Genomic DNA, 120,509 nt, shown 5'->3' on the forward strand with positions numbered 1-120,509 from the left:
CAGCTTTATCAAGGCCTTGATAAAGCTGTTCAGCGAAATGTTTCTTTCCATTTAAAAACAATGCATTAAAAACAATACAGATAGTAAAAAGGAGTTATATAAACTGCCATTTTAACCAGCAATAGTTCAATGCACCCTCTTATTATTATTATTATTATTATTATTATTATTATCTTTAATTTATAAGGCACCACAAAGGGTCTGCAGCACCATACATGACATATACAGAAAACAGAGACCTATGACACATCATGATACATAAAGAGCAAAATTTGAAGAACAAAAATATATAAATATATACATACACACACACACACACATACACATACACAGGTAACATGGTAATGCAAATCAAATTATTTCTGGGACAATGAGTGAAAGTGATGGTAGAAGTCAGTGAGAAGTAGGCCGAAGCTTAAGAAAACAAGGCTAGGGAAGCAGGACAAGAGGTACAGAGGGTGATGGAATAGTAGAAGGAACACACAAGGAAAGAGGGCCCTGCTCCTGAGAGCTTATATCCTAAAGGAAAGGGGGAGACACAAATAGGGTGGTACTAACTTGGAGAGAGCCGGTATAAGGGAGTTAGGAGGAGGACTGATAGTCTTGAATAAAGAAATGAGTAGATGCTAACCTGATGGAACGTGGAAGATCGTTTCACAGCTGGGGAGCAGCCCGGGCAAAGTCCTGGAGCGGGGAGTGGGAAGAGGTGATCAGTGAAGTAGTGAGGCGACGGTCACAGGCAGAGTGGAGGGGGCGGCTTGGAGTGTAGGTAGAGATGAGATTGGAGATGTAGGGAGGGGAGGATTGACTAAGAGCTTTAAAGGTGAGGATGAGGAGTTTAAATTTAATTCTGTAGGCCATGGGGAGCCAATGTAATGACTGTTTGAGGGAGACAGCAGAGATAGAGCGGCAGGAGAGAAAAATGAGGCAGGCAGCAGCATTGAGGATAGACTTAAGAGGGTCAAGGTGAGAATCAGGTAGGCCAGAGAGAAGAAGGTTACAGTACTCAAGGTGAGAGATCACAAGCGAGTTAACAAGGATTTTTGTGGCTTCCGTGGTGAGAGAGGGGCGTATCTTTGATACGAAGGTGGAAGGAGCAGAATTTTGAGAGGGACAGAATGTGAGGTTTGAAGGAGAGGGAGGAATCAAGGATGATCCCAAGGCATCGGACTTGAGGGACAGAAAAAAGGGTAGTGTTATTAAAAGAAATAGATAGGGGGGGTGGGAGAGTCCTGTAAGGGGGGAAGATGATAAGTCCAGTTTGGAAATATTGAGTTTATGGAAACGTTGGGACATCCAAGATGAGTTGGTCGAGAGACAGCAGGAGACATGAGACAAAAAGGGAAGGGGGGAGGTCAGGGAATGAAAGATAAATTTGGGTATCATCAGCATAGAGGTGGTACTGGAGGCCAAAGGAGCGGATGAGGACACCAAGGAAGGAGGTATAGAGGGAGAAAAGGAGAGGGCCAAGAACGGAACCTTGGGGAACGCCAACCGGTAAGGGAAGAAGAGGGGGGTGTAGAGTCATGTGTAGAGACTTAGAAGGAATAATTGATGAGGTAAGAGGAAAACCAAGAGAGGACGGTGTTACAGAGGCCTATAGATTTGAGAGTTTGCAAAAGGAGTGCGTGGTCAATGGTATCGAAAGCAGGAGAGAGGTCAAGAAGGATAAGATGGGACACTACGTCTTTTGGATTTAACGAAGAGAAGGTCATTAGTGCCCTTAGTGAGGGCAGTTTCAGTGGAGTGGAGGAGGCGAAAACTGGATTGGACGGTTGTAGACAACTCGTTCAAGGAATTTGGTGGCAAAAGAAAGAAGCGAAATAGGGCGGTAATTAGAGAGAGAGGAGCAGTCAAGGGATGGTTTCTTGAGTATGGGGGAGACAAGAGCATGTTTAAAAGAGGAGGGGAAGATACCAAAGGAGAGGGATAGGTTGAGGAGGTGGGCAGGGTGAGATCAGGCCTCAAGAAAGAGGGAGCGATGGAGGTGGGAGGGGATTGGGTCCTGTAGGCAAGTTGAGGGGGGTGAGGAAGAAAGAAGGGTATGGACTTTGTCTGCAGATACCGGAGTGAAGGAAGATAAGGAGGGTGAGCTAGCAAGTGGGGAGGGGAGATAGGAAATAGCAGCCGCAGTGGAGGGTGGGAAGGGGGACAGAGTGGGTAGGGAGGGGGGAGAGGGTTGGGTAAGAAGGGACTGCTGGAAGATGTCATGACGTATTGACTCAATCTTGGAGGTAAGTGGGTAGCAAGAGAGGAAGGAGTTTAAAGTGGCAAAAAGCCGACAGGGGTTGGAGGATTGGAAAGAATGAGAAGGGAACTGAGAGGGGGGAATGAAGAGGAGGAAGAATATGGAAAGGTTGGACAAGGGAAGCAAGGGGATTAGAGGGAAAGGACAGAAGTGAGAGAGGAGCAAATCATGATAAAGCTAGAGAAGGTGTGGAATAGACAGTTGAAAATAATACAGAAATCAAGGAAGATAAGAGCTTACAAATGGAGTGAGGAAATGGTGAGAACAGGAAAGGTGAGTAAAGCGAGAGAGTGCAGCGGTAGAAGGAGAGGAAAGAGGAAGAAAAGATGTAAAGTATGAGCCAGGGAATAGGAAGGAGTTAGGACAGTGGGATACCAGATGGATGTGTTTAGAAAAATAGTTAGATTAGACAGTGATATTAGCATGATTGGAAGGCAAATGTATAACATAAGGCATAATACAAGGTGCACTGAGTTGGTTATGTAAGTCCACAGGATAAGAGGGGGCCAGTTAACAATTCAAGCTAAGTGGAGCAACAGTGCAGTTTAAAGGTGGAAATACAAGCAGCATAAGTGGAGTCAACAAGTCATATTAAAACTGCACCAGCCAAAAATAAGTGTGAGAAACAGATCAGCAGGGAGTGTCCAGGCAGTTGACAATGCAGGTGGTGGAGGATATCAGAGCTTGCGGCTGGTTGTGGAATGTTGTTCTCATGTATCATTGTTTGCTGGTAGAAGGTTCCCCTCCTATTCTCCTTGTGTTAATTTCTTGTATATCTCTTACTATACTAACTAAATTTGTTTATACACTTGTAAAAATCCTCACTTAGAAGAATCCTCACAAGCTAACAGCCTCACAGGCTTAAAAAGCCTTAGATTGCTGTTTAAATAGGTTCCCTTTAATAAATCGTTTCTCAGTAAATTAAGTTTGATAAAATCTGAAAAATTAATACTTATCACCACAGGCACATTTTGACTATGTTTTTAATTTTTTTATTTTTTTTTAACATTTTCACTGGTACTATGGATACTAGACATTACTGAAGCAGTATGAGACCTCAGATATGACTTAGATGTTGAGTACAGGTTAAGATTGGGGCTTGGGATAATGTTAGATCTATGGTTAAAGCTTTAGATCGATTAGGATTTAGGCTAAATAAATGAAAGGTCTGTATTTTCTTCATGATTTTTTCATTGACTTGGAGATTTTAGGGATTATCTTAATCAAGTAACTGATCTCTGTCTGTGATTAGCTGAGCGGTGTAGAAGACGGCTTCTGCTGGCCTCACCAGAGATTAACTCATTTGATAGTAAGCATGCAAGCAGGGCCTTCTTACCTCTTTGTCTGTATTGTTTTTTTACTGTGTTTGTCCCCAATTGTAAAGCACTACAGAATTTGCTGGCGCTATATAAATACATGATGATGATGATGATGATGATCATCATGATGATGGTTTAGTGCCTGAAGGGTTCTTTCATTGTTCCAATAGGGTGGTTTATTTTGTGCCAAATATGGATTACATTGGATCAAGAAAAGAAGAGGATTAACGGTAAGTATCTAGGGAAAAATAGTTATAAATGATGGGGGCTATTGTTTTAAATGAAGTCACCAATAATAACTTATTTATGTATACAAGGGGCACTACAATTAATTAGAACACTAACAGGGGCACACTGTGTTTATGACACTAATGGGGGCATACTCTATCATTTATTGCTCTAACTGGGGCTCTATATTTTTATGACATTATGACTATATTATTTAATACTCGGAGCACTATATTTATAAAGGGGGCACTATCTTTGATTATTGGGGGCACTATAATATTTATGGCACTAACAGGGGCAATATTTTTTATTTACTTAACAGAGGGGCTAACACTTGTAATGGTCGCTCTTGTGGCACAAGTGCAGTATGGTACACCATTTCCTCCTAGCACTTGTAGTGCCACAACAGCTGCCACTCTGTTTTAACATTAAATTACCCTGGTACCCAATGGTCAGGGCTACCATGAAAGGCCAAGTTATTTTCAGCATTGAGATTGGCCTCTTCGGGTGTGGGGGCCAGATTGTTGTTTTTTTTGTTCCCTCCCCCATTGGACAGGTCTCAATGCTCAAGTAGCCTGGGCTGTAAGCTAATGTAGTTGGAAAAGCCAATTGTATTACATATGGTTTTACCATGCAGTTAGGGGTTTTAAAACTGCCAATCATTGCCAGCAGTTTGGATTTTCACCCTCCAAACTGCAGGGTAGTAAAACATGCGGTTGGGGTTGAAAACTGCTGGTGATATGTGGCTATTTGCAAAGAGCTAAAAAAGCACTGTTAAATTGACCCCTTAGTGTCTTGTGAATTTTTGCACCTTGCCTTAGATTATTGTATAATATTTAAAAGTTTATTCCTGAGTCCTGTTTGTTCAACTTGCCCTTCATTGATTTAAATAGACATGCAACGCAGTCATTTAGTTTATGTGCTTTTCTGCATACTAGGTACAAAAACCAATCCCCTTCCGGGAAGTGGTCCTGGGTCATCTATTGTCTGGGATTATTTTCTGAGTATCTGTAAACTTATTGTAGTGAAATTAGAGGAAATACAGTTATAAGGATTAACCTATAACATAACTGTGATGAATAAACCATAATCATATTTGTGTGCTACATGAAACAACAGCCAGTATTTAATTTATGTGCAAAACAATTAACTAATATGCACCCCTTGAATTGTAACTTACTCATTTTTTTTCTTTACTTTCCTTAATGAATCAGGCCCAGTGTGCAGGGTAATATGGTGGGGAATCAGTGACATTATTGGGTGCAATTAGAAAAATAAGATCAGGAGAAGGGTAAGTTTTTTTTTTTTTTTTTTTATTTATTGTATATTTTAAAAGCAAAAAGTGACACTTTAAAATTCTCTGAATTTGGCCTTTCTCCTTTTGATATTCAGAAAGTAAAAAAAAAATAGAATTAACTTTGTATAGCTCAACATGACACTACTAGTTTGTTGTATAAGTGATTGTCCTTTTAAAACATTAATAATGATCAGATATATTAAACAACATAATCGATCATTTTAACAGGGATATAACTCATCCAGTCAGTTAATAGTAGTATGTGTAATAAACTAGATCAGGCATGGCCAACCTGTGGCTCTCCAGGTGTTGTGAAACTACAAGTCCCAGAATGTCCTGCCAGCTATTGGCTGGCAATCTACTGGCAGAGCATGATATAGATTTCCCATCACTATTCAGGGCATCCCTTCAGAAAAGCAGGATTTCCTGTTACTTCAACTGCTGACCACACCCCCAGCCTTTCGTTACCTAGCAACATCCATTGCACATGCTGAGCTCTGCTCATCCCCTCCTGGCTCCTGCATTGTGATGTCTGAATCCCGCCCCCAGCATCCTGTTACCTAGCAACACTCACTGCACTTGCTGAGTCCTGCCCCTCGTCTCCTGGCTCCTGCTTTCTGATGCCTCCTATAAGGTACAGTGTGTGAATAGAGTGTATTTTGGCAGATTAATCTGACAGTTACTTGGTTAAAAGTTATATAACATGATTCATTACAAGCAGGGGGGGCTTAGCATTAAAATTTTATGGAATGCAAAGGGCTCCTCAGAGTGTGAGTAATGTCCTGGGCTGAGAACCAGGCTCTTGTATGACTTTCATTTTGCTGTGTTACCACATACAAACATCTCACATTAATGTATAATTTGTAGAACAATTATCCTCTCACTTTGTTTGGGAGGTGCCATGAGGGGTTATACTGTATGTGGCTGCTGTGACATAACGCCCAACTGTCCCGAGTGTTGCAGACAACCTGATTTGGGGTCCACAAAAGGGGTGTGGCATAGCAAAAAAATTGTCTGAGCTTTACTGAAATGTGTCCATTTGTGGGCGGACTTTGGATGGAACAGGGTCATGGCTTATTTTTCCCGCTGTAGGGATTGTACATGTTGGGAGGTATGCTGGGAATTGCTACTAGGGGCAATTTCTATCTTTATAGTATTGACTGGTTCAGAGAGGGTCTTTGTTTGTCTAAATAATTGACACAATAAGCAGGCAGGTTGAGAAATAACAACTTTGACTAAGCGGATTGTGTCACTGGCTTACATCATAAAGAGCTTTTGTAGAGTGCCTGTGTATAAATGTTAGTACTGCACAGTTAAGTGACTGAGTGTGGATTGCATATAGTCACTGTTCACTTCTATGGATATATCAGCTGGGATTGACTGACATTAAATAGTCTAAGGTACAATTGTAGCTAAATTCCTCATTTTTCAAAATTCTTGTTATTGTATTTAACACCCCCTTCTGTATTATGCATTGTGAGGGTGTATATATATTTAACAATGCAGCTGCTTCTCACCTCGGTACTTGATTTTCAGTGCCTCCACCCGAATCGCTGCTTTCTCTTCTGGGGTGTGTTCAAAAGATACACCAGGGGGAGATTTGGGAAACCCCCTGCCCAGTATTAACATTCTGTGACAAACTGTGTGCTGCAAAAGCCATCCAGGCACATTTATTGAAATGGAAACCCTGAATGCAGCTTTGTAATTTTATAGAAAAATATACTTTGGTATAATTTGAAATAATAGTGCAAACAATACAATACAGTAATAAGACAGTGTGGACAGTGCCGGATTAACCCGAGGTCTAACTGGGCTATAGCCCAGGGGCCTCGGGCATCCAGGGGGCCCTTCAAAGTTCTCAGCAGCATTATTGATCGGTCCGGGGGCGGGGGCGCCCCCAGCCCGATCAATGCTGCTGAGCACTGTCACTGTAGTCCTCCGTCCCCGGCGCTCAGTAATCTGCTTACTGAGGAGATCTCGCGAGTGAACTCTCGCGAGATCTCCTCAGTAAGGAGCTTACAGCGTACTGGGGATGGAGGACTACAGTGACAGGTAAGCGCTTGGGGGGGGGGGGCCTCGCGGGGTACGTGGGAGCGGCGGCTCACATTGGGGGCCTCACGGGGGAATGGAGGTGCCCTTAGCCCAGGGGCCTCTATTCCCTTAATCCGGCCCTGACTGTGGATGAAAGTGGAGCACCACTTCTTACTATGAACACCAAGTTAACACAATAACTCGCAATAAATCAATAACATTAACAGCATACAATATGAACATTAACTGTCACAGCCTTATACAAAAATATATCAGATACCTTACTTGCTCCTGATACTGGGAATATCTTGCGGGGTGAATGCATATATATTTTCCTTATAGCTCTACAATGTACTGCCAAACACACACATCAGCAGTATTCAAACATGCCACACAAATGGAGCAGTGCACTGCAAGTTGGGGCCCTTCTGTATGGATGCAGCATGGCATGGAAGCATCATGTGTCCAGATTGCAGCTTTTAGATGTCTTTAAATCACTTGCAGTGAGGTACAGCAGTCACAGTATGCAAACCCTCCTGTAGCAACAACTGTAAAATCATTTCTTATTTGTATTCTGGGACTTGTAGTTCCACAAATGCTGATTAGACAAACACTTGTTGCAATTTTACCTGCCCACCCATCTATCCCTAACTCTTCAGCCCTTGTGGCCAGATATAGTCCAAACCCCACTTGAATAATAACAGATAGGTAAAAATAAGCAGTTACTTATCTGCACCAGTGTGTGTCACAGGTCTGAACTTGATTATCTCCAAAATGGCTGACTTGTAAAATGTCCTTCTTCAGAGGTGCATACAAACCTCCTCCTACAGCTTCAAACTGTGACTTCCAGCAGGTTCTGTTCAGGACTGCACTGAGCTCTGATATCTCTGCAGACTGTCTGCTCTCTCTCTGCTCAGACCACTTATCCAGTGCCCTTCTGCCTAGGGTCACCTATCTGGACTGGTCACACAGCTCAGTCTCTCCCAGGATGCTCCTCTCTCTCTCTCTCTCTCTCTCTCTCTCTCTGTCTCCACCCTCTGGTTTCTCAGTCTTCTTAGGCTCCGCCCCCTTTTCATAATAGCTTTCTTGGAGATGTAGTTCCTCCTCCTGGACTGGTAAATAGTTATATCCATCTCTTTTCTTACTGATGCAATTGTGATTATTAGCCCCTGGGAGCTCAAGTCCAATTGCAGCATCCCCAGGCGTTACTTGTACAATGTAATTAGATTTTATTGTTTTGGCAGCTGAGTAATGTAATATATGCTGTACTAGATGCTGTAATGAAAACTGTCTAAAAAGATGAGTTATCACTCTAGAGGTCTCCATTCTGCTTTACAGCACATACCTGAAACTGGAACTCCGGTTTTAGTTTCTAGTTTAATATTACTAAATCAAACAAAATAAATAAAGCTTTTTTTTTTCAAAAACAAAAATGTTTTAGATATAAAACTATAATTGTCGATATAATATAAGTTATCTATACTGCCAGCTCTCCATTCAATTTGACCTCTAGTGTAAACAATATTTTACTGTGGCTCCCAAGAAACGTCATCAAGGAAATGTACTCTATTTGTACTCTATTTTAAAAGTCAGTTAAATTAAAGATGGTAACACTTGGATAAAAAAAGTTGTATTGTATGTGATTTGCATGTAATACTTGTATCAATGTATACAATAATGCTAATCTATGAAGTCCTAAATTTCTGAAGCCTCCACTAGAGTCTTGAAAGCACTAATTTTTAAAATGTATCTTTCCATTTACAAACAATGCATTAAAAACAATACAGATAGTAAAAAGTAGTTATATAAACCGCCATTTTAACCAGCAATAGTTTAATGCACCCTCTTATTATTATTATTATTATTATCTTTAATTTATAAGGCACCACAAAGGGTCAGCAGCGCCGTACATGACATATACAGAAAACAGAGACCCATGACACAACATGATACACAAAGAGCAAAATATGAAGAACAAAAATATATAAATATATATATATACACACACACACACACACACACACACATACACATACACACATACACACATACACAGGTAACATGGTAATGCAGATCAAATTATTTCTGGGACAATGAGTGAAAGTGATGTTAGAAGTCAGTGAGAAGTAGACTGAAGCTTAAGAAAACAGGGCTAGGAAAGCAGGACAAGAGGTACAGAGGGTGATGGAATAGTAGAAGGAACACACAAGGAAAGAGGGCCCTGCTCCTGAGAGCTTACATCCTAAAGGAAAGGGGGAGACACAAATAGGGTGGTACTAACTGGGGGAGAGAGCCGGTATAAGGGAGTTAGGAGGAGGACTGATAGTCTTGAATAAAGAAATAAGTCTTAAGGGCACGCTTGAAGCCTTTGAGAGTAGATGCTAAACTGATGGAACGTGGAAGATCGTTCCACAGCTGGGGAGCAGCCCGGGCAAAGTCCTGGAGAGGGGAGTGGGAAGATGTGATCAGTGAAATAGTGAGGCGATGGTCACAGGCAGAGCGGAGGGGGCGGCTAGGAGTGTAGGTAGAGATGAGATTGGAGATGTAGGGAGGGGAGGATTGATTAAGAGCTTTAAAGGTAAGGGTGAGGAGTTTAAATTTAATTCTGTTGGCCATGGGGAGCCAATATAATGACTGTTGGAGGGAGACAGCTGAGATAGAGCGGCAGGAGAGAAAAATGAGGTGGGCAGCAGCATTGAGGACAGACTTAAGAGGTTCAAGGTGAGAATCAGGTAGGCCAGAGAGAAGAAGGTTAAAGTAGTCAAGGTGAGAGATCACAAGCGAGTTAACAAGTGTTTTCGTGGCTTCCGTGGTGAGAAAGGGGCGTATCTTGTATATATTCCGAAGGTGGAAGGAGCAGGATTTTGAGAGGGACATAATGTGAGGTTTGAAGGAGAGGGATGAATTAAGGATGACCCCATGGCATCAGACTTGAGGGACAGAAAAAAGGGTAGTGTTATCAAAAGAAATAGAGGGGGGGGGTTGGAGAGTCCTGTAAGGGGTGAAGATGATAAGTTCAGTCTCGGTAATATTGAGTTTATGGAAGACATGGGACATCCAAGATGAGTTGGCCGAGAGACAGCAGGAGACACGAGACAAAAGGGAAGGGGAGAGGTCAGGGGATGAAAGATAAATTTGGGTATCATCAGCATAGAGGTGGTACTGGAAGCCAAAGGAGCAGATGAGGACACCAAGGGAGGAGGTATAGAGGGAGAAAAGCAGGGGGCCAAGAACGGAACCTTGGGGAACTCCAACAGGTAAGGGAAGAGGGGCGGATGTAGAGTCATGTGTAGAGACTTAGAAGGAATGGTTGATGAGGTAAGAGGAAAACCAAGAGAGGATGGTGTTACAGAGGCCTATAGATTTGAGAGTTTGCAAAAGGAGTGCCTGGTCAATAGTATCGAAGGCAGTAGAGTGGTCAAGAAGGATAAGATGGGCGTAGTGTCTTTTGGATTTAGTGAAGAGAAGGTCATTAGTGCCCTTAGTGAGGGAAGTTTCAGTGGAGTGGAGGGGGCAAAAACTGGATTGGACGGTTGTAGACAACCCGTTCAAGGAGTTTGGAGGCAAAAGGAAGAAGCGAAATAGGGTGGTAATTAGAGAGAGAGGTGCAGTCAAGGGATGCTTTCTTGAGTATGGGGGAGACAAGAGCATGTTTAAAAGAGGAGGGGAAGATACCAAAGGAGAGGGATAGGTTGAGGAGGTGGGCAAGGTGAGAGCAGGCCTCAAGAGAGATGGAGCAGTGGAGGTGGAAGGAGATTGGGTCCTGTAGGCAAGTTGACGAAGGTGAGAAAGAAAGAAGGGTATGGACTTCATCTGCAGATACCGGAGTAAAGGAAGATAAAGGGGGTGAGCTAGCAAGTGGGGAGGGGAGATAGGAAATAGCAGCCGCAGTGGAGGGTGGGAAGGGGGACAGAGTGGGCAGGGAGGGGTTATAGGGTTGGGTAAGAAGGGACTGCTGAGAGATGTCAACACGTATCGACTCAATCTTGGAGGTAAGTGGGTAGCAAAGTCAACAGAAGAGAGCATGGGGGGAAGATGGGAGAGGGGGAGGGGAGAGGAAGGAGTTGAAAGTGGAAAAAAGCCGACAGGGGTTGGAGGATTGGAAAGATTGGAAAGAATGAGAAGGGAAGGGAGAGGGGGGAATGAAGAGGAGGAAGAATATGGAAAGGTTGGACAAGGGAAGCAGGGGGATAGAGGGAAAGGACAGAAGTGAGAGAGGACCAAATCATGATAAAGCTAGAGAAGGTGTGGAATAGACAGTTGAAAGTAATACAGAAATCAAGGATGGTAAGAGCTTACAAATGGAGTGAGGAAATGGTGAGAACAGGAAAGGTGAGTAAAGCGAGAGAGTGCAGCGGTAGAAGGAGAGAAAAGAGGAAGAAAAGATGTAAAGTATGAGCCAGCGAATAGGAAGGAGTTAGGACAGTTGGGATACCATATGGATTATTAGATTAGACAGTGATATTAGGCATGATTGGAAGGCAAATGTATAACATAAGGCATAATACAAGGTGCACTGAGCTGGTTATGTAAGTCCACAGGACAAGAGGGAGCCAGTTAACAATTCAAGCTAAGTGGAGCAACAGTGCGGTTTAAAGATGGAAATACAAGCAGCATAAGTGGAGTCAACAAGTCATATTAAAACTGCACCAGCCAAAAATAAGTGTGATAAACAGATCAGCAGGGAGTGCCCAGGCAGTTGACAATGTGGAATGTTGTTCTCATGTATCAGTGTTTGCAGGTAGAATGTTCCCCTCCTATTCTCCTTTTGTTCATCTCTTGTATATCTCTTACAATACTAACTCAATTTGTTTATACACTTGTAAAAATCCTCACTTAGAAGAATCCTCACAAGCTAACAGCCTCACAGGCTTAAAAAGCCTTAGATTGCTGTTTAAATAGGTTCCCTTTAATAAATCGTTTCTCAGTAAATTAAGTTATATAAAATATGAAAAATTAATACTTATCACTAGGGATGTGCACCGGCGACTTTTGAGGTCTCGTGTTTTGTGTTTTGGATCCGGATTTTCGTTATTTTTGAGGTTCGGATTTGTCTCGCAAAACACTTGACGAAAGGTCTCGGTTCGGATTTAAGGTATTGGATTCGGATTTTTTTTGAAAAAAACATAAAAAGTTTAAAAATCAAGTTTTTGGGCTTATTTTCACTCCTAGGCTATTATTAACCTCAATAACATTCAATAACAAGCATTTCCACTAATTTACAGTGTATTCTGAACACCTCACAATATAGTTATTAGTCCAAAACGTTGCAACAAGGTATCTTTCTGGACTGCGTAGAGGAGTGGGTCACCACAATATATTATAAACCCTGAACTTTTATGATTCGCACCAATAATTGTACCTGGACTGCGTAGAGGAGTGGGTCACCACAATATATATTAAAAACCCTGAACTTTTATGATTCGCACCAATAATTGTACCTGGACTGCGTAGAGGAGTGGGTCACCACAATATCTTAAAAACCCTGAACTTTTATGATTCGCACCAATAATTGTACCTGGACTGCGTAGAGGAGTGGGTCACCACAATATATTAAAAACCCTGAACTTTTATGATTCGCACCAATAATTGTACCTGGACTGCGTAGAGGAGTGGGTCACCACAATATATATTAAAAACCCTGAACTTTTATGATTCGCACCAATAAATGTACCTGGACTGCGTAGAGGAGTGGGTCACCACAATATATATAATAAGAAAACCATCAACTTGTATGATTCGCACCAATAAATGTACCTGGACTGCGTAGAGGAGTGGGTCACCACAATATATTAAAAACCCTGAACTTGTATGATTCGCACCAATAATTGTACCTGGACTGCGTAGAGGAGTGGGTCACCACAATATCTTAAAAACCCTGAACTTTTATGATTCGCACCAATAATTGTACCTGGACTGCGTAGAGGAGTAGGTCACCACAATATATATTAAAAACCCTGAACTTTTATGATTCGCACCAATAATTGTACCTGGACTGCGTAGAGGAGTGGGTCACCACAATATCTTAAAAACCCTGAACTTTTATGATTCGCACCAATAATTGTACCTGGACTGCGTAGAGGAGTGGGTCACCACAATATCTTAAAAACCCTGAACTTTTATGATTCGCACCAATAATTGTACCTGGACTGCGTAGAGGAGTGGGTCACCACAATATCTTAAAAACCCTGAACTTTTATGATTCGCACCAATAATTGTACCTGGACTGCGTAGAGGAGTGGGTCACCACAATATCTTAAAAACCCTGAACTTTTATGATTCGCACCAATAATTGTACCTGGACTGCGTAGAGGAGTGGGTCACCACAATATATATTAAAAACCCTGAACTTTTATGATTCGCACCAATAATTGTACCTGGACTGCGTAGAGGAGTGGGTCACCACAATATCTTAAAAACCCTGAACTTTTATGATTCGCACCAATAATTGTACCTGGACTGCGTAGAGGAGTGGGTCACCACAATATCTTAAAAACCCTGAACTTTTATGATTCGCACCAATAATTGTACCTGGACTGCGTAGAGGAGTGGGCACTGGGCACCACAATAAAATATATAAAAAACCTTCAACAGATCTGCATTACACTACACATACGGCTGCTCCTCCATCCTCTCCATCATATACATGTTGGAGTTTTAGCGTGTGACAACCTCTTGTTTTTGATAATGTCAGTGCATTTTGAATATTTTTCAATTTGCCCCACACCACTGAATGTACTTTATCTATGATACGCAATACGCATCTATCTATCTTGACTGCGTAGTGTGGTGGCCCCGGTACACAATTTGGTACCGAGGCCACAATATAATTAAAAAACCCTCCACGTGTCTGAATTCCACCAAACAAGTATCTGGACTGCATAGTGGGGTGGCCCCGGTACCCAATTTGATACCGGGGCCACAAAACCTCCTCCAAACATGGTACAGACAATTCGTCATTGAGAGACCCCAGACAGACAGGGTCGAAGTGTTATTGTTTGACTTTGTAAACCCAAAAAAATGTCCCTGTTGCACATAGTCGTGCAATGAAGACTGACTTTTTCATTTAAAGGCACGATCTTTAAAGTGTAGTGTTTGTAAGTCTAAGTCATATTATACTTTTGGTAAAATTGGTTTATTTTGTTCCTCTTTATGGTAATTAATTAGTAATAGAATTAAAGTAGGAAATAGAATTAAAGTATGAAATAGAATTAAAGTAGGAAATAGAGTGGTATAGAGTTGTAGTGTGGTATAGATAGAGTGGTCCACACAATATAATAATAAAACCCTCAACTGGTCTGAATTCCACCAAACAAGTATCTGGACTGCGTAGTGGGGTGGCCCCGGTACACAATTTGGTACCGAGGCCACAATATAATTTAAAAATTGGGCATCAACTGTCACCGTTGTTTAATATCTGATACACCTAAATATGGACTGCACAGTGGAGTGGCCCCGGTAGTAAATTTGGTGCCGGGGCCACAATACCTCCTCCAACTTCCAAGTGTAGTGTTTATAAAGACACACAGCGTCGAAGTGTTATTATTAGTTGACTTTCTTAACCCTAAAATTGTCCCTGTTGCAAATATTCGTGCAATGGACAGTTACTTTTCTATTGAAAGACTCAAGCTTTCAAGTGTAGTGTTTATAAAATATAAACAACAATACAGTAGTTTTAGAGCACGTCAATACCTCTTGTTTTAAATTATGACACGGCATTTTACTTTTGGTTTAATTTCTTGAATTTTTTTACATTTGGTTTTACTTTTTGAACATGGCAAACGACTGTTGCTTGGTCATATAATGCAAAAAAAAAAGTTCCAAGATGGAATTGTCCTTGGGCCCTCACACCCACCCTTATGTTGTTGAAATAGGACATGCACACTTTAACAAACCAATCATTTCAGCGACAGGGCCTACCAAACAACTTTGGCTGAAATGATTGGTTTGTTTGGGCCCCCACACCAAAAAAGCTATTCATCTCTCCCTGTACAGACTAAACAGGCTCTACTGAGGCAAGATGTCGTCCTCATCCTCAACCTCTGATTCCTCTCCCCCTACAGTGTGTACTTCCTCCTCATCACACATTATCAATTCGTCCCCGCTGGACTCCACAACCACAGGTCCCTCTGTAGTATCTGGAGGGCAGTGCTGTACTTCATTGAGGAATTGATTATTCATTTTTATAAACATCATTTTTTCAACGTTGTGAGGAAGCAACCTCCTTCGCCGCTCACTGACCAGGTTCCCCGCTGCACTAAAAACTCTTTCCGAGTACACACTGGAGGGGGGACAACTCAGGTAAAATAGAGCCAGTTTGTACAGGGGCTTCCAAACTGCCTTTTTTTCCTGCCAGTAACAATATGGACTGTCTGACATGTCTACTTGGATGGTGTCAGCAAAGTAATCATCCACAATTTTTTCTATTGTGACAGCATCCAATGCAGCGAGAGTAGACATGTCTGCAATGGTTGGCAGGTCCTTCAGTCCGGACCAGATGTTATCAGCATCCCCGCCAGTGCCTCTTTTGGGAAAACTGAGCTTTTTCCTCGCAGCCATAGATGTGGAAGAAAATGAGGGTGGAGCTGTTGGCATGTCACGGTCCTCTTCAGAGGACAATCTCCTGACCAGCAGGTCTTTGCACCGCTGTAGACTTGTGTCCGCCGGAAACAGAGACACAACATACGCTTTAAACCGAGGATCGAGCACGGTGGCCAGAATGTATTCCTCTGACTTTAAAAGAGTGACCACCCTCGGATCCTGGCAAAGCGTACGAAGGGCTACATCCACAAGAGCTACATGCTTGGTGTAATCGCAATGGCTTACCAGCTCCTCCCTCACTTTCTCCAGCTGCTTCTGCAACAGCCTGATCAGGGGAATGACCTGACTCAAGCTGGCAGTGTCGGAACTGACTTCTCGTGTGGCAAGTTCAAATGGCTGCAGAACCTTGCACAACACGGAAATCAGTCTCCACTGCGCTTGACTGAGGCGCATCCCCACTCCTTTGCCTATGTCGTAGGTGGCTGTGTAGGCCTGAATGGCCTTTTGCTGCTCCTCCATCCTCTGCAGCATATAGAGGGTGGAGTTCCAGCGCGTCACAACCTCTTGTTTGAGGTGATGGCAGGGCAGGTTCATGCTTTTTTGATGTGCCTCTAGTCTGCGGTAGGCACTGGCTGAATGCCGAAAGTGTCCAGCAATTTTGCGCGCCACCGCAAGCATCTCCTGCACACCCCTGTCACTCTTGAGGTAATGCTGCACCACCAAATTAATGGTGTGGGCAAAACATGGGACGTGCTGGAAATTGCCCATATTTAATGCCCGCACAATGTTACTGGCATTGTCTGACACCACAAATCCCCATGAGAGTCTAAGTGGGGTAAGCCACTGGGAGATAATTTCCCTCATTTTCTCTAATATGTTGTCAGCGTTGTGCCTCTTATTAAAGCCTGTAATGCACAATGTTGCCTGCCTTTGCATGAGCAGCCATTTTGTAGATGCTGCTACTGATGCAGCTGTTGCTGTTGCTGCGGAAGGGGATGCATCTACCCAGTGGGCTGTCACAGTCATATAGTCCTTCGTTTGCCCAGAACCACTTGTCCACATGTCCGTGGTTAAGTGGACAGTGGGTACAACCGCATTTTTAAGAGCACTGAGGACACTTGATCGTACTTCTCTGTACATTTTTGGTATCGCCTGCCTAGTGAAGTGGAATCTCGAGGGGATTTGGTACCGGGGACACAATACCTCCATCAACCCTCTAAATCCCACTCCACTGATGGCGGACACCGGGCGCACGTCTAACACCAACATTGCAGTTACAGCCGCAGTTATACGCTTTGCAATAGGGTGACTACTATCGTATTTGGTGGTCATGGCAAACGTCTGTTGGACGGTCAATTGTTTTGTGAAAGACTTAGCGGTCTTACGACTTCCTCTCTGGGAAGATGACCGACTAACAGCAGCAACAGCAGCAGTGGCAGTAGTAGGCGTACCGCTGCAGGATTCCTCGGATGAATCCCGTATTGAGGAGGACTCAGTCTGGCTGCTGACTTGGGCTGCAGGACTGAATCTGATGGAGATTGTGGAGGAAGTTGACGAGGAGGGTGTTGCTGGTGTGTATCCAACTGGACCACGGGATTTAGGTGTCCCTGTACCGATGAGGGTCCTAGCCCCAGTTCCTGAACTAACCACTGAACTATGAAGGTTATTCAGGTGACGTATAAGGGAGGATGTTCCTAGGTGGGCAAGATCCTTACCCCTGCTTATTTGAGCTTTACATAAGCTACATATTGCCATACATTGGTTGTCTGGATTTGGATAAAAATAACTCCAGACCGAAGAGGTGCATTTTTTGGTCTTCTGACCAGGCATGACGATGGGCTTTTTCATCCCATGGACATCAGCTGTTTCCCCCCCTGGTGCCTCATTTACAATAACCACATCACCATCCTCATCATCAAGTTCCTCCACAGCGCCAGCTACATCATCAATAGCCTCCTCCCGAGCCACCTCTTCCCGTACAGTGATGGGAAGGTCAGGCTTGACAACCACCAACACCCTTGGACTCGCCTTGGGGATTTGTGATAATTTCTCTTTAGAAGGCAGAGTTGTTTGCTGTTTTGTTGCTGACAGCATAACTCTCTTCAATTTTTTGTAGGGGGGGGGAGGAGGAGGAGGGCTAAGATCCGTGGGTGAAGCTGAACCACTAGTCATGAACACGGGCCAGGGCCTAAGCCGTTCCTTGCCACTCCGTGTCGTAAATGGCATATTGGCAACTTTACGTTTCTCCTCAGATGATTTTAAGTTTCTCTTTTTGCTACTTTTTCTTAACTTGGGCTTTTTGGATTTTACATGCCCGGTACTACGAGATTGGGCATCGGGCTTGGAAGACGACGTTGATGGCATTTCATCGTCTATGTCATGACTAGTGGCAGCAGCTTCAGCATTAGGAGGAAGTGGGTCTTGATCTTTCCCTACTTTATCCTCCAAATTTTTGGTCTCCATTATATGTAGCACAAGATACTGCAGAATGTGTGAACTTTGTAATATTGCAGTACCAATGGACTTATACTGCTGGATTGGTTTTGCAAATTTGGTTATAATTATTATATAATTTTTTTTTTTTACATTTTTTATTTTTTTTTACTTTTTTTTTATTTTTAAAAAACTTGGGAATAGTGGGGAAATAACTATGCCCTTAGAAGCACAGAGCACAGGACACAGCACCACTGGACTGAACAGGACACGGCACAGGACCCAGCAGCACTACGGAACTCAGCAGGACAGAGCACAGGACACAGCACCACTGGACTGATACTGCAGAATGTGTGAACTTGGTAATATTGCAGTACCAATGGACTTATAAATTATAATGCTGGATTGGTTTTGCAAATTTGGTTATAATTATTATATATTTTTTTTTTTTTACATTTTTTATTTTTTTTTACTTTTTTTTTATTTTTTAAAAAACTTGGGAATAGTGGGGAAATAACTATGCCCTTAGAAGCACAGAGCACAGGACACAGCACCACTGGACTGAACAGGACACGGCACAGGACCCAGCAGCACTACGGAACTCAGCAGGACAGAGCACAGGACACAGCACCACTGGACTGATACTGCAGAATGTGTGAACTTGGTAATATTGCAGTACCAATGGACTTATAATGCTGGATTGGTTTTGCAAATTTGGTTATAATTATTATATATTTTTTTTTTTTTTAAATTTTTTTTTTTTTTTTACTTTTTTTTTATTTTTTAAAAACTTGGGAATAATGGGGAAATAACTATGCCCTTAGAAGCACAGAGCACAGGACACAGCACCACTGGACTGAACAGGACACGGCACAGGACCCAGCAGCACTACGGAACTCAGCAGGACAGAGCACAGGACACAGCACCACTGGACTGATACTGCAGAATGTGTAAACTTTGTAATATTGCAGTACCACTGGACTTTTACTGCTGAATGTGTGAACTTGGTAATATTGCAGTACCAATGGGCTTATACTGCAGGATTGGTTGTGCAAATTTTGTGGTAATTAAAAAATATTAAAGTAGTTTTTGGTATTTTTTAAAAAAACTTTTTTTTATTTTTTTAAACACAGGGGAATATTGGGGAAATAACTATGCCCTTAGAAGCACAGAGCACAGGACACAGCACCACTGGACTGAACAGGACACAGCACAGGACCCAGCAGCACCACTGACCTCAGAAGGACAGAGCACAGCACACAGCACCACTGGACTGATACTGCAGAACACAGCACAGCACAGCACAGCACAGCACAGCACAGCACAGAACTAAACAGCACAGAACTAAACAGCACAGAACTAAACAGCACAGAACTAAACAGCACAGAGGACCACCTAACACACCCTCCCTCTACCCTGATCAATGCCCGAGTGAAGATGGCGGCGACTAGCGGGGAATTTATAGGATCCGAGTATCGCGAGATCCGACAACGGGATTATGAGTCAGAGCCTCAGTTTCACTTTTGAATTTGGCGCCAATACCCGGATCTGTCTCGGATCCGACTCGGATCCGCAACGTTCGGGTGGGCTCGGATTTCATAAATCCGAGTGCGCTCATCCCTACTTATCACCACAAACACACTTTGACTATGTTTTTAAAAATGTGTTTTTTTTTTTAACATTTCCATTGGTACTATGGATACTAGACTTTACTGAAGCAGTATGAGACCTCAGTTATGACTTAGATCTTGAGTACAGGTTAAGATTGGGGCTTGGGATAATGTTAGATCTACGGTTAAAGCTATAGATCGATTAGGATTTGGGCTAAATAAATGAAAGGTCTGTATTTTCTTTATGATTTTTTCATTGACTAGGAGATTTTAGGGATTATCTTAATCAAGTAACTGATCTCTGTCTGTGATTAGCTGGGCGGTGTAGAAGACCGCTTCTGCTGGCCTCACCGGAGATTAACTCATTTGATAGTAAGCATGCAAGCAGGGCCTTCTTACCTCTTTGTCTGTATTGCCTAGTATTGTTTTTTTTATTGTGTTTGTCCCCAATTGTAAAGCACTACAGAATTTGCTGGCACTATATAAATACATGATGATGATGATGATGATCATCATGATGATGGTTTAGTGCCTGAAGGGTTCTTTCATTGTTCTAATAGGGTGGTTTATTTTGTGCCAAATATGGATTACATTGGATCAAGAAAAGAAGAGGATTAACGGTAAGTATCTATGGAAAAATAGTTATAAATGATGGGGGCTATTGTTTTAAATGAAGTCACCAATAATAACTTATTTATGTATGCAAGGGGCATTACAATTAATTAGAACACTAACAGGGGCTCACTGTGTTTATGACACTAATGGGGGCATAATCTATCATTTATTGCTCTAACTGGGGCTCTATATTTTTATGACATTATGACTATATTATTTAATACTCGGAACACTATATTTATAAAGGGGGCACTATCTGTGATATTGGGGGCACTATAATGTTTATGGCACTAACAGGGGCAATATTTTTTATTTATTTAACAGAGGGGCTAACACTTTAAATGGCCGCTCTTGTGGCACAAGGGCAGTATGCAGTGGTACACATTTCCTCCTAGCACTTGTAGTGCTACAACAACTGCCACTCTGTTTTAACATTAATTTACCCTGGTACCCAATGGTCAGGGCTACCATGAAAGGCCAAGTTCTTTTCAGCATTTGGATGGACCTCTTCGGGTGTGGGGGCCCGATTGTTTTTTTTTTGTTCCCTCCCCCATAGGACAGGTCTCAATGCTCAAGTAGCCTGGGCTGTAAGCTAATGTAATTGGAAAAGCCAATTGTATTACTTCTGTTTTACCATGCAGTTAGGGGTTTTAAAACTGCCATTCATTGTCAGCGGTTTGGATTATCACCCTCCAAACTGCAGGATAGTAAAACATGCGGTTGGGGTTGAAAACTGCTGGTGATGTGTGGCTATTTGCAAAGATCACTTTTAAATTTACCCCTTAGGGGGGTATTCAATTGTTAGTGAGTTTGGAAGTTCAAGCGTGCTTAGTCATTTTTTTGCTATTTTACCTTATTTTCGATCGCGAAAACTTCTCACGCAATTCTAATCTTTTCTTTTTTTTTACCGAAACGGTGTTATCGCGCTCCAAGCGTTTGTCAATGTTAAAGTATAGGCTGGCTGCGAACCCTTAGCGGAAAAAGCTATTCAATTGTTTTTAACGCTGAGTGTGAAACAGGCAAATCTGCTGTTTTATCTCGCACCTCCTTGGTCTGCTCAAAGAAAAATTTTTTTTATTAAGTTAACAAAAATATGCATTAAATGGAAAAAATAGGTGTAAAAGTTCATAAAAATAACCTAAAAACAGAAAAGTACTTAAAAAAGTGTATAATAATTAATAATTTTTGGAAATTTCCCCCTTTAGAAAAAACCATAGTGGTGCATGTATTTAAACTTTTTTTATATTATTTTTTTTAAGGGGGGGGGGGTGGTTGTGCCAAAGAATCATGTTTTTTAATTTTTTTGTTAAAAGCAAAATCTATTTAGTCTTCGCCCTAGTGCTGGCAGACTATTGATGTGTGAGTTAAACTGAAAAATTTGACGTAGGGTTCCCACTAATTTAATTGAACCAGCACTAGGCAAACCAGTCGGGGTGATAGGCACTATAGCAGGGGGGGGGGGGGGGGAACGCAGTTTGGGTCCCACGGCCATAATGACTAAACACCCACAGACTGTTCAGCGCTGGCCTGGATTCCCTAGTGATTGTGGTCCGCTGAAAAATGTAAGCGGGCCACCCCCCTAGGGACACCCAGGCCAGTGCCGATAGCACTAGGGCTCTTTCTACTACCCCTGGGCTATGGGTAGTAGGGTAATAAATGGGGATTTTGGATAAAAAAAAAAAATTGATTTGTGGAACTACATGTCCCAGCTAGCCATGTTGTCCTAAATAGTGTGGGCATGCTGCTTCTTGTCTAACTACAAGCACCAGCGTACCCATAGCACCCAGGGCATGTTTGCACTTGTAGTAGAACCACAAGTGCCAACATGCTCTTACACCCACGGCTGGCTGTGATCTGTAGTTCCACAAAGCAAAATGTTAAATTAAAGCACAACACCCTCATTCCAACCACAAATCTTTATTAAAAATAATAAAACCCCAAGAAATACAGTAAACACCCTCATGTACACCATAGATTTTTATTTAAAAAAAAAAAAAAAAAATACTCACCATGGACGAAATCCTCAGTTTTATGATGCTTTACTTACACACACTCATTTACGCAAAGTCCCAACAAATATTTGTACCTTCGAAGAAAGGTCCGGCTTGCCCACTGTCCCACAAATATTTGTACCTTACAGATGTCCATGCTTGGCCAGTGTTCAAGAAATGCTTCCTTGTTTTTTCCGTGGCGCGACCTGTGGGGAGATAAGATGGGGATTGGGAGGGAGAGAGGGGGGGGGGAGGGGAAAAGAGAGAGAACAGGCGAGACAGTATACACGATATCGGCCGTCAGGTGGCTCTTCTAGAGTGGGAGATGTTTATAGCTCCTTTTGCAGTATTTGTTTATAGCTGTTTTGCCTAGTTTATAGGTCTAGTGCCGTGTATACTGGGGCGACTATATGGGTATGCAGAGTAGTAAACTCTTGGGGGTGGGCCGGGCAGTGGGATTACGGTGCCCGGTTCCAAGCTTCTTGGGTAAGAGCTCTGCAGTAAAACTGCTAATTAGTGCATATGCTTGCTTATTCTGGAATAGTATAGTGTGTGGCTGGAGGGTGAGGGGGTGGTGCAAGCTTTATAATTAAAATATCAATTTGGTTGTGTTCCCTTTTAAAAGGGAGAAGCGGTGTATGTGTATTAAGACAAAGTATGTTTAGGTGGATTAGGAGAGAATTATGTAGGGAGTTAACAATTAATAGGACAGAATTGTGTTGTGGGTGCTATGGAAAATGCTTAGGTGGATGGGTGATAATGTAGTAGCGTTTTGCTGTAAAGCTCTAAAAAGAGCAGTTCTGTGTACAGTATACCTTTGGTGGGCTGGTTGGCTGCTGCTCTAGATTCTGGATCGTAGCGCTGGACGAGCGGTCGGGGTGTCTGCGGCCCAGCGGCTTCCTTCCTGTGCTCTTGGAACGCAGGAGCGTCTGGAACGCACAGGCGCCTGTGCGTTCCACTGCAGGGATCGGTTCTCCGCTCGTGAGGTTCCTGCTTTCAGTGTGGAGTTGCTTTCTCCTGGGGTCTTGATGCTTTGTGGAGCTTCAACGAGATGCAAGTACTTCTGTGTGGGTAGGTGTTGTGGGGTAGTTAAATCCAACGCGTTTCGTCCGGGCGGACTTCCTCAGGGATATGTCTTGTCTCTGTGAGTGGCTCTTCTTATACGTGTCCTTCAGTGTTTCAGCCAATGGGATTCGTGATGGGAGTCGGGGGGAGGGATTTTGGAGGTTGAAAAGGGATTCTCTGAGGCTTTTGAATATGTATATTACTTTCATGTAGGTATTTTGTGTGATGTTAATATGTCTAATGCTGTGGTGCTTTTTTAATTTTGCACGCTTAGATAGCGGGTAGGGTACGGGGACGGGGGTAATATGTGGTGTGGGGCGGGGCTGCATTGGGTTTGTATAATAAAAGGCGCTGATGGGGCATAATTGTGGGGCTCTTTAATGTGTGTAGGGATTATGTATCATAAGTAATGTTTTTTTTTGTTGGACTTGTTATTCTTTGGTACCCATGGATAGCTGATTTGGGCACGGGGGTGTGGCTCTTAGGTGGTGGGGGGGCAGGGCTTATTGTATATCGTGGTGCTATTCTTTGTAGTGGGGGCATTATGGGACATATATATATATATATATATATATATATATATGTATGGGTTCTAGATTATAGTAGATATACTCTATTAAATTGGGGGGGGGCATAAATTCCGCAGATGGAATGAAGATGCGGATATTTTGGTGGCGGTATAAGGGTCTGGTATGTTAGCTTAGGGTGGCGCTGTGCCTGGGGTTATTTGGGGTCTGCTTTGTAGGGCTTGATGGGGGAGGGGGGGGAAGAGGGGGGGGGAAATAAAATTTTATAAGCAGAGTTAATTACGAGGTTTGGCTTAGTTATCGATAGGGAGTATAGCGGGCAATGGGGAGCGAGGGGGGGGGGGTTGGCTATTTTGGGTTGGATAATTTGTTGAAAAGTTTGTTAAATTGGGAATGCTGTAGATAATAGAGAGGTGATGATTATAAGTTTTCTTTTGTGGATGCTTAGGAGTGAACCTAAGTGTTCTTTATGGGGATGGGTAGGACAGACTGAGGCTATGTGGATTAAAAGCTTACAGGAAGCTTCCCAGGTCGAAGTCGATGTTAAGGCCTCTCGGTGTCATGGTTCCTAGTTTGTGAATCCATTTTGCTTCTTCCTGTGAGATGAGTTTAATGTAGTCTCCTCCTCTCCACGGTTTGGGGATTTGTTTGATGCCCATGAACTTCAAACCTGCAGGATCTTGCTCGTGGGTCACTCTGAAGTGTTCAGATACGCTGTGGTTCTGTACTCCTTTTCTTATATTCCTTATGTGTTCTGGGATCCGTGTTTTAAGGTTTCGGATGGTTCTTCCTACGTATTGGAGCCCACAGGGGCATTCTAGGAGATATATTATATATGTAATTTTCTCTTCTATCTTGTGTTTGCTGTCGTTTGAGTTTGAGGTGAAGTTGGTCGATGGTTTTGTGGAGCTGTGTCTTGTGGTTTTGCATGCCGTGCATCGGTTGCAGTGGTAGAAACCTTTTTTGCCTTCTTTAATCCAGGTTTCTTTGTTTCTCTTTTCTTTGCTATTTGTTGGGATGAAACTGGCCGTTAGTATGTTCTTAAGATTCTTTGCTTTCCTGTATATCACCTGTGGTTTTTCCGGTAGATATTCTTTTATTTGTTCGTCTTCTCGGAGGATGTGCCAGTGTTTCTTCAGGATGTTTTCAAATTTGCTGTGGTTGCTGTGGTAGTTCGTGATGAACAGTGGTGTGTTTTCTTCTTTTGTTGTTTTCTTTTTGTAGGTAAGTAGTTCTTCTCTGTCCATTTTCTCTACCTTTTCGATTTCTTGGTTTAGAAGTGTTTCGTCGTATTTCTTCTCCAGGAACTTTTGCTTCATAGTTTCTGCTTGTTCCTTAAAAACTTCCATGGAGGAGCAGTTTCTTCTTATTCTCCTGAATTGCCCTCCTGGGATGTTTTTCAGCCAGGTTCTGTGGTGATTGCTGCTGGTTGGAATGTAGCTGTTGCAGTCTACTGGCTTCATGTAGGTCCTAGTCTTTATTCTGTTGTTTTCCACGTAAATCATGAGGTCCAGGAATTCTACTTGTATTTTACTCGAGTTGGAGGTGAACTTTAGATTGAGGTTGTTTGTGTTGATGTGCTGTAAGAAGGAGCATAGATCTGTGTCGTTTCCTCTCCATATGAATAGGATATCGTCTATGTACCTTTTCCAGGTGACCAGGTCTTTGTGGTGGGGGTTGTTGTTCCAGATGTTATCGTCTTCCCATTTTGCCATGTATAGGTTTGCGTAACTTGGTGCGAATTTCGTCCCCATCGCGGTGCCTGTGATTTGTTTGTAGTAGTTGTCTTCGAACCAGAAGTAGTTGTGGTCTAGGATGAAAGAGATGGCTTCTATGATGAAGTTGGACTGGGTGTTGGGTATGTCCGGGTTGTTTCCTAGGTAGTGGTTGCTGTGCTTGCATCCTTTGTTGTGGTCTATGATGGTGTAGAGGGAGGTCACGTCGCATGTGACTAGAGTATAGTTACTTTCCCATTCGATCTCGCTCAAAATCTTCAGAATCTGTGTTGTGTCCCTTAGGTGGCTTCTTTGTGTGTTCACTAGTGGTTGTAGGAATTTGTCGATGTATTCTGAGAGATTGCTTGTGAGGGATTCGATGCCTGATACTATTGGTCTTCTAGGTGGTTTATCTGAGTTCTTGTGGATCTTCGGTAGGTAATAGAATACTGGTATTCTAGGGTGTGCTTTGTAGATGTAGTTGTGCTCTTTTTTATTAAGGATTCCGTCTTTCAGGCATCTGTTGAGTAGTTTCTGAAGGTCCTTTTGGTATTTGCTAGTGGGGTCGTGTTTCATTCTGTTGTATGTTGTTTCGTCGCTGAGGAGTCTTGTTGCTTCCTCCAGGTAGTCTGCCTTGTTCAAGATGACTATTCCTCCTCCCTTGTCGGCTGGTTTGAATATGATGTTCTTATTTTCTTTAAGATTTTTGAGAGCTTGTTTTTCCTGTGGAGAAAGGTTAGGTAATCTTACCTTATTTTCTTTAAGCTTGTTGAGGTCTTTCTCAACTAGGGTTTCGAAGGTTTTGATGTATGATCCTTTCATGTGTTGTGGGAAGAAGCTGGACTTGGTGGTGAGGTTTGTGTGGACGCATGTGGGAGTATTTTCTTGGTCTTTTTTTGTTGTGTTGTCTTCTTTGTTTTCCTTGCTGCATCTATTGAAGAATTTTTTCAGGCAGAGTTTTCTCGTGAATCTGTGAAGATCGACGTATGTGTCAAAGATGTCTATTCTGTTCTTTGGTGCAAACTTGAGGCCTTTGTTCAGGAGTGTGGTCATGTGGTTGGTCAGGGTTAGGCTGCTTAGGTTGAATATTCCTTCTGGTCTTATCTTTTCTTTTTCTGTACGTTTCCTGGTTCTTCTTTTTGCGAGCACTCCTCCTCTCTTTTCATCTTCTGAGTCTGTGGATACTGCTTTCCTTTTTGTTGTTTGCGTGTGGTTGGGATGGTCCGGCGGATCTGGATGTTTCTGGAGAAATTCTAAAAAATGTTCCAGAGATTCTTCTACTTCTTGAGTCTGGCTTGTGTGGGTTGTGATGTTCAGGTTTTGAATTGTGCTCATTATTTTCTCTTGTTCTGATTTTCCGAGTCTTCGTGGGTTCTCTTTCCCTCTTTGTATTGGTTTCTTGCCATGTCTCTGTACTGGGTCCCGTAGGTGAAATTCCTTTCGTTCGGTGGTTGGTAGAGTCTTCTCTGGTTGTTGTTCTTTGGTAGTGTTGTGATAAGTGGTGGTCTTTGGTTTCTTTGTGGTATTACTGTATTCTGGCGGGTGGGGTAAGGTGTTGTGGTCGGTGTTCTTCTCCTTCTTTTGGTGTGTGGCGCTTGATGGTGTGGAGGTTGGTTGTGTGTTTGACCTTCTTCGTGATCTTTGTAGTCTCTGTAGAATTTCTTCTGTTTTATCATGATGACGTTGTCCTCTAGTTTGTTGAGTTTGCTCTGGGTGAGTGTCTGAAGTTTTTTGTAGTCTTCTATATTTGCTAGAGGTGTAAATTCTTCTTGTATTCCTGTAATCTCTCTTTCTATTCCTGCTAGTGACTCTTTTCTGTCTTGTATGATCAGCTTTATAAGCTTCTTTGAGCATGTATCTAGAGTGTTGTTCCATTCTTTTTTGAAGTGGTTGCTGCAGGGTGTAAAGGTGGTTTTTTTTTGGATTCGTAAGCCTCTTGGTATTCTGTCTTGTTCTAGGTATTTGCTTAGGGTCGATTGGTCCCACCAGAGTTTGATTTCGGTTGATAGTAGTTTCTCTAGTCTCAGGAACTTGGTGCAAAAATTTTCTTCTATTGGTATGTCTAGGGGGGTGTCTTGAGGTGTGCTGTTGAAGATGTTGTTCAGTTTCTGTGTTCTGAGGAGTCTTATGTGTTCCATGTTCAGGGGTTGTAGCAGCTGACTGTCCTTTTGGAACCTTGAGGTTTTGGAGTGGGTGGTAGGGACCCTTTTGGGAGGGCTTACCTGGGACGTCTGCGCTTTGTTTCGTTGTTATGAGGGTTGGTGCTGCCTTGACGGATGTTCCGGATGTTCCAGTTCCGGTTTTTGTTAGTTGCTTCCTTGTTTTTTCCGTGGCGCGACCTGTGGGGAGATAAGATGGGGATTGGAAGGGAGAGAGGGGGGGGGGAGGGGAAAAGAGAGAGAACAGGCGAGACAGTATACACGATATCGGCCATCAGGTGGCTCTTCTAGAGTGGTAGATGTTTATAGCTCCTTTTGCAGTATTTGTTTATAGCTGTTTTGCCTAGTTTATAGCTCTAGTGCCATGTATACTGGGGCGACATATATATGTTTATGCAGAGTAGTAAACTCTTGGGGGTGGGCCAACCCCCCCCCCCCCCCCCCTTGCTCCCCAATGCCCACTATACTCCCTATCGATAACTAAGCCAAACCTCGTAATTAACTCTGCTTATAAAATCCCCCCCCCCTCCCCCATCAAGCCCTACAAAACAGACCCCAAATAACCCCAGGCACAGCGCCACCCTAAGCTAACATACCAGACCCTTATACCGCCACCAAAATATTCGCATCTTCATTCCATCTGCGCAATTTATGCGCCCCCCCCCAATTTAATAGAGTATATCTACTATAATCTAGAGCCCATACATACATATATATATATATATGTCCCATAATGCCCCCACTACAAAGAATAGCACCACAATATACAATAAGCCCTGCCCCCCCCACCACCTAAGAGCCACACCCCTATGCCCAAATCAGCTATCCATGGGTACCAAAGAATAACAAGTCCAACAAAAAAAACCATTACTTATGATACATAATCCCTACACACATTAAAGAGCCCCACAATTATGCCCTATCAGCCTCTTTTATTATACAAACCCAATGCAGCCCCGCCTCACACCACATATTACCCCCGTCCCCGTACCCTACCCGCTATCTAAGCGTGCTAAATTAAAAAAGCACCACAGCATTAGACATATTAACATCACACAAAATACCTACATGAAAGTAATATACATATTGAAAAGCCTCAGAGAATCCCTTTTCAACCTCCAAAATCCCTCCCCCCCGACTCCCATCACGAATCCCATTGGCTGAAACACTGAAAGATACGTATAAGAAGACCCACTCACAGAGACAAGACATATCCCTGAGAAAGTCCGCCCGGACGAAACGCGTTGGATTTAACTACCCCACAACACCTACCCACACAGAAGTACTTGCATCTCGTTGAAGCTCCACAAAGCATCAAGACCCCAGGAGAAAGCAACTCCACACTGAAAGCAGGAACCTCACGAGCGGAGAATCGATCCCTGCAGTGGAACGCACAGGCGCCTGTGCATTCCAGACGAAAAGCGGAAGTGAGGCGTCTGGAGCGCTCCTGCGTTCCAAGAGCACTGGAAGGAAGCCGCTGGGTCGCAGCCACCCCGACCGCTCGTCCAGCGCTACGATCCAGAATCTAGAGCAGCAGCCAACCAGCCCACTAAAGGTATACTGTACACAGAACTGCTCTTTTTAGAGCTTTACAGCAAAACGCTACTACATTATCACCCATCCACCTAAGCATTTTCCATAGCACCCACAACACAATTCTGTCCTATTAATTGTTAACTCCCCACATAATTCTCTCCTAATCCACCTAAACATACTTTGCCTTAATACACATACACCGCTTCTCCCTTTTAAAAGGGAACACAACCAAATTGATATTTTAATTATAAAGCTTGCACCACCCCCTCACCCTCCAGCCACACACTATACTATTCCAGAATAAGCAAGCATATGCACTAATTAGCAGTTTTACTGCAGAGCTCTTACCCCCAAGAGTTTACTACTCTGCATACCCATATAGTCGCCCCAGTATACACGGCACTAGAGCTATTAACTAGGCAAAACAGCTATAAACAAATACTGCAAAAGGAGCTATAAACATCTCCCACTCTAGAAGAGCCACCTGACGGCCGATATCGTGTATACTGTCTCGCCTGTTCTCTCTCTTTTCCCCTCCCCCCCCTCTCTCCCTCCCAATCCCCATCTTATCTCCCCACAGGTCTCGCCACGGAAAAAACAAGGAAGCAACCAACAAAAACCGGAACTGGAACATCCGGAACATCCGTCAAGGCAGCACCAACCCTCATAACAACGAAACAAAGCGCAGACGTCCCAGGTAAGCCCTCCCAAAAGGGTCCCTACCACCCACTCCAGTGTTCAAGAAATGTTTGTAAATTTCAAAAAGTTTACCTCCTTGTAAAATCTTTAATTCTGCTGTACAGGGAGGGCCATTGTTGCTTGCAGTGCTGGGGCCCTTCTTCATTGCAGTGTGGGGGCCCATTCTCTTGTGCAGTGCTGGGGCCCTTCTTCATTGCAGTGTGGGGGCCCATTCTCTTGTGCAGTGCTGGGGCCCTTCTTGATTGCAGTGTAGGTGCCCAATCTCCTTTGCAGTGCTGGGGCCATTCTTGATTGCATTAATTTACTTTTATTTTTTTATACTAAAATGACTGCCTTAACCACTCCTCATTTCAAACTCGCTAGGACCAATAATAGAGCGCGAGGGGGTGCATGCAAAATAACAATTGAATTGAGGTTTATTTTCTTTAAAACGCGCGCTCAAACAGGAAAAAACAAGCGCGTTTTTTTTTTTCGAGCGCGAAATTTTAACGCATCTCGCTAACAATTGAATATGCCCCTTAGTGTCTTGTGAATTTTTGCACCTTGCCTTAGATTATTGCAGTGGTTCCCAAACTTTTGCAGTTCGCGGCACCCTTAGAATCTCCATAATTTTTTTAAGGCACCCCTCTAAAATAATTACCGAGCAGTCCTGTTTTAGAAGTAGTTGGGTCAAAAAATTGTAATAGGTATTTAGGTCAGGACAAAAATGCTTATTTAGTTGTATGCAAAAATGCCCCCTCTGCATCCAGACACTCTGCCCCCACTGCATCCAGTCACTCTGCCCTCTCTCACGCTACCCCCTCTGCCCTCTCTCACGCTGTTCCCCCTCCTCTGCCCTCTGTCCACCCTTCTGTCACGCTGTCCCCCTCCACTGCCCCTCTCACGCTGCCCCCTCTGCCCTCTCTCACGCTGTCTCCCTCCTGTCCCGCTGTCCCCCTCCACTGCCCCTCTCACGCTGTCCTCCTCCTCTGCCCACTGTCCCCCTCCTCTGCCCTCTGTCATGCTTTCCCAGCTCCTCTGCCCTCTGTCCCCCCTCCTCTGCCCTCTGTCACGCTGTTCCAGCCCCTCTGCCACGCTGTCCCCCTCCTGTCACGCTGTCCCCCTCCTGTCACACTGTCACTCTCCTCTGCCCCCCTCCTGTCACGCTGTCACTCTCCTCTGCCCCCCTCCTGTCACGCTGTCACTGTCACGCTGTCACTCTCCTCTGCCCCCCTCCTGTCACGCTGTCACTCTCCTCTGCCCCCTCGTGTCATGCTGTCACTCTCCTCTGTCCCTCTCCTGTCACTCTCCTCTGTCCCTCTCCTGTCACGCTGTCACTCTCCTCTGCCCCCTCCTGTCACGCTGTCACTCTCCTCTGTCCTTCTCCTGTCACTCTCCTCTGTCCCTCTCCTGTCACGCTGTCACTCTCCTCTGCCCCTCTCCTGTCACGCTCCTCTGTCCTTCTCCTGTCACTCTCCTCTGCCCCTCTCCTGTCACGCTCCTCTGTCCTTCTCCTGTCACTCTGCTCTGCCCCCCTCCTGTCATGCTCCTCTGCCCCCCTCCTGTCACGCTCCTCTGTCCCTCTCCTGTCACTCTCCTCTGTCCCTCTCCTGTCACGCTGTCACTCTCATCTGTCCCTCCTCTGTCATTCTCCTTTGTCCCTCTCTCACTTTGCTCCCTCTGCCGCGCGCCAGCCATAAAAAACCAAACAGAAACACTTACCAATCCGCACGGCGCCGGGACCCAGCATCCTCCTCTCTCACGCCGCGCGGATTGGTAAGTGTTTCTGTTTGTTTTTTATGGCTGGCCCGCGGCACCCCTGAGACAGCGCAGCAGCACCCCTGGGAGCCGCGGCGCACAGTTTGGGAACCGCCGGATTATTGTATAATATTTGATAGTTTATTCCTGAGTCCTGTTTGTTCAACTTGCCCTTCATCGATTTAAATAGACATACAACACAGTCATTTAGTTTATGTGCTTTTCTGCATACTAGGTACAAAAACCAATCCCCTTCCGGGAAGTGGTCCTAGGTCATCTATTGTCTGGGAATATTTTCTGAGTATCTGTAAACTGATTGTAGTGAAAATGGAGGAAATACAATTATAAGGATTAACCTATAACATAGCTGTGGTGAATAAACCATAATCATAAGGGACTGCACTGTATATACCGTATTTGCCGGCGTACAAGATGACTGGGCGTATAAGACGACCCCCAACATTTCCACTCAAAATATAGAGTTTGTTATATAATCGCCGTATAAGACTACCCCTTCTTCCGCACACCTTCCACACACCAAATAAAACGTAAAAGAACATCAGATTTGATTTCAACATGTTAATTTATATTCGAATGCCTATGACATGCAGGAAAACTGTCACAAGGCTGTATGTTATCAAACATGTACAGTAAACATAAAACAGTGCAAGTTTATTAAATGTAATTCACTAGTCAATGATAGAAGGAAGATAACAAATAGAGGGAGAGAGCCAGGGCCGGATTAAGGGAATGGAGGCCCCTGGGCTAAGGGCGCCTCCATTCCCCCGTGAGGCCCCCATTGTGAGCCGCCCGCCGCCCCCGTCCCCCGTGAGGGCCCCCCCCAAAGTGCTTACCTGTCAGTCCAGTCCTCCGTCCCCGGTGCGCTGTAAGCTCCTTACTGAGGAGGCCTCGCCAGAGTTCACTCGCAAGATCTCCTCAGTAAGCAGAGTACTGAGCCCCGGGGACGGAGGACTGGACTGACAGTGCTCAGCAGCATTGATCGGGCTGGGGGCGCCCCCGCCCCCGGACCGATCAATAATGCTGCTGCGGACTTTGAAGGGCCCCCTGGATGCCCTAGGCCCCTGGGCTATAGCCCAGTTAGACCTCGGGTTAATCCGGCCCTGATCCCCCTTAAAGACTCAAATGAGGAATAAAAAAACAATAGGATTTCATTATTTGGGGCAGCATGGTGGCATAGTGGTTAGAACTTCTGCCTTATAGCACTGGGGTCATGAGTTCAATTCCCAACCTTGGCCTTATCTGTGAGGAGTTTGTATGTTCTCCCTCGTGTTTGCGTGGGTTTCCTCCGGGTGCTCCGGTTTCCTCCCACATACTGGTAGGTTAATTGGCTGCTAACAAATTTACCCTAGTCTGCCTGTCTGTCTCTTTCTGTCTGTGTGTGTGTGTATGTTAAGGAATTTAGACTGTAAGCCCCAATGGGGCAGGGACTGTTGTGAATGAGTTCTCTGTACAGCGCTGCGGAATCAGTGGCTCTATATTGTCTTAACTGCAAAGGCTGTAAGAACAATACTCTGAATACAGCAGAACCAGTGATCATATTTAAATCCAATGCCAATGGAAAACAATTTGAGATTAAACAAAATATTAGTGGTAATACTGAAGGGGTAATCTATATGTTGGAGTGCATGTGTGGCCTCCAATATATTGGAAGAACCAAATGCACCTTAAAAGTGAGAATTGCTGAACATTTGGTAAACATTAGAAGAGGTTTGAAAACACATATTGTTTCCAATCATTGCATAAATAATCAAGCCTGGAAAAGTTTGTACGCATCTGTGTTCTCATTTGCAAAAATGATTGAAGTCCTCAGTGAGGACGTATAGGGTATTTTTTCCTGAAGTTGATTTTTTGAAAGTTGACTCCAGTAACTCAAATTTCTTTTTTATTATTCGTATCATTTAGACACATTGCATTATATAAGATAAATATTGCGCCCTACGTTTTTTAATTTATTCTGATTTTATTAGGTGCAGAATTCTTATTGCTAGTGGGAGTGCCCTACCTCTGTTCATTTCTATAAATTGACTGAGCAACTTCCCCTTCTGTATTGTAAATTAGAAGGTGCAAGGAAATTTCTCATAACATATATTGCTTCACCTCAATTAACCTTATAACCATAATTGGGCTATTGTATTTCATTTCAAGCAGTGAAGGGGTAGTATATATGTTGCAGTGTATGTGTGGCCTCCAATATATTGGAAGAACCAAACACCCCTTAAAAGTGAGTATTGCTGAACATTTGGTAAACTTTAGAAGAGGTTTCAAAACACATAGTGTTTCCAATTATTTCATTAATAATCAGGTATGTAACCCCAGAAAATTATAATTTATAGGGATTCAACATATAGAGAAATTTTGGAGAGGAGGAGACTTTTTAGCAAATATATCACGTACAGAGACAAAGTGGATATACCAGATGAAAACACTGATACCCCATGGCCTCAACAGTGACTTTGATTTAGGTTCTTTGGAGCCCTAATTCTGACACTACACAGCCAACGTAGCCGTGCGTTCCACGTCAGCCACTTCCTCATTTCCTCGCTCTACATGCAGTGATACTGAAGATGCCACAAACCTGGAAAAGTTTGCACGCATCAGCGTTCTCATCTGGAAAAATGATTGAAGACCTCAGTAGGGACGTATGAGATAAGACATACCTATTTTTTCCTGAAGTTAGTTTTTTTGAAAGTTGACTCCAGTAACGTGAACTATTCCAAAAGAGCTCTATATACATTGTACGCGTCCTGAGTCTTTTTTTCTATTTAATATCTATCTGATCATTTTCTATCTGTTCCTTTTCAATTTCTTTTTTATTATTCGTATCATTTACACACATTACATTATATAAGATAACTATTGCACCCTACCTTTTTTTAATCAATCAATGTATAGGTTCATGGCAGGTGCTTGAAAGGGTGGGGTTATCCAAAAGGAACAAATACAGAGAGAAATCCCTCAGTACACTTATATAACCAGCAAAGGAGCTGCTATTTCTACTTATACATAAAAATGCAGAGTTCTCAGTTGCACAAATTTGCAAATGTATGGTAAGCCATGTGCCAGGTAAAGGCGCTTCTGCTAATTGGTTGGTCCTAACACTAATCGATGAGACTCCCTATTTTTGGGCCATACATATATGTGTTTTTAAATTGAGAGATAACTTACCAAGAGGTACCCAAAAAAGCCTCCAAATGGTAATACAACACCAGTGTTCCCTGTCAGCTACTGATACTAAACATGCCTCTCAACTAACATCACAGAAGTGGAAGTTGCTCAATCAATTTATAGGTTCATGCACACGGGCAATGAAAAATAATGCTAGTTAACTATGTAGACAAAATCTTGAACTTTATTCTTGTTTTTATATAGCTTTAGAAGCATGTTTATTAACAAGCCTCAAAACTTCCCTGCTACATAGTGTTTAATGTTCTTAATGAGTCTTCTCATAAAACTCCATTGTATTTTACCCAGCGTCAATGTTTATGAACATTCTCGACAGCATCTATCTGAAAGTGAAATTGTGTGCACAGGTCCATTTGTTTACATTATATTTTGAATGATCAGCATAAAATCGCATTTAATAGGCTTTTCTGGCACATGCCAATAAATTAGCTTCCCCCTTTTAATGATGTGTCTAATGTTAATGTCTAAAACACCTAGTTCCTCGATTTCTTCAAAGAACATAATCCATTGCACACCAATAAATGCATGGTCACATAAGATATAGAGATATGGCATAAAACCAGAAAAAAAAACACTTGCCTTCCACTGCATGGGTAGCAATCAAAATATAATAATTAAAGTGATTGCTGACAAAGTGGTTTGGTGCCAGACCTTTTTAAAACAAGCAGTTTAGAACTGCTTGTTTTAAACAGGCTTGAAAAGGGTTGTTTTAAACACCAAATGTATTTTTCCCTTCAGAATTTGTTGTGCTGTTGGATTTAACTTTTAAAGTGCAATTTTGTTGCACTCTCGCTCTTTTTTCCTACTGTCCCATGTTGGTAAAATCAACAAAACATCTACACACAGTTTATGAAATTTTGGTCATGTGGGGACACTTTCCCATTGTAATATATGGCTGATATTTCCTCTTATCTCAAAAGAACAATAATTCCACACATATTAATATGTACAAATAATCAGAACGGTAAGAGAAAGTCTCTTTGTGCAGAATAATGTATGGTTGTGTTATGCCGCATATTCAGAGAAAATGAACCTTCTTTAAATAAAGAGTTTATTTTCAATTGGAAAAAAAAGACATTTTTATAGAGATCAATAGCATACAGCACTGGCAGCACAAGGGCTCTGCTGGCTTGAGAATGAATGTTTATAAATAATATAGGTAGAATGCATGCCCTAGCAATGCCAGTACCTTCATATTAATAAGACATTAAACATGTAAAACACAGTGGCCTGCAGCCTGCATATATTTCAGTGTTAGCAGTTTACAAATATATCATAATTGTATAAACAACACAGATACTTTTCTTAGTATTCTTTTTTGCTAAATATTCGATGTAGATTGCTGAGGTTGCACTAAGATGTACAATTTTACTAGTCCATAGGAATTCATATTTTTCCATTGTTCTTGCTCTTTTTGACTGGCATGTAATACCGGACCCTATTCCAGAATTGTGTATTCTGAGCAAATTTGCCATCTACGTCCCCTTTCCAGGAGACCATAGGTAGAGTTTTCAGTGCTTTCTTTACTACATGTGGTATGGACTCTGGCTCTTTAAAAGAACTGAACTTAATTAGAATGAGTTTCAGGGGATCCTCTTTTTCCACAGAGCAAGTAATAGCCGCCTGTAGTTCAAACAAGCTAGGACCTGTGATGTATCTCTGAGACAGTATGAAAATAGCTCGCCTGCTTCTCTTAATGATCTTGGCAATATCTTCAACATAGGCTAAAAAGTAATACATGGGAACAAAATGAGACCAGGGTTCTTCAGTTACTCTATACATATATAAAACACATTATATAAATAGTAATTATTAAATAGTAAAATTAAAAATGATGACCTTGTCTGTTGAGGATGACATTTATGATAATAACATTCTGCAAAGTGAGAGGCCACCACTCTGTCTGCATTGCTTTCAGTGCTGGTCTAACTAATCTGGTGTATTACTGTATCACGTACCTGACATAAAAAGAGCAGATACGTGATAACAAATGCAAATACATGTGCCACTATGGATATGTGACATAATGTCATGTTATCTAAAAGTTAGCCAGTGGGAATCCAGTTTTGACAGTAAAGCAGCTAGCTATTCACAATGCATGATGTTTGTTACACTTTATTAATTTAAAGGCTGATGTGCAAACCATATATTGACTTTTAAGTGTTGTGAGTGATGAAGATTAAAATTTGATTTATACAATGGGCAAAAAAAAAAAAGGTTTAAAGATGGGAAGCCAATTTGTATTAAACAGTGATAGATTTTAGTATACGCTCTAACAAAAAAGTATTGCTTCATATTATTTTTAAATTTCATCAATGCAGGTCCCCCATTTTTCCACTGTTCTATATAATGAAATAGTTCCTGTATCAAATGTTCACATAACAATGGATAGATAATCACTGACAATCCAAAACTGGTTAGGATTGAAAACTATCTTTCATATTATGTGGTGCTACATAAATATGCCCCAGTGAATCTCCTCATGTTAAGCACTTTGAAGTCATGTGCTCCTGGGGGAGGGCCTCTACACTGGTTCTGAGGTACACAGACCTTACCCTCTGTTAAAGAATGGTGGAATAAGCTGAGGTGGGGGTCTTACACTATCCCTGAGCAGATATTGCGCTCACACAGAGCCCTCTGCAGCTGGTAAAGGCTTTCCTGAAGTCCGAGGCCATTTCTGCAAGGTGTCATCCAGCGTTACACTGTGTACCTATCCTCCCAACTCAGAGTGGGCATAATGTGACCAAAAACTTTCAACATCTCCCCCAGCGGTACAATGTGTACATATCCCTTTCTCGGAATCTAGATAATCTCTGCCTCTCTCACGAATGGTTGTATGAAGTGACCTTACTGTCAGCTGTGTAATTGCGATGCTTTTATAGCAGACAAGACATAAGCTTGTTTTAACCTGAGGTTTATATGACACTCTGATACATTGGACATGCAGCTCTTTCTGGAGAAGGTGGGTGACTCTGAAAAAAGACTTTGTGGTGTAGAGGACGGGAAAGTGTGGCTCCCGATTACTTCTTGGAAGCAACTTTCTTCGGTTTAGCTGCAGCAAAGAAGGACAAGGAGACACATCCCGTCTACAGGAAAGAGGGAGGTTCAGCATGCACAGTAATCAATCCTCTGAATGAAGTGACAGGGAGCTGTTAAGCTGAGCCGCTGAGAGGACAGGACAGACAGTCCTGAGGTGAGTGCATACACACTGCATAATTGGAGTGACAATGTTCCATTTTTGAACGTGATTTTCAAGTTCATCTTCCCAGGGTACACACAACTGTGATATCAGGCCAATCAGTTATTTATCATCTTATTGGCCTGATAATCGGCTGAAAGTGCAGTGATGTGTACCTAGCCCAACAATGACTTGTGTTTCCAGTAGATTGGGAATGCCTCCAATTATGCACAGTCTACACCCTTTGAAATTGAAGAAAATATCTTGTCCTGCAAAATCAAATCTTTTTTTTTAATTCAGTCTGGCATGTCCATGTCTTGCCAGATCCACTCATGCTAAGGAGAAAGAATTAGCTGTTCGATCTTATTCTGCTAATTTTTGCATGCATGCATATACCCTTCCTTACCATTGTCTAAATAGTTTACTTTGATGGCATCTGGTCTCTAAATAACAGCTGGTTATGGCAGTTATGCTGTGGAACATGGCCCCATGCTGGAACCTAGCTGTCAATGAACTTGTCAATGCAAACTTCGGGTTTCAGTAAAGTGGCCAGGTACAGTTTCTTATGGCTTCTGGCCAACCAATTTTTGTACACGGCACTCAAAGTGAGTGCTGTGTACAGCTCAATGGTGAAGCACTATCAATCACAGGAAATCATGCGACTTCACAATTGTGACATCAGGGATTAGCTTGAAAAAAGAAGCACTTGGTATTTTAGGGGGCGATCTATCTCAGGTTTCCTAATGCTTATGAGCACTGATACATTCAGTGTAACTTGGATTCCCAGTTATTAAAGGGTTAAAATAGGCAGAAGTGTGCAAAGATATGAGTACAAGAAGACAAAGCATGAATAAATAGTTCAAAATTGAGACCAACTTTCATATTTCTACAAATAGTAGTTGAACATGCTGAGCTTACATCCTTAAAAGCAATCAATATGACATTACATAAAATAAACTTAATAAGCGTTTGCTCACCTCCTCCTGGCAAAATGTCTCTTTCAAGGATACAGAGTTTATAATTATAATTGTTCTCCAACACATTTGGTAGCATTTGTGTTGCAAATTGTTCTTCATCATAACTTTTACAATAGTTTTCTCTAGTTTCCTCACTGAACTCAGAGTTATGTGTTGCATATGAAATAAAGGCATCAAATTCCTTGTCATCTAATGAAAAATAATGTTAATAATGTGAATCATATATGTGACCATTATTTGTATATTGCAACAATAATAATGTTTAACTCTTAAAAATTAAAAGTGAACACACAAAGCATCTCCTATATTTTAACAGATTAATAATATGGCATACCATTATTAACTTGTTGCTCTGGGGCAGGGTTGTTCCAGAAGCAGATGCTGCTTGTGACCACTTTGTAGCTAGCTGTTCCAGACACAAGTTACACCTTTGTGACTCAGCTGCATGCCAGTACTTACCTACAACCCCCCTCCCTTGCAGGTGCCTGTCAACAGCCACCACGTTTTTCTCTTTGATGCAGGAGGAACAGCACAGTGATTGGTCAGCGAATGAAGCATTACTATTGTCTCCTCCTGCATCAATGTATGAGGGTGTAAAAAGAAATATCGGGGAGTTCTATTTCTGTCCTGCCATTGTAGTGCATCAAATGGATAGGACATGGACAAAGGACTTCAAGTGAGCCTTCACATGGGATTTTGTATACTGTATAATTTCCACATTCTGAATTTAGAATTCATAATTTATACAGAGATTAAATACCAAAATATTAGTGTGGATTGACCATTGCTGTGTATTACAACACTAATAATGCTTCTGATGTATTTTACTGAACATATTCTATGATTTGGTAATGTTCTTACCTCCAATAGTCTCATCATTTGATAGGTAATTCCGGTAAAACAACACTATTTCAATCCAATTTAAGTACACCATTCCACTTCCTGCCAGCAAGAGCAGCAGCAATAGCACTGTCGCACACAATACATATACCAGGAATACAAAGTCTGTTGGAACAAATAGGGAGATACAAGTACATAAAGAGAAAAAAAATTATTGCAAGTATATACAGTCAATGGCTATGCTGTGATCACTATAGAAGGATTGTAATGGTTAATACTGATATGGGGTTGTAATGATTACCACATATATCAATTTAGTCTCAAATGACAAAACTGGGACAAAGCAAACAGTTTGCTTGCAAAATATCTAGAATCCACAAATTTTGCGATGTATATCATCATCATCATCAAATAACTGATGATGATGACGAGGATGATAATGTGTATGTGTCATGCAAAAAATTGTATAGCTCACCACAAGCAGGATGTGCATTGACTCCCAAACAACAAACACCTTATTTTGTTTAATCTTGTAATTTCATGTTATCATATAAGTTTTATAAGTTTTGCTTAAACACATTTACATTCACACTAAAAATCTCTTCTAAATTGATGCTTTGACTAATTCATACAAAGCTACTGTTGCATTGTAAGAACAATGGATTCTGTTACATATTTGCATATTGCTGCAATTATTTTAAATGACTACAGGTCTGGTTTTTAATTTTATATATTTTTCTGCCATATTCAAGTGTATAGGGGAGTGGTCTCCTTCATAATAGCTGTTCTGTTCACACTACTATGTATGTATAATATATATATATATATATATATATATATATATATATATATATATATATATATATTAGACATGTTCACTGACCCCCGTGTTCTGGTTTTGGTTTTGGATCTGGAATAACTTCGTGTTTTGGCTTTTCCAAAACTGCCCTTGTGTGGTGTGTTTTTGGTTTTTGGTTTTGTATCTGGATTCTTTCGAAAAATAGCTAAAATATGATAAAATCACATAATTATGCTCGTTTTTTGTTCCTACATTATAATTGACTTCAATAACACTAATTTCGAGTCATTTACGGTCAATTTTGACCACCTCACAGGTCACAATATTATTTTCATACACTTTCAAATAAAGACTGCAGCAGTTCATTCCAGTGATAAGTAGGCCATTGTCATGCAGGGCATAAGACCAAAAAACCCACCTCTTATGTGTGGAATTATTTTTACCCAAATTCTGACAACAGTTGTCTAGCCATTCGTAGCATTGTAAAGCCACAGACAGTAGAGGTAAGGACCTTAACCATCTAGGATCCTCATCCATGTTATGCCATTTGAAGCGAGTTCATGGAAAGCTCTTGGGAAAATCAGAAACTTATGCTAAATAAATAACAACAAGCAGTCCAGCATCACTACCTCCCTTCTCTCAACTAGATCCCAGCACCTGCAATCTACACCCCCAACACCTTCATCATTAATATCCTCACAAGTGATCAGAGTTAGTCCTGCATACAAGTTGCTAATGCAAGATGACTCCCCTATCCAGGACTCCTCAGAAGAATCCTTGAGAGTTAGTCCCTCTGCTGCTGCTGGGGGAGGATCTTCAACCCAGAAGCAGACCAAGAAGAAGACTACTAGTAGTTTACAACAATTGACTGTTTAACAATTCTTAGCAAGTATGAAAGCTGTCACCCAGGCGCAAAGTGGATTACAGATGCCATGGCGACTATGCTAGTATTACACCTGCATCCAATATCCAATATTAATGCAGCTGGTGTTAGACAATTACTTGAGGACTTGTGTCCCCATTACCAAATTCCATCACAACACCATTTTACTAGAAAAGCTATTCCTCACCTTCTTCTACCAGAAGGTTCGTAAAAATGTATTTATTGGGCTACAAAATGTCATTCTACCCACTGTACACTTAACCACAGATATGTGGACAAGTGAAACTGGGCAAACTAAAGAATATATAAATGTGACAGCCCACTAGGTTGGTTTATTCGCCTCCACCAGCAGGAACAGCAGCAGCATTTAGCAGCATGTACCCAAGTACGTCACATTTTTCAGAGGCAGGCTACTCTGTGTACCATCTGCTTCACTAAGAGGCATATTATTATTATTATTATCGTAGATTTGCCAGGCACCACAGTGCTCCACAGCGCCGTACAGTAGGAAAGACAAGGACATACATAAAACAAAACAAATGTAAAACAAGAACAGACAAGGCAGAAAAAATGAATGGAGACATGAAAACAAAGGGTATGGAGGATCCTGCTCATTAGAGAGCTAACATTCTAAAGGAAAGAGGGCACAGCTAAAACAAGAGGAGCGAGTGTGGCTCAGAGTGGAGATTGGGATAGTTGTGAGGATGCATTAGTGTAAATAGTGTTATCGAGGATAAGGTCACCTCTAAAAAATAGATTGGTTTTCAAAGAGCATCTAAATTTTTGAAGGCTGTGGGAAAGTCTGATTGAGCATGGTAGGGAATTCCATAAGTGGGGAGCAGCACGGGAAAAGTCTTGAAGGTGGGAGTGAGAGGGGGTTATCAGAGACGAGACAAGACACAGGTCAGAGGTAATACCGCTGACAACCTGTTTGAAAAACTAAGGGATGTCATTGCCACATGGCTTATTCTGCTTGGACTCTCCTGAGGATATGTGAGTTCTGATAATGCCACCAATATTGTTAGAGCATTACAGCAGGGGGAATTCCATCACATTCCCTGTTTTGCTCACACAATCAACTGGGTGGCATAGAACTTTTTATAAAATGACAATGACATGCAGGTGATGCTGTCTGTGTCCCGAAATATTTAGGGTCATTTTTGGGATTCTGCAACAGCATGTAGAAGAATGCAGCAGCTGCAAGAAGGATAGAATTTAGGGAGAACGTACTTTAGCTTGAGTCAAGTGATTCCCCCAATTAGACTTTTTGAAAAGCAGCAAGAGAAATTGAAGGAGGAAATGAAACAAAGCAATTCTGCTAATTATGTAGGACTTGTAGTTTAAGTACTTTATTCGCTTCATCAGGATCCAAGAGTTATCAACATCTTGAAATTGGATCATTACATTTTGGGAACTGTGCTTGATCCCAGGTTTAAAAGCTATGTCTTTTCTTTCTTTCCAACTGACCCAGATCTCAAGAGATGCAATGAGTTCCTGGTCAGCAAGCTGACAGCTCAAGTGGTAAATGACACAATGACGTCTGGTCCTTCAGTTTCTCTGGAAATTGCTGCTAGGAAAAAACTTAGCTTTCCCAAGACACCCAGTGGTGATGCAGATGAGTCTGTACAACATTTTGACCTTTGGTGTGGTCTAAAAGTATTGCCCAAAAATCGTGACAGCTCTTCCGTAAAATGAAATACAAATTCCATGAGGAAGGCCATTACCGGCAATTACATCAAAGTACACCGACTTCTGTGATGGTGGATTCCAGCGGAGATGAATTAGTATTGTTTGAGGATGATGTACACACTGATGAGGGTTAAAATTATGACAGTGTAGATTGTAGGTGCTGAGATCTAGCTGAGAGAAGGGAGCTATCTGATGCGGGTATGCTTGGTAATATTTTGGGTAGAATGGCATGTTGGCAATTTTATGTTTTTCTACAGTAAACTTTCACCTTTATTAAAGAGGTGTTTTTTTTCTTTAAAAAGGTACAAACTTTTTATTTACATTTTTGTTTCCCTGACTTAAAACCGCTATGCACTTGAACATAGACTTTAGCACATGAGGTAGAGGGATTAGCATCATCGTGACTGAGACTGGAGAGTGACAAGAACTATGCCACCCCTCCCATTTCGATATGAACTATGGCACTGTAGAATGTCACTGGAGACTTTTAAGAACCCTGTCACCTCTCCTGTTTCTGAGTGAGCTATGGTACAGTAAAATGTAACTGCAGATTTAGACCAAGATTGCCAGCCCTATTATTTCTATTTCAGCAATGACAATTAGCAATGGAGCAATGGAGCTCTCCTCTTTGTATGTTACCTATACAACACAGTACAATGTGACTGCAGATTTACACCAAGCCTGCCAGCCCTAGCATTTCTATTTCAGCAATGACAACTAGCTATAGAGCAATGGAGCTCTCCTCTTTGTGTGTAACCTATATAACACCGTACAATTTGACTGCAAATTCAGAAGACCAAGCCTGCCAGACCTATTAATTCTATTTCAGCAATGACAATTAGCAATGGAGCAATGGAGCACTCCTGAGAGTCACTGGGGACTTTGAAGAACACTGCTACCCCTCCTCTTTCTATTCTACCTATGACTCTGCCCAACTGCTCTACAGACTGCCAAGAACTGTGCTACCCTGTCTGTGTCCCACTGTGAAATGGCGCTGTATTGCCATGGAGGGTGGTACTTATTGAATCCAAAACTCGTGAGATCCAACAACGTAGCAATGACGTTTTGCCTCATTTTCAATTCCGAGGGGCGCGCGATCTGCTAGGTTCGGGTGTGTTTGGTTCTCAGTGAACCAAGCCTGAGAATCTCTAATATATATATATATATATATATATATATATATATATATATATATATATATATATATATATATATTATACTGTAGCTTCAGTTACCTGTTCTTAGCTGACAGGAGTGGAACCTGGTGTGGTCTTCTGCTGCTGTAGCACATCCATTTTCTAGGTTCAATGTACTGTGCATTTACAGATGCTCTTCTGCATACCACTATTGTATCGTATGGTTATTTGAGTTACTGTTACTCTTCTGTCAGCTGGAACCAGTCCGACCACTCTCTCTTGACCCCTCTTATTAACGAGACGTTTTCACAGAACTACCGCTCCTTGTATGTTTTTTGTTTTGCACACCAATCTCTGCATTCTCTAGAGACTGTTGAGTGTAAAAATCCCAGGAGATCAGCAGTCTATGAGAAACTCAGAAATGTAAAAGTGGCGGTAATGAAAAATGTAAGGAGAATGTAAGTGAATGGAATTTGATAGTCTGACATTGAAGGCAGTAGGAGAAGTGACATATCACTGTATACAATCCCCATTTCAACCGATATATATATATATATATATATATATATATATATATTAGAAAATCTCAAACTGCTTGAGCGCCATTTAACAATTTTTTTAATTTTAAATTTTCTATTTTGGGCAAATGTGTAAGACAGGCCAGAAAAGTAACCAAATAATTGTAGGCATGTACTTATCTGTTGAACATGAGTGAGGCTTTGCATAATTGAACAGCTGCATACAGCTAGTCTTACTTATCATCTTTCAGTGAACAAAAGTAAAAGTGCTGTATTTTTTTATTTACTTGTAATTGTATCCAGATTATTGCATCTTAATTGTCACCAATAATAAATACAGGGCTGGCTATACATGCCTGTGGGGTGGTACATGCACTGTGTGCAGAACACCGCTATTCAACAATTACACTATATGGACAAAAGTATTTGGATGCTTGACCATTACACCAACAGGGACTGTAATGACATTGTATTCAAATACATATACTTTAATATGGAGTTGATCCCCCCTTTGCAGCGATAACAGCTTTCACTCTTCATCAAGGCTTTCCACAAGATGTTCGAGAGTTTCTGTGGGAATTTGTGCCCATTCATTCTGTAGAGCATCCTAGGGGTCAGGCACTGATGTTGGATGAGAAGGTCTGGCTCGCAATCTCCGTTCCAGTTCATCCCAAAGGTGTTCGATGGGGTTGGGGTCAGGACTCTGTGGGGGCCAGTCAAGATCTTCCACACTGAACTCATCAAACAATGTCTTTGTAGTCCTTGCTTTGTGCACTGGGGCACAGTCATGTTGGAATAGAAAAGGGCCTTCCCCAAACTGTTGCCACAAAGTTGGAAGCATAACATTGTTCAAAATGACATGGTATGCTGAAGCATAAAGATTGCCCTTCACTGTAGATAAGGGGCCTAGCCCAAACCCTGCAAAAAACAGCCCTATACTGTTATCCCTCCTCCACCAAACTTCACAGTTGGCATAATGCAGACAGGCAGGTAATGTTCTCCTGGCATCCGCCAAACCCAGACTCGCTCATCTGACTGCCAAACAGAGAAGCGTGATTCGTCACTCCACAGAACACGTTTCCACTCCTTTACAGTCCAGTGTCTGTGTGATTTATAAAGTTCCATTCAATGCTTGGCATTGGTCTTGGTGATGTGAGGCTTGCGTGCAGCTGCTCGGCCATGGAAACCCATTCCATTAAACTCCCGCCACACAGTTTTTGTGTGTACATTATTGTTAGTGGAAGTTCAGTACTCTTCAGCTATGGAATCAGCAGAACGTTGTCTACTTTTACGCACCTTGTGTCTTAGCAGTTGTTGACTCCTCTCTGTGATTTTATCTGGTCTTCTACTTCCAAGGCTGAGTTGCTCTTGTTCCTAAACACTTCCACTTTCTAATAATACGACTTGACCAGTTGACTGTGGAATATCCAGAACAGATGGAATTTTTAGGAACTGTCTTATTGCAAAGGTGGCAACCTATCACAGTACCACCCTTGAAGTCACTGAGATCTTCAGAGCGACCCATTTTGTATCACAAATGTTTGCAAATGGAGACTGCATAGCTAGGTGCTTGATTTTATACACCTCTGGCAATGAGTCTGATTGAAACACCTCAATAATTAACAGTTGTGGCCAAATGCTTCTGTCCATATAGTGTATATGAGACAGGTCTTGGTCCATTTCAGGTTCAAGATGCGATCTTGAATACAATACTCTGCTAAAATGTTTAGTAATGGTTTCCTGTTGGACAGTTTTAAAATTACCCATGGTACTAGGCAGGGGTTCCCCCTTTTTCCACTTACCATTATTTTAGCAATTGAACCATTTGCTGAAAAATCAGACTCTCACTGAACTTTAAGGGTATCATCTACTATTCTTATTTGTGAATGATATGCTGCTTTTCATTTTTGACCCAGAGACTTCACTGATATAGCTACATGAGATATTTGAACTTCATTGCAAGCCCTCCCTCTGCAAGTTAAATACATCTGATGCCCTCCCAAATAGTGTCCCTAGTGGAAAATTAAAATTTCTTAGAAACAAGTATTCATGGAAGGTTTCTGTCCTTCCCTATTAATGCATACAAATCACTCCTAATCTAGATAACATAGTAGATGTAAACTTCTCACTTTTGTTGTTTCAACTCACCAACCTTACCAAATCATGGATGTGCTACAAGGTCTCCTGGTTGCATAGAATAGAAACTTTCATGATGATACTATTACCTAGCTGATGTATCTATTTCTTACATTCCCCTTTCTTATCCCTTAGAATGTCGTAGACAAACTCTTTATCATCATGAGCACCTATATTTGAAAAAATAAACCCCTCATATGGCCTACAAACCAATGATCCTTAGCAAATACTGAAGATGTTCTTGCCCTATCAAACCTTGCCAAATATGAAGAGGCATGCCTCCTATCACAATTGAGAGACCTACCTCATCAGAAACCATGGATTGACCTAGAGATGGCGCTTAACCTATGTGTGGTTGGATCACTTATAAATAAATTATCTGGATCATGTAGAAATAATTTATTGCAGAAATGTATTTCAATTAGTGGTGCAGGCACCAATGTATAAAATTGCAAATGCACTTATCGTGTTACATTGGGATGTGATTTGTATGGAAATGTCTTGTTTGGGGCTGTAACTTTTCTTCGGGAAATCCCAAGTTAGCAATAGAGTGGAGTGGATGTGTTTTTGAAACTGTCTAGAGACAGTTAAACTCATGCTAATTAGCCATGTTCATCACTCAGTGACCAACACATCTGTTAAGCCTGTATACGCAACAGGGGGTCACTGCCTGTCTGGTGTGGCTGCACCTCAGAAAATGCAAGCAGCAAGTTTTAGCATATAACAGAGTAGTGTAAATATTTTTAACTTTGCATTTCATGTAAATCCATGTTTTTAAAAATTTATTGTATCCTGATACTAAAAATAACTCAGACGTGTTGGGGCCGGGGAGGATCAGGGGGCGGCGTTATCCCCCTGCCAGGAGTTATGTCAGAACTGTATAAAAAGTAGGCTCTTTGAGCATGTAATGTTCATACCATCTGTACCTTGCTGGATGTCACTAGTACTTTCAACTAGTGACTGAACTGTCCTTGTTAGGACTACTTGAGCTAATAAAGCATCACTTTGCTTCAAGAACCTGTTTTGTCGACTACATACCCTGCTGTAAATTCTTGTGGCCTACATATTAGACCAAAGTCTAATCATTCTCCGGTTGTTCTGAGATGGACCCAGCATTCCAGTACAAACTTTCCTCAGGGACATCATGTCATGTCTGAGGAAAGTTGTATACGTAAATGTTGGGATGAATTAAATACACCCTTTTGATACAAGCTACAATTTGTCTTAAATCCTTGAGTGCCACATCACCTGGATTTATCATACTATCCATACAAGTGACAAGTACCGAGGAAGGCTACAGGGTAATGCACACAAGTCATTTATGAGTGCCAAGCACCTGGATACTATGTATATATATATATATAATACTGTAATTAATACTGTATTAAAATAGAATGTTTAGACATCCTATTGTTCCCTGAGCCCTGAACAATACCCTAATACCAACCATTTGTTGTGCCACTGTGTTGAAAGATTTCCAGTTTGCAAGAGGAGAGGTCTGCCCTCACGTCTATCCAGAAGAGAAATGAACTGCTCAAGAACAGAACATTCTTGTCCTTTAGATAAGTTAAATCTAGTCCTGGTTGATGGGCTCAGAGCACTCTACCTCCTCTTCTAGATTGTCCCCCTTGCTCAAACGCTACCTAGGAGTGGTCCAGTATCTCAAGTGCCATTTTAATTTATGGCAGGGGAGGAAACTGTTTTGGCAGTGCATAAGGAGGAGATGCTGTTGTGTTTTATGTGTTTGGAAATCCACTACATTTAAATGGGTTTTGTGTGTGACTGTGAAGATCCTCCACAATAGTGCACCATCAACATTTACATCCGTTTTTTAAAATGGATTGCAATCAGCACTTTGCAAAAGGTCAACTCATTTAGAATTAAGATATCTCACCTTTATGCAGCCTTTATAAGGCCCTCACTTGTACCAATCTTTGCACAAGCAATGTTAATATTATTAACTTTAGCTTCTTAATGCAATCTGATTATCCAATATTTATTTTGTATTTTTTTGTTTTTTTCAATCCCCAAGCCATCGACTTCATCTTTGTTTCTCACGACTACACCTCTCAGGGTTAAGTGATTTGGCCAGTCGTGGTGTGTCTGATCGCTATACCACCCAAGTGGCTCTCTTCAGGGAACAATCAATCCCAGAAGAGTAACAGCTCTTTAAAGAGCAATTGAAGAGTAATACATTTGCAGAGATCCTGCTATATTCCTATAGAACACCTAAGCCTGCTGTATCCCTGTGACCTACAGGTAAGAACGAACACTCTAACTCACCCTCCAGATGTCCTGTGTTGAATTCAGTGTCCTAAGTCAACAATCTGCCCGTTACATATCAATCCTGAACAAAAGTAAGAAGTAAGAAGGAACCAGCTATATTCACCAGCAAACAGGTGCTGCAACAGCTACACACACCACAGAGAAACATTTACAGCTCCTGGTGAAACAGTCTGGGAGCACTGCAGCAATTCACAATTGACACTTACAGTCATTGAGTGTCTTATGGCCAAGCACCAGTAGGAGTTGTCAGTAATAGTAGAGATAAGAGGAACCCCAGACAAATCTGTAATACTAACCCCTCAAGAGAGTGGTGTATAAAGCCTATCCTGTCACACTCTAAATTTGCATTTCTGATCGCGTTGTTTTTACATACAAGCAGCGCCGGTGCTAGGGTCCTTGGCGCCCTAGGCACAGTCTGAAAATTGCCGCCCCCCCCGTGTGAAAATCGCCGTCCGTCCCCCTTTAAAAATCGCCGCTGCACTTCCCTCCCCTCAGCTCTCCTCCCCACCCCTCCCTATGTCTTTCTTTAACTTACCTGCATGAAGCTGCTCCTCTCTGCTCTGTCTTCTCCCCTCCACTCACAGACACTGTCGGGCCGTGATGATGACATCATCATCACAGCCTGTCACTGTCAGTGAGCGGAGGGGAGAAGACAGAGCAGAGAGGAGCAGCTTTATGCAGGTAAGATTCAATAGCCCCTTCCCTCCTCTCCTCCCCGTGGATTTCCGTTTTTTTTCATTTCGAGGCGCCCTGCAGGTCCCGGCGTCCTAGGCAATTGCCTAACCTTGCCTAATGGGAGCGCCGGGCCTGCATACAAGACATAATCCAAAAAACTATTTTGTAACTTATGTTGTTTTATCAACTGTGGGATGCTCTTTATATATGCTATCTAAAACGTTGGTTGATCTCATGGAGAACAGTTTCTTATGTTTATGTACTGGATATTACTTATTCATTGTCATCTTTTATTAGAAACAGGAAGGCTCATATTGAATAGTTATGTTAATTAGGTAACAACCATGCACTGTGATGTGCTGACTACAAATGCAAATGCAGTAGAGGTTACATGACATAGAAACTTTTGCAACTGATTTCAATAACCTCAACTGGATGCAGACAACCTGTCATTTGCATACTGGTCATATACAGACCATTGAACTCTAAACTAACTTCTAATGTGCATAATATTCTACAGTAAGGGCCTGAATATATTACTCCTTATGATACACACACATGTTTCCAATTATCATTAACATTATTTGATTACCTCTTTCTTTTCTTGATAACTTAACCATTGTTGAAGCATTACCCACAGAATTCTGAGCATGGCAGTAAAATGTTGCTTTGAAGTCATTCATTGTTACTTTATTCAGAGTGATTGTGAAGAAGCAATCATTTCCTTCAAAATGTGTAGTACTTGGAACAAAAACAAAATGAAATGTTATCAGCAGCACTATTTTTATAAAATATGCAAAATAATAAGGCATTATGATTCTGGATGGTTAATCACAGTATGCTAGTTTCAGTACGACAGGGAGAACCACAGTGTGGGGTTTCTCTGTTAATAGTGGAGACCAGATTGGGACTTGTTTCCTTTCTAGCAGGGGGACCCCACACCTGTCATCCTTCTTTTGTGGAACCAGCCCAGGGTGACACTGGTTGAGGAATTTGTAGGGGGAACTATGTTGCATGCTTTTACTTATTTTTAATTTACAGAGCACACATACAAGAATTCAATTTGTTGTGAATGAGCTATTGATTATTTCTCTTATTTTGTATTCATTATTTCTCTGCTTTTGCAAATGAATGTAAATGTGTTAAGTGCATATCACCTGCAGAAATACCTCATGTGAACTGCACATCAAATGCATAGTGTTAACATGCATTTTCAAATGTGGCTAGCAATTAGGCTTTGCGATGCAAACACAATGCCACTGGGTAAGCAGCTACTACAAACAGGTGTGCTCATCTTCATCATGATAAGACTGTCCAGTAAATGAATGGCATGCTGCCATGTAGTATCATACGCCCAAATAGTGTTCTGATATGCAGGGCTGCCAAGAGGAATTCAGGGCCCCAGTACAACAAATTCATGGGACCCCCCTTATAGTCGAGTATGCTAAAAATACGGCGGCGCAAAAATTTTCGGAGGGGTGGTCATGCATTTGGGGGCGTGGCAAATGCGCCATTGGGGCATGGCTAGCAGATCAAAATCACTAGGCTCTGAATACGCCGTAGCGTCGCATATGTCCAAGCACTCCTGACTTTCAGGACATCTAGCACCACAGTGTAGTATACAAAGAATGCAGTGTGTACACAAAGAGTTCAGTCTTGGCCTGCACCTTACATTGGGCACAACACTCACCAAAAATTGCCATTGTCCCTACTAGAATCACAACATTTCCCATACTGTCCTGCTCTCTCCTACCTGTTCTTCTCAGTTTCACCACCTGTGGCTGCATGTTTCTTTAGTTGCGGCTTGTCTGGATCCTGGAATGCTGGGAGCCCTATTTGGAAAAATATGGCTACATTTAGATAATTCCAAACAACCCTGGCGTTAAATCAATACCACCCACGATTAATAATTAGGCCTTCCTCCAGCTCCAACATTACAATAATGTGCCCCTTCATCATCGCCATGCCTTATGATCACACTGCGCCCTCCATGCTGCTTTTGCCCCCTTCACCTGGCTCCCCTTCATCACACTATACTATGCTGCTCCCCCCTTTTTCAATCCCACTGTGCTATGCCTCCCCCTTTTTAATCCCACTGTGCCATGCTGCCCCCCCCGTTTTTTAACCCCACTGTGCAATGCTGCCTCCCCTGTTTTTTAACCCCACTGTGCCAAGCCCCCCCGTTTATTTAACCCCTTTGTTATGTTCCCCCCCCATTTTTTAACCCCTCTGTGCCATGCCCCCCCTTGTTTTTTAACCCCCATGTGCCATGCCCCCCCCCCCCGTTTTTTAACCCCTCTGTGTCATGCTGTCCCCCCTCCCATTTTTTAACCGCTCTGTGCCATGCCCCACCCATTTTTAACCCCTCTGTGCCATGCCCCCTCATTTTTTAACCCCTCTGTGCCATGCCCCCCCCATTTTTTATTCCTCTGTGCCATGCCCCCCCTGGTTTTTTAACCCCTTTGTGCAAAGCCCCCCCTATTTTTTAACCCCTCTGTGCCATGCCCCCCCTCGTTTTTTAACCCCTCTGTGCCATGCCCCCCCCTCATTTTTTATCCCCCCCATTTTCCTCCCTTTACTTACCTTTACCTTTGCTTCTCTCTTCTTTCTTGGTCTTCTCTGCTCCATTTAGACTGAATGCCGGGCGTGACATGATGTAACGCCCGGCATTCAGTCTGAATGGAGCAGAGGGGAGCAGAGAGGAGGGACGCCGGCGCCGCGATCACGTGAGTATATATATATTTTTTTTAACTACCCTGCTCCCCCCACCAATGACCGAGCCCTGCCGTGCCACAGAAAAAAAAAATTGTGTTGAAAAAAAAATCAAAAAAAAAAAATCGTTGGTGCGAGGGCCCGGCATGGGCCCCATGGCATGCCCTGGCCCGGGTAATTAGTACCCACTCCCCCCCCTCTCGGCGGCCCTGCTGATATGCATCATCATCATCATTTATATAGCGCCACTATTTCCGCATCGCTGGACAGAGAATGTTTGTCACTCACATCAGTCCCTGCCCCATTGTAGCTTATAGTCTAAATTCTCTAACACACACACATACATACAGAAACACAGACTAGGGTCAATTTTGATAGCAGCCAATTAACCTACTAGTATGTTTTTAAGGGTGTATGAAAAGTCTTTATAGGATGAAAATAGGGCAGTGGCATAACATTGATAATGGCAAATACATGCCATTGAAACTGGTGAAATAAAGCAAAGTAATGTAAGTATTATCAAATTCACATGTTTATTACGTTTATGTTATAATCTAATATAATTAAATATGAGTGTAGTTTAATACAACATCATAATATATTATAGAATTTCTACTACTATAGCGTTCCTGCTGCAATATACATACATAGCATTGGTTAATGAGTGTTCAACTAATAGGTTGTGGTATTGTGGTGTTGTTAATATGGCTTTTAATGAAGAAAGATTTGTTATATGACATACAGTACGTTTGTGACACATGTGTTTTTAAAATGCAGCACATGTGAAGGAGTTGTAATACATAAAAAGGTAGTAATTTAGTAGCAATTTGGATGTGTAAATTCATTATAAATATCCTGTGTTCATGTCAACACAAAATACTGTGTAAGGTAAAGTAAAATAATTGATTATTATCAATAAAAAATAACCCACTGCATGGAAATTATTTTTACTTATACTCATAGGGCCTGATTCATTAAGGGTCTTAACTTGAGAAACTTCTTATTTCAGTCTCCTGGACAAAACCATGTCATAATGCAAGGGGTGCAAATTAGTATTCTGTTTTGCACATAAGTTAGATACTGCCTGTTTTTTCAAATAGCCCACAAATATCAACTTTAAATTTCAGTGTACAAATAAGCTATCAAGTAGTTGTGTGCTACGTGAAAAAACAGGCAGTATCTAACTTATGTGCAAAAAAGAATACTAATTTGCACCCCTTGCATTGTAACATGGTTTTATCCCGGAGACTGAAATAAGAAGTTTCTCAAGTTAAGATCCTTAATGAATCAGGCCCATAAAGCTTATCTGTTGACTTACATTACACCTCTAAATGATAGCAGTTTCCTTGCAGAAATAATAATGCATAATACTAGTTGGAGCAAGTGCATTTGTTATGCCACATTGATGCTTTATAAGTAGGTTAAATTGGTGAAGGACATCTGCACACGCTTTTTAAATAGGTGAATAATGGAAAAACGCTTTCTTACAATGGAAATGGAAACACCGCTGTTATCTGCATCACATGCAATTGGATAATGTCAGATGACAAAATCCCTATTAAAAACATATTTTCTCTTACCAAAGGTCTCCTCTTCCAAAACGTTCTTCTTTGGAATTAGGATACAGCAATGTCCATGTAATAAGTGGGTTAAAATATCTTTCAAATCGAAATAAAATTCTACAAGTTAGGTTAAGGGGTTTTCCTGTTCAGATAAAAACAGACACAAAATTAACATAATCTTCACTTTTTAAAGTATAAACCCATATTTTTCTATTCCCAGACCCATTTATATTGATCTATTGCATGGGCAAATAAATAAGGATCCCACAATATGTTTCACTGGTTCACTAAGTTTTAATAAGAATATTTAGACAAGAGCTCATTTAGCGTGGATGTATCTCCTTTTATGCGCAAGTTAGACATTTTTTTTAATGTACATGCACACCAAGATTTTTCTGTAACTGCAACCTACAGATCTCTATGCCTGGACAGGTTTAGCAAACATAGGCTGCGTACAGTAAGAGCATGGACATGTAATTAATTACATGTGGATGCATAGGCAGATACACAGTATTGGAGGCATATGTCTTGTGGATGCTGGAGGCCTGGTGCAAATATACACTGCAATGATGATGACGACTATCAGTAGTACTAAGTAGCCACTTCTGACTGCCTTATTTCAGTTTGACTTTTCCACCTGATAGCACTGAAAACCTTATCATTACAACTATACTATAAGAATAAATCAATTAGATTATTCAACAGCCATCTATTTGCATTACTTAATTGTAATTTCCACACAGACTGCTGAAGGAAAGACTATCTCCATTTAAAAGGGATAAACAACGGATTTGGAAATGTTGTAGTTATATTTTTAATGTAGTAAATGCAACTTTCTCTTTTATTAATAAGACATTATCTCTTGTATATCTGACGGTATTACCCTATTTGTAAACGTTTTACTACATTATTAGATTGTGTACAAATGGATAATGGCACTTCTATATTAATAGAGTAATAAAATATAGGCCTAAAGCATGCATGTCCTACAATTCCATCAGGCGTAAGTAAAAATATTTTTGAGTTGTTCGCATCACAAGATGCATCCAACTCTACATACGGATACAAGTACACTTTCTTACTTGTGTCTTTTCCTAAGTATACCAAAAAAGGCCAAAGGCATATATGTGTCCGCCTCTATATGAGCCCCACAGGCACAGAATTTAATGTATGTGTGTGATGTGCAATGACATGGTCCATTTGTATCTTATATTTTATATGCTGAGAACCAACATTGCTATATTTACAATAATATTATTTGTTTGCAAAATATTCTCCACTTACACAATGGTTCATAATGAAAATATCTAATATCTGTAAACAAAACACCATAATGTAGAGAAATTTCACAAGAAAATCATTACTTTGCTCCATTGCTGCTTATAAATACAATAAATGTTGTCTTGGGTAGGTGTGGATGTACAAATAAAATAAATAAAACTCAAGTCTGGATATTGGGCAGCACGATGACTTAGTGGTTAGCACTTCTGCCTCACAGCACTGGGGTCATGAGTTCGATTTCTGACCATGGCCTTTTCTGTGTGGAGTTGTATGTTCTCAACATGTTTGCATGAGTTTCCTCCCACACTCCAAAAACCTACTGGTAGGTTAATTGACTGCTATCAAGTGGACCCTAGTCTCTGTCTGTGTGTGTGTGTGTGTGTGTGTGTGTGTTAGGGAATTTAGACTGTAAGTTCCAATGTGGCAGGGACTGATATGAGTGTGTTCTCTGTACAGCGCTGTGGAATTTGTGACACTATATAAATAGATGATGATGATATAATCTTATTAACCAATTGATATGCTGATTGGGGCCTAGGCAAATCAACTGATTTGTCTAGGGAACCAGCAAACAGGTACTGTAGTAAACCAAGAGGAATTGGCAGCAAGTCACCCATACTATGTTTCAGTCACCATAGTCCCTAGTAATTGTAAGCCTATTTAAAAGGCAATGCTTAAAGCTTAGTTTGACTGATTGACTCATTATGAAGACCATTTTAATGCAGAGCCAAAACTAAGATGGTGCAACCAGTGCCTTCTCCCACGGCTCACTGCAGAGAAGGGCCATTGGGCCACTTTGTTCCAATGGTATCAGTCAGTTAAAGAAATAGCCAAACTGTAATATATTTTAGGGACTCCATGTAGACTAGAGGAAGGGGCAGAGTCCCTATTATATTGTGCATAATATTACTCCCTAGCTCTTTTTTACCGGTCAAAAAGTGATTAATTCAGAATTTCCAAAAAAAATTATAAGAATGGAAACACACAACGTTCTTGAGTGCCAATCAATCCTTTTTATCAACTACCACATCATATTCTTGAAAAAATTACTGAAACGGTAAGGGTGCCTCAGACCGAAAAAGTTTGGAACCTTTGGAGAGGGAGAGGGGAGACTTGCATCCAGGGCACCTAAAAAGTAAGTGACAATAACTTCTTACCCACTCCTACAATTTCTAGGATCTTATTATTATTATTATTATTATTATTATATATTTATTTATAAGGCGCCACAGATTTTGTAGCGCCGGATACAGAAGCAAGTAACAAATAGATCAGGTAATACATGTCGGCAGCACAGATGAGTGTGAGTAATGCTATGGGGACTCACACAGAGTGCAGCAAAAGACATGACGTAACGTACGAGGGACATGAGACAGACGTGGGACAATAGGTAGAGAGGACCCTGCCCGCGAGGGCTTACATTCTAAAGGGAGGGGTGGTGAGAGACAGTAGGAATAACTGGGAGAAAAAATTTAGATCGCTGACGTGGAAGAAGAGGTGATGGATATAATGGTTAGAAGGTGGTAGGATAGGCAAGCTTCAAAAGGTGAGTTTTGAGTGAGCGTTGGAAGTACTGAAGGTTGGGGGAGAGTCGAGTCAGATGGGGTAGGGAGTTCCAAAGATTAGGAGCAGCACAGCGGAAGTCTTGGAGGCGAGCATGGGCGGAGGTAATGAGGGGTGAATTGAGGCAGAGGTCAGAGGTGGAGCGGAGTGGCTGGGTAGGTATGGTACTCGAGACAATGTCAGAGATGTAAGAGGGAGAAGTGTTGGTAAGGGCTTTGTAAATGAGGGTAAAGATCTTGAACTCTTCTGAAATGGATAGGGAGCCAATGTAGGGATTACACAGAGGAGAAGGTGAGCCTAGCCGCAGTTTTCTTTATGGATTGAAGGTCAGAAGTGCGAAAGCGAGGAAGACCAGTTAGAAGAAGTTTGCAATAGTCGAGACAAGAAATAATGAGTGAATGGACCAGGATTTTGGTTGTTTCCTGAGAGAGGAAGGGATGGATTTTGTAATGTTACAGAGGCAGAAGTGGCAGGATTTGGTAAGGGACTGGATAAGAGGGGTAAAGCTGAGGGCTGAATCAAGCGTGACTACAAGGCAGCGGGTTTGGGTGACAGGAAACAGAGTGATGTTGTCAACCAAGAGAGAGATATTGGGAGGGATAGTAACATTGGCAGGACGAAAAATTATGAGCTCGGATTTGGAGATGTTGATTTTTAGGAAGCGCTGTGACATCCAGGTAGTTACAGCAGAAAGACAGCTAGATACCTGGGTTAGGACAGCAGGAGAGAGGTCAGGGGAGGAAAGATAGATTTGCGTGTCATCAGCATAGAGGTGGTATTGGAGGCCAAATGATTGAATGAATTTACCAAGAGAGGTGGTGTAGAGAGAGAAGAGCAGAGGGCCAAGGACAGAGCCTTGTCAGTCTCCATAAGAAAGGGGAAGAGGGGGGGAGGAAGAGCCAGAAAGAGACACACTAAAAGAGATGCCAGAGTGGTAGGAGGCAAACCAGGAGAGCGCTGTTTCACGAAGACCTATGGAGTGAAGGGTGGTGAGAAGAAGGGAATTATTGACTGTGTCAAAAGCAGAAGAAAGGTCGAGGAGTATGAGAAGGGAGAAGTGACCATTGGACTTAACTGAGAGCAAGTCATTTGTTACTTTATTGAGGGCAGTTTCTGTTGAGTGAAGGGGACGGAAACCAGACTGGAGAGGGTCAAAAAGAGAATGGGAAGAGAGAAAGTGGATCAGACAATTGAAGACAATTCGTTCGAGAATTTTAGAAGCAAAGGGAAGCAGAGATATGGGGTGATAATTGGAGAGAGAGGATGCGTCAAGGGAAACTTTATTGAGAATAGGAGAGATGAGAGCATGCTAGAAGGCAGAGGGGAAGATACCAGTGGAGAGAGAGAGAGAGAGAGAGAGAAGTTAAAGAGGTGAGCAAGGTGACAACAGGCATTGGAAGAGAGGGAGCAGAGGAACTTGGAGGGGACAGGATCGAGAGGACAGGTTGTAGAAGAAGAGGAGGAGAGAAGAGAGAGGCTCTAAGGCAGGGGTAGGCAACCTGCGGCTCTCCAGGTGTTGTGAAACTACAAATCCCAGCATGCCTTGCCACCTATCTGCTGGTTATCTACTGGCAAAGCATGCTGGGACTTGTAGTTTCACAACACCTGGAGAGCCGCAGGTTGCCTACCCCTGCTCTAAGGCATAGTAACAGGTGGGTAGGAGCCAAGGGTGGCAGAGTGAGTGATAGAGAGGACAGGTGGGAGGAAGCAAATTTGATGAGAACAGATATCATTTTGTATAGAGTCAATTTTGTCTTTGAAGTAGGTGGCAAAGTCAAGAGCGGTGATGGATGAGGGGGGAGGAGGCGGGGGAGGATACAGTAGAGAATTAATGGTAGCAAAGAGGCGTCAGGGTTTATTGGACAGGAAGGAGATGAGGGATGTGAAATAGGTTTGTTTGGCAAGAGAGAGGGCAGAATAATAGGAGTAAAGGATGAATTTATAGTGGGTGAATTCAGAAATGGAGCGGGATTTCCTCCATTGGCGTTCAGAGGAGCGGGAGCACTATTGGAGGAGATGAGTAAGAGGGGAATGCCATTGTTGGGGTTTAGAATGGCGGGGACGAAGGGGGTGGCATGGGCTGGAGTATCAAGGGCAACAGAGAGTGTGGTGTTATAAAGAGAGACAGTAGCGTTGGGACATGATAGGGAAGAAATTGGAGCAAGTAAGGGTTTGAGAGAGGATGCAAAGATGATGGGGTTAATGTTGTTGATGGGACACAGGGTGCGAGCAACTTTGGGTGGGAGAGGTGGGGCAAGGGGTAAAGAGAGGGTAAAGGAAAGGAGATTGTGTTCAGAGAGGGGGAAGACAAAATTGGAGAAGTTGGAGATGTCACAGAGATAGGAGAATACTAGGTCCAGGGAGTGACCATCACGGTGGGTGGCAGAAGTTGTCCATTGGAAGAGTCCATGGGAGGAAGTGAGAGTCAGGAAATTGAGGTAGCAGTAGTAATAGGAGAGTCCGTATGGATTAAAATCCCCAATAATAGTAGTGGGAATATCAGAAGAGAGGAAATGGGAAAGCCAGGCAGCAAAGTTATCAAGAAATTGAGAGATGGGCCAGGGGGAAGATAGATGACCGCAACACAAATGTGGAGAGGGGAGAAGAGGCAGATGGAGTGGACTTCAAAGGAGGAGAAGGAGAGGGAGGGTTCAGGAGGAATAACACTGAAGGTGTTGCCAGGAGACAGTAGGAAACCTACACAACCTTCTTGGCGGTCCCTAGAACGGGGACTATGGGAGAAGGAGTGCTCCCCATGGGGGGGGTGCAGCGGGGAAAGCTGTATCAGAGGGGGATATCCACTTTTCTGTAAGGGCCAGGAGACTAAATGAATGGAAGAGGAAGTGGTCATAAATGGGAGTGAGTTTGTTGCACACAGATCTTACATTCCAGAGTGCACAGTACAGGGGAAGGTGAGTAAGAGGAGTGATGGGAATAAGATTGGCGGAATTGGATGTTCGGTGGAGATAGGGTGATATGCGGGGGAGCGACAGGGGATAGAGAAAATAGGCTTGGGTCTGTAGTATGGAGTAGTGATGTGGGGAGCCATGAGGGGGAATGGGTGTAAGTGCTGAATGAAGAGTAATAAGATACAGGAGATGTAGTAATTGAGACCTTGAAGAGTCATGAAATAGGGAAGAAATATTGCGTGGAAAAGACAAATTAGAGTATGGCAGAAGGTAAGGACTGTGACAGGTTACAAGTGAGGTGAGGAAAGAGAACAGGACAAGTGAGTAAAGTGAGTGACTGTAGAAGTAGTAGGAGAGTGAAGAGAGAGAAAAGATGTAAAAGGATCAGCAAGGGAATGAGAAGTAGTTAGGACAGTAGAGATAAGGGATAAGTGAGTAAGTAACAGTAAGACAGTGACATAGGGCAGGAGTGGAGAGAGATTGTAAAACATTAGCCACAGTGGAAGGTTAGTGAGGTAGCTGTGTATGAACAGTGTGCAAGGGAGAGCAGGGGCGCCACTTAGAGAATCTGGGTAAGTGGAGCAACAAGTGTGTTTTAAAGGTAGGCATACAAGCAACAGCATAAGTGAAACCAGCAAATCATAATCAAACAGCATATCTTATAAGTTTATGGAGAAATTATATTATTTTATCAGTATTCTTAAAATTATCGTATATAATAGTCATATTTACATCACTGTAATTTGCAGAAAATGTAAAGTTGTTTTACAAACAATACATTTTCTTCACATATATTATTCATATATCAATAAATGTTTGCTGTTTCATGTTTTACTCTCTTTATTACGATTTATTATATGATTTGTATTAAAAGAAGCAAAGCATTATTGAATTAAAAAATTATTTATACAAACGGAGGGCGCAATTATTTTTTTTGCACGGGGGCACCAGACATGCTAGCATCGGCCCTGCTCAGGAAAACTAAGATAATGGCGCTGAAGAAAGTGGCTAATAATAAATACAATAAAGATTACAATAATTAATTTATAAATAGAAATAAAATTAGGGATTAGTTGTGATAGTAAACAAGCTTTTAATGCACAAAACCATAAAAAATACACGTAAGATAGTATTAGAATACAATAAAAACCAATTGCAGGTGTCTAAAACCAAAGCTCCTAGCTCCCCTGTGTCACGGGCACTAGGAGTCTTTACCCAGGGATCACCAGGTGATAGGCTTACCAGAGCAGTATAGGTGGTAATATGGTACTCTGGTAGCAGGGTGATCACGGAACAGGAAATAGCAGATGATGAGATGCTCAGGAAAGTCTATGACTAGCAGCACTGGCAATATGGAGGTAGTAATACACGAGGAACTGTATGGACAAAGGACACGTGAAGGTAGTCAGTGGACTGCGGTAGCAAGTTGTACCACTGCTATAGTGAGGAGGAATGTCCAACAGAAACGAGGAGGTGATGAGAGTCAGCGGTCTGCGGATAGCAAGTTGTACCGCTGTCTGAGTGAAGGAATGGAATCCAAGTGGAGGTATCCGGGGAGTCAGTGGTCTGCGTTAGCAAGTTGTACCACTGCTATGTGAGAGGATACTGGAACAGGTGAAACTGTAAACAGGGGTCAGTGGTCTGCCACTAGCAAGTTGTACCACTGAATAAATATGTGAGGAGGTGCACGGGGAGAGACTGCAACACAATATATACACGGGCACCTTGACTTTGATCCACAGTAATATGCACAATATAAATGTATAAATGACTGAACAACACTGCCAATATAGAAAGTCTCTTGAAGTAATCCAGCATGAGATAACACAGTCAATGATGGCAATAGACTCAGTGGATAGTACACTCCAGAGGAGAACCAACACAGTCCAGCAAGGTATGCAATACACAGCACAGTCAATGGGAAGTATGCATACCGTGGTTCAGGAGAAGGCAGTCAGACAGGAGTGCAGAGATACCTGAACGGCAGGAGGCCGGCAGGATGCAAAGTCCCTGGATGGGTGAAGCGGTGGTCTAGCAGGTGCAGCGCACAGGTAGGTAGACCAGCAGGGAACACAGGAAGGCGTAGAGAGCGGATCAGCAGTAGATGGATGAGTAGCGCTGAGAAGTAACAGCAGCGGGTCTCTGCGGGAACACGGAGGTAGCCAATAGCAACCAGCAGGTGCAGTAACGATGGGACACCGGAGCAGAGTTGAACTGGAACAGTTGATCACGGAGAGTAGCGGGTAGCAATAGTGGCAGCAGACTCAAGGAAACACGGGAGAGTTGACAAGGACTGAAGACTGAAGCGCACAGAGGCAGCGGATAGGAATCAGCTAAACAGTCACGATGAAACACAGACGGGTTGCAGGTTGAAGACTGTAGTGCACGGAGGCAGCGGATAGGAATCAGCTAGCAGTCACGATGATGAAACACAGACGAGTTGCACGTTGAAGACTGTAGTGCACGGAGGCAGCGGATAGGAATCAGCCAAACAGTCACGATGATGAAACACAGACGAGTTGCAGGTTGAAGCCTGTAGTGCACGGAGGCAGCGGATAGGAATCAGCTGGCAGTCACAATCATGAACAGGTGAGTGGATGTGAATGAAAGACTGTAGTGCACGGAGGCAGCGGATAGGCATCAGCTAACAGTCCCAATGATACATGGTAGAGTTGAAGTGGTTAGAAGACTGTAGTGCACGGAGGCAGCGGATAGGAATCAGCTCACAGTCACGATGATACAGTAGATGGTAGAAGTGGTATGAAGACTGTAGTGCACGGAGGCAGCGGATAGGAATCAGCTCACAGTCACGATGATACAGTAGATGGTAGAAGTGGTATGGGAACCACAGTAGTAGAAGTGGTTTGGAAACCACAGAGGTAGAAGTGGTTTGGAAACCACAGGAATCAGCTGGGCTGAATAAACGAGGAAACACAGGAACACCTTCAGAGACTCATGGGGAATGAGACTCCAAGATCAGGCAACGTGGTGTTGACCACAGGTGCTTAATATAGGGAGGTTGCCTGATCTGCCAATTAAGTTAAAGGAACATACACTGAAGGTATAGAAAGGGCTGCGCATGCGCAGTCCCTCAGGATGGAGGACGGCCACGGTTCCTAAATGTCCGGGAAGAAGCACTCACAGTCCGGTGAGTGACAGTACCCCCCCTTTTAAAGGTGGGCACAGAACGCCTGGAACCGGGCTTGTCCGGATTTTTGGAATAAAACTTCTTCAGAAGGGCAGGAGCATTAAGATCTTCAGCTTTGATCCATGAACGCTCTTCAGGACCAAAGCCCTTCCAATGAACGAGGAAACGGAGGACTCCTCGCGAAATTTTTGCATCCAATACCTCAGTAATCTCGAAATCCTCCTCCTGATGAACTTGAACTGGCTGCGGTGCTGAGGGAGGAGTCGAGAAACGGTTGATGATGAGAGGTTTGAGCAAGGACACATGGAAGGCATTGGAAATCCGAAGATTCTTAGGAAGAAGAAGTTTAACACATACTGGATTGATAACTTGAATGATCCTATATGGACCAATAAAACGAGGGGCGAATTTCATAGATGGGACCTTCAAACGAATATTTTTGGTAGATAACCAGACACGATCTCCAATTTTTAGTGGTGGAATAGCCCGCCTCTTCTTATCTGCGAAAGACTTATATTTGTTAGATGTCTTCTTTAAACAGGTTTTGACCTGAGACCAGATATTTTTGAAGGTCTGACAAGCAGTCTCCACAGCAGGAACTTGGGTGGGCGGGAGGGCAGGAAATTCCGGAAAAGACGGATGGTGACCGTAGACCACAAAGAATGGAGTTTTGGATGATGACTCATGGTACATGTTGTTATGGGCGAATTCAGCCCAAGGGAGCAATTCTACCCAGTTGTCTTGGTTGGCTGAAGAGAACATCCTAATAAAGGTCTCAAGATCTTGATTGACTCGTTCCGTTTGTCCGTTAGATTGCGGATGGTAAGAAGATGAGAGTGCTAATCGTATGCCCAAGGTTTTACAAAGGGCCCGCCAGAATCTGGAAACGAATTGTACTCCTCTATCCGACACAATCTCAGACGGACATCCATGGATGCGGAAGATTTCTTTAATGAAATGTTCAGCCAGAGTAGACGAGGAAGGTAAACCGGACAGAGGGACGAAATGGGCCATCTTCGAAAATCTGTCTACCACTACCCAAATAGTATTGTGATACTTACTTGGTGGCAAATCAGTAACGAAATCCATACTAATATGGGTCCAAGGCTTGGACGGAATGGGTAGTGGTCGCAGCAACCCTGCTGGAGTTCTGCGGGAGGATTTGAACTGAGAACATAAATCACAGGAAGCAATAAACTCTTTGACGTCTCTCCTCATTGAAGGCCACCAGTAACTACGAGAGAGAATCTCAAAGGTCTTGTGTTCACCGGCGTGTCCAGAAAAACGAGAGGCATGGAACCACGAAAGGATTTTCCTCCTCAGAGTAGGAGGCACAAGGGTCTTCCCAAATGGTAGCATTTTGGTGGATGAAGCAGCCAGAGAAATACATTTGGGGTCTAGAATAGCATGGTTGGGAACCTCTTCTACATCAGAGGACGTCACAAAAGCTCGAGATAGAGCGTCAGCTTTCTTGTTCTTAGCGGCTGGTTTGAAGGTTATAATTAATTCAAAACGGGAAAAGAAAAGAGACCATCTTGCTTGACGAGGGTTCAAGCATTGAGCAGATTGCAAATATGACAAGTTCTTATGATCCGTGAAGATCGTCACCGGATGGCGAGCTCCTTCCAACAAGTATCTCCATTCCTCTAATGCAGCTTTGATGGCCAGCAACTCCTTGTCCCCGATAGTATAATTTTTCTCTGCGGGCAGAAGTCCCCGAGAGTAGAAGGCACAAGGATGTAATTTTTGTTGCTCCGAGCGTTGGGAGAGAATAGCTCCTAAGCCCACATTAGAGGCATCTACTTCTAGGAAGAAGGGGAGTGTCACATCAGGCTGTCGCAGAATGGGAGCAGACGAGAAGGACTCTTTGAGAATTTGAAAGGCTTGGAGAGCCTCAGATGACCATTGCTTAGTATTAGCCCCTTTCCGAGTTAGGGCCACAATGGGAGATGCAATGGATGAAAAGTCTTGAATGAAGCGTCTATAGTAATTGGCAAAACCTAAAAAACGCTGGATGGCACGAAGAGTAGTTGGCTGAGGCCAATGTAGTACAGCATTTACTTTGTCTGGATCCATCTTCAGGCCAACTCCGGAAACTATATACCCCAAGAATGGAATCTGGGGTAACTCGAATGAACATTTTTCCAATTTACAGAACAACGAGTTTTTCCGTAGTCTGGAGAGGACCTCTGCCACATGTTGGTGATGAGAAGGCAGGTCCTGTGAGAAGATCAATATGTCGTCCAGGTAGACAACGACACATACATATAATAAGTCCCGAAAGATCTCATTGATGAAACCCTGGAAAACAGCGGGGGCATTACACAGCCCGAAGGGCATTACTAAATATTCGTAATGCCCATCTCTGGTGTTAAACGCGGTCTTCCATTCGTCACCGGAACGGATTCTAATTAAATTGTAGGCACCACGAAGATCCAACTTAGTAAATATCCGAGCTCCCTTGATGCGATCAAATAGCTCAGTGATCAGCGGAATGGGATACCGATTCTTGATAGTAATGGCGTTGAGTCCACGAAAATCTATACAAGGGCATAATGATCCATCCTTCTTTTTGACGAAGAAGAACCCAGCTCCAGCGGGAGAGGTGGAAGGTCGAATGAACCCACGCTGGAGATTCTCCTGTATGTACTCAGATGTGGCTTGAGTTTCAGGTAACGAGAGAGGATAGACCCGACCCCTGGGAGGAGTCTTGCCAGGTAGAAGGTCGATCGGACAATCCCAAGAACGATGAGGAGGAAGACGTTCAGACTGAGCTTTATCAAACACATCGGCAAATGAAGCATACTGAGGAGGGAGTCCCGGGGAGGAAGATGAGATGGAAGATTGCTGTACTTTAAGAGGAATAACTTGAGAGAAACAACGATGGTGACATTCAGACCCCCAAGACGTAACTTGAGGGGTGCGCCAGTCAATCTGGGGAGAGTGACACTGAAGCCATGGAAGGCCTAAGACAATCGGACTTGTCGTAACTGGAAGAATTAAAAACGAAATTTCTTCATGGTGTAGTACACCAATCTGAAGGGTTACTGGAGACGTACTCTGGGTGATGAGACCATTGATGAGGCGTGATCCATCTATAGCCGTCACAGTAATGGGTGTTTTTAAAGTGATCACTGGTAGGGACCATTGATTCACTAGTGATTTAGAAATGAAATTTCCTGCTGCTCCGGAATCAATCAATGCCTGTGACTCAAAGGATTTGGTAGCAAAGGAAATCGTAACATCAAAAGCGCAGACTTTAGATTTCATAGACAATGGAGAGGACTCCAGGAACCCTAACTTCACCTCTCCAGAACTAGTTAGGGCCTGGCATTTCCCGATCTCTTAGGGCAAGAGCTGAGCATATGGGTGGAATCAGCACAATAGATACAGAGTCTATTCTTTACTCTTCGTTTCCTCTCCTCTGAAGATAATTTGGAACGTCCTATCTCCATGGGAATCACAGAGGATGGAGCTGGACGAAATTGAGGATTTAAACGAAGAGGTGCTTTGACAGCCGTTGTTTTCTCAGACTCTCTTTCACGAAATCTCATATCTACATGATGGCAAAGAGAGATCAAATCTTCTAGTGACGAAGGAAGCTCTTGGGTAGTCAGTGCATCCTTAATTTTATCGGAGAGCCCCTGCCAGAAGGCGGCAACTAATGCTTCAGAGTTCCACTGAAGTTCAGAGGCTAAGATCCTAAATTGAATGACATACTGTCCTACTGTATGGGAGCCTTGTCGCAAACGAAGAATGCTGGAAGCAGCGGAGGTCACACGACCTGGTTCATCGAACACACTTCGGAACGTGGAAATGAATTTGGCACTATCTTGTAGAATTGGATCGTTTCTCTCCCACAGAGGGGAGGCCCAAGCCAGGGCTTGTCCAGAAAACAATGAGATAAGATAGGCCACTCTGGAACGATGGGTAGAAAAATTTTGAGGTTGAAGTTCAAAATGGACTGAACATTGGTTAAGGAAACCTCTACAAGTTTTGGGGTCCCCGTCATATTTTGACGGAGTAGGCAGGTGAAGCGTAGGAACTGTAGACACCTGGGATGGCACTGGGGAAACGGAGGAAAGCACAGGAGCTTCAATATTAGCTGTAACAGTCTGTCCAGATGTTCCTTGGGAGGTTAATGATTGGTAACATTGAAGTAACAGCTGTTGGCGAGCATCCTGTTGCTCCACACGGCTGACCAGATGCTGCAGCATCTCTTTAGCGGTAGGTTCCGTATCTGGGTCTGTCATGGCCTGATCTTACTGTCACGGGCACTAGGAGTCTTTACCCAGGGATCACCAGGTGATAGGCTTACCAGAGCAGTATAGGTGGTAATATGGTACTCTGGTAGCAGGGTGATCACGGAACAGGAAATAGCAGATGATGAGATGCTCAGGAAAGTCTATGACTAGCAGCACTGGCAATATGGAGGTAGTAATACACGAGGAACTGTATGGACAAAGGACACGTGAAGGTAGTCAGTGGACTGCGGTAGCAAGTTGTACCACTGCTATAGTGAGGAGGAATGTCCAACAGAAACGAGGAGGTGATGAGAGTCAGCGGTCTGCGGATAGCAAGTTGTACCGCTGTCTGAGTGAAGGAATGGAATCCAAGTGGAGGTATCCGGGGAGTCAGTGGTCTGCGTTAGCAAGTTGTACCACTGCTATGTGAGAGGATACTGGAACAGGTGAAACTGTAAACAGGGGTCAGTGGTCTGCCACTAGCAAGTTGTACCACTGAATAAATATGTGAGGAGGTGCACGGGGAGAAACTGCAACACAATATATACACGGGCACCTTGACTTTGATCCACAGTAATATGCACAATATAAATGTATAAATGACTGAACAACACTGCCAATATAGAAAGTCTCTTGAAGTAATCCAGCATGAGATAACACAGTCAATGATGGCAATAGACTCAGCGGATAGTACACTCCAGAGGAGAACCAACACAGTCCAGCAAGGTATGCAATACACAGCACAGTCAATGGGAAGTATGCATACCGTGGTTCAGGAGAAGGCAGTCAGACAGGAGTGCAGAGATACCTGAACGGCAGGAGGCCGGCAGGATGCAAAGTCCCTGGATGGGTGAAGCGGTGGTCTAGCAGGTGCAGCGCACAGGTAGGTAGACCAGCAGGGAACACAGGAAGGCGTAGAGAGCGGATCAGCAGTAGATGGATGAGTAGCGCTGAGAAGTAACAGCAGCGGGTCTCTGCGGGAACACGGAGGTAGCCAATAGCAACCAGCAGGTGCAGTAACGATGGGACACCGGAGCAGAGTTGAACTGGAACAGTTGATCACGGAGAGTAGCGGGTAGCAATAGTGGCAGCAGACTCAAGGAAACACGGGAGAGTTGACAAGGACTGAAGACTGAAGCGCACAGAGGCAGCGGATAGGAATCAGCTAAACAGTCACGATGAAACACAGACGGGTTGCAGGTTGAAGACTGTAGTGCACGGAGGCAGCGGATAGGAATCAGCTAGCAGTCACGATGATGAAACACAGACGAGTTGCACGTTGAAGACTGTAGTGCACGGAGGCAGCGGATAGGAATCAGCCAAACAGTCACGATGATGAAACACAGACGAGTTGCAGGTTGAAGCCTGTAGTGCACGGAGGCAGCGGATAGGAATCAGCTGGCAGTCACAATCATGAACAGGTGAGTGGATGTGAATGAAAGACTGTAGTGCACGGAGGCAGCGGATAGGCATCAGCTAACAGTCCCAATGATACATGGTAGAGTTGAAGTGGTTAGAAGACTGTAGTGCACGGAGGCAGCGGATAGGAATCAGCTCACAGTCACGATGATACAGTAGATGGTAGAAGTGGTATGAAGACTGTAGTGCACGGAGGCAGCGGATAGGAATCAGCTCACAGTCACGATGATACAGTAGATGGTAGAAGTGGTATGGGAACCACAGTAGTAGAAGTGGTTTGGAAACCACAGAGGTAGAAGTGGTTTGGAAACCACAGGAATCAGCTGGGCTGAATAAACGAGGAAACACAGGAACACCTTCAGAGACTCATGGGGAATGAGACTCCAAGATCAGGCAACGTGGTGTTGACCACAGGTGCTTAATATAGGGAGGTTGCCTGATCTGCCAATTAAGTTAAAGGAACATACACTGAAGGTATAGAAAGGGCTGCGCATGCGCAGTCCCTCAGGATGGAGGACGGCCACGGTTCCTAAATGTCCGGGAAGAAGCACTCACAGTCCGGTGAGTGACACCCTGCTAGGAGAAGAGTGATATAATCAAACATATATAGCCTTCAAACCTAAAGTCCAGCATATTCTTTGCAGAGATCCTCAATTAGAGAACCATATATTCCCAAAATAGTAACACTTAGATGGAGATCCAATCCCAGTGTTAGGAACCCCTCTAGCCGGTACAGCACAACCCGGAGTCTGCTCTGCCAGTCAGGTGTTCACTGGAGCCCCTAGTGGTGGGGACAGACTTGGCCGCAGACTAGCAGATGGTCGTGAAGTGCGTACCGACTAGGGAGAACCCAGGAAAGCGGAGTAAAGTCCAGGCAAGGGTCGAGGGCCGGCAGCAGACAGGGAATCCAATACCCAATCCGGGGTCAAGGGTCACAGGCACGGTAGCTAGGTCCAGATACAGGCAAGAAGGTCAGGGTCACAAGATACACAGGCAGGGTCCAAATCCGGGCAAGGGGTCATACACAGGCAATCAGTCCAACAGGTTTTCACCAATACAAAGCAGGAGCAGGTAAAGCTGACAGGCAAACTGGATGCTATAACTGGCAGGGAGGCTAAGCCCTCCCTGCCTTATATACAGACTTTGGCCAATCAGGGCTTAGTCCTGCAATACATCATAGACCATGCCCCTGGTATTAATTAGCCCGCAGGCTATCCTAGCACATGCGCCCGGCTGCCTCACTTGCCAGGACGCACCGCTAGTTACACTGATGAAGACCGGGACGTTCACTTGAAACAGGAAGTCAGTCGCGGCGGTGCCCGAGGCCGCCGCGGCTCCTGAAATTACCCCCCCTTGAGGAGGGGTTAAGGAACCCCGACATCCAGGTTTTTTAGGGAATTTTTTGAAGAGTTCTATTAAAAGTTTTGTAGCATTAAGTTTTCTCCGCGGGACCCAGGACCACTCTTCCAAGCCGCGATTCCTCCACTGTACCAGGAAGTGCACCTGGCCATGCACGTTCTTAGAATCGAGAATCTTCTGAATTATGTATTTTTGAGGCTTATTCCGATTCTGTACATGCGGACTTGGAAGCTGAGATTGACTTGGGTATAGCACAGGCTTAAGCAAAGAGCAATGGAATGTGTTTGGTATCCTTAATGATCCAGGAATTTTCAACCTAAATGCCACGGCATTGATCTGCTAAACAATGAGAAACGGACCAATGAATTTAGGGCCCAATTTCCTGCAAGGCTGTCGGAGCCTAATATTGCGTGTGGACAACCACACTTTCTAGGCCCACTTTGAGGGAACAGGTGGTACGGTGACGGTCCGAATTTTTTTTTTTGCAAAGAATGAGGCTCGTTTCAATGATGACTGTACTTTCCTCCAGGTGACCTTGAGATCCCTGGCTGTGGAACGAATTTCCGGAATACCAGCGGACTTGAGAGAGCACAAGGAATTGGATCTGGGATGATAACCAAAATTGCAGTAAAATGGAGAGATTTTAGTGGATGTATGACACGAATTATTATAGGCAAACTCTGCCCAGGGTAACAAGGAGGACCAGTTGTCGTGAAATTCCGAAGTGTAACAACGCAGAAACTGCTCTAAGGACTGGTTAACCCTTTCAGTTTGCCCATTAGACTGAGGGTGGTATGCAGATGAAAGACTGATCTTGATGCCAAGAAGGGAAAAGAAGGATTTCCAGAATTGAGCTATGAATTGGGACCCATGATCAGAAACAATGTCAACAGGAAGTCCATGGAGGCGGAATATATGCTGGATGAACAGGACAGCCAGATTTGGAGCACTAGGGAGCCTGGTTAGGGGTATGAAGTGAGACATCCTGCTGAATCGATCTACTACAACCCATATGGTGTTGTGTCCTGCAGAGAGTGGCAGATCGACTATAAAGTCCAGGGACAAATGAGTCCAGGGTTTTGCAGGAACGGGCAATGGAATCAACTGGCCTACCGGACAATTCCTGGGAACTCTATTCCTGGCACAACCCTCGCAAGAGAGAACATAACTCCTGACATCAGTAGGTAACGATGGCCACCATACAGTACGGGATAAGATTTCCAATGTTTTCCGGATTCCGGGATGTGCAGCAGTCTTACTATTGTGAGCTTCTGCATGAACTGCCTTCGTTAAATGAACCCGCACAAATAAACATCCCTCCGGGGTATTATCAGGGGCTATCCTTTGAAGCCTTTGGAGTGTAATGCTCAGGTCTTGGGTCAGCCCAGCGTGGATTATGGAAGGGGGAATGATAGGTTCCGGATTCCTAATTGGAACATGATTTGCCAGGAAGCTTCTGGACAGAGCATCTGCTCGGACATTCTTAGAACTTGGTCGGTAGGTGATTACAAAATCGAATCGAGTGAAAAATAGCGACCAATGGGCCTGTCTGGGGTTCAGACGTTTGACCGACTGAATATATTGTAGGTTTTTATGATCCGTAATAACGGAAATCTGATGAGTAGCACCCTCCAGCCAATGACGCCACTCCTCAAAGGTCCACTTAATTGCCAATAGTTCTCGGTTCCCCACATGATAGTTGGCTTCTGCCGAAGAGAACTTACGAGAAAAGTAGGCACATGGGTGCAGACGGTGGGTATGAGAGCCCTTCTGAGACAATATAGCACCAGCACCGACATCAGAGGCATCGACCTCAAGAACAAATGTTTTTTTAGGATCTGGGTGTCTAAGGACCTGAGCGGATACAAAGGTCTTTTTCAAGCTTTCAAATGCAGCTATTGCTTGAGGCGACCAATTAGTGGAATCCATTCCTTTGCGGGTCAGGGTGACAATAGGAGTCACAATATCACCAAAGCCACGAATGAACCTTCTATAATAATTGGCGATGCCCAGGAACATCTGCACCGCTTTGAGATTATTTGGTTGCACCCAATCCAGGATAGCTTGGACCTTAGTTGGGTCCATGGAGAACCCTTCCGAAGAAATTACGTAGCCTAGGAAGGATACCTTCTGCACCTTAAACTCGCACTTTTCTAATTTGGCATAAAGGTGGTGTTCTCGCAATTTCTGTTTGACGTGACCCCGATGTATAGTTAATGACTTGGAATAGATGAGAATGTCGTCTAAATAGACGACCACGAAACAATCAAGGAACTCTCGTAGCACTTCGTTAATCAGATCTTGAAACACAGCAGATGCATTACTGAGGCCAAACGGCATGACCAGATACTCGTAGTGGCCGGAGTGGGTATTGAATGCCGTCTTCCATTCATCTCCCTCTCTGATGCGGATGAGGTTGTATGCTCCACGGAGATCGATTTTGGTGAAGACGGTGGCACCTCTTAACTGATCGAATAGCACTGAGATGAGAGGGAGCGGATATGTGTTCTTGACTGTAATTTGATTAAGGCCCCGGTAGTCAATGCAGGGCCACAGTCCACCATTCTTTTTTGACGCAAAGAAGCATCCGGCACCTACAGGAGATTTAGATGGCCTGATGAACCCCTTCTCAAGATTCTCCTCAATATAAGGTTGCATAACCTTGGTCTTGGGACCAGAGAGAGAATACAAGCACCCCTTAGGTAACTTGGACCCAGGAATCAGCTCGATGGCACAGTCAAAATCGCGATGAGGCGGTAGGGAATCAGCGGCTTGTTTAGAGAACACATCCAGGAACTCATGGTATTGAGAAAGAAGCTGCTCAGGAAATGATTGCAGGATTCGGAGTGGCAAGGTCAAGCAGGACTGTGAACAAAAAGAGCTCCACTGAATAATCTCTCCTTTCACCCAATCCACAACAGGGTTATGACGAGAAAGCCACGGATGACCCAGAATCAGCGGAACTGACGGACAGTCAATAAGGAGGAGGGTTATGGAATTCAGAATGGAGGGCTCCTATGTTCAGTTGTAGTGATGGAGTCTCCCAAACAATTTTGCCTCCAAGTAAAGGACTCCCATCTAGGCCACAAACTGTAACTGCAGAACGAAGCTTGACCATAGGGATCCCGGTGGAACGGGCAAATCCGATGTCGAGGAAGTTGCCTGCAGCTCCGCTATCAATGACGGCCGACAGGGCCACGGAACTGGCACCGAAAGTGACTTGTGCGGGAATCAGGACAGCATTCTTTTGGGAAACAATTTGCAACCCTAAGTGGACTTTTCCCAGACATGCTCCCTTTTCAGGTTTGTATGGACAAGAGCAGGAGAAGTGGCCCTTATTGCCACAATAAAGACATAGGCCTTGTGACCGTCTCTTGTCTCTTTCCTCCGGAGGAAGGCAAAACGCCCCTGACTGCGTAGGCTTCTCAACATACTAGGAAGCTGGAACAAATGCAGATGAACAAGAAGACGCCTCTTTCTCTGTCCTCCTCTCCTTGATCCTTCTGTCAATTTTAATGGTGAGTTGCATAAGGCTCTCCAACGAGGTGGGGGAAGGATAATGCACAAGTGAATCCTTAATCTCCTCTGACAGTCCTAAGCGAAACTGGCTGCGTAACGCTGGATCATTCCATTCGCTGTCAGGCAAACCATCTGCGGAATTCAGCGCAGTATTCTTCTGCTGAGCGCCGGCCTTGCTTTAAGGCCCGTAGATGAGCCTCAGCAGAGGCAACTCGATCTGGATCATCGTAGAGGAAGCCTAGTGCATTGAAGAAAGCTTCCAATGAATGCATGATAGGACTCGACTGTGGTAGGGTGAAGGCCCAGGACTGGAGGTCACCCTGCAGGAGGGAGATGACAATTCCAACTCTCTGCTGTTCTGAACCAGAAGACCGAGGCTTCAGCTGAAAATAGAGTTTGCAGCTTTATTTAAAATTCCGGAACAGGGCTCTATTTCCGGAGAACCGGTCCGGCAAATTTATCTTGGGTTTATCAACCGAACCAGAAATGGGCAGTGTAGTCTGGGGGTCCTCCTCTTGGGCGGACAAACGCTGGGACAGTTCCCGGATCATCTGGTACTGGGTCTCAACATGACCCGCCAGGGCTTGAAAAGGAAACGATTTGGTTCCGCTTTCTTCCATCCCAACTTCGTCTCCGGACGTCTGTTTTTTGGGCTGGTTATAATGTTAGGAACCCCTCTAGCCGGTACAGCACAACCCGGAGTCTGCTCTGCCAGTCAGGTGTTCACTGGAGCCCCTTGTGGTGGGGACAGACTTGGCCGCAGACTAGCAGAGGGTCGTGAAGTGCGTACCGACTAGGGTGAACCCAGGAAAGCGGAGTGAAGTCCAGGCAAGGGTCGAGGGCCGGCAGCAGACAGGGAATCCAATACCCAATCCGGGGTCAAGAGTCACAGGCACAGTAGCTAGGTCCAGATACAGGCAAGAAGGTCAGGGTCACAAGATACACAGGCAGGGTGCAAATCCGGGCAAGGGGTCATACACAGGCAATCAGTCCAACAGGTTTTCACCAATACAAAGCAGCAGCAGGTAAAGCTGACAGGCAAACTGGACGCTATAACCGGCAGGGAGGCTAAGCCCGCAGGCTATCCTAGCGCATGCGCCCGGCTCCCTCACTTGCCGGGGCGCACCGCTAGTTACACTCGGCGTCCGGCCGTTGCCTTGGCCCGAGAAACCGGAAGTGACGCCCCGGTCGTCATGGAGACGGCCGGGACGTTCACTTGAAACAGGAAGTGAGTCGCGGCGGTGCTCTGAGAGTAGAACCGGGTTCAAGAAGGGATCGGATCTTTATAGTGTTGTGCATTAAAAGCTTGTTTATTATCAGAACCAATCCCTAATTTTATTTCTATTTATATATTCGTTATTATTTTTATTATTATTATTAACCACTCCCTACAGTGCCATTCTTTTGTTTTGTTTTTGTTTTTATTTGTAAGGTTTGCAGTAGGCCCTGAATGAGCTGCAGTGGGAATTGCCTATTTATTATATATTTTTTATGTTGAAGATATTTGTTCTAGTAGTGCTAGTTATATTTCATTTAATTTATATACCTTGCTTTTGTGGACATAACTCTTTGGTGGGCCAAGGTTGTAACTTTGCTCAGGAAGCATTTACTTCTCTCTTAAAAGTTAAAACTAATCTATGACCATTTACTTTCCTCAATTATCATAAACCAAAATGATCTCCCCTGTTTCAACTATGTCACGTTTTTAAAACCAAGCTGTCTGACATGTGAATTAGTAAGAAGACAGAGAACTGAACTTATTAAATGTAATTTAATATAGAAAATAAATCAACAAAGCTTAAGATAAAAATAATTGACAAATGATATACAAAAATATAATGCAATGGTGGCTTTTAAAATAAAAAGGAAAAACACAGAAATGATGAACTTACAAATGATTTCCGTTTGCTGGGAGAAGCAGAATAAAGGAACACTCCTCAATATGAAAATTGACTCCCAAAGTGAATAACTTGGTTACAATTACAGGACATTTTAACCCTGCGGTAGGTAGCCCACAGTCCTTACTGTTATGTCAGAACTAGAAAGTCTGTGTAAATGCAAACAGGCGCGGGCTGGGAGAGGGATGGCCGGGGGGCACACAGGCGGCCGCATCATATGACAGGGGATGCGGCCGCGTCATTGATGACGCAACCGCATCCCCTGTCACGTGATGTGGCCGCCTGTGCACTGACACGGCCGCATCTGATGTCATCAGATGCGGCCGCGGGGGGAAAACTATGTTTTTTGCATCCGGGGGGCAGCCGGCCGGCCTACCCCCCGACCCTAATAGCCGTCTGACCCAGCGGCCTGGGGGGCCCTTGCCCCTCGGTCCAGCCCACCCCTGAATGCAAATTAGGTATTTTTGACTCCTGTTCAAAACACCTTTTTTTTTTTTTTTTTTTTTACAGAGGCCTAGCTTTGCACCTACAAATATTATTTTACCTCCACACAACAGGTCATAAATTTCCCTTCTTTTTCATACCACACTTGGCTCCTATAATTAAGATATTGGAGAAAATATGATATGGTATTTTCCAGGGTCCTTATTTCACCAGTTTGTCATTAACACTTAACCCAGCTGACTGGCTCAGCAATCAAGATGTCTAAGACATCCCAGATGTTTGCTTCATATCACTGTCCATAAAGAGATATTTCAAAGACTTCAACGTTTGTGTCCCGTGCCATAAATTGATACAGGATGCCTGTCTGTAACCATAGGTCTGGGATCTCTTATCTTAAAAAACAACTCCTGGGGAGAAGAGAGGAGTTTAATACAATCAAAGGGACACATTAATTTAGATTACATTTTCAACCCCTGGCTGTACGCAGAGCTTCTCTGAGCTATTGCTATGAATTAATTCACAACCACATATTTGCAGTTTTATATGCCTAGAAAATAGCTTGCATACTGCATGCCACTTAAATTGTAAAAAGTTCAGCACCCTTGCAACTTCCCCATGCAGCTAAGCCTTGTGAGTTGCATACAGTGGTGGTGCCACATCTTGAGTACAGGTAGATTTTGTCCGAGTGACATGAACCCTATTATAATATTAAGTATAAAGCAGTCAGAGAAAAATATTCGCTTTTACGCGTAGAAAAAAAAGTGTAAACATTTTTCTTACCAAGCTCTGCTTTAATTTCTGTCCCATTAGATGGACCCAAAATTTCTGGAGGACTTTGTGTGTCTTGTACTGAAATGGAAAATATATAAAATTATTTATGACACACTGTAAACCTTGTTTATCTTCTGTGGATTCACACAATAGGTAAAGGGATAGCAACTTCAAACTTTTAAAACTTGTTTTAACTTTTTATTTGGGGCAGGAAATTAGTGTGAAAATCCTGTCTCTGATTTTTTAAATTGACTTTATAAATACTTGTTATAAGGGTAGAGAGTGTACATGTACACCCTGCTCAATGACATAATGACAGTCCTTTTTGGTCACTGACTTCCCTCTCTCCTGCCCTCTTTCTAATCAGAGCTTGCTATAGTAGAGTATTGCATTGTGAACACTATATTAATCAGCTCCTAACTTTTCCTACCTATTTGCATCCCTGCATACACCAATCACATTGATTAAATAGTGTATAATGTGGCAAGGTTGAAATGAGAGTGCAGTAGTAGGAGCCCCCTTTTCCTACCCTCTCTCTCCCTGGTTGTTCAGCTCTTTATCTATGCTCCCTGCTGTACCATGTTATAACCAAACATACCATAAACTTTAACCCATCTAGAATCAATATGAGCCAACTCTGAAGCTGTCAGCTCTATATGCAATCGTTTGCAAATGCACCTCCACATACTCTACATTTAATTTTGTATTATCTTTTCACATGATTATTTTTACATTTCTCACAGGACCCCTTTCTTAGCTTCAAAATTGATAGTTGTGTGCAAAATTCTCTATGCTTACTATTTCTATTACTCACTATTTCCCTCACCTGCTCCTGGTCACATTAATGATGGTCACATTGTAATTATTTGTTTTCTAGAAATGGTTTTATTAAAAAACAAAATCCATTCTGCATCCTATTGTTTCATTGTGGCAGTTACTTGTAGCAGTTGCACATTTTGGGGATCACTTAAGAGTTGGACACAAGTAATTTTTTTTGCACAAATTGTTCATTTTCATACTGTGCATGCGCACCAAAATGATTTTTGTGTATCCCATACTTGCATCTCCCTAGTGCTGGAGAGAAGGAATCAGAGAAAGAAGTGACATGCATGTGTGGGCAGAGCATAGTATGGGCCATGTTCACCTAAATGTGATTCATTAAGATGTGGATACCAATCTCTTGCATAGGTGTATCTTTTCCGGGGACTTGACTTTTACTATGTGACACTACAGGACCCAGCGGGCATGCTGCTGCTTGTAGTTCTAAAAATACCAGTATGCTCTGGAAGCCATGTTGAATGCTGGTGCTTGTACTTTAATAAGCTTCAGTATACCCAAGCAATTTATGGCTGTTAGGACTTGCTGGGAAAGTGATGCACCATATTAAAATGTTTTTGCTTTTTATCTGAAACATTACTTATCCCAACACCCACCAGTCAGGTGTGTTGGTAGAAACCCCTACTAGTGCTGGCTCCCTCTAGGGACTTTAGGCTTGTGCTGAAGAGGCTGAGGCTGTATCCCGTTAAAACAGGGGGACCCCACGCTGCGGGATTCCCAGTTATAGTGTGACCAGCTCTGGTGCTGGCTGCAGCTTTTGCAGTTACCAGCTGACGCTATAAGCACTGGTGCTTAGTTGATTTTGGGGGAAAAGGAACACAGTTATTCATTTATTTATTTGAAATATATATTAAAATACCAGTCATCATAATCAAATTGCTGATATATGGCTGGCATCTCTAATATGCAGCCCCATCATGATGAACTTAAAGCTCATCTTGATGTGCTTTAAACAAATGTTCATTTTGAGTTGCATGTATCTTAAAATATGTGCAACTCAAAGCAATCACATAAATGCGCCATTTTTGTGGCCGTGCTTTTTATGTGCATGTTTTGGATGCAAATGTCCCCAAGTCCAAGTGACTCCTCCTATCTGCTGGTCTTGCCATTCTGTTCTTGGGTCTCTACCTGCTTTGTCAGTACTTGTCTTGTCATTGATTCTAGCTACCTGTTTCTTGTCTGGTAGCGTTGCTTACCCATGTCAAGAGCCAGAGACATGTTACAAGATCTGGGGTCTCCTCCAGAGGGAAGGGAAAACTTTAGGTGAAAGTACACAATGAGGCTAGGTCTCTGGTTCATTGATTGTAGGTTGAGTGTCAGCCATAGTTTATTCTCCTTACCTCATGTGTAGTCCATATCTTGGCTTTGTTGCATTATGTTTGTCCCTTTCATGTTTGTTCCTTCTATGTCTACTTTGGGGTTTGAATCCTTCCCTGATTACAATCTGCTATGATGGTCCTCTATATAAACGGTCACTATGGACCTCATTTATTTTTATTGTCAAAATTGCCAGAAAACTTACCACCAACATCAACTTCAGTTGTTGCTCTTACTATCCATTCTTTTCCATCAATATAAAGAAGATAATCGCATATATAAGTTCCTGCATCCTCAGTATAGATGACATTAAAATGGACAATATCATTAATTATTGCTAAGGAAAACCTGTTTGGAGATTGTACATCTTCAAAGTTTGCAGTCTGAAATGAATGAAAATTTAAAAGCCAAATGTCAAATGCTGCAATGTAACAAGCAAATAATGCTGCAGTCATATCAGAAAAGTCCTGAGCCAAATATGTTATATCATTTGAATAAAATGGAAAACTGAACATATATTCCTCAATTTTGCTCTTGACAAGGTTTAAACGAACATTGCAAGAAAAAAGAAAATGTTATCATAAATGGGAAAACTCACAAGGTTTGGAGTATTGCGGCAATAATTCTATTGTCATAAACGTTGTTCACAAAAGTTTTATAAATGGTTCAAACATGAAGGTTGTTGAAAAAGATTTTTTTTCTTATAGGATGTGAAGTAATTTATAATGTACATTTGCTATTTTTTTATAGAAAATTTGTTCAAACATAATTTTAAGAGACAAATTTGTAAAGAAAAAAAAATCCCACACACTAAAAGATTTTGTTTTAAATTCTGAATACATTTTTTAGTATTACATTTAATCTTTACAGACTAATTCAGTTATTTTTCTTTATTTAAAATGTTTAAAAATAATTTTCTAATTACAGTCACCGTTTCATTGGGATTTAACTAAATTAGCTGAGATTCGTAGCAAAGCAATACATACTTGGCAAGGAAACATCATGAGAAAATACACTTTTGTGCAGAATATTCATTAAAAAAGATAAGCAAAATAACTCTATACTGCTCACACTGGTACACCCTTGCTGTTATCCCAATCTCCACTCTGATTCATACTCGCTTATTTTGTCGTGGATCTGCCCTTTTCCCACTAGATTGTAAAGTCTCATATTCAAGGTTCTTCCTACCCTTTGTTGGTTTGTCTGCATATAATGGCTTGATTAAAGTCCTGACATACGTCAGCTTGTGGGGCGTATCTACCATGAATTCGCACTGTGCATGGCCAGAAAACAATGTAAATGCTGTATGATAGTGATGACCAACACGCAGGGCCGGTGCTAGGGTCCTTGGCGCCCTAGGCACACTTTCACAAACCGCGCCCCTCCCCCCCCGGCACACTTTCACAATCTGCGCCACCCCCGACACACTTTCGAAATCCGCCTTCCTCCTCCCCACGTCTTTCCTTACCTTTACTTGCCTCCATAAAGCTGCTCCTCTCTGCTCCGTCTCCTCTCCTCCACTCACTGACACTGTCGGACCGTGATGATGATGTCACGCCCGACAGTCAGTCAGTGAGTGGAGGGGAGGAGACGGAGCAGAGAGGCAGCGGTGGTGATCCATAGCCCCTTCCCCCTCCCCGTGGATTTATCGGAAGCTGTGCGGCGGCCGTGGAAGGTATGGTCAGCGGTCGCCGCACAATTTTAAAGTAATTTTAATTCTGTGGCACCCCCCAGAGCCCGGCGCCCTAGGCAACTGCCTAACCTTGCCTAATGGGAGCGTCGGGCCTGCCAACACTCAGAATTGTCTCCAATTCTGATTGAATGACTGTGACACCATTTATTCGCTGTTTAGGAGGTACGTAAGCAGGCGCGGGCTGGCAGGTATCAGCCTGGTGGGGCGCTCAGGCGGTCGCATCACATGACACGCGATGCGGCCGCATCGCGTGTCATTTGTTGCGCCCGCCTGTGCGCTGATGCGGCCCCATCGCGTGATACGCGATGCGGCCGCCTGTGCGCTGATGCGGTCCCATCGCGTGATACGCAATGCGGCCGCCAGTATATTGAGCTAATTTTTCATCCGGGGGGGGGCCCGAACAGCCGTTAGACTGCCCCCCTGCCCCCCGGTCCAGCCCGCCTCTGTACGTAAGAAGTTTGATTTTGTTTACAACCTTTCAATCATGTATCTCAGTAGCTAGCACAGAAAAACTGTAGCACTGAAGATTATCTAACAAGTAGAGTATGTTCACATTTACGTTTGATATTTATTTAGTTATTTTAACAGAAGCAGTGTTAAAAAAAAATCAAATATATGTATTATATCCCAGATATTATAGCAACATTTTTTTGGTTTGTTTTTATATTGTTACTAGTTGTTATTGTATCAGATTGTAGTTTCTACCAGTAATTCATTGTAAATATGTATGCTTCAAAACAACTTCTGCTTGTATGTTTGTCTACATTTAATGTAAAAGTATACACTGTTAATATGGAACGTATTTCCACCCCTACTCACATTGTAACGCAACTAAAGAAACATTTGGATTTTAACACCTATGGAAATTCGCAAAAGTTGCAAACTCTTTTTAAACAAGTAAAATACACGCTGATCTCATTCAGACATAAATCAGGGTCATTATGTCTACTTTCTATGATAACATCCCAGTTTTTACCTATGCTGTATTTTCCCCACTGTCCAGCACTGTAATGCTTTACAAATCAAAAGAGATGGGTCTTGCTGATTTGGCGTGGTTTGGTAAATTTGGGCAGACATCATGCTGCACTCACACTAATGTTGCACATTTGCTCTCACTGTCTCTGATATCAGTGTCCTTTTTAAAATAAAGTTCTCAATCTTTAATTCCAAATTAAATAATTATCAGATTCATCTTTAATTCTTATAGTACTGTATGTCTCATCACTGATTCATTATTTTAACTACCCTTCTTTATTTAGTGTTGGTCATAAATGCAGGAGGCCCCCCTGTTCATCATAATTGAAGGTAGAAACACTGAGGGAATGCTAGGATAGGTAGAAAGTGAACCAAGAGAGAACTGTGTCACGAAGGCCAATGGACTGAAGGATGTATAGGAAAAGAAAACGATCCACATCGAAAACTGCATAAAGGTTGGGAAGGATGACTATGGAGATGGGTCCATTAGACTGGTATAAATAGATTGTTGATTCCTTTTGTGAGGGCAGCCTCAGTGGAATAACATGGAGTGCCATGAGGAGAGAATGTGAGATAGGCAACTGAACATAAGTTGTTCAAATAGCTCGAAGGCAAAGGGGAAGAGAAATAGGGCAACATTTGTTGAGAGAGACTAGGTCAATAGATAAATGTATATTTAGGATTGGCAATGTGAGCATGTGATTAAAGGAGAATGGGAAAGTGCCAGAGGAGACAGACAAGTTTAATATATGAGCTAGATTCAGGCACACAGTGTAAGTAAGGGAGCAGAGAAGGGATGGGGTCAAAGAGGCACATTGTGGGGTGAGAAAGTAAGATGAGTGCAGAGACTATTTGCTCAGTTATAGAGGAAAATAAGGAGTGAATGAGAAAGTGGGTCATGCATGCAGGGTCTGGCATGAGGAAATATGTTTTGATATTTAAGGAACAGTAGCACACAAGGGCAGGAGAGGAAGGTGGGGTGGGTACTAAGTCTTCATCTTTTTTCTTTTTTTATGTAATTCCATTCCTTCCACCACAGAGCTCACAAGATGACTGTGTCCTCCAGTCTGTTGAGTGACGGCCAGGCCCGGCGCTCCCATTAGGCAACCTTAGGCAGTTGCCTAGGGCACCGGGACCTGCAGGGCGCCGCTGCTGCTGACTAGATTTGAAAATCTAGTCAGCGGAGAGAAATGGGAGAGGTGCAGCGTAGGCCGGGTGCCGCCGCTGTTTCTTCACTGTCCGCCCGGCGCATCGCACTGTCACACACCTGATCACTGACATCAGTGATCAGGTGACAGGTCTCTCTACCCGGCGGCCGCGGCGCCTGTGCAGTATATCACACTGTCTGTCAGTGACAGACAGTGTGAATAAAGTTTCCTACCCAACACCCCCCTCCCTTCCCAGCATGCCACGGCTGCTCCACCCCTCTCCTTTGGTGTAAAGAAGCTGAGGAGCGGTGGGCAGCAATAACAGAAGAGCCTCTCTGCATCTGACCAGCATTCAGCATCCAAAACAGTAAGTATCTTTATCTTTTTTTTTGTATTATTAATTTAATTTTATAAAAAATGGGGTACCCAAAAACCAAGTGTGGAGGCCAAACAAATGTTGGGGGTGGGATTTTTTATTAATATGTCATACTTTATGGTCTATGTTCAATTTAAAAACTATGGTGGATAAAATAATTATTTTATTGCACCTCATGCTCTATATTTGACTTGCTTAAAGTCAATAATAGAGCATGACGTGCCAATAAAATAATTATTTTATCCACCATAGTTTTTAAATCAATGATAGAGCATTAAGTGCCAAATAATATAAATTTTTCTCCCACATAGCTTGAAAATTAAATATAGAGCATGAGGTGGAAATTTTTTTCAATGGTATAAAATATATAGAGTCATACTCTATATTTCATTTGCAAACTATGCGGTGGAAAAAAGACTATTATTTTGCACTTCATGCTCTATCTTTGATTTAAACACTATGGTGGATAAAATAATTATTTTATTGGCACCTCATGCTCTATTATTGACTTGCTGCAAGTCAAAAATAGAGCATGACGTGCCAATAAAATAATTATTTTATCCACCATCATTTGAAAATCAAATATAGAGCATGAGGTGGTAAATAGTAATTTTTATACCGTTTGCCACCTCATGGTCTATATTTTATTTTCAAACTATGGTGGAGAAATGACTATTTTATTGGCACCTCATGCTCTATATTTGACTTGCAAACTATGGGGTAGAATTTCTACACTATAGTTTGCAAGTGAGGCAGAGGGGGGTGCAGTGGTGTGAGGCAGAGGGGGGTGCAGTGGTGTGAGGCAGAGGGGGGTGCAGTGGTGTGAGGCAGAGGGGGGTACAGTGGTGTGAGGCAGTGGGGGGTGCAGTGGTGTGATGCAGAGGGGGTGCAGTGGTGTGAGGCAGAGGGGGGTACAGTGGTGTGAGGCAGAGGGGGGTGCAGTGGTGTGATGCAGAGGGGGTGCAGTGGTGTGAGGCAGAGGGGGGTGCAGTGGTGTGAGGCAGTAACATATGTGTGATGAAGGGACATGTTAGGGTCATCCATTGCCTTTAACAAGTGCATAATTCATAGGCTTATTGTTTTTAGGCTTAAGTTCATAGGCTTAAGTTTTTGGTTCCGAAATCTAACACCTGGATACCTCCCCTCTAGAAATCCTGTGTCTGCAGTGGAGTCTGGACAGCGTACTGCATCTGGACTGCTGGAGAAGGTAAGGCTTATATATTTTTTCTTTATTTTAAAACACGAAAGCACTAAGTCTAGTATGTAAGGGTCTGTGAGGCGGGTATTTGGTGTGTTCGCCGGGGGGTTGGTTTGAAATTTTGCCTAGGGCACCGAGAACCCTAGCACCGGCCCTGGTGACGCTGCTGCTAATAGGAGCCACGCTATCACAGGCATAGGTACACTTTTAATTATATTAAAAAGATCTGACAGATGTCTGATAATGATCACCAGGGCTGCTATCAGTCTGTAATTAGACTAAGGGGCCCAGACCCCCCCAGGTGATGCTAACCTGCAAGAGTTTGTGGAAAGTAAGAGTACAAGCTGCTTTGTAAAGTTCTGTTTTGTGGGGTGGTGAGACAAGTCTTTACCTTGTTAGATAGGGACAATGACAGTTGTTTAGAGCTGGGCAGGCACTAGGTTATTTTGGTAACCTGTAGATAAAACTGCTTGAGGTCATACACATATATACATATATATACATATATACATACATACATACACATACATACATATATATATACATGTATATATATATATACATAGATACATATATATCTATAATATAAATGTCAATTGGCGTGTGTTAATTTGTCTGTCTGTGTGTGTGTGTGTGTGTGTGTGGAAAAAATAAAACCAAGCTGCAGCTCCACCTGCTGGGCGGAGTTATACACTGACCTACTAAATTCTTAGTGTGTGTGGAAAAAAAAATTCAGAAAGGGCTGAAATTTGGTATACTAAGATGTTTTTAATTTGTTAATTTAATTTGTTAATTGTTAAAAGTGTTTATAAAGATTTAAAAAAATATATATATATATTTCTTGAAGGAGAAGTGACAGTTGGGAGTGGTTGGTGGTTGCCGGGGGTGACAGTGGGGAGTGGTTGGTGGTTGAGGCCCGGGCTATGGCCCAAATGCATGACAAGAACCTTTTTAACACCTTAAGTAGCTTGATTTGACTAGAATGCATGAGTATCATGCACGGGTTAACTTGTATGTATATATATATATATCTATATGTATATATATATATACATACATACGTACGTACATACGTATATATATATATATATATATATATATATATATACATATACACACACACATATACAATATATATATATATATATATATATATATATATATATATATATATATAAATATATTGTAACAAAAGGAGGCATTTAGCTGGCAATATGCAGAGAAAGCAGGGAAGTAGAGTAAAACATTTGTGCAGTAATGCACCTAGATTGAATGTAAAGACCTATGTATGAAAAGCAATAGTTTAAGTTTGGTTTAACTTACATGACTTGAAATCCTTCCTCTCAGCAAACAGACAGGGTGTGTCTGTTAGAATTATAGAGCCAGTGATGGGCGTTTCCTTTTAAAGAGAAGGTGGGTGTGTCACCTGTCCATCAAGCTAAGGCTGGGGGAGGAGTATCAGGTATAAAAGCTTGTTTATATCATTTGTGCAGGGAGACCAACGCTGGGTGAGCTGGCTGGTCCTGAGAGAGAGCTGGTCTATGTATAGCTAGCATTTAGGGTCTCCAAGTATTGCTGTGAAATCTGTACGGTGTCAAAAACATTTACCATCCTGACTATAAAACTACATAAATAGGAAGAAGTTGTTCGCGTGTACTTCTGCAGTAGCGGGCTCTTTCCACAATATATATATATATATATATATATATATATATATATATATATATATATACACAGTGTTAATCTAAGTTACTTCTATATTTAGATGCAGTACTTTTATTAAATAGCACTTATAGTATAGTTATATCACTTGGAAACAACTCACCTTGTACCATCTTAAATTTGATATATTCCTTCCCTGTTGACAGTTTAATGAAGGGCATGAAATGGAGCCTTTAATGTCGGTTGTAAAATAATGACTACTAGGACCATATTTTGTACAATTTTCCTTGGGCTGGACATGGATTCTAATTTGCATGCACATATTTTCTGTTCTGTATTAAGAAAAGTAAAATAATAATGTTTTTAAATATACAATAAAAATTATCAATAATTTACACACTATGCAGCTTTCCAAAGAAATACATTGGTTTTTTTTTAGTTTCTAACCAATTAACACTAGAAAAACTAACTTACAAAATTGCAAAATGTGCACCAGCCATAGTGCATATGCCACTTGTGCCTATCTTTTTGTTGGGTGTTGTGTTTTATTTCACATTTTATTTTGTGGCACTACAGGCCAAAGCAAGCCATGGGTGTCAGGGCATGTTGGCACTTGAAGTTCTCCAATTACCACCATGCCCTGGCTGCCATGAGTATGCCGATGCTTGCAGTTTTACAATCACCAGCATGCCCGGACTTTTAATGGCGGCCCAGGCTGGCTAGGACTTGTAGTTCCACAATCTAAAAGGTGTTTTCTTTATTTTTAACCCTTTCTTGCTTTCAGCACTGGGCTGGTTCTTCTTAGAGGGGGGACCCGCACAATTTTTTTGAAGACCCCACTAACTAGTTAATCCAGTCCAGTGCTGAACAGCCTGTGGTTGGTTGTCATTATGGCAGGGGTACCTGCTGTCGCATGTGTCCCTCTTCTATAGTGCCACCCAACCCACTGGTTTGCCTAGTGCTGGTTATGGTGAAATCAGGGGGACCCCTCGATTTTTTTTTTTTCCCTCCGATTACACCAGAACCAGCACTAGCCCGGCAGCGCTAGGGTTAATACTGGTTAGAGGGGATGACCTCATCTTTTTTTTTTCATTCATCTATTTTTATACACAATACAGCCGGCGGTTCCTGGTGCTGTATAGCCGCCAGACCCGCTCTCATTATTCCCTTAATACCTGCATTGTGAGTGTCGCCATTTATTGTGTCTGCATTTTTGCATGTAGGGATTTATTGTATCTAGTTACTGTTTATTACTGTCGGTCTTTCTTATATGTCTGTCTTTTATGTGTCAACATTTTCGTGTCTCTTTTATTGGTGTCAGCCTTTCCAGCATCGCAACTTCGTACTCCACGCCATGAAGGAAACCCACACAAACACACAGAGAGGCTATACAAAGTCCTTCAATGCTAACCACTGTGCCACCATAGAGCCCATAAACCATCTATTCCTAAAAAAAATATACCTCTCACTCAAAATGTCAAGTTACTGGGATAACTTACCTGCATAAGTAAGTTCCTGAGTGTCTCATTTCTACAGGAGAAAACCAAAGTGCTCTTCCAATATTTGATATTTTAAAGTTCTTGCTGATATCAATTTCTTCAATGCTTCTATCAGGCTTTTGTAAGAACCACTGGGTTTTATTTTCATTAAAAAATGACTTATTATAAATTTGCAATGGTTCATGGAATGGTAAATTACATTGAAAAAATACATTCTCTTCAGCAAATACCTGGTATCTGTAATTTGGTTCTCCATCCAAACAATTTGAAAAACCTAATATCACAAAAGTAATAAAAAATAAAATGAATACAGTGAAAGATCATATACATAAAGGTATATCATATAAGTCTTGTCATTTTCACCCAACTTCTAAACCCCCACTTTTGTCATCCCGCATTTTGAACTCCTTATCATTTTGAACTCTCAAACTGACCCTAAAATGTAAAAACTGTAATGTACACCACTTCTTTTAAAACCAGAATTAGCACTGGGATCTTTTGGGGGTGGGGGCTGGGGGTTAGTTCTGTGGTATCTGCAGGGACAATTCCCATAGGGAATAATAGTAGAGCAGCAATGTTCCAGTTGTAGAATATTGCTGGTCATTGCTACTATGGGATTGCCTGGCTGAAATTACTGAATACTGTATTCATTCTGTGTTTACATGCCCCTTTCTTTCAATATTCTGCTTCCCAAGCGTAAGGAGGTACATGTACCATATCTGCATATGGACGTAAGCATGCGTATATTTAGGGGCATGCACTGTCCAAATTTGCATATTTTACAAGAAGCAAAATGGCATGAGCCCCTTAGTGTTAAGTACTTTTATGGTGTTGTGGATCTGCAAAGAAAATTCCTGTTCCAAGCTTTAGAATGTACATATATGAGATAATGATTAACCAAAGATACAATCAGAGTGAGCTGGGCCAGAAAGCATGACAGCACCCGTCTCCTAGGCTGGTACAATTTTTGCCAGGCTGCGGCTACACATTACATGGCTGGTCAACGTGAGACAGGCAGAGGATGTTAAACAGCCATTCCAATTGGGTTTTATTATAAACACAAGTGGAACGGTTAAGGAGTCATTTCTACCTGGCTGCCCTCCAGGCACAGCCACGCACTTTGTAGCTGCACAGTTTCTGTATATGTTGTAATACCCAGTAGACGGCTAGTAGCAAGCTTTTTAGTGGATGACACTATTCATTCACCAGAGTATACGGAGGTCCCCCACACAGTGATTGGTGGGTAGTACCGGAGTTTTAAGGTAAATAAACCTACTACTATCTACTATCAGACGAGGTGTCGCGGGATGATTTTTTGATAAATGCTTACAAAAAATCAACTGTCATCCTTGAAGATGACAGATGCCAATTATAGTTAACTAATGAATAGGCTCCTTGTGTGTTGACATCAGGGAAAGTAAGCTTAGAAATGTGCTTGTACGCTGAAGTGTCTCCAATAATTAAATGCTGGTTGCAAAATTCAAGTGTTTTTGCGGAGTGAAAATGTTTGTCCAGTGCAAGGAATGCCCGTGACATTCACCGTGACACTGTGTATTCTCCATCATTTTATCTTATTTTAATATTTAATTTTAATAATTTTGCTTCACAAATTGAAATCATGTTTTTGTATTGCTCCACAAAACTAGATGCATCTACTATGTAGATAGCATGGAATGCCCTCTATCTGCCCAACTCTTTCCATTGGTCAGTACAAACACCACCATCACTACACCACCATCTTTCTTCAAATCCTTGCATTTCATGGAAAACAAAGCCCTTTCCATTGCAAATCAAGACAAGTAAAGTCACCAGAGCGGGCTTTGTGCTGGGGTCAGTCACTTTCCACTGTGTAAATTACCTACTGGGCATGGCCGGATTAAGGAGGGCACAGGGGGCACGTGCCCCGGGCCCCCCTCTTTCTGAGGGACCCCCCGCCGCCTGGGAGGAGAGAAGCGCAGCAGCTAGAAGTCGGCGATGTCAAAATGTACAGCAGCCTTGTGCTGCTGTACATGTTTCCTGTTGGCAGCCTGGCAAGGAGTTTGTTCGTCCGGAGGTACGTGCCTGCATTAGGGAGGGAGGGGTCTTGACACTTTGGTACTGATAAGAGGAAGCCTTAGCATTGTAATAGGAGACGTCTAACTGTCGTAAATGCTGTACACGGATGTAATAAACCAGCATGGCTGCTTTGCAGAGCTCACTCCCAGGGTAAGGAGGAGGGGTGAGATAGCTGCCCAGCATTTGGCCGGTTCAATATACAAGTAAGGAGAGTGCACAGCATAGGAAGGCAACAGAACCAAGTCCAGGGGAGGCTTAAGTCTGTCAACGACAGCCTGAGAGAGAGAGAGAGAGAGGTTATCTGCTGCTCAGTGGTGCCTATGACGATGCTTGTTCTGTACAGCGGTTTCACAATCTTGCTCAGCAAGGCACCCTGCACCCCGAGTCCCATTTTTTAAGTAGTTGGGTCAAAATGACGTAAGATATATTTAGACCCCTTCACCATCACATTGTGCCTCTTCATCACTGCGCCCCTTCGCCATCTCACACCCTGTGTCCCCCCCTTCAGCGTCTTACTCTGCCCCCCCTTCAGCGTCTCTCTGTCCCCCCCTTCAGCGTGTGTCTCTCTCTCTCTCTGTCCCCCTCCTTTAGTGTGTGTCTCTCTCTCTCTGTCCGCCTCCTTCAGCGTGTCTCTCTCTCTCTGTCCCCCTCCTTCAGCGTGTCTCTCTCTCTCTGTCCCCCTCCTTCAGCGTGTCTCTCTCTCTCTCTGTCCCCCTCATTCAGCGTGTGTCTCTCTCTCTCTCTCTCTGTCCCCCTCCTTCAGAGTCTCTCTCTCTCTGTCCCCCTCCTTCAGAGTCTCTCTCTCTCTCTGTCCCCCTCCTTCAGAGTCTCTCTCTGTCCCCCTCCTTCAGAGTCTCTCTCTCTCTCTCTGTCCCCCTCCTTCAGAGTCTCTCTCTCTCTCCCCTCCTTCAGAGTCTCTCTCTCTCTCTCTGTCCCCCTCCTTCAGAGTCTCTCTCTCTCTTTGTCCCCCCTCCTTCAGAGTCTCTCTCTCTCTCTCTCTCTCTCTCTCTCTCTCTCTCCCCCCCTCCTTCAGAGTCTCTTTCTCTCTTTCTGTCCCCCTCCTTCAGAGTCTCTCTCTCTCTGTCCGCCTCCTTCAGAGTCTCTCTCTCTCTCTCTCTCTGTGTCCCCCTCCTTCAGAGTCTCACTCTGCCACCCCCTTCAGCTCTCTCTGTCCCCCCCTTCAACGTCTCTCACTCTGTGTCCCCATCCTTCAGGGTGTGTCGCTCTCTCTCTGTCCCCCTCCTTCAGCGTGTCTCTCTCTCTCTGTCCCCCTCCTTCAGCGTGTCTCTCTCTCTCTGTCCCTCTCCTTCAGCGTGTCTCTCTCTCTCTTTCCTCCTCCTTTAGCGTGTCTCTCTCTCTCTCTCTCTCTGTCCCCCTCCTTCAGAGTCTCTCTCTCTCTCTGTCCCCCTCCTTCAGAGTCTATCTCTCTGTCCCCCTCCTTCAGAGTCTCTCTCTCTCTCTGTCCCACTCCTTCAGAGTCTTTCTCTCTATATCTCTCTGTCCCCCTCCTTCAGAGTCTCTCTCTCTCTCTCTATGTCCCCCTCCTTCAGAGTCTCTCTCTCTCTCTCTGTCCCCCACCTTCAGAGTCTCTCTCTCTCTCCCCCTCTTTCAGAGTCTCTCTCTCTCTGTCCCCCTCCTTCAGAGTCTCTCTCTCTCTGTGTGACCCCCCCTTCAGAGTCTCTCTCTCTCTCTCTCTCTGTCCCCCCCCCCCTCCTTCAGCGGGTCTCTCTCTCTCTGCCCCCCCCCTCCTTCAGCATGTGTGTCTCTCTCTCTCTGTCCTCCCCCCTCCTTCAGCGTGTCTGTCCCCCTTCAGTCTCCGTTCCTTTACTTACTTACATTCTTCATGTTCTGATGTCTTCTGTCCTCTCTGCTGCCGCTCCTCACAAACGCTGTCGGGCGTGATGACGTCACGCCCGTCAGTTAGTGAAGGCAAGGGGGTCCGGCGCTGGATGGGTAAGTTTTTTTTGTTTGTTTTTTATTATTTTTTTAGAGGGTGATCGCGGCACCCTTGTAACAGCGCCACGGCACCCCAGGGAGCCGCGGCACACACTTTGGGAACCTCTGCAGTAGTCTGTTCTCCCCATGATAGGCAGGACTAAGCACCTTCTTCCGGCATGCAGCTTAAATACAGATGCAAATAAATGTTAGGTTTAAGCACCAGGCACTGGCTCGAATCAGGATCCTCGAATATGCACTTCTTAGTCACATCAGGATGCTCACTGTGGTACAAGTTGATCTCTTTGTACAGGTATCTCAACAGTGTCCTTCTTGCCACCACCAATGCATGGCTATCATGAACTAGGAAACCCTGATATTCCTGCCACCCTTGGTACCAGGTGTCACCAGTTGCTAAAGACACCACCTCATACATGTCACCATTCATCTCCTTGTCCGAGAGAGAGAGATGTTTTGGGACTATTAATTTAGTTTTCAATGTTGGTCTAAGTTTATGGAGAAGGAGGGCAAATTTATTAAACGTGAATATGAAATATTAATTGTCAGTAATGGTGTGAAATGGGTTTATTTGTTACATGTGAATACTATTAATTTATTGCTGGGCTGTTTTGTGGGGGGGGGGAAGGTTTTTTAATTACATTTGTATACTATTAATTTCATTTAATTTTATATTCAGGCCTATTTGCAGGGAGGGAGGCCTACTTATTAAATGTGGGTGCTATTGATTTAATGCCAGGGTTGTTTTAGATTAGATTTTTGCGAACATTCTAGGATCTACACAAGCAACAACTGAGTTTAAGTCACCAACAGTCACAGGTGATGAAAGTGACAGGAACAGGTAGGAGAGAGCAGGACAGTCTGCCATCTGTCCTGAATCTGGTGGGGCAGGCCCGAATTTGGGTGACTGTCTCGCTTAGGCAGGATTTGGTATAACTTCAAGGACAGTTGGGAGGTGTGTCCTGCTTCACACTGTACTACTGGTGAAGGCAGAGCTGTGTGTACCTAACAGTAGTGCTCACAGTATTGTCTGTGTATTTGTCTAAAATTATAGCCATAGTACACTTTAGGGGCCCCCCTGTCTAAAGTGCCCCGTGCTCCCCAGAGCCTTAATCCAGCTCTGCTGCTGGGGCTGGTGTCACACAGGCCTATCCTGCTATGAGAATGTGAGGCAAGGTGAGAATGGCAGAATGCTAAGAATAATAACAGAAATAAGGTTCCCACCTCATCTCTCAGCCACCATCCTGTTATTCCTGACATTTTAATAATTACACAGTAACTGGATTTGTAAGTATACAGTTCTACAGTTATTATTTACAAATTAAACTGAATAATTTTAAAAATAATGTATGCAAAAATGTAAAGTAAAACTACTGCTATATATTATGGTGTGGCTGAAGGAACACTATACTCATGTTTTGTACATAAGCAACAATTTTTTTCAATGTCAAACACAGATCTATAAATAATGATTCTAGAATGGTTCTAGAAATGCATTGATTTACTAAAAATACACATTTTCATTTCATGCTAGAAATAGCATAAGATCTATAGTACAACATGAAACAGAACATGAACACTGCTATATAACTAATAAATTGTCGGCATGAGTACGTCTACAATACTTTGACATCTCTATAAAATATCTTACCTGATACATCAAACTCTGCCAGCACTGTGTGTTTTATATTGCAGAAAAGAAAAAATAGTCCTAGCAGCAACATGTTAATAGTGTTTTACTGAAATATTGAAAATATACCGTCTGTTGTTTTGTCAAGCAGGAAATAAAGACAGCATCACAATTTAGAAATACTTCCTTTCCCTTACAACATCCGCCTGTCAAAGAGAGAGAAAGAAAAAATTAATTAATTATTTCTCACGTTTATTATTTAAAGGTCCATTTATTAAAATGCAGTGACAGTCAATATGCATCACTGTAAATTTGCTGCTTCAGAGGTACCTCTGCATTGTAGAAGTTCTCAAGAATTGCTATTCTCACTTTGTCATTCTATTTATTACATCATGTTGCCATATTTGAGCCTGAAGCCATCACATTGTTCCAGTACTGCTATATGCCATTGTGTTTATTAAATTTCGTTGCCATATTTGAACCTGGTGCCATCACATTGGTCCAGTGCTGCTATATGCTATTATATTTAACATATGTATTTCTATTATTGCAACAACAAGGTACTTGCCCTTTATAGTTTTGCACTTTATAAATGTGCTAGGTGGCCCAATACATTGTGTCCGCTTTTAGTTGAATTTCCCTGAATTGATCCCTGTTAGGTGGAACCTATCTATTATTTGGAAGCGCAGTGAAGATACAGGTGAGGGCCCTGTCGGAAGGTCAAAGGTGAGAAAGAGAAGACACATACATCCAAGCTAGAAATGAGTGGTTTGGATTCAGAGAAATTCGACAGATCCAAGATTTGGGGTTCCGAGTAAAACCTAGTGATGACTCAGTTTTGCGCGACAATTTTGGATCTCAAAATGGAGCAAAACATCATTTTGCGAGAATATTGGATCGATATCTTCTATATAGAGTCCTCCCTCGTTTTCTCACATGCCATTGTAGAACACACAGCGTGTAGGGAGGATGTTTGCTGCAGTGCTCTGCATTGAAAATAGTGTTTTGTTCTGTAGGGATCAATATATATATATATATATATATATATATATATATATGTATATATATATATATATATATATATATATATATATTTACATGTACACATATATATACATATACACATATACATATACATTTGCTTATCAATTGATTTTTATTTCAATCTGACAGAAAGTTTAGACAGAGTAATAGCCAGGGCCTGATTAAGGGTTCTTATCCTTACCACTGCATATCTGTGTGTATATAGCAAATTGAAAACATGAGGTGTTGGTTCAAATTTTGATTACAACATTTAAGCCTGCATCCCAGCATCAAGGGCACCTCAAAATTGTAAAATATTAATTAAGACATAAAATACACTTCATTCTGCAAACATATTACAATGTCATTACAGTAAAATTCTGCATTCTAAGTTAGACAAATTGTGCTGCTCTCTGTTACCTGATCTTGCAGTGTAGACTACCTATCTCTTTCTTGTTCTTGGTGCGTTGTTGTCAGTTGGCTGGCTTCTGGAAACTTGGAGTCCTGAATTGAAAATGTGCATAAATTGTATTATAATTAGAGATGCTCGGGCTCGATTCTCGGAAAACTGAGCCCACCTGAACTTTTCCCATCCAAGCTTGGCATTTTCACGCGCCCTCAGAAGTGAAAACAAGGCAAAACGTTGTCGGATCTCTCGAGTTTTGGATTCTATAACTAACGTCCTCCACGGTGAACCAGCACCATTTCACAGAGAGACACAGAAGGGATAGCACGGTTCTAGGCAGTCTTTAAAACAGAAAGAGGAGGAGGTGCCAGTTTTCTTAAAAATCTCCAGTGACATTCTACACAGAAGCAGGAGAGGTCCATTGCTCCATTGCTAATTGTCATTGCTGAAATAAAAATAATAGGGCTGGCAGTGTACTTCAAAATCTGCAGTCACATTGTACTGTGTTATTATAGCTCACACAGAAATAGGAGAGGTCCCAGTTTTGTTGCCAGTCTACAGTCTACGTGGCATTGCTCCATTGCTAATTGTCATTGCTGAAAGAGCAATAATAGGGCTGTCAGTGTTCTTCAAAATCTGCAGTCACATTGAATTGTGCCATAGCTCACCCAGAAATAGGAGAGGTGGCAGTGTTTAGTGCTGAAACAGAAATTCAAATATTAGGGCCAATGCCAAGGGAATGATAATTGCCAAGGGAAGATCCGCAGGGAAGGTCAGGACAAGACGAGTCAGGAGCCAGGAAACCAATCAGGGTGTTGGGAAGCACAATGGAATGCTGGAGAAAAACGTTCATACTCTGGCACCCTAATGGTGCCAGAGACTTCCTGATATAGGGATTACCTCCCTCTAATTGGTGGACAGAGATCAGCTGGGCCTCCACGGCACCCTTTTGCCTAGCAGCAGGACGGGCGCTACTGCGCATGTGCCCTGCGGCCGGGTGGAAGTACGTCATTCGTCCCATTGCCAGGCCACAGGGTATGACGAGCAGGAAACTCGGGCATCCTTCCCTGGCACTGGGTGAAAGTGTGGGGACGGCGCCTGACAATTCTTACCAGGGATAAGAAGAAGGAGATTGTCATGCCTGGGCATAAGACCAAAAAATCCACCTATTATGTGTGCAATTATTTTTACCCAATCCTGACAACAGTTGTTTAGTCATTTGTAGCGTTTGTAAAGCCACACCGACAACACTTTCCTCATCAATATCCTCACTAGTGATCGGAGTTAGTCCTACATCCAAGTTGCTAAGGCTAGATGAATTCTCCCCTATCCAGGATTACTCTGAAGAATTCTTGAGTGTTAGTCCCTCTGTTGCTTCTGGGGGTGGATCTTTAACCCAGAAGTAGACCAAGAAGAAGATTACTAGTAGTTTACAAAATTGACTGTTAAACAATCCTTTGCAAGAGGAAGAAAGTATGAACGCTGTCACCTAGTTGCAAAGTGGATCACAGACTCCATGGCGACTATGCTAATATTAGATCTGCGTCCACTATCCACAATTAATGCAGATGGTTTTTAGACAGTTAATTGAGATCCTGTGTCCCCGTTACCAAATTTCATCACAACACCTTTTTACTAGAAAGCAATTCCTCACCTCTTCTAGAAGGTTCCATAAAATGTAATTATTGGGCTACAAAATGTCATTCTACCCACTGTACACTTAACCACAGATATGTGGACATGCGGAACTGGGCAAACTAAAGATTATATGACTGTGACAACCCACTGGGTTAGTGAGTTGCCTTTAGCAGCAGGATTATTCCGAGGCAGGCTACTCTGTGTATCAGTGGCTTCGCTAAGAGGCATACCGATGACAACCTGTTCGAAAAACTAAGGGATGTCATTGCAGCTTATCCCGTTTGGACTCTCCTGAGGATATGTCATTTATGATAATGCCACCAAATATTGTGAGAGCATTACAGCTGGGTTAAATCCATCACATTCCCTGTTTTGTTCACACAATCTATTTGGTGGTACAGAACTTTTTGAAAAATTACAGGGACGTGCAGGAGATGCTGTCTGTGGCCCGAAAAATTTTGGGACATCTTCGTCATTCTGCAAAAGCATGTAGGAAATTGCAGCAGCTGCAAGAACAAATTATTTAGCCCTATCACCAACTGAAGCAAGAGGTGCTAACAAGGTGAAATTCCACATTTTATATGCTTGTCAGGATGGAGGAACAGCGAAAAGCCATCCACGCTTACTCCACAAGCCATGACATTGGGAAAGGAGGGGGAATGTATATTTAGTCAAGCTCAGTGGAGAATACTTTCCGTGTTGTGCAAGGTGCTGAAACAATTCAAAGTAGCCACCTGTGTACTGAGTTCAGACACTAATAGCTTGAGCAAAGTGATACCCTTAATTAGACTTTTGGAAAAGCACCTTGAAAAATTGAAGGAGGAGATGAAACAAAGAAATTACGCTAAGTATGTCGAACTTTTGATGAAGTACTTTAATCGCTTCGCCAGGATCGAAGAGTTACCAACTTCTGAAAATCATATCTCTACATTTGGTGACTATGCTTGATCCTAGGTTTAAGAGTTATGTCTTCTCTTTATTTTCCACTGTCCCAGATAATGATGCAATGACCTCCAGGTAAGCAAGTTGACAGCTGAAGTGGTACCTGACATGACAGTATCCCCTCCTTCAGTTTCTGAGGCTACTGTTGCTAGGAATAAACTAAACTTTTCTAAGAGACCCAAGGATGATGCAGATGATTCAGCAGAACATTTTGACATTTATAAATAAATATAAATAACACCCTGGTTTCTCAGACCAGACATCCTGTTTGCTTCTGATGAAAGTGCTATGCAGCACAGAAACGCGTCAAGGTTCCTTACAACTTCTTTTGTGAGTTTGTACACAACTGAATACCATACAGCGTGCATGTTACATACTCCATCTTCAACGCCATTTCTGTGACTTATAAAGCACAGTATTACAGGACAATTATAAGCGGAAAGTATCATTTCAAGCCGTGGAATTGGTAAACACCTCCTCTGCATTAATTTGTCCAGTGGCGGTGCATCCACACAGGACAGCACAAACAGAAGACACTATATCGAGCTGACATATCTGTAAATCCATTTTTGCCGTAGCCCATTCCCCTGCAGTGCATCTGTACATTACAGTATTTATCCATGGTTTTATACCCTACCACTATCTTCAATAATCGTGAGCAGCCGGCTACACGCTGTTTCAGTGACTTGTTATTACAACACCACTTCAAAACAAATTCAATATTGAGGAGCATATCAATTAGCTCCGCTTATTCCCGCTTGCAAATGTTACAAAATAAATTTGTCAATTAATGTGCATATTCGAATTACTGGTATTTGATATTTTATGTCATTACATCATCTGGAATTATTGGACAATCAGTTGCTTATGTTTACAAGTCGGCTAATAGGATTCATAGTTTATCTTCATTTAAGGCTTATGTTTTCTATTTTTCAACATTTTTTGTAATAAATTCAGTGATATGTTATATTTTAATTGGGAATGCGACTTTTAATATTTTATATTTATTTATTTTATATTTATGATTATATTTGCAATTTGTTTTTAGCGTAGACACTCCAACCATACTAGTTCTCTTTTCTATTGGGTAATCCCAGTACCCTTTGTGACTGCAGCTTTATTTTTATTGATCATATTATAACTATTAGCGCCATTAGGGTTTGAGTTGGAATCATGTCCCTATGGATACGTCACGCCATTGACTGTTTTGCAGGGCTACATTCTTACTCATAGACAAATCATTTTGACATTTGGTCTGGTATAAAAGAATTGCCCAAAAATCATGACAGCTCGGTCATAAAGTGAACTACAAAATCAACGAGGAAGGCCTTTACTGGCATGTAGATCAAAGTCCAGAGACTTCTGTAATGGTGGATTTTAACCTTCTTCAGTGTCTTCTCCAAATGTTACTGCCAGAAAAAAAACTTCACTTTTTTAATAGTCACGTTGATGATGAGTCAACAACACAGCAGCACACCAATGTGAAAGGTTATTACATCCGGTCAGGCTTAAAAGAAATGTCCAAATGTATTGACATGTCTACCGTGCCTCAGTCTGATACACTTTGTTTTAGTAGAATGGTGGAGAATTACTTTAATTATCTAATGTCTGTTGGTGAGAAAAATCCTTCCACCAGAATTTTGCTGGCTTAATAATGCATACCTCCTCCCTCTCTTATTTCTGTGGTGATCACAATCTGACCCTAGTTCTCTGGTGGCATTATTATGCATTTCCTCCTCCTCCTACCCTAATCTATATTGGTGATAAAAATCAGACCCCAGATCTACTGTATACCCCCCCTGTAACAGTATTGGGGAAGTCACAGGCTAATCCCCTGAACCGACCGAGTGTACCCTCTCTGGCTATGGGACTGTCAGCCCTAGCCAGGCTTTTCTTTAAATTTCCAAGATCTTCACATCAATTTCCATATGGGTCTCCGAGCACAACCTTATTTCTTGGCTCTGGTTCCTTTTGGGTGCAGGGAAGGAGCTATCTCTTCTGGATAACTGATTGACAGTCCTTATCTCTCACTGAGATGCTCCATATATCACTCCTGGACCATGGGCCAGTACTGGCTTCAAGCCTCTTATCTACAACAATAGTTCCCAAGGAAGGAGCCTAATCACTACTGATTTAGTTTGTTACGATAATCTCACTAATGCCCAACTACTAATTTCATACCTAACAATAAAACCTGCACTGTGGTATGTGTTGGTGTATAGGAGCGCTAATGCTCAATCTCCAAAATCGGGTTGCCATATCAACTGCTACTTTCCGTGGTGGTCTAGGAGGAAACAGGAAGTGGGGCAGGACTCCAATGTCTGATTTGCGCTAGTGCGCATGCCCAGACCTCTAAAACCAGAAGTCTGGCTTTTCGCGCATTACATACTTTCAGCCACTGAGGGGACAAGTCGCAGCATTAGTAGCTACGTGAACCATAATATATAAAGCCCCAAAAGCCCTCATATGTGAATCGGAGGCTCCCTATTGTGCCCATAATAAATAGGAGAGTCTTGTTCCACTACAATAGAAGCTGCTGCAGGGCTGTGCAGTATAGCAAACCTGCCTGTATTATATCTGTATATCAGCATAACAGTGCATCTGCACACCAACATATATACAAGTGTGTACTGTGTATCTATTGCCTATTTGGTGCAACTATTGTTACTTCTGAATACTGGTATATCTACAAGCAACTGTGAGTAACTGCATTCATCTGTTGTTGTTATCATCTTTAAATAAACAGCAACCTGTTTAAGTTACAAAAGCGTTGTGGCTTAACAGCCACATTAACACTGCTGAACACCTTTAGTAACAAATTAGCTTTAAAATAGGTAACATATAATATGGTATAAATATTTAAAGCATAATAATAATTATACGATGCATATAATTTTAAAACTATTTTAATTAAATTAGATGTACGGTTTGTTTTTTTATATTCTTAGGGGTTAGTAATACCCCCTTGGTAAAAAGATGCAATGATTGGTAGTAAAAACAAAGTATAGGTATAAACATATATTGAGATATAGCTCTGGATTTGATAAATTTGTATTTTAATACCTTCTAGCATTGACCTAGTAGAACTTGGGATAAAAGGACATGGACACTCCACTGTAGGCAGGCCCGGCGCTCCCATTAGGCAAGGTTAGGTACTTGCCTAGGGCGCCGGGCTCTGGAGGGCGCCACAGAATTCTAAAATACTTTAAAACTGTGCGGCGACCGCTGACCATACCTGTCACGGCCGCCGCACAGCATTCAGATGGACGGGGAGGGGGGGAAGAGGCTATTTTGTCACCACCGCCGCCTCTCTGCTCCATCTCCTCCCCTCCACTTACTAGTGTCAGTGAGTGGAGGGGAGGAGACGGAGCAGAGAGGCGGCGGTGGTGAGACAAGGTAAGGAGAGGAGGGAGGAGGGCGGCGATTTTTGCGGGGGGTAGGGGCATGCGGCAATTTTTGCCGGGGGGGGCGCCACTTTTTAAAAATGCCTAGGGCGCCGTGGACCCTAGCACCGGCCCTGACTGTAGGGCATTTTTTACTCCACAAGAAGGTGTGCTATGTCCAGGAGTTTACCTTTCCCTTCAGAAGCGCTAGGTTACACCTGCTTCTCTTTTGCAGGATCCCCAGCCACAATGGTGAGCGAGGACATACATTTCAAAGAGAAAGAGCATGTGGCCATATAGTGTAGGGCACACATTCTGTGCAGCCCAGGCAGTACATAGCTTCTTGATGTTAACAGCTCTAAATCAGCTCTCACCATCTCATAAAGGTGCATGAGGTTAGCGCGATTCCAGCAGAACAGGCACACAAATTTCTGCTCAAAGTTCAGGGCCAAGCAAGCTCTATAACAATGTGCAGGACTTTTATGGACCCTGGATCTGGTAATGAGCCTCCTCCACCCTCCAGCACCTCTCCTCCTCAGTTAAATGGAGGACCTCACTAATGACTCTCGCTAGACAAATAACCAGCTGAATCATTTTTTCATCTCACCTGCCAGAGGCACCACTATTTTTTGCTTTGTTTTTCAGTGTGTTTCACAGCAATATTCTAAACTGCAGCTTCATATATCAGATGGGTTGTTTTCAGTCCATGTTAAACATCAGGATGGCAAATTGAAGCGAGTTGCGGTTGAAAAACATGGCGATTTTCTAGTAATTTAGCCTTTAATAAATACTGCAGTTTGCGCATCAACCCCCACAAAAATTTTAAAATAGCAAGTTCATCAAATAACACATTGATACATTTTTCCCATTCTGTTATTTAGTTTTTTTTCTGTTTTATTTTGGAACAGTAGTCTTTTGTAGCCAGCAGGGGTCACTGCTACAACTGAGACTTTAATACTTTGAAAAGCTTGAATCAACATGAAGGCTTAGAATGTATAACTGTAATACTTACAGATATATTTAAAAAGTTTTTATCCCATCTCCAGCAAATCTATTAATTAATCATTATGGTGAGCATAACAATGTGTATTAATTAAGAAGCATACACAGTGGTAACTAATTATCTTGACTAATTTCCTTTAATGAATTTCATCTAAAATGTGATTTTAAATTAATTTAAATAGAATTAATAAATAATCTGATCAAATAAATAATGCACATGTTTTTAAAACTTTTTGTATTTCTATATCAAATACATTGATTCAGCATTCACTGTCTGTACTGGAAAATACATGCAGTCTTAAAATTATTAATTCTGTGAACACAATTAGAATTTTTAAAAACATTGAATTTATTGAACTTGAGTTTTCATTCATCTTTACTATGTAACTATGAAAGGCATTGTCAGGATACTGTCACAGACTTTAATTTGAGTCAGTTTTAATAAAATTTAACGGCAGTCATGAGGCATTTCACACAAAAAAAACCCAAAAGAAATGAAAATGTACCCATAACCACAAGAGTCGTTATGTTTATTATTACTAAGATTGTGAATGTTGATAAGTTTCTTTTTATGCAGAGAATGTTTTTGAAAAGTGTTTTCAGAAAACAGCCACTCATAAGGTCATATAACCTTGGATTTTAATAGCGCCACCTTCCCCTAGGCACCATTGCAATTTTAGTTTATAATAGGAACAAGAGAGCGCCGTGCTGCTTGTGCCACAAAAACGTATATGGTTTTTGGTGTAACTTTTAATACCTATAACATTTGGTAAACTAGCATCCAGAGACAAGGTGAGGGCTGGAGACATAAAGAATAGAGGAAAAGGATATAGAAAAATTTGGAACGATCTTTTAGTAATATAGATATATTGGTAGTACTAGCCAGCTGCCAATCATTTTGCTGTCATCAATAGCCACCTTAATCTTGTTATTTCAAAAGCTTCAAATAGAAGAGTAAATGAATAAAGGTAGCCTCCAGAAAGTTTGGATAGAGCAGTACAACTCTGAATCCAAGTGATTTGAAAGCAGCTCTTACTGGAGGTCATTTAAAAAGTGCAAATTTTCCACTTGTCACTTTGATGGAGAAACACATTTCCAGGCATATTCAGCAATGTAATTAACAGACACACAAACAATTGCTGCTTTTATTATCACTTATAGCCAACATAACTTATAATAAATATGCAGTGAAAAGGTCCTGTACCTCTAAAGAGTGGAAAGACTCATAGTATAATATGATGAGAAATCACCAAGCTTTAAAGATTTGGGCAATACCAATATCCACTTGATATACAAATTCATAAGATCTTTCTTCTACTATTTTTTACAGTGAATGATTCGATTGTGATTCATTTTATAAACAAGGCATGCAGCCAGAATCTGTCTATCATCCTATCCAAATATATGTCTTCATATAAAATTTGATATCACCAAAACCCTGAATCATACTCTTTTTCATATTTGAATCCATATACATGGTATAACTACCTAACCCAAGGAGTGCATGGCCAATTGCAAGTTTGTATTAAAATGGCAATTTGAATCTGACACATTTCTGATATACTTTAGCTAATCTAATTGGAAAAAGACAAAAAAAGTCCAACAAATTAGGATCCGGAAAAGATAAGAGAGACTTATCCAAAATCACTACCTAGACATCTGCACCATCTAGGCCTTGGCACATTCATAGATACCCTGACCACCAAGGCCCCTGCACCATTGTGCACTTCACTCCATTCAAGATCCTATTCCTTCCTGCAAATCATATTGCACTCCTCTTGAACTGAAACCTCATACTTGTCCTGTTACCTCTCAATGCCTCCCCGCCCTCCCTTTAATACCTGACCTTACTGAACATGTCTGGAAACCCCAACCAGGCCTGCTTACCATACTGTTAGGCTAGCACCAACAATTACAAGGTATGTGAAACTGAATTACAGTCTTTATTTTATAACACAATAGATCAGCAACAAATAATATATGCATCAGATGCAGACTACCAGGTTCAGAATCATATGCAGATTAATCAGGTTCAGAATTATATGTAGATGGCTCTGCTATAAACAGGCAGAAATTCAGGATACAGAAAGTCCCAATGTCAGAGCAGGAGATTACCCCAAATTAGCAGACGTGGTGCAGTGGAATGTCACAATATACTTATCAGTAGAGTACAACATAACATATATAATAAGTCCAGAATGTCCAAAATATTCAGAGACAGACTCTGAGTCCCTCAGAACAGCAAGCCACAATAGCTCTTGAAGCACTGCAAAAGTCAATGCAATTGCACAACTGGTGGTCAAAATGCAAGATGGAATTGATATGGAGTAGCTGAACACCAGAGAGATGTACCACCAAATGTCAGCAAACAGAACTTGTTGTATAAATGGTACTGGTACCTCAGCTTTCTCGGGACACTACCACCTCAGCCAGGATTTGAGCACTGAGTATATGGCAGCCAAGCAGGTAACAGGAACATGACAGAGCCAGTAATCAGAACCAGATTCATGTCAGACCTAGGCAGGAATCAGAACCAGGAAGCAGAAAAAGGATAATTCAGCACAGGAACCAGGAGGCTGCAGCTAGAAGCAAAACACTATCACTAGCAAAGGTGGAGTGGCAGGAAAGGCCTTAAATAGTGCAGACAACCAATTAGGATAACACAGGTAACACACCTGTAATGCAGCTCAGAACAATTGAAAGCAGAGAGTTTGCATACACAGGCAAATACAGTGAAACATGACATCTAAAAACAGAATCCCATCACATGCAGGTAGTACACCTGTGTTACAGCTCAAAGCAATTGAAAACAAGCAGCTCTCACACTCAGGGAAACAGAAACAGATAACAGAAGCAGATTCCTAACTGTCACGAAAGCCACATAATGGGAATGGTCTTGATCTCTGCTCGAGTGACAGCTTACCCCCAGAGAGTTACGGAGTCTAACGGAGGAGAGGTATTCACCAAGGACTCCAGCAAGTGAATATGGTCTTAGCTGCTCTCAACCGCAGGTCGCAGTCTTCTAGGGGGCGCAGAGCAGATAATGCGCTGAACCACCAAGTAGCTGTAAGGCACAATAGGTGCAGCAGTGAGGAGATGAACTGCAGAGAGCAGGAGCACTGAGATCAACACAGGTGTTTATAACTTTGGAACAGGACCGATGATGAGCAATACTCTGCAGTGAGGCCACAGGTCTTGACTGTGAAATAGGCTGCACAGGTAATGCTGAGAAGCAATGAGCTGTACAGGTAATTGTCACGTCGGTCCCATAGACAGGTACCGGCATTGTTACCTTCTTCCTGTAAGCGGTGATTAAGGTTGCTAACTTCATTATCCAGGCATCATTTGTATTTGGTTCTGCGCATGTGCTACCTATTGCCCCCACTCATGACCTCCTACCTGCTCTCATTGGTTCTAAGTATTTTGGAGCACTATTTAAACCTCCCATTGTTCCTCTGTGCAATGCCTATACTTCGAGTTACTTACTAACCCTATAGGATTTGACCCTCCTGTGGTGGCTGCTCGTACCTCCTGGATCAGCTGAACTCCTCTCTACTGGTGCTGATAACGAACTGCCTGTTGCACCTGTACTCATGGCTGCTGCTCTGAAATCAGCATCTACGGATCAGCTAGTTCAACGCCACTGCTGTTTCTCCATTGGAACGGCTGCTGTACCAGTAACTCCCCTCTTGTTCTGAATCCCCCTTCACGGATCAGCTAAGTTCTATTCCTCCGTTACTCTTGTATATGGAACTGCTGTTAATGAACTGCCTGTTGCACCTGTACTCATTAATGCTGCTCTTAATTCACCATCTACGGATCAGCTAGTTCAACGCCACTGCTGCTTCTACGCTAGAACTGCAGCTATACCAGTAACTCACCCGTTGTTCTGAATCACCATTCACGGATCAGCTAAGTTCTATTCCTCTGTTACTTTCATATATTGAACTGCCGCTGTACCAGTAACTCACCTGGTGCTTGAATCATCATTTACGGATCAGCCGAATTCTATTTCATGTCTGCCTCTGTTTGAACTGACGCTGTGTCAATGGTTCGCCTGCTATGCTGTGAGTTATTTCCTACGAATCAGCTAAGTTCTACTTCATTATTATGCTTGTCAGAACTGCCGCTGTACCAGTGATTCACCTACTATACTCTGAGTTACTATTTTGGATCAGCTAGTTCTATCCTTCATTACTGCTATCGTTGAACTGTTGCTGTATAAGTGATCTCCCGCAGTCATTTTGAGTTACCATCTACGCATCAAGCTAGTTTCATTCCATTACTGTTTATATTGAACTGTTGCTGTATCAGTGATTCTTCTGCTGTTGCCTTGAGTTACCAATTACGGATCAGTTAGTTCTACTTCATTATCACCTCCATCTGAACTATTGCTGTATTAGTTTATCTGCTGTTGCTCTGAGTTACCAACTACGGATCTGCCAGTCCTAGTCCGTTACTTCTTTGATTTAACTGTATTGCATCAGTATTCATCTGCAGTTGTCCTGACGTATCATCTATATCTCAGTTATCATGCTCCAGTGTTGCCTTCATTTGTATTGTCACTGAACCAGGGAATATCAAGCTCTTGCTATTCAGATTCATGACAGTAATGCTGAGAAGCGATGAGCTGCACAGGTAATGCTGAGAAGTGATGAGCTGCACAGGTAATGCTGAGAAGCGATGAGCTGCACAGGTAATGCTGAGAAGCGGTGAGCTGCACAGGTAATGCTGAGAAGCGATGAGCTGCACAGGTAATGCTGAGAAGCGATGAGCTGCACAGGTAATGCTGAGAAGCGATGAGCTGCACAGGTAATGCTGAGAAGCGATGAGCTGCACAATCAACGATGTCAGGAACAAAGGAAGTATATGAACAGGAGTTACAGGAAATGCTTCCTATCTGGTAGAGAGACCTGATGATCTGACACCCATTAAAGAGAGGAAGGCCCTTATAAAGGGAACTGGCTGAAGATGATCCATTCACTGCGGAGCAGAGGTTTCAAAAGTTCCTGGGGTAGCGCATGCGCAGATCACTTGGCAAGATGGTGTCCAATGATAGAGGAACGCCAGGCTGAACAACAGATAGCGGTTATCATGGGAAACCAATGAACACAATGAACAGCCCAGAACTAAACTGGTGAGATGCGTGATACTAACACCCTACCATTGTTGATCCCTCTCTCACCTTACATTACTGGAACTGCCTGAACCATTTCTCATCCATAATCTTTACTGCCAGTCCTGCAAACTCCTCATGTCTGGGGGCTATTCACTCTAGATTGTAAGCTTGCAAAAGTTTGGCCTTCTCTACCTTCTGTTCTCATGTCTGTTTCCTGTCTCGCCTATGTCGAAGTCGTATAATTGGATGAACGAAAGTATATTGGTTTACTATTGTTTTGCCGTGCGATTGCGATCCGTACGCCACGTAACACGTGGCGTGGTGCGATCGCACGGTAAAATACGCACGCACACACTCTCATTACAACATTTAGTTATTTATTCATATTCATATTGGTTTCGTTACACTGTAATTTATGAGCAGATAATATTTGGTTTATTATTAGTCTATATATATATATATATAATATGATTATATGTACATTTTAGTGTTATTAAAGGTTTAGGTTATAGGAAAGGTGTCATGCCTGATATCATATTGATCCCCTAATCATCAGCAGCTGTCCGGTGCAGTCGGCGAAGAGATCGCACATTGCATACTTTAGTTATTGATATTAGAGAATAAAACTTTTGTATGATGCTGGCTATGAAAGGAGCAGACCCCCTTGAGAGACGACCCCCACCTTTGGATTTCTTAGATTGAATCAGCTTATGACCTGTTTACCCTGGAGCCACCCAACGTCTGGACCTATAGAAACAAACTACGTCATCTCTATTGTTCTCTGTAACACTGAATGTGTATATATGATCATAGCTGCACACCCAGCCTCAGTCAACTTTGACACAGTATTCTAACAGATATACTGTCCACCGGGTCCCGTGGGTGCGCAGCGAGCGCATGTGATAGCATTGGTATGTATTTATCTTTTGGTATTGGCTGTACTGTACTGTATCATAATATAATAATGTATTGAATTGTTGACTACTTACATGTGCTAAAAAAGAAATCACTTTGTGCGTTAGAAACACAATACAATCGCTTGGGCAATGCTTATTTGAAAACGATAGAATTACTTTAATACCTATTACGTAAGTAACCTGTTCCCATGCTCTTAAGCATAACTTGAATGCACCCATGCTCTCACTTCATACCCTCTGTCTCACATTCGTCTCTGATCTCATCCACTTCAAAAATAATTTGCTCATTATGTTCCTTCATGCATAACTTAATTGTGCCCATTATGACTGTCTCACCTATGAATGCTCCTGTAACTAATGCACCGTTCTACTTTATATGTTTATGTGACATTCTCTATATTTAATTTGTAAAGTGCTTGGAGCCATAATGGGAGAAAAGCGATGTATGTGTGTATAAATATATATATATATATATACATACATACATATGTCTATATAAGCATATATACATATGTATATATATATATATATATATACATATGTCTATATATGTGTATATATATATATATATATATATATATATATATATATATAAATATATGTATATATGTGTATCTATATATATATATATGTGTGTATCTATATATATATATATATATATATATATATATATATATTTATTATTATTAGCAGCAGTGGTGGTTTTATTATTGTGTAGTAATGCTATTGTTATTATTATTAGTATTATTATTAATAATAATATTATTTGTATTATTATTGTGAAATAAAGGTAGTCCCGATGTTCCCTTGCTTGTAAGATTAATTGAAGCAACAGAGGCTAAACTGAGCAGTGTTTGAAGTCAAAAGAAGTACAGTTTCATTCATTGAAAGGGATGGTACTAAAGTGGTTGGATGGACAATCATTTCTAAATTACTTCTCTGGAAAACAACATCTCAGTCACTCTAGTGCAGGGAGTCTGGTACATAAACTTATATATTGGTGTACGACTCACACCCTGCTGCCCTATGACCAGTATCTGCACCATTTTACAGCCTATTTTCAGCAGGGTGACATGGAGTCTAATGTGAAATACATTACATTATGAGAATAAACTCAGTTTTCAACTGCTGCTTCAGATTACTACATATAGCGTTTTGCACAGTGCACCTCTGGAGATTTTCCCATGTCTCTAAACACCTTTGTACACTCTGAAGGTACATTCATAAAGGGATGGGCATGCATCTTGTTGTGTACTGGTAGAACCATTCAGATTCACCGATGCTAAACTAATATACTGGGCCAACATCACATTCAAGCTGCAATGTGTTTTATTACCATTATTTAGCACATGCTTCAATACAAAGTATAGCCATCTATCTACTACCAAGTTCAAACAGCTATTTTGGCATGTGTTTGTCAAGGTTATTTATTGTCCATTCCTCAGAACCCTCTGCACACAGTACCACAAACCACAATCCCATTTCTAAAAATTACCACACAAGTTCCATCTCTGTCTATCAATTTCTTGTGTACAAAGGAAGTGACATGTGTGACCTAATGTGAAACAAATGTGGTATTGTAATCTTCAATCTTCACCTACAAAACTTTCTGGTTTGGTGGGGCTTGTCACACCTAGTCACACCTAGTCACACCTAGTTAACCTTTTCATTTATACACATGAACTCATGTCTATTTAATAGTCTCCATCTCCCTAAAGGAATATAACTGTGGTGCCAGAGTTGGGTTCACACAGCTGAGATAACACTGGATAGTACTAGAGATGAGCGCACTCGGATTTTGTGAATCCGAGCCCACCCGAACCTTTCCGATCCGAGTCGGATCCGAGACAGATCCGGGTATTGGCGCCAAATGAAAACTTGAAACCGAGGCTCTGAGTCATAGTCCCGCTGTCGGATCTCGCGATACTCGGAACCTATAAATTCCCCGCTAGTCACCGCCATCTTCACTCGGGCATTGATCAGGGTAGAGGGAGGGTGTGTTAGGTGGTCCTCTGTTCTGGTAGATCTCGTGCTGTGCTGTTTAGTTCTGTGCTGTGCTGTGCTGTGTTCTGCAGTATCAGTCCAGTGGTGCTGTGTGCTGTGCTCTGTCAATTTTGAGTTCAGTGGTGCTGCTGGGTCCTGTGTGCTGTGTCCTGTTCAGTCCAGTGGTCCTGTGTCCCGTGCTCTGTGCTTCTAAGGGCATAGTTATTTCCCCAATATTCCCAAGTGTTTAAAAAATAAAAAAAAATTAATAAAAAAAAAAAATTTTTTTTTTTTTTTAAAAAAAAATTAAATTACAACAAGATTTGCAAAACCAATCCTGCAGTATAAGACCATTGGTACTGCAATATTACCAAGTTTACACATTCTGCAGTATCTTGTGGTATATATAATGGAGAGCAAAAATTTGGAGGATAAAGTAGGGAAAGATCAAGACCCACTTCCTCCTAATACTGAAGCTGCTGCCACTAGTCATGACATAGACGATGAAATGCCATCAACGTCGTCTTCCAAGCCCGATGCCCAATCTCGTAGTACCGGGCATGTAAAATCCAAAAAGCCCAAGTTAAGAAAAAGTAGCAAAAAGAGAAACTTAAAATCATCTGAGGAGAAACGTAAAGTTGCCAATATGCCATTTACGACACGGAGTGGCAAGGAACAGCTTAGGCCCTGGCCCGTGTTCATGACTAGTGGTTCAGCTTCACCCACGGATCTTAGCCCTCCTCCTCCTCCCCCCCCCCCTACAAAAAATTTAAGAGAGTTATGCTGTCAGCAACAAAACAGCAAACAACTCTGCCTTCTAAAGAGAAATTATCACAAATCCCCAAGGCGAGTCCAAGGACGTTGGTGGTTGTCAAGCCTGACCTTACCATCACTGTACGGGAAGAGGTGGCTCGGGAGGAGGCTATTGATGATGTAGCTGGCGCTGTGGAGGAACTTGATGATGAGGATGGTGATGTGGTTATTGTAAATGAGGCACCAGGGGGGGAAACAGCTGATGTCCATGGGATGAAAAAGCCCATCGTCATGCCTGGTCAGAAGACCAAAAAATGCACCTCTTCGGTCTGGAGTTATTTTTATCTAAATCCAGACAACCAATGTATGGCCATATGTAGCTTATGTAAAGCTCAAATAAGCAGGGGTAAGGATCTTGCCCACCTAGGGACATCCTCCCTTATACGTCACCTGAATAACCTTCATAGTTCAGTGGTTAGTTCAGGAACTGGGGCTAGGACCGTCATCGGTACAGGGACACCTAAATCCCGTGGTCCAGTTGGATACACACCAGCAACACCCTCCTCGTCAACTTCCTCCACGATCTCCATCAGATTGAGTCCTGCAGCCCAAGTCAGCAGCCAGACTGAGTCCTCTCCAATACGGGATTCATCCGAGGAATCCTGCAGCGGTACGCCTACTACTGCCACTGCTGCTGTTGCTGCTGTTAGTCGGTCATCTTCCCAGAGGGGAAGTCGTAAGACCGCTAAGTCTTTCACAAAACAACTGACCGTCCAACAGTCGTTTGCCATGACCACAAAATACGATAGTAGTCACCCTATTGCAAAGCATATAACTGCGGCTGTAACTGCAATGTTGGTGTTAGATGTGCGCCCGGTGTCCACCATCAGTGGAGTGGGATTTAGAGGGTTGATGGAGGTATTGTGTCCCCGGTACCAAATCCCAACGAGATTCCACTTCACTAGGCAGGCGATACCAAAAATGTACAGAGAAGTACGATCAAGTGTCCTCAGTGCTCTGAAAAATGCGGTTGTACCCACTGTCCACTTAACCACGGACATGTGGACAAGTGGTTCTGGGCAAACGAAGGACTATATGACTGTGACAGCCCACTGGGTAGATACATCGCCTTCCGCAGCAACAGCAACAGCTGCATCAGTAGCAGCATCTACAAAATGGCTGCTCGTGCAAAGGCAGGCAACATTGTGTATTACAGGCTTTAATAAGAGGCACAACGCTGACAACATATTATTATTATTATTAATATTTATTTATAAGGCGCCACAAGGCATCCGCAGCGCCGTACAGAGACAAACAAAATTACAATACAATGGGAGACAGCACAGTACAGTAAACACAGCAACTCAGTAAGCTCAATGCACAGCTAGAGAGGGCGGGGAAGGGGGAGGGAGGATCCGCAAATGACGGGGCCCATCTTGCAACTATTTTTTTGGCATTGTGTGACCATTCAACAGTCGTTTGCCATGTTCAAAAAGTAAAAGAAAATGTCAACAAATTTAAAAAATTAAATCAAAAGTTAAATGCCCTGTCATTATTTAAAACAAGAGGGTTTGACGTGCTAGAATTAGTGTAGTGTTAATATGTTATAAACACTACACTTGGAACTTGGAGGAGGTATTGTGGCCCAGGTATCAAATTTAGTACCGGGGCCACCCGACTACACAGTCCAGAATTTTTTTTTTGGAAATTCAGAGCCGTGGAGGGTTTTTTATTAATTATATTGTGGTGACCACTCCTCTACGCAGTCCAGATACATTTATTGGTGCGAATCATACAAGTTCAGGGTTTTCAAATTATATTGTGGTGACCACTCCTCTACGCAGTCCAGATACATTTATTGGTGCGAATCATACAAGTTCAGGGTTTTTAAATTATATTGTGGTGACCCACTCCTCTACGCAGTCCAAATACATTTATTGGTGCGAATCATACAAGTTCAGGGTTTTTAAATTATATTGTGGTGACCCACTCCTCTATGCAGTCCAGGTACATTTTTTGGTGCGATTAAGACCAGTTGATGGTTTTCTTATTATACTGTGGTGACCCACTCCTCTACGCAGTCCAGATACATTTATTGGTGCGAATCATACAAGTTCAGGGTTTTTAAATTATATTGTGGTGACCCACTCCTCTACGCAGTCCAGATACATTTATTGGTGCGAATCATACAAGTTCAGGGTTTTTAAATTATATTGTGGTGACCCACTCCTCTACGCAGTCCAGGTACATTTTTTGGTGCGATTAAGACCAGTTGATGGTTTTCTTATTATATTGTGGTGACCACTCCTCTACGCAGTCCAGGTACATTTATTGGTGCGAATCATACAAGTTCAGGGTTTTTAAATTATATTGTGGTGACCCACTCCTCTACGCAGTCCAGGTACATATTTTGGTGCGATAAGACCAGTTGATGGTTTTCTTATTATATTGTGGGGACCACTCCACTACGCAGTCCAGAAAGATACCTCGTTGCAACGTTTTGGACTAATAACTATATTGTGAGGTGTTCAGAATACACTGTAAATTAGTGGAAATGCTTGTTATTGAATGTTATTGAGGTTAATAATAGCGTAGGAGTGAAAATAAGCCCAAAAACTTGATTTTTGAACCTTTTATGCTTTTTTCAAAAAAAATCCGAATCCAAAACCTTAAATCCGAACCAAAACCTTTCGGCAGGTGTTTTGCAAAACAAATCCGAACCCAAAACATCGCGAAAATCCGAATCCAAAACACAAAACACGAGACACCAAAAGTCGCCGGTGCACATCCCTAGATAGTACTATATAATGTGATATGTGTGTGCATGAAAAGAGGAAGCAAAATATGGTTTATTGACACTCAGCAGCAGACATGACAAGGTGATAGTCACAGTACTGAACTGACAATAATGATATGCAGAATAATAGCTGAAGCAAAAAAGTAACATAGTGCTGAAAAGGCATCAGGAATATGTAGACAAACATGGAAATACACAATGTAGCAGATAATATATGGCAGTGGACAGTCACTGGTAATGTAGAAGTGTTTCTGACACACTGGTAATGTAGAAGTATCTGTGACACTGATTCACAATATCTGTTATAAATGGTGTTCACTTGTGGCAGGTATGCAGACAGGCTGATGGTATCACAGGTCACAAAGCACAAACAGTTGAACACTGAGAAAGAACAGCAGCACTACGGAGACAGGCCCGGAGCCTGTGGATGAAGAAATGCTGAACCGAGAGTAGGTACTATAGTATGTAACTTCAGTATAGCTACTTGAGTAGTGTGCCGCAGATGGAGGAGGTGTTTGTAAACCAAGTTGAGTAGTCTGCGCAGAAACCACCGTAATTAGAAGCTATAGTCAGGATCCAGTACCAAAGCAGAGCAAGAGTTAAGGAGTCAGAGGTCACTGTAATGCAGAGCCAGAAGCCACCATAATGCAGAGCTAAGTGTCAGAAGCCAGAATTCACCATAATGCAGAGCCAGGGATCAGGAGGCAGAAGTCACCATAACTCAGAGCCAGGGGAGTCAGGAGCCAGCAGTCACCATAATGCAGAACCAGGGGTCAGGATCCAAAACTCACCATAATGCAGAGCGAGAGATCAGGAGCCATGGACTAACTGGATTGGAAGAAACAGGACCAGGAATCTAGCATGTAAATGCTATCACTGGTAATATGAAGATGGGCGCTCCCATTAGGCAAGGTTAGGCACTTGCCTAGGGCGCCGAGCTCTGGAGGGCGCCCTCCAGAATGAAAATTACTTTAAAACTGTGCGGCGACCGCTGACCATACCTGTCACGGCCGCCGCACAGCATTCAGATGCACGGGGGAGGGGGGAAGAGGCTATTGCTCACCACCGCCGCCTCTCTCCTCCCCTCCACTCACTAGTGTCAGTGAGTGGAGGGGAGGAGACGGAGCAGAGAGGCGGAGGTAGTGAGGTAAGGAAATACGGGGTGAGGAGGGAGGAGGGCGCCGATTGTTGCGGGGGGGGGGGGGGGGGGGGTGGGGCGCCGATTTTGTAAAAATGCCTAGGGCGCCATGGAGGCTAGCACCGGCCCTGTGGGCAGGTGAAACTACCTCCAAGCGACCCACAGAAAGATTAGGGATAGAGCACTCTTCCAGCAAAAACTGATCCGCTGATCCAGATGTGAAGAAAGCAACCAAGATGAATCAGAACACCTTTGCAACATGCATATGAAATATGAACGTATCAAGCTGGGAAAAAGATGAAAGCGATCACATGCAAACCATATGCAAACCCTAACACTAAATTCCCCTGCCATCTTGCTTTCAGATAGGGCTATAAATCCTAGCAGCCAAGTGTCCAGATCACCCAGTGATGTTGCAAGGAGCCACTGGCAACTAGAGCGAGTATTTAAAAATTTCCCCTCCTGTCTCTAGTTAAACAAGGTGGTATGATCAGTACATGGGTATTGCCTTGTGCATTCAAAATGCTAGACCTACCTATAATCTCCTCTCTCTCTCATGCTTAATGAACAAGATTCTTAAGGAATTGATTATAAAAATGAAGAAGTAATTGATGGTGTTGATGAGTTTATATCGTAGTGATGAATTTGATCAGAGCCACTGATTGAAGAAAAGAGAGCAGACACAACTGTGCCGTTGGCTTAGAAAACTATGAGCAGGACAAAAGGAAAGAGCACTCTGCTTATGACAGTTTACAATCTAAGATACAGCACTGATATTGTCAGGCGCGGGCTGGTAAGTGGAAGCCCGGGGGACACACAGACGGCCGCATCGCATGACATGTGATGCGGCCGCCTATGCGCTGATGCGGCCGCATCACATGTCTTGTGATGCGGCTGCTTTCAATATTTATTAAATATTATATTCAACGGGCGGGGGGGCGGCCCGAATAGCTGTAAAACTGAGCAGCCTGGTGGGCCGATGCCTCCCTGCCCCCCGACCCAGCCCGCCTCTGGATATTGTACACATATATTTTACAATTAATAAATAAAATGAACAAGACTGAAACACAGGTATATTCAGAGGTCAAAGCGGGCCCGTATACAGTGGTATGTCAAGATTTAAAAAATGACGAGTTCCTATTTCACATCTCTCCCTTCTACTATTCAGCCATACCACATCACTGGTGGCTGCACAAAAATCTCATTTGTCAATGGCAGTTTTAATAAAGGTAAGTGATGTTTCTGCCTTACAGTAGCCACACACACTTTCCCCACTATCAGCTACAATTGTTATTCTGCTACCTTATGTATCAGGTGTTCCCACACATCTTAGATGTTAAAAAATATATAGTTGTTTAAATCCATAATTTTATTAATGATTATACTGATAAGAGTTGTGCCAGATGTAGACAAAGCGCTTCCCTCTACTATGTTCCTCAGGCAGCCGTTACAATCCTTATAGGGTAAATATAACTTTGCCCATAAGAAATCATGTATGGGAAAAACAGTTATCCGTACTGCTAATAATACAACCATATATAATTCACCAATATCCCTGGTGCCATAAACAAATGATCAGTGAGCAGATTTATAGTTTTGCTGATATATATATATATATAAGTATAGGTGTCACTCAATGTAAATTGTATAGCTGATAGTTAGCAACAACTCGTGTCTTAGATATTAAGCTTCTTTCCGGCATCATTATCTCAGTAAAATACAATCAATGATATAGTTAGTAAATGTATACAATAAAGTTAAAATGTTGAATTAGAAAATTACATATAAGGGCATATTCAATTGTTGGCGAAAATGCCACAAATCTCGCGGCGTGCGCACTATTACCGTTATTACGGTAATAGTGTGTGCGTAAATACCGTTATTACGGTAGTTTTCTCGCTGGATTTCAGCTCGCAGCTCCCTGAGCCACGAGCTGAAATCCAGCTTACTATTACCCTAACAACGGTAATAGTTTTAACGCCGCGGGAATTCAAAAGAATTGAATATGCCTCATACTGTGCAATTGTGAATGCAGTTAAACCTTGAATCATTGGAATCTAAAATCACTCTTATTCTAATTAGTCCTAAGTCCTGAAAATTCACTCATCAGTGACATAACAATAATGTCCACACAAAGTTCAGCACGATGCAACAATAAAGTTCCAAGATGATAGGCTGTTAAGTACTTACGATATTCTCTTCTTCCACTTGTAAATAGTATTTTCTGTATTGTAGCGTGTTCCTCCTCTATACGGGGTTATCTGTATCCAGCCCCCTCTGTCTTAGCAGCACGAGACGCTGTTTCTCCTTAACCGTAGCTCACATCCTGGTTCTTTGAAACACAGAATGCATTCCAAAAGCGGGACATGCGATTTCGGCTACTACAGGGTGGACGCATAACGTCTTGTGTATTCCACTCCGTGTTCTTTATAGGAGATAACGCTTAAACTCATCAACTAATGTTTTACAATATATATATACATTCTGTACATGTGACCTTATATTGTCTGTCAACGTGAGACAAGTACTGTTTAGGCAAAGCATACTTACACCAAGATTCAAATCGAAACACATTTTCACATCTGCTTCGATTTGAATACGGTTTGAACTAAGTTCCGTGCTCTTTTTTAAAACATTACTTACGTGCAATTTGCGTCTGAACATAAATCAGGCCCACTATGTAAACTACTAAGATGATCATTTGCAAGTAAAAAAATAGAAGAAAAATAGTAGAGTATTCCCATAAACAAACAGGAGCTTTATACATATTTGAGAATTTTTTTTTGTCAAATCTATCATGGAACGAATCTTGCTTCAAATGTTACCACTTTCTCTTTGTTCTTTATATATATAATGTACCCACAATGATTCATATATATATATATATTTCAAACTGGTAAAACATTGACTAAGGTTTTACAGATTTTGAAACCTGAAAAATTCCCTTATGTAGAATATGCAAATGATTTCATGTTGTTAAATGTTCAACACTAGCATTTGTAACATTTTGATAGTTATTTAACCACTTGTATATTCTCTATCCTCTGTATTGAGCTATTTGGGCCTGATATGGAGTTGGATCCTCTGTAGATTCAGTCATACTCAAGCAAATGCCAAATCTCAAGATACATCCAGCTGTGCGCCAGCAGCATATACGCTTGGTTTATGTCAAGCGTATATTCAGATTCTAAAGATAGAGTTCAATGATTATTAGCATTCAATGATTGAGCTGCTTCAAGGTGAGGCTAAACAATTAATATTAAAATTAACTATTTCAAGGGAGATAACAAAAATAAAAGTTTAACATAAGCAAAGTAGAAGCAATGCGAGAGAAAACCATGTTATAACTACAAGAAACGTTTTTTAACATTTTTTTTGATAGCATAAAATGCTTTTTCTATAATAAAAAAGGAATTATTATAATTATCTTTTTATTTATAAACCACTTACATTTTACACAGTGCTATACATTAAGCGGCTTATGACATGACACAAACAAATTACATACAATGACATGAAGCAGAGGTAAACATGGCACTGTCCAAATGAGCTTAGAATCTAAAGCTGGGTACATACTACACAGTTTTCATCCAATAATCGGCTAAATCAGCCGACATACGACCGGTCATTCAAAAGTCAGGTCAGTGTGTGCAGTGACACGATGGTCGAAAGTCTGCCCAAATGCGCGATTTTCGCCTCATTTGGTTGGTCGTACCGTTTAATATTTTCGTTCCAATCTTGTTTCCGTTGTGTAGTGTGTATAAACTTCCGACCGATCCACAGCAGTGAGTACGAAATTACAGTCATTGCCAGGGCCGGACTGGCCATCTGGCACAACTGGCAAATGCCAGAAGGGCCGATGGCCAGAGGGGCCGGTCCCCATGTCCGCCGAGCAGCAACACTCTGCGCGCTGCCCGGCAGAAGGAGAATCAGTGACAGCCGCCTATGCGAGAAATCACATGGGACAATACCTGTCACGTGGTACTGTCCCATGTGATTGCTCGCATAGACGGCTGTCACTGATTCTCCTTCTGCCGGGCAGCGCGCAGAGTGTTGCTGCTGGAAGTAAGGTAAATGTCTGTGTGTGTTTGTGTAATATGTCTGTGTGGCAAATAGTGTGTGTGGGGGCTATTAGTGTGGCTGTGTAGCAAATAGTGTTTGTGGGGCTATTAGTGTGGCTGTGTAGCAAATAGTGTGGGTGGCTAATAGTGTGGCTGTGTGGCAAATAGTGTGTGTGGCTAATTGTGTGTCTGTGTGGCTAATAGTGTGTCTGTGTGGCAAATAGTGTGTGTGGCTAATAGCGTGTCTGTGTGGCAAATAGTGTGTGTGGCTAATAGTGTGGCTGTGTGGCTAATAGCGTGTCTGTGTGGGTAATAGCGTGTGTGGCTAATAGCGTGTCTGTGTGGCTAATAGTGTGTGTGGCTAATAGTGTGTCTGTGTGGCTAATAGTGTGTCTGTGTGGGTAATAGTGTGGCAAATAGTGTGTGTGGCTAATAGCGTGTCTGTGTGGCTAATAGTGTGGCTGTGTGGCAAATAGTGTGTGGCTAATAGTGTGGCTGTGTGGCTAATAGTGTGTCTGTGTGGCTAATAGTGTGGCTGTGTGGCAAATAGTGTGTGTGGTTAATAGCGTGTCTGTGTGGCTAATAGTGTGGCTGTGTGGAAAATAGTGTGTGTGGCTAATAGCGTGTCTGTGTGGCTAATAGTGTGGCTGTGTGGCAAATAGTGTGTGTGGCTAATAGTGTGGCTGTGTGGATAATAGCATGTCTGTGTGGGTAATAGTGTGGCTAATAGTGTGGCTGTGTGGCTAATAGTGTGTGTGGCAAATAGTGTGTGTGGCTAATAGCGTGTCTGTGTGGCTAATAGTGTGGCTGTGTGGCAAATAGTGTGTGGCTAATAGTGTGGCTGTGTGGCTAATAGTGTGGCTGTGTGGCAAATAGTGTGTGTGGCTAATAGCATGTCTGTGTGGCTAATAGTGTGGCTGTGAGGCAAATAGTGTGTGTGGCTAATAGTGTGGCTGTGTGGATAATAGCGTGTCTGTGTGGGTAATAGCGTGTCTGTGTGGGTAATAGTGTGGCTGTGTGGCTAATAGTGTGTCTGTGTGGCAAATAGTGTGTGTGGCTAATAGCGTGTCTGTGTGGCTAATAGTGTGGCTCTGTGGCAAATAGTGTGTGTGGCTAATAGTGTGGCTGTTTGGCTAATAGTGTTTCTGTGTGGCCTCATTGTCACTCACCGGACCTTGAGTGCCTCTGCCCTTGTGCGTGGTTCTCTCTCCTTCCTGCCGGCGCCTGTCATGAGCCGCGGCCGCCCGCCATCTTGATCGGATTGCGCATGTGCAGGATCCCTGAACTCTTATGACCTTGCTTTTAATCTAATTGGTGGATTAATCACCTCTCCCCATTTAAGGCACCTGTGCTCTTTGTATCATTGCCTGATCTTGATTCTCACTTCCTGTGAGTCTCTGAAGGTGTTTCCTGTGTCCTGCCCGTGTCTTCAGCTTCCTGCTGGATTACCCTGCATATCTGTTCTGGACAAGCTTCTCAGCTCAACTGCTGTATACATACAGCTATAGACTATTTGCTGTTACTCTACTTATCTGCACCTGGACAAGTCCTTACCTCCTCGCAGTGGTACAACTTGCTATTCGCAGACCACTGACTCTCCCTGCTACCTTCCTGCACCTGGACAAGTCTTCCCATCACAGCAGTGGTACAACTTGCTATCCGCAGACCACTGACTCTCCCCACTACCTACCACTATAGCTGCAAGTTGCTGACTTTCCTACCACTATAGCTGCAAGTCGCTGACTCTTATCTACTCCATTGACATTCCTTCTCCACCAGTTGTTGTATAGAGTTCCAACTATTCACCCTGCTGCCCAGAGGATCGCTGTGCAATCCGCCCCTCTGGTAAGCATTATCATCTGGTGAATCCTGGGTAGAACTCCTAGTGCCCGTGACACTCATGTTGCTATAGTGTGCATTTGGCCATGTTCATATAGTGTGCGTGTGTGTGCGCGCGTGCAGTATTTTAATATAATATGTGAGGGAAGGGAGGATCTTAATATAGTGTGGGAGGTATGCTATTTAATGGGGGAGTGTAGGTGGGAGCTAATTATTTAAGGTGAGGTGACGGAACCTTTAATTTAATGCTGGGGTAGTTTAGGG

General features: G+C 42.5%; 1 protein-coding gene across 2 annotated transcripts; it reads right to left on the reverse strand.

Annotated features, from left to right (window-relative positions):
• Nucleotides 1-36,079: 36,079 nt before the first annotated feature.
• On the reverse strand, nt 36,080-93,425 carry IL18RAP (interleukin 18 receptor accessory protein). 2 transcript variants are annotated; one of them, XM_075200201.1, is made up of 10 exons: nt 93,266-93,423; nt 87,607-87,880; nt 86,271-86,439; nt 79,261-79,438; nt 76,911-76,979; nt 54,365-54,488; nt 50,665-50,813; nt 39,972-40,115; nt 39,111-39,299; nt 36,080-36,679 (listed from the first exon to the last, which is right to left on the reverse strand). In XM_075200201.1, the coding sequence occupies exons 1-10, from the start codon at nt 93,336-93,338 to the stop codon at nt 36,342-36,344; spliced, it is 1,707 nt and encodes a 568-aa protein (XP_075056302.1). In that variant the 5' UTR covers nt 93,339-93,423; the 3' UTR covers nt 36,080-36,341. The 2 variants fall into 2 exon arrangements, with proteins under 2 accessions (XP_075056302.1, XP_075056303.1); XM_075200202.1 differs by lacking the exon at nt 39,111-39,299 and having other exon boundaries at nt 93,266-93,425.
• Nucleotides 93,426-120,509: the final 27,084 nt, after the last annotated feature.

This window comes from Mixophyes fleayi, chromosome 2 (assembly GCF_038048845.1).
Source record: "Mixophyes fleayi isolate aMixFle1 chromosome 2, aMixFle1.hap1, whole genome shotgun sequence".
NCBI classification, from domain to species: Eukaryota; Metazoa; Chordata; class Amphibia; order Anura; family Limnodynastidae; genus Mixophyes; species Mixophyes fleayi.

Excerpts from the sequence above, each read along its gene's own strand:
- IL18RAP (XM_075200201.1), bottom strand. The coding sequence starts at position 93,338 with ATGTTGCTGCTAGGACTATTTTTTCTTTTCTGCAATATAAAACACACA. Across the intron at positions 86,440-87,606 it reads TCAGGAACTTACTTATGCAG|AACAGAAAATATGTGCATGC; the intron begins GTAAGTTATCCC and ends TTCTTAATACAG. Across the intron at positions 39,300-39,971 it reads AAATGATGAGACTATTGGAG|ATGACAAGGAATTTGATGCC; the intron begins GTAAGAACATTA and ends ATTTTTCATTAG.